This window comes from Python bivittatus, unplaced genomic scaffold (assembly GCF_059951505.1).
Source record: "Python bivittatus isolate LINGU-HERP-01145 unplaced genomic scaffold, Pbiv_v1 ctg000410_np1212, whole genome shotgun sequence".
NCBI lineage: Eukaryota > Metazoa > Chordata > Lepidosauria > Squamata > Pythonidae > Python > Python bivittatus.
Genome location: NW_028277067.1, coordinates 13,770,014 through 13,913,814, shown reverse-complemented (window position 1 = coordinate 13,913,814; position 143,801 = coordinate 13,770,014). Strand labels below are relative to the sequence as shown.

General features: G+C 40.3%; 3 protein-coding genes, 1 long non-coding RNA gene and 1 other non-coding gene across 8 annotated transcripts; 1 reads left to right on the top strand and 4 right to left on the bottom strand.

Annotated features, from left to right (window-relative positions):
* Positions 1–12,181: 12,181 nt before the first annotated feature.
* On the bottom strand, positions 12,182–29,203 carry FBXO47 (F-box protein 47). Its single transcript, XM_088143268.1, is given in 11 exon segments — positions 12,182–12,291; positions 13,636–13,795; positions 16,358–16,500; positions 18,140–18,286; positions 18,548–18,726; positions 18,912–19,042; positions 19,419–19,496; positions 19,598–19,674; positions 24,106–24,276; positions 26,717–26,915; positions 29,144–29,203. Coding segments are annotated over 11 exon segments (1,455 nt in total).
* A 10,918-nt stretch (positions 29,204–40,121) lies between these two features.
* Positions 40,122–103,612, bottom strand: PLXDC1 (plexin domain containing 1). 2 transcript variants are annotated; one of them, XM_088143528.1, is made up of 14 exons: positions 103,270–103,612; positions 83,024–83,187; positions 69,066–69,209; positions 66,053–66,122; positions 63,100–63,222; positions 61,928–62,046; positions 61,655–61,754; positions 59,797–59,892; positions 56,943–57,024; positions 53,292–53,352; positions 50,526–50,664; positions 47,241–47,273; positions 45,051–45,214; positions 40,122–43,901 (listed from the first exon to the last, which is right to left on the bottom strand). In XM_088143528.1, the coding sequence occupies exons 1-14, from the start codon at positions 103,376–103,378 to the stop codon at positions 43,791–43,793; spliced, it is 1,515 nt and encodes a 504-aa protein (XP_087999654.1). In that variant the 5' UTR covers positions 103,379–103,612; the 3' UTR covers positions 40,122–43,790. The 2 variants fall into 2 exon arrangements, with proteins under 2 accessions (XP_087999654.1, XP_087999655.1); XM_088143529.1 differs by having other exon boundaries at positions 45,051–45,211.
* LOC148215459 (uncharacterized) lies at positions 73,044–95,731 on the top strand. The gene is made up of 3 exons (XR_015796635.1): positions 73,044–73,119; positions 73,203–73,336; positions 94,757–95,731. It is a non-coding gene; the product is annotated as an uncharacterized LOC148215459 (long non-coding RNA).
* An 8,713-nt stretch (positions 103,613–112,325) lies between the features above and the next one.
* On the bottom strand, positions 112,326–133,396 carry LOC103062069 (ADP-ribosylation factor-like protein 5C). Of its 3 annotated transcripts, none has more exons than XM_007434002.3 (6): positions 133,315–133,396; positions 122,980–123,040; positions 121,576–121,723; positions 118,215–118,298; positions 116,084–116,235; positions 112,326–114,246 (listed from the first exon to the last, which is right to left on the bottom strand). In XM_007434002.3, exons 1-6 carry the CDS (start codon positions 133,358–133,360, stop codon positions 114,198–114,200), a joined length of 540 nt encoding a protein of 179 aa, XP_007434064.1. In that variant the 5' UTR covers positions 133,361–133,396; the 3' UTR covers positions 112,326–114,197. The 3 variants fall into 3 exon arrangements, with proteins under 3 accessions (XP_007434064.1, XP_087999653.1, XP_025026136.1); XM_088143527.1 differs by adding an exon at positions 132,248–132,315 and having other exon boundaries at positions 112,326–116,235; positions 133,315–133,354; XM_025170368.2 differs by having other exon boundaries at positions 112,326–116,235.
* A 2,968-nt stretch (positions 133,397–136,364) lies between these two features.
* TRNAC-GCA (transfer RNA cysteine (anticodon GCA)) lies at positions 136,365–136,436 on the bottom strand. The gene has a single exon. It is a non-coding gene; the product is annotated as a tRNA-Cys (tRNA).
* Between the last annotated feature and the right edge of the window lie 7,365 nt (positions 136,437–143,801).

Here is a 143,801-nt window from a genome sequence, read left to right as displayed (position 1 = left end):
ATAAAAACATTTGGTGCATAGTCGGTAACAGTTTCTGAAGAAGAAAGTCCTGGCCAATGTAGTCTGGAACAAAGAAACTGTACTTCTGAAATAGCCAAAATGCACCTGGAAGACTAGATGAGCAAATGGAGAAACCTTAACTTTCATAATGATGGAATTAGAAAAGAGCCAAAGCCATAATCACCCCTCCCTTTCTTTGTCACCAGGCAGCTGTGTTTCTCGCATACAATATAATGCTAACATGGGGCTACCAGATCTGGGCTGCAAAAATCCAGACAACCATTAGATGGCAGCAAAGAGGTACAGGAACCTCTAATCCTGGAAGCCCAGCCCTGGTAGTCCTATACTACATGGATTATAAGCATTTCTTCCAGATGCCAAACATGGTAAACTCCTCCATTGTCAGAGAGAATCTTTGCTGGTCTGTTATGCGGAATATGGTCTAATTTCCTTCCTCTAGCATGGCAGTCCCTGGTGTGGCAGAGACTCAGAAGAGAATGCAAAACAGTCTGCCTGCAACCCTTGGCGTTCCAGTGCCTTTCACGGTGCTGGACTTTATCCAGACGGTGGCTAACCTTTGAGTCTGCATCTTTACAAGATCTGCAATTCACAGTACAGCGTTCTGCGTTTGGCTATGAGGTTCATCGGGAATCGGCTTTTTGCCCTCTTGAACAGTGGCTCGGTGGGTGTTCCTTTTGCCTGCAAATCCCTCCCTTTCCTTCCTCCTTTCCCTTCCTTACTGCAGCATCCCTACGTTGCTCCCGCCTGCCCATCCCACCCTCTGATTCCAGCACCACTGCTGCTGCCCTTGCTTCTCCCTCTCATCATGCTGGACATATTCATCCTCATGTTTTTCGCCATCATAGGGCTGGTTGTTTTATCATATATCATCTATATGCTGTAACATGTCCAGCCACATCCCCACTGCCACCTGCAGCCTGTGAAGGACAGCCAAGCCAGGAAGCAGTTTTTTTCCCTCCCTATTTAATGCAGTTGTTTCAGCAATGTTGCAGGTGGGAATTCTGTCTCTGGTTCATAACGTAGCTGGGATTTAAAAGGGACATTGTATTTTTCTTGATGTTTGTGATAGGGAGCGGGGTGGTCAACCGAAGTGGTGGCGATATGATTTCAAATACTCTGCCATCTTCAAGATGAACCACGCATGCTGAGCAGAATGCGCTTTTAAAAACAATACTTAGCTTTTGATATGTATGCATGATATTAAGGTTTAAGAATCACCCTCTTTCAGGTTTTCAGGATGCCTGTTCGAAATTATTGCTAGTTTTGGAACTAAGGAAGGCACAAAGGTTAGAGGAAGTCTTCTGTAATTTGCAGTTTTTAAGAACTTGAGGATGGAAGGGGTGCCTGTCTTTAGCAAATGGCTGAATGTCTGATACCCTTTAGTAAGTCTTGCTATTTGCATTCATATCCACATTTTTCTTTCTTCCTTTCTCTGTCTTGCTTCATTTTTCCCTTTGTTTAGAAATGTAAATTTTCTCCAGACAGGAGCAGCACTCCTGGATTATATCCATGTTTACATCTCAACAACACTGTCTTCCAGAGTCTTCCAGAGCATTCTGGAGAAAAGTTAACCCTTTGCAAAACTCCCCGGCAAAGAGAAGAATGATTCAGCTAAATGCCTGAAGCTGTATCTTAAGAGTTCAGAAGACTGAGTCGGAAGTGCATGGGAAGAACAAGAGACAAGGAGAACTATGAGATGAACGAAAGCAAAGAGTGAGAATTCTAATGGAATGGTCCTAAGACAGTGGAGGGGAAGAAGTTCAGAATCTGCTCTTTTAGTGTTAAAAAAAAAAAAAGAATTGGTTTTCTATATATTTAGATACGCAACCTTCTGTGATTTTAAGTTCTAAAATACAGGATTGTGAAAGCATCAGATTTCAGAGAAAGGGATGGGAGACCAAGAAGACTGATGTGCCTACTGTATTACATTTAACGTTTGCCATGCTAAACATTAGTATATTTCCCAAGACAGAAAATGCAGCTATGTACAGAAGTTTCAGTTGTAGTAGATACACAACAGTTTTCTGGGGAAACGGGGGGGGGGGGGGGTAGGGGGAAGGCTATCTAGTAATTGGACAGTATTTTCAAAACCTCATACTTACCCCTGTGTGGAAAATCAGGGCTTGGGCACTGGATATTTGAAAATGCTGCCTCATTCTGTGGGTCAGCAAGTTTATTTTTGCTTGTTTTTTTTTTTAAAAGAAAACTTTCCAGAAAATAATTGGTTTATATCTGGTTGCTTTCTCTACTAATATCATCCATGCTAAATATGTCACTGCAGAGGAATCAAAACCAACCTGAAAAACTGAAAGAGAAAGATTATTTTTGGCTGATGTGACAGCTAAAGGATACTCACAGTGTAGCACATTAATACTTTCTACCATAATGACCGGACTATAACAATCATGTATGTAATTTTATAATCATGTGAGTAAACTGGTTTTCTTTGTAAGAAAATACTAATTTCATTTCCCGTATGTTTAAATTCTTAAATAAGTACTTATTTAAGGGCTTAAAAATCAAGGAAATTTGTCACAAGGGTAAAATAAAACTCTGGCATGGTGAACTGCTTATGTGAAAGTGTCCTTGAAGAATAGGGTTACAGGTTGAAAAGTTGGAGTTTATAGCTAAGGTTCTATTCTATGGTCCTTGGAAAAGGATGTTGGCAACCATAATCAATCTCCCTTTCAGCTACCAGAAAGAATTCTTCCAGAGAAAATACTTTCACCATTCCTACTCCGATACTTGGGACAAAAAGAGACATTCTGGAAGCACATCTTGGGTGCTGTTGGGATGGACTAGATCCAAAGTCTTTTGTTCTCTAGGGAGGGCCTTGGGGAATAAAAAGCAACATGGGAAAAGTGGGGGGAGGGGCGAGAGAAAGAAAAGGGTGAGGGGAACACTTGGCCAGTGTAATTTCAGCAGATTTTAGGTGATGGTAGTTCCTTTACCTTCTCTTTTTGTCCCATCCCCATAGAATTACTCTGCCCATTGATATTATAATCTAGATCTGCATTCAAAATGTGCAAAGCTTTCCATTTATAGCAAGATTTGAGATGGGATGTGGTTGGTTTTAATGTTAAAAATAACCTGAAAAATTAGGGGGTGGGGGGAGAAACCCAGCAGGAAATAGTTCTCTTCTTCCCACCTATACACAAAATAAATGTAGGAAGATTTTAAATGTTGCAAAAAGTTATTGAATATTACTTAGCTTAAGTATACCCTTTCATGTAACCTAGAAAATACATTGCTCTAAAGAGAGCATGAGGGGGAGCAATCTGCTGCCCCAAAGCTCCCCTCCCCTTGCAACCTCTGGAGCTCTAACTAGAGATTTTGCATGATTATCCCATTCACTGTAGGCATTTCCCCATCTGAAAGTTCAGCACAATCCTCAGTGCCCCAGTTGCTGCCCCTGCCTATAAAGAGGGGCACAATACATGGTTAGGCTACTGCTCCTGCTTCCAGGAGCACTTTCGCTAAAAAAGTGGGAGAGACTCTTGCGCCTCTCCTATCAGATCAGGGCAACTGCTGTTTGTGCTGCTAAGGCAGTTTCAGCTTCTCATGTGCTAGACTATCAGAGGCATTTGCAACTCTACTGAAACGACAAAAGGAACTTTGTAAGAGCAGAATAAGGGCCTTTGCCCACTGTCACATTTTCTGCCAATTGAAAGATGGTTGTTTTCTACCAATCCTTAAATTGTCAAAAAACTGGCATAACATTGGCTGTCCCCATTTCTGCTCTCCTATTCATATTGCCTCTGTTTTGGTTTGCTACCAGATGAAGTCCTGGTGCGGAGGGGGCATGTTATGCAAAAGAGTTTGTTTAACCCTCTGGCCTTTCTGGCCTTCCCCATTCTGGGTTTTGCTAGTTGGTGGGAAGAACCTACCAATCCTGACATGATGCAAGTGTGTGTGTGTGTGGGGGGGGAATGGCTTGGAGAGCTGGCACAGCTCAAGCCATGCTGTCATGCTCCTCCTTTAAGTGTGTGGCAGACCAGGAGAGTGAGGGTCTACCAGCTAAGTCTGTAAGCCCACTGAGGTTGGGGATTTTGAAGAAGTCACATTCTGGACCGCCTGACTGGGCACCAAGAGCACAGGTGGGAAAGCATATCAGACTGGAACTGCCCCTGGTTGCTGTCAGCTTAAGGGTAAAAACAAGAGATTAACATTAGGCAGCTAAGGATGACTTTAGACTGACTTGCTCATGGGCTGAGGACAAGATGATGGGAATGTCACGGGGACTCAACAGAGTAAAGATGCTGGCAGGGGAAGTCTGCATTGCCATCAAATAGAAGTGGAGAAAGGCCCTCTGATTCGTTCACTGGGTTTGCACAACTTGTTAGAGTAGGGTTAAAATGGGATTGGGTAGTTGGTGGCTCAGGATGTGCTAGAAGCCAGCTATTGTCTTTCCGTGTGGAATGAACCAGGCTATCACGCTAAGCCGTAATATGGCTAATTTGGGAGGCATAGCATCAAACTGTATTGGAATTGGTTTGGTTTTGGAATTGAGCATGAGCCAGACACTGTTTATTTATTTATTTAGTCAATATATAGAGCAATTCATCTGAACAGTAGACAAGTGAAATATGTGATTCACAATAACTGCAGGAGCCAGAGTTTAGCTACTTTGTAGATTTAAAGGGCACAAATCAAGTAGTCACCATCATGTGCTCTTCATCTCAAGAATCTAACAGCATGACAAGCACCGGATTTGTACTACTTTCTCTGCTATCTTGGAAATGGCTAAGTGGTATAAATAGCGATTTCTACTAGCACATTTATCTAGTTTGCCAAATTATGGTAACTGGAATAGAATCTTCCAAAGTGTACATACTTCCAAAGTGATGCTGCTTCTGTATTTTATATTCATGTGATATTACTGGTCAGAATACCAGTAATACTTTTAACTTGAGAATTTTGGTCTTCAAAGAGCTAAGAAATTAAGAACTAGTACAGAAACTCAATGAAAAAGTTCTAATGTATATATTTTCTGCTACACTCAGTGGGTAGACTTCATGGTGTAGTGGCTTCAGCTTGGATTAAGAGGCTAAAATGGAGATCCAGATTCACCAGGTAACCCTGGACCAATTCTCATCTCTGACTTATTTCACTGAACTGACGTAGAGGTAAAGAACCATGCGTTCTGCTTTGAATGTAATCAGTGGTTCTCCGCCATATTTCATTGTTCTACTCTAGTACAGATAGATATTTTATTTTTGGTCCAAGATCAAGGATGTAAAAAGAAAACATTCCAGCATGATGACAACAAAATATACAAAACTCTAGTATACAGGTGAGAAAGCTGTTGCTGTCTAGATATTGTTGGACCGTTTCCCATCAGCCCTAGCTAGGATGGCTAGTGGTAGGAAATGTTGGAACCTGAATTTCTAAAAGTCTGAAACTCTCTTCCCCTTTTGTCTAATTTGAGAACCCATAATTATATTACCACTTCTAATTAGAGAAGATCTAATTAGCACCCTATTCATATTTCAGGGCCAAACCAAAAATTCCTGGTGAATCATTTAATAGAAATAGGCCAAACCAAAATTTGATGAATTCTTTCTGTGTTCTGAATATTCATTTTGCTGGGTGAAATGTTAAATTGGTAAAACTCAGAAACATCCAACGTCTTTAAATAATGGGCTGATCCAATAAATCTCTTACCAGTTCTAAAATGTTGCATGCTACTTTCCTATGAGTGTGTGGTAAAACCACACCTAGAATCCAGTGCTTTTCCCAACCTGGTGCTTTGTGCATGTGCTAGATTTTTAACTTCTATTATGTCCAATAATGCCACTGGTTATCTCTGGGATGACTGTGGTTCCCTTCCTCCTCCATTTTTTCACTGAAGATTTCTCATGGGCTTTCAGAGCTAGCTAGGGATTACCATGACTGAGCTAATGGCTCTGCTTGCACAGCACAGCCCATGATTAACTTTATACCTACCACTTTGGCTTACACCCCACCCTTCTCTTGGTTTCCTCGCAAACCCAGAAATTTTCCCTGGCCAGGTACCAACCAAGAGCATGTTGTGGGAGGACAGCCATGTTGGTCCTTCATGAGCTGCAGCTGACTTCATCAGATGCATCGAGATGAGAAAAGCTAGACCTTTAATAACATCTGTTAATCAGAAAAGTTGCTACCAGATTCCTGATTTTTTGCAACCAAGAATATGCCAGAAGTGCATTCCTTGTGCTGTAGTGTCCTCTGTGGCTAGACTGCTTCCATATTTTAAATGATTCACCAGGAATCTTTATTATTTTCCTCTACCCACACAAATCAGGACATTGTGCTCCCATTTTTACTTTCAGGTTTGTGAAATCCAGTTGTCAGCTTAACGATGGACTGGCTGACGATACTCAAATGAACAGTTCATTCAGCCAATTATTTCAATTTCATAACAAAGAAAGACATTCCCCCAAACGTATCTAGCCCTAATCTGTTAGACTTAACCAAACTTCTTTATGTGTCCCATACAGACTTTTCATTGAATAAAACATTAACATATTAACATCAAAAATGTATACTTAAAATCTCTGCTTTGATCACAGCTAATCCTGTTCCCCTCTCCTTTTTCCTTTCCATCAGCCAGCCCAACAAGCAACTTTCCTCAGTCTGCTGCTCCCAGAGAAAAGTGGCAATTTGCCTCTGTAAAAGTGGTTATTGAGGCACATTAGTGTTGCCGGGGGGGGGGGAGGCGGGCATGTGAGTAGTAGCTGCTGTATTATCCCTACCATTTAAGTTAGTGATAGAGAACAAATTAAAGGCAAACGCTGGCACCGGAAGACAAGCAAGGAGGTGAAACACAGTAAGACAGCACAGCTTCGGCTTCGGGAATTCCTTCCAACCCCTTAAAAGCAGCTCCGCCCTGGGTCACATGAGGGGGGGAGCTTAAGAGTAGATTTTTTTCCTGTCTTTTCTATAGCCCACAGCTGAATCCAGCTCATTTTCAAATTCAATTTTTGTTTTGTCTAGTTCTCCTACCACACCCAATTGGATCCTGTTCTGTTTTCAGAGAGCTATCCCGCCGAATGGACAGGCAGACTCCCAAGGCCCTTTTTTGCAATGTTGTATGTGCCTGGCAAATCCACAGAAGGCGTTCCCACTGCCTTTTGCTCTTGCTGGCCTGAGCTGAGCCAAGCCAGACACAGGAAGGATCATTTCCTCAGGCCTAAAGTCTCCCTTCCTCACTTCCTCCAGACGTGACATGCAAGCTTTTGGATTTGAAGCTCTTCAGGCAGTGATTCTCAACCTCAGCAACTTTAAGATGTGTGGACTTCAATGCCCAGAATTCCCCAGGTAGCCTGCTGCTTGGGGAATTCTGGGAGTTGAAGTCCACAGATCTTAAAGTTGCTGAGGTTGAGAAACACTGTCTTAGGGGATCTCCTTTTCAGATGTCAATGCATGTAGCTTCACTTAACACTTTAGTTGTGAGCCAAAATGGCTGCATCTGGGAGCATTTTCTGTTTGTTCTGCTAAGAAGACGTGGACTTCGGCTTCAGCATTTTTTGTGATGGCCCCACTGTCCCTTGGGATTGTTCTGGTATTTGCTTTATTATTACAAGGTAATTGGTTGTGCCTTCTTCACACTTTCTTTTTTTATTTTACAGTGGGGCAAAAAAGTATTTAGTCAGCCACCAATTGTGCAAGTTCTCCCACTTAAAAAGATGAGAGAGGCCTGTAATTTTCATCATAGGTATACCTCAACTATGAGAGACAAAATGAGAAAAAAAATCCAGAAAATCACATTGTCTGATTTTTAAAGAATTTATTTGCAAATCATGGTGGAAAATAAGTATTTGGTCACCTACAAACAAACAAGATGTCTGGCTCTCACAGACCTGTAACTACTTCTTTAAGAGGCTCCTCTGTCCTCCACTCGTTACCTGTAGTAATGGCACCTGTTTGACCTTGTTATCAGTATAAAAGACACCTGTCCACAACCTCAAACAGTCACACTCCAAACTCCACTATGGCCAAGACCAAAGAGCTGTTGAAGGACACCAGAAACAAAATTGTAGACCTGCACCAGGCTGGGAAGACTGAATCTGCAATAGGCAAGCAGCTTGGTGTGAAGAAATCAACTGTGGGAGCAATAATTAGAAAATGGAAGACATACAAGACCACTGATAATCTCCCTTGATCTGGGGCTCCACGCAAGATCTCACCCCGTGGGGTCAAAATGATCACAAGAACGGTGAGCAAAAATCCCAGAACCACACAGGGGGACCTAGTGAATGACCTGCAGAGATCTGGGACCAAAGTAACAAAGGCTACCATCAGTAACACACTATGCCGCCAGGGACTCAAATCCTGCAGTGCCAGATGTGTCCCCCTGCTTAAGCCAGTACATGTCTGGGCCCATCTGAAGTTTGCTAGAGAGCATTTGGATGATCCAGAAGAGGATTGGGAGAATGTCATATGGTCAGATGAAACCAAAGTAGAACGTTTTGGTCTAAACTCAACTCGTCGTGTTTGGAGGAGAGAGAATGCTGAGTTGCATCCAAAGAACACCATACCTACTGTGAAGCATGGGGGTGGAAACATCATGCTTTGGAGCTGTTTTTCTGCAAAGGGACCAGGACGACTGATCTGTGTAAAGGAAAGAATGAATGGGGCCATGTATCGTGAGATTTTGAGTGAACACCTCCTTCCATCAGCAAGGGCACTGAAGATGAAACGTGGCTGGGTCTTTCAGCATGACAATGATCCCAAACACACTGCCCGGGCAATGAAGGAGTGGCTTTGTAAGAAGCATTTCAAGGTCCTGGAGTGGCCTAGCCAGTCTCCAGATCTCAACCCCATGGAAAACCTTTGGAGGGAGTTGAAAGTCCGTGTTGCCCAGCGACAGCCCCAAAACATCACTGCTCTAGAGGAGATCTGCATGGAGGAATGGGCCAAAATACCAGCAACAGTGTGTGAAAACCTTGTGAAGACTTACAGAAAACGTTTGACCTCTGTCATTGCCAACAAAGGATATATAACAAAGTATTGAGATGAACTTTTGATATTGACCAAATACTTATTTTCCACCATGATCTGCAAATAAATTCTTTAAAAATCAGACAATGTGATTTTCTGGATTTTTTCCCCCATTTTGTCTCTCATAGTTGAGGTATACCTATGATGAAAATTACAGGCCTCTCTCATCTTTTTAAGTGGGAGAACTTGCACAATTGGTGGCTGACTAAATACTTTTTTGCCCCACTGTATATAAATATCTTATAATTTTCTATGCAATTCCACCTGACTCTGTCTTCCCCAAACATGAATAATACACTTAAAAATAAACAATCTTTAGTAAAGACTCTTTGTTTAATGAGATGTTCCATAAATAGCAACATTATTTGAGATTCAGTATTATATGCATGTTTGTGTGTGTGTGTATATAAAAACAAACATATAAACAAATATATATTTATATATTTTAACAAATATATAAGATTTGTTTAAAATAAATTGATCTTAGAATATGCTTTGATATTCAGTACTTGAATATTTTCACTTCACTGAGGCATGTAAAAAACCGTAAACTGTCCAGTAATTCAAAGTCAGAAGAATATTTGCAAGTTCTTTCAGAGCTTTTAACTGAAAAAGGACATGTTTCCCAATTACCCAAGCATAAAGGTGCAATGTCTTTTAACCCAATGTGTATAATTAACTTCAAAAAAATAGTTCTGCTCCAGATACTGCACCAGTTAAAGTACTGTAGTCAGAATGCAGAACAAGTTCAGAACAATCTCAGAGTGTGTCTGCTCAAGTCCTCCTAGCAACCAGTGACCCAGTCACCACTACATACATAACCACAACAAGACAATTTTTTTATAGTTAATCAATCAGGGTAGTTTTAAAAGAACTTATTTCACACTACTGTTCTTGCTAGTGCAAAAATAAAGGATACATTTTATTTTGTTCCATCAATAAATAAAATCATCAATAGATAAAACTTTAATAATCCCAAGGCAACATATGGAATATTTACATAAAGAAAGGGTAAATTCTTGTTAGCTTTTCCTCTAAGTTGGTTTTATTGGCCTATTCTGGGATTTAACTGCAACTTATTTGGATTTTAGCATTGGTTACCCAGTTGTTTCAATTATAGTTTATAAATTTTATTGTTTACTGTTTTACTATTTTATGGTGTTTACTGTATTGGGTGTTACTTTTGTAAGTCACCCTGGGAAGGCTCTTGTCTTTAAAGATGTCCTTGAAATATTTTAAATAAAGAAATGTCTTCGTGTGGAGACCAGAGAGAGCATTCTACAACGCAGCAACTATCCACCTGCCTTGCCCTAGCACTCCCCATGTGTCCGTCTGTCTGCTATTCACCTAAGGCTCCAACACGGTCTGCAGGGGGGCAAAACTTTCCAATTTTCTTTCTTACCACTGAAATTGTATACTATTAACAACCTTAAATGATTGACAACAGAGTTCAGTGGGAATTAGACATAAACTGAACAAGGTTCCTTAATAAAGCCACAGTGAAAAAATGGTTTAAAATACTTCCTCCTTTCTTGACAGAAATGAATACATTACTCCCAATCCAAGGAATTGTGGAAGTGATTCTAGAGTGCAGCTCTTACAGCACAAAAGGAGGTAAACTTAGCAAATGGGCTGCTCAATGAAAATCCCCTGGAGTGAAGAACAGCTAGAAGTTACAGTAGTTTTAGTTTGTTTGAAGCAGATCATCCTTGTGTGAAAATATAACGACTGGATCTTGGTGGCAGAAATCCAGAGAACCACTGCATGGAAGCAGAGACACAAAAAAAAACCCTAATACGTTGCTACCATCTAGTGGTTGCTTGGATTTCTGCAGGGCAGATCTGGTACTCTTTATTGTACAGCTTCTAAAACTTCAGGCAGCTTTTCCCAGCCTAGTATGCTCCATATACTGTATATTTTGAACTACAAATCCCATCACTGGCTACAATGTCTGTATTGATGGGAGCAAAAATCCTCAACAGTTAGAAGGTACACAATTAGGAAAGAATGGCTTAGTAGGTACATACCTTTGAGGCCCAGCCTAGTAGCCAAAGACAAAAAAATCACAGGGCTCTTTCCAACAGCCAGTTTTTCCATCTCCCAAATAAATAGAAATAAATGTCTAACATTCCAGCTCCACATCCTTTTCTGGATCACCGTAGCCCTAATTGTGCTGCATTCACTCATCCTAGGTCCATGAGTGCAGTTTATCTAGCTCTCTTGTGTCTTTTTGGAATGTGCACATAGCTTAGATTGTCCTTGCCTATGTTAATCTTTGTACTCTAATAATCCTATGTGAGTCAAGAAGGGAGAAGTTACCTTATGCTGAATAACAACAGTATCCCACTTCATCTATCTATATCAATTTTCCCGTTTTTCAGATGGGAAACTTTTCAGATTCCAGGGATGGGATTTCAGAGTTCTAGATGTAAAGCATGCTCTAATAATACTGTGTTATAGTCCATTCCCTCAAATCATGCGGCTCATCGTGAGATTCTCTGGATTTAAAGACATCCATTGCAACTTTGCACTACTTGTCCATTTTAACACATTGACCCTGTTCACGTGACATGCTTAAATGGATAGGGAGGAAGGGTTAGGTTGTCCTGAAATTACTCTATTTCTTTATTTCACAATTTTGCAACACTGATTTTTTTTCAGCAGTTTTGTAGAGGCATGGTAAATGCAGTTAGTTGTAAGCTAGATACCCACTAATCTTGCATGAATCCATTACAATCTTTTTTAGAGAGTATCTCTTGTTAGGTTTTTAAAAGATTTTTGCAAGGGGACCTGAGTCTTATTCATGGTCTGCCATTGCAACAGCTCATTTTGCATTATTTATCTGGCTATTTTAATGGTTTGCATTATTCTAGTTTACCAGCACACAGATAATTGCTACTTTCATCAAAGTTGGATTCTATATTGTGTCCCAGCCTCTGCATATATGTGGGCCTCTGTGGTGTGTGTGTATTAAACCACTAACTTCAGCAGATGCAAAAATAATAATAAATAAATCCTGATGCTATAATATAAATGATCAAGCCCAATGAAATGTGAATTTAGAAGGCAGACCAGGATGCTCACAGCCACATATGAAGGTAAAAAAAAGATAATGGGCAAAGGTAATTTATTTTATTCATAGGCTATTTTCTCCAAATTCTCAAGAGCCAGAAAAAAATTACATGTTGCAGCTCATGGTCAAATAAAGGATTTCTTTATGAAAATTTGCTTGTGCATTAACCAGGTGAAACAGGTTTAAAAAGCTGCTGTCTTCTTCATCATGCTCTCCTAAGCAAAATAAACAACAGGTTGAACAAAACCCATTTTTATTTGAAATATAGATGTTGTGTAACTTATAAAATCTCAAGCCAATGGATAATATTTTATTTCACCAACATATCTTCCTAAATCACCAGGAGTCGAGCTTGACTCAAGAGAACCTTTACCTTATGTATTATTGACTTGTTATTAAACGTGGACCATGCTTACTCCTCTTGGGAAGTGTTTTTTTTTTTTAATTAGTTATGATCTGATTCTATTTCGTAGACTACATGGGTTGTATTTTTTGTAAACACGAAGTTTTGTTTAACAAGGCAATAGCCCAGGAGGTCCTTCATGTGCTCATAGTAATTTGTAAGTAGGCATATTATTTTTCATTTCTGAATTTTCTTGTATGACATTTAGAAATGTGTACATTTATATTGTGCTTCAACTATATGAATGTTCATTAGAATTAATCTGAAATAAAGTCAGTTTTTTAAGAAATGCTGATTGAACTTTCCAGGAATCCAGTTCCAATGTCATATTCTCACTGGGATTCTGGATATGCAAAAATCTGTATACAGTAATGTATTTATTTTAAAAAGAAAATATAAGAAAGAAAATCTGTCTTAGAAGGCAACTTCACAAATCAAAGGCACAAAATGCTAGTAACAGTTTTAGTAACTGTACTAAGAGCCAAGTTATGTGAATATAGGATTAAATTTCAACTGAAAATGGGAGAAGTGGTGAGCTGGGCCACTAGCACTGACAGCAGCCTCTTTCTTATGGCATATAGTATCCAAAGGGCTGATTTTTGACAGGACCATAAAACATGGGGAAAGGATTAAACTTTTACTGTACTCCTCATTCAGTGTGGTTTCAATCCTAACCTCTTTACCCATAACATCTATTCAATTCTGTCTAAAAATGAAATATAACTATTTATTGTTGCATAAATATAGTTGTTTCTTGGTATGTAAATACTTAAGGACCAGGATATAAATCTCTAAATAAATAAATAAATAAAATATTATAGCTGTGTGAGAAAGAAATCAAATTCTTCCCTCATGCCAGCTGCAATAAAAAATTTAACAGAACAGAGTATAGGTTTAAACTTAAACTATTGGAAGTACTAATCTGGAACATACACAAGAAAATTCTAAACTATTTTTCAAAGGGAAACCATTTTGTTGAAACAAGCTGAGACTTGATACATTCAGTTAAACTATTTCAACATCTCTTTTGGTGAGAGAAGCTATCTCACTGTTGGTGAACTTGGACAAAGAAGAAGCACCCATGACTGGAAGATTCAGATACTCAGGATTAAGGTAGTGGGTGAGATTACAGTAGAGGTATAATTTGATTTCTTACCTGATATCACTGACTGCAGTGCATCCATGATAATATGTGCAAAGGCATTCTCCACACTCTGCAAAAAGTTGTTCCTTTCACTTGGGGTACTGAAAACCTTGCAGACTTTCTGCATCATTTTTACAGCCCAGTCCATGCAATAGAGATCCTTCTCGCACACCTGGTAGAATAGAGACATCAATAAAACAAAATTTCCTTGATGGTAGAACAATAGTTCTTTGCTCCTATCCTTGTGCTTTTCAGTCCAAAATAATTCCATGTAAATTTTGGGTTGAAAGACACACAAATATATAAATAATTATTTATTTAAATTGTTATTTGCTTGCTTCCTGATGATTTGACGTTTCTTTCTCAACTTTGCACAACTTAGCTTAAACTAGATAAAGTGGAACATTCTTGCTCTGTAAGCATTCTTTGCAATTCATCTTGGTTCTGTCTGTAAGATCTTCCAAATAGAGGCACAGTACAGACAGTTGGGCATGATTCTCCTCCCCCCCCATCAAATACTATCATAACTGGAGACTTGCAAGCACAAACAATTTCCATGTAATTTTAAGCCAATGGCATTTTATCTGTGTATGAGGATATGATATATCAAGGCAGCAAATGCAGTGTCACAAACAGCAACATACAGTATTGCTGTATGGTGCTTAAAATGTCTATGCATCCATTGGAGGGAATAACTCCTCCCACATCTTGGGATTTCTTTATAGCAGTGTGGTAGCATGGTTAGGAAAAGGCCAGACTTTTTGGAATGGCAGCATTAAGAGTTTGGAAGGCACTAAATATTTGCCACCATGGAGAGCAGAGAATGACCTCTTAGTGGAGTTGTTATGAGGAAAAATGGGAAAAGTCCCATGTATGCCACCTTGAGCTTCTAAAGAAAAACAGGATGCAAGCTAACAAAACAATTTATTATCTCTGTCTCTGATGAAGTGGAGAAGGGATGCGAGTCTCAATACAGACTTAAGGGGATGGGACAAGGCACAGTTACTGGCTGATTGGCTGACAGTTCTTTGTGTTTGGCTATTGGTCTGAAATGGCAAGTGCTGATTGGCTGGTGTTTTCTGAGAACTTTAGACTAACAGACATATAAATGTACTGTCTTACACTGTAGTGTCCTCCTGTCCAAATACATCTGAAAATGATCAAAATTACCCAGGTCAGTCTTGGCTGGACTGGGGGAGATATGTGGCAAACAGTGCCTATTGATTGATATTGTGCCATCAAGCCAGTGTCAACTCTTAGCAACCACATAGATAGATTTTCTCCAAGATGATCTGTCCCTAACCTGGTCTTTCACAATTCCAACAGTGCACTCATCACCACTGTAACTGTGCCTAAAGACAGGCTCTGTGTGTGTGTGTGTGTGTGTGTGTAGAAAAATTGTTGCCTTCAGCCCAGGGGTAGGAAAGTAAAGTAAGCCAAGAGTTCCTGCCAAAGGGAAAATATTTCCAGAAGCTTTTCTGAGTCACATTAGCATGTGCCAGCTTTCAAATAAATTGGCCCATCCCAGAGTCTGAAATAAATCAGCTCAGCTCCCCAAACCAGCAAATATCATGAGATCAGGCAAGTTCAGAGCTGATTTTGAATTGGTGCAAAGCCCTCACAGAGAAGTGTTCTCAGATGCTACAGAACATTCGTTCTACTTAGTATACACATTGACAGCTTAGCTTAAAACATTTCTCTTTTCCTGTACAGTAATTAAAGGTACATGATTCCTGCAGTCCTCCCACATAACTCATCACCTGACAGAAAAAGCAGGAAGATGCTCATGTAATCTGTATCAATTTATGATACAATTATTAATACAAAGTGCTCTGATAAATATTATGCGGGAAACTAGAACATTTTGACACATCTGATACCTCAAGTTAGATATGCTGTTCCTGCCTGCCTGCCCACTAGTTATCAGGCTAAGAAGGTAGATAAGTGTGGAAAAACCCCTAATGTTCTATTCCTTCAAGGACTGCTGTAATGGAAGTTTAATGAAAATGCTTTCCCTGTTCGCATATAAAGTGACATTATGCAAGCAGCAATAAAAGAACTGTATTTGATGCTGCCATAGAAACACTCTAAGGCAAGGTAATTAGTCTGCGGTATTTTCAGACATATATTAATTTGTTTCTTTTAAAATGTTACTGTAGTTAGTTAATTTTGGCGAATTGCCTGAAACTGCTACAGAAAAACTGGTATCTAAGGGCCAAATTAGACAAGACATCAAATATGTCATTGTGCTTAACACATTTAAGGGTTCATTCATGTCTAAAAAACACCAGGGGGAGGGAAACCAAACAAGCACCTTAGAGCACATGAGAAGTGTGTTAACCCCTATTCCCCATCCTGATTAAAGTTTATTTCACTCAAAAGACCTATTGGCTGTGGAACTAAGTTTTCTTTGTTGACAATGACAGCTTTCTCTCCATCCCAAATGATAGTTTTGGAAGGTTTTTTTTCCCCTTGAAGATGGGAGATTTTCAATTAAATCGCATGGATAATTGCTCCTTCCTAAATACTGTCATCCTCATCCTGATCCTTCCCATTCACAGCAGTTACTCTTTCACAGCACTGTACCAGATATACTGTATTAAATGCAGACACCTATTTTGTGTCATGGGGGTGTGTGCGTGTGCATGTGCGTGTGTCCCATTCATAAGTCATAACATAGGGAAGAAGAAGGTACTATATGAGGAGGGGAAACTATCTGTTAATTACTATTCACCAAAGCCAGGAACACCACCAGCCTTGCCAGTTCCATAGCTCGGCCATTCACAGCTTTACTAGCCATAAACGTGAAGCAGATATTGTTTCCGCACAAAATAAGAAGTCGAGCGCTGTTTTCAAGAAGCCATTCCTGAGGGACTACTATAAAAAATAGAAAAAGATTTTATACATACACAAACACACACATGCACACCCCAGAACACGTATAGTATGCACACATACGTGCTTTACTTTTAACTTTTATTTTCTTACTTTTGAAAATCTTATTCAAAAGATAGGCAGAATACAACACCAATTGATCTAGTCCACAAGACAAACAATAAAATAACATCCAAATAACATATGTACTTTGCATTTTTTAAAAGGTTAGGTGATAAGACTACTGTAAGATTTAGTTTGCGTGCTTCTGAATGGACGATGCAATGAGCATTTTTCCTTACAATATATTTAGCTTTGATGCAGTTGATCATCAGTTGATAGTTTTCAGTTTAATAGTGCAATCCTATAACATTCAAAGGTTAATCCCATGGAATTCACAATGGTTTATACTCAGGTGAGGCAATACAGGAAACATATGTAGGATGATATTAACTTTGTAACTGGTGTAAAGAAGATTGGAAGTCGTCTCTTTAAATATCTTTCTCTTTCTTTTTTATTTTCTGCACTTTTTCTTTATTTTTCCTTCTTTTTTAATTTCACTTTCTGTACTTCCTTATGTTTTATTTGTCTAAAAATCTTGAATAAAAATTATATATATTAAAAAAAAGGAAACAAATGTAAGATTATGCTATTGGGTCCTTAAATGAGTAAGTTTCTTTGTTATTTTTGCAATAATTAGTTAACCTAAGTGCTCCTCTGGAATAAGTTTTCCAGTTTGCAGTCACAACATACTGAATCATTGCCAAACCGCTAGGAACATTAAGCCAGTACAGTATTCTCTGAAACACCAAATTCAGTGAAACAATCCTGCTGTATCAGCAGAAAAGCGCAGCAAGAACCAATTTTTAATTAAATATTTGTCCAATTGCTCTTCTTTTGGGACTACCAGTAGTCCTTGCTTAGTGACTGCCTCATTCCGCAATCATTCAAAGCTAGGACGGTGCTGAAAAAATAACTTTATGATCAATGCCTGCATTTACAACCTTCGCAGTGTCCCTCAGTCATGTGATTGCCATTACAGTCAATATGCATTGTTGTGTGCCTGACCTGTTGTTTTAATTTTCCCCCCCTTTGCAGAGCAGAGAGATCGGAGAGGAAGGGATTACAAGAGTGTAAGGAGGCACATAACAGGGAATACACCAGGCTGCTTGTATAGCGCACTCGCAGCTGCCAACGCCAGCGCATTGCTTTTGATTTGTATTTCCCATTGTGTGCCTGCTTACTCTCTTGTAATCCCTTCCTCTCACAGTTTTAACTTTTTAGCTTAATTTTAACCTTTTGTAGTTTTTAACATATATTTTTTCTAGGATGTTATAGTTTCTTATCTGTAACACCGCCTAGAGTCACTTGTATAGTGAGATGGGTGGCATATATAAATTTGAAAAATAAATAAATAAATGTAAATACAAACATCTAATTCCCTTCATGCTAATTATCCCAGCACCAGAGTGAGCATTCCAAAGGGCGGGGAAGTGGGGAAAAGGAAAGTACAGTTGTGGTCACCTGAGTTCCCACTTAGCGATCACTTCACTTAACAACAGAGCTGCCGATCTCAACTGTGGTCGCTAAATGAGGACTAACTGTATTTGATGGTATCTTGGATTCAGGTGTGCAAACATACCTGCAAGCTCATCCACCAGACTGATGACATCATCTGCTGTCCACTCCTTTGCTTCTGTGTCATATAATAGTTTAATAGCATCTGCCAGCCCTTTCAAACTAGTTTCATCTGTTGGACCTTGAATCATTTTCTGCCAGACAACATGCCCTGAACAATATTAAGCATAAGAGTTAGTGAAAGGGAATTTGTCTTGAGCCACCAGTTAACCCTATCCCCTACCTATTTCTTGAGGTGGAGAGAAAGGCAATTCTAGGTTCCAGATAGCAAAAAAATAACTGCTGTCTTGCTGGAAAATTATTAGCAGGATTGCAATTGATTTTCTGCCTGCTTGATATGACACTTCTTTTCCTGTTTTCAGGCCCCTATCTGAATACTTCTGTCTATGCCTTATTAATTAAAATAGCTTACCATCCAGCGTAGATGCAGGCCCAAATATTATATATAGTAGCCGAGCTTGATTTACCATTGGCCATGGCTTCAAAATACGGGTCAACCAAAATGCTGAATCACTCCGATGGATCCAATGGTTTAAAAGTACACTGCGGCAAAATGTCCTTATCCTCAATTCCAGTTTTCGGGCACTTCCTAAGACAAATTAATAACATTGAGGTATCAGTCTGCATTTAGAGTATTCTAATGTTTGAACACTGTAAATTGTGTGAAAAATAAATTTATTTGGGTGGCACTCCCACAAGTTTAAAGTCAGTAGTCACCATTGCTTTCACAGTTCTTTAGGGTGTCACAAGACACAAAAGTCCAAATTTATAACATGCTCGCAAACATGGATTATTTACCAGGCTTGCTGCTGACAATTGTCTGTATTCTCCGAGGTAAATTGCTGAACTCACAGAGAAAATTGTAAACCCGATGACATTCAAATTCATCCCAACCGGCTGTTAAGGTCTGAAAACATACAGAATAAGCCAATAGAAATATAAACAACGTTTCAGAGTTTGAAGTCTTAGCTGAGCATATATGTATTCTGACACGGCTGTTTTATTTGCCCTTTTTGTACTGTGAAATTAATGATAGTGGCCAGTGACAAAGTATAGAAGATGATTTGACCTGCGATATAGAGAAAATCCTCCAAATACTAAGATCTGCAAAACACATTTGGGAGGGTGTCTTTACTCAACTTTGAAAGGGATGAAACTTTACAGTATATAGATGTAGAATAAAGCCTATACAGTATGCAATAATGGACTCTAATGCACAAAAGCGTATGCCATAATAAATACATTTATTTTTAAAGCATTACAAGGCTCTCAATTGCTTTTACCTGTAAAAATACTCCATAACATTGTAGTCCCAAACAGTGCAAAGGATCTGAGCAGCCACTGAATTTGAAACAGGAAATCTATAAACATAAAAGAAAGCACCCTTCATTTTACTTATGTTATTTCAATGGGATATAGAAATTAACAGATCCAATGTTTCTTGGAAAACAACTATGCTTACTTCTGAAAGTATTTTGTGTATGTACTTCAGTCTCTCTTTTGTAGGGAGCAGTAAAGTGCACCTTTTTAACAACAAGCCTAGAAAGAAAAATCATATAGAGATATTTGAAAAACGTTTTTGTGAAGATGCTTTTCAAAATCTGTAGGTCAACGTTGACTTAAGGGTCAGGAGGCCATTTGTTTTAATTAGGGCTCTCAGGTTTGGGCTGCAAAAATATTGACAACCACTAGATGACAGCAAAAACAGAAAACTCTCTCTTTTTGCCACCTAGTGGATGTCTAGACTTTTGCAGGCCAAATTTTGTAGCTCTATTTTTAATGGGCTATGATTAAGCTACATATTCACAGTGCTTATGGGCAGCTAGATAGGATTGCCAGAAGGAAGAAATCCTTCAAATCCCACAAGATTTTCTTCTCCAGTGTATCCTTTCCTAGTTTAAGCTGACATGCTTCTTCACTGCCACCAAGCATGTTTCTTTTCCAGTGCTTCACTGGATATGTTCGAGCAGACTAGACAGCCATCTTTCATGTATGCTTTAATTTGGTTTTCTGCAATGACCAGGGAGCTTAGATTCAACAGCGTAAATGGCTCCTTCCATCTCTATTGTTTTATGATCATGAGTACTTCTCTTTCTTAGAGTTTAAGCCAATGGTTCTTAAACTGGAGGTAATTTGGGCATATCCTAGGGATATTGGAGCAATTTGTAGTTGTTTGTCTGTGAGTCAAGGATCCAGTTTGGGATTGCTGCCGCCAAGATGCTTGTGTAAAACAACAGAGTCTGTCTTTTTTTTTTTTTTTTTTTGGTGGGGGTAATATCATTATTCGAGACCGAGAAAAGGAGTAATTGAGTCAAACGGTTGAAAAACCAGTGAGTTAAGCTCTCAGAGTTTTAGCTCTGAGCAAAAATAATGCCACATATCTATTTTTGTACATAGCATCTTATAGGTACTAAATGAACATCTACTATTTTCATTAGAAATTGTAATTCAATTTATTACCATTTATTTCAAATGAATGCATGGATTTAAGCAGTCAGTTAAGCTGCAATGCTGTGGTTTCTGAGATTATGTATTTTTCAGATTTTCCTTTTGAAGGTTGAAGAGAGAAGTAAAGCTCAGAGAAGGAAATCTGACGTTGGAAAATCTCTCCCAGATTACTCCAAGATACTGCCAAGGCTAATATTGCTTCAACATTGGAACTCTAACGATGAGACAAGATGTGGATCCATTTAATCCAATCCATATTCCATTTAACCTAATCCAGCATTCTTTCATGTAACCCCTCCCCATCAAGAGGAGTATATGTCAGCTCCAAAACTCTAAATGGAGAAGTAAGGAAAAATCAAAGTATCCCTTTTCTATTCTGTTTGGTTCATGCTGACAAGGTTCTAGATTCTTCAAATGTTCCAATGACTGTGTCCTTCCTAGGGAACAGAACCAAATCAGTCCATATAAATAGTTTTATGGATCATCCTTTGGAACTGAAATCTCTGATGCTTCTTCCAATTTTGGCTTCTTCTATTGAAACCTGAATAGCAAACTATCTTGGAAATGGGTGTTGTTTTAAAAGGCTACATGAAGAACATCCAGATCCTTGAAAACAATATGTTGTCACTCTTATAGCGATAGCTACAGAGGTGTCTACAAAGAAGGGGTAAAAAAAGTCAAGATGGCAGCCACAACCATGTGATCTGAGCCCCATCCCTTTTTTATGTGTGTTGTGATCTCATGGTTGTAGCTGCCATTTGACTTTTTGACTCCTCTGCTGACACCCTTGGATATTCAAGTTAAAGGGAAACTCAGGCTTGAAAATAAGAAATCAAACCTTGTATCTTTTTCTCTCAAGGAAAGAGACTTTTTTTAACAGTTTTCCAACCATTGCAAAGAAAAGATTATTTCAAATTGTTTAAACAGCACATAAGGAAGGTGTTAAAATAGATGCATTTCTGGTATTCCAAGATTTAGAATTTGTGTCTGTGTGTATGAGAGTAAAAAAGCCTGTGGAGACTTACAGTTTTTTTTTTCTTTCCAAAATTTGGATATATAAAACTTTCTAGATATTGGAAGTATGTTTAAAGCACAGGGAGAGAAAGGGCAAATTAGGCTATGAGGGGAAAAAACAGCAGAAACATTTTTTTTTTTTTTTACTCAAACCAGAAGCTGAGAATTAATGTATGGTAATGGATCATTATTTTTAGAACAGGAAGATCTAAGCTGTAGTATTCACTGAGTTCATGTTGCTATTCCAACAAGGCTAAAGAAAATCACATGCCCTTTAGCACTGCTTTAGAAATGCTAATTTTCCATGATCTTTTGATCTCATTGGATTCTGTCTGCCTCTGCTTGATAACTCTTATGGTGATTTGCTCCTAGATCAGTTTAATGAAGTGCAAAAGTGTAAGAAGAGAATAGCGGGAAATATGCATAAACGGTATTTATACTTAGGATTACCATAGTTAGGGCTGCCATATTCTGTGCTGCAGAATTATCAAATGGTACTAGTATATATCTGCTATGGGGAAATTTGGTCCCCGTACAGCTACCATATCTGGATTGCAAAGCTCTGAAAAACCACTAAATGGCAGAGAGGATTGTTTTGATTTTTATGGCTGAGATTATGGTAGCCCTGCTCATGTACCATGTGCACATGATACAGCTAACTGGCAGAAGTTAGTTTAGCCCTAAACAAACATGGGGCCCTTTGGGACTAATATTAATCCTTCTGGATTAGTTGTGGAGTTCTTTATTACTTGTGTCTATCTGTATTAAATGCCAAATGCTGATAATGAAAAGACTTCACTACTGCTCCTTTCCCCATTATCTATATCTACTATCCTGTGCTTATGCTATAGAGTTGAAATTAAAGTGTTTAATTCCTTTCAGAATCAAACTGATAACTAGTATGGATTGGACAGTAGTTGTGTTCACAAGCACACTTCTCAGTTATTAAATTAACCCATTTTAGGAGATTCCACAATACATTGAACCATACACTAACCAAACAACCTGACTTCACACTGTAAAATAAGCTACAACCAATCAATCAATGTAAAAAATTCAAGCTTAGCATGTAACTAACAAGTGTATCATATGCAGATTTATAAGGACATTAGTTATTTATTTACTTGAATGGTCTAGCGATCCAATTTTACCTTTGTCCATGGCCCACATGGTATTTTTTCATTCCTAGACTATAATTTACACAGCTGCTATACTTCTGCTTTCCATACTGTACTATCAAAGACCTAACCCTTCCTTTTTCAGCCAACACAATTCTATGGTGTATAAAAGGGGAAAGTAAGCATGTATGTAAAATCAACCTAGCCTTGTTTGTCATAGGCAATTTCCATGGTCTGTTGCATTTAAACAAGGTAAGTGAATACTTTAGGTGGGAGGATGGAACAGATATGCCATTGGTTATTCATTAACTGATCAGCATCCTGACAATATTAACTCACCCTCCATGTAGATAACATATTTTGTTAGTCCACTGAAAAACATATAGGATAGTGTTGAAAATCAAGACTATAAATCATTATGCCAACAAGATATTACATTGCTACAGTGAAGGCTGGATTCTGTCAAAGTTTGGTATTGTGGAAAGGCTCTGAGTGAAAAGACTACTGCAAATAAATTAAAAGAGAAGCAGGAGGAGGGTTGCAGAAAATCAGTGACAAAGAGAATAAGTTGCATGGAACAGAAGAAAAAAAAAGAAGCAGCAGTAACTGGGAGCTGAAGTGTTGAAGTCTGGCAAAAATGCTGAAAACAGCTAGAGAAAGATGATGACATGATCATAATAATGGCGTGGAAAGATTATTTTGGCAGAGGTTCCATGAATTTTGTAAAGCAATACATTTTTCAGATTTCTGTTCCCATTACATGCAACACCCCCACCCCCAAATTTAAAATAGGAGTGTTGCAGGGGAGAAGTTAATTCTCCTGCTCATTTTAACTATTGTGGCTCCCCTTTCCTGTTCTGCTTGCACTACACCAGATTTCAGACATATATTTGAAAAGATAAATATGCATTTGAAATCTCAGAGAAGGAAAAGCAACAAGGGTATTGCAGCAGAAAACAAAAAGATGGGGAGGCATGGTTAGGGATCTTGTTCTTTCACCTACACTGTCAGTGATATTTTCACAGACTCTGATACCTGTAAAATATCAGTTCATAATACAAAAACAGAAAAAAAAAATCCCAGAGCAGTTTGGGGAAGTTACAGTTCCCTTTCTGTTATAATTTCCAACAAATGGTTTATTGTATTTATGCCCAAGTTAATTTTTGTTCCGTATATTACTCTAGATCCTGATTTGAGGTGCACATTAATTTACTATAGTGAAACATTTTTCCTATCCTGCAATATTCTTGTTTTCTTTTAATTAAAAGGATGCAATTTGAAGCGGGGCTCCTTTCAGTTAACTGAGATTTTTTTACCTTAATGTTTTTTCTATCTGGTGGAGCTGTTTAATGTTTTGGAATATCTGAAAAGGGGGAGGGGCATTGATCACCTAAGGATCTGTAGTGTTCTAGAATGGAGGATCCTTTTCTACAGCCAGATAGCTCATGGTTATGAAAATCCTGTGGCAAAAATCTTCTATTCCCACAAGGAGTTGAGATGTAATTAATAAGACGGTTGCTGATAGTCTTTGATACCATGCTCATCATGCTGATATCCTTCACTGAATAAAGGAGAAAAAGAAAAGAAAAGGAAGTTGTTAGGCTTTATACACACAGTGGTTCCTCTTTAATTCATCAAAAATGTTTGGGACTACTCTTAAGCCAAGAATGGCATGTGGTCATATACATAGTTGTGTATGTATGACCTCTTCACATGACATACTATATGTAGGACCCAAAAATTAAATAAAAATAGCTGAATCTTATATGATAACCAAATCTTTCAAATTTTTGATATTCCCATGAGATTTCAAGCAAGATTTAATGATCTCACAATATTTTGACAATTTTAAAAAATAATATTTGTTCAAATAAAGTAATGGAATTTAAGATGACCCTCTCTTGTCAAACTAGAATTACCAAACCAGTAAATACTTGCATGGACACATTTGTGTACTGTATGTGTGTGTATTTATACCCACCAGAAGCCATACTCATAAAAACAGGACAGGGCCAATATAAAAAATTAAATTAATATAGTCAAATTAATTGCCTGTAAAATAAGGTGTCTCATTTACAAATGCAGTTGATCTCCATCTACATATACCAACCATTCTCTCTCATACACAAGTTATTCTCAAACACAGAAACGTACAAGAACATGCACGCATGCATTCCCCTCCCTTCCATAGGAGTCTAAGAGCAAGTGACAAAACATGTATCACAACATAATCTCCATCCCTTAGGTACTTGTGTAGGATGTTGCAATAAAAATACAAAAGGACTGAGCTTGCATCATGATGTCACATTTTATTATTTTTGTGTAATTCTGGGTAACGCAAAAAGGAAGAAAAAACCAAGATGAAAACAAGAAAAGGGAAAATGGCAGTTGCAGTGAAAAAGAAGGGGTACTGAATGCAGGTGAGATACAGTAATGAGAAGAGGTAGCTGTGAAGGGGGAAGGATAGACAAGAGAGAAACGGAGAGAGAGAACAGGAAGGCTATTTACCATTACAAAACAGTTAAATTAACCAGGCAAACAGCCTCTTCCAAGCCTAATCTTCATATGCATCTAAACTTTGCAGTGGCATTGTCTACAGCCATCTACATCTCATGTTTGTTCATTTTCAACAGTTTCCTCTATTATCAGCTTGGGAACCATTGCTCTAAGAAAACACTAGAGAAATTGGTTAAGAAAACTACAATTACCACATATGCATTTTCACACTCCATGTCCCTCTGATCCCATACTGTCTTCTTTGATGGACAGCTGAGCCAATGTAGCTCTGGCTAATTACAGAGTCAGAACAGCTCTGAAGAGAGTTTTCAAGTAGTAGTACTACTAGAATTCAGCAATCTAAGATTGGCTGTGGTAGGAACAAATCTGAACTGGCATGAAGCTATTTTTGAAGGCCTGGGAAGTGAAAATTGTGCTGGGATGCATGCAAGGGTCCTAAACTGAGTCAGTTGGTGGCTTTGGAGTTAATTCAGATACAAGGGATTGCTGTCTCTCTCCTAGCATATTACAGCTTAAGTATTTTCTCCATGTCAACACATGGTCAAAAGCTTATTTTTAAGGCTGGGCAGCACTTCTGATTGAAAGGGTGGTATGTTCATGCTCCCACCTGCTCTGATACAGCTTCTGGAGACTGAATCCAGACAGCTGCACAACCCTACTTATTTTCCTCTCACATATTCATTTAGATTTAAGAGAGTTTAGCAGTTCTCTGCTTGGTGTGAATTTAGCTGTTGAACTTCCTAAGACAGAAGCAAATAGCAAACAAGCAACTGAGCTGACTAAGACGAGAATAAACAGAAAGACAATGAATGTGTACAAATGTATTTACAGTCAGTAACTGCAGTAGGTGCTTGGGGTGATCTTAGCCTTTTACTCTATGACTGCTGAAAAACACAGGCCATCAGTGTCAGTACTGAAATAGTCTTTAATTTTGCCTGTCCTGCAATCCTCCAGGAAGGCTGCCTGCTTTTTTAAAAAAACATGTTTTAAAACATTTAATGCAATTTATTTGGAAGGAATAATCCTGAGTGGAGCATGTGGCAAGAGAGGCAATGTTGCTCAGGGCAGCCAGAGCAGAGAATATGTGGCGCAGCCTTTCTTCCACTAATTTTTGTTTGTCTTCCTTCTCCCACTGGTTCCAATGGGACTGAAAATAAATACATCAACTCCAAGTCTAAGAATGCTCTCAGGAACTTTGAATATAGTGGTTCTCTAAAGTGTCCCCTGGTCAGCCACTGACAATGTCCCTGGGATGTAACTTTTTCACACTGATCTTTATCAGATCAGTGATTGTGGAACAGCTATGCTTCCAATCAAAAGGGCTTTCACAGAGGCTTCTCCAACCAAAGGGAGGGAGGTTCATAGCATATTATGGCTTCTTGATTGTCCTTTCAGGGACCTAGAATTCCACCCTGAATTTACATTCTAATTCTATAGCAGCAATGCGGTTGCCATATTTTGCACGTGGGGTAGAACTGACTCACCTGAAAGATATCCTAAAACCATTTGAAATATTTCTAAAGGTAGGTCTTTGAAATTTCCAAGTGTGGAGAGAGATGCAGAATCTGTTTGCAGGGTGTTGCTAAATTTGCTGGAGTGACGATAACTACGTCGATATTTTTGATTAGGAACCAAGGTATAGCTAGGAGATGCCATACTCCTTTCTTGGTCCATAAATTTATCCTGAAGAAAAACAATTAAAATATAAAAAATGAGGAAAATTAAGTGATAAAATCAATAAAAATAGGTAGCATAATGGCATAATTATTTTTAGTTGCTGCATAAATATAGCAGATACTAAATACCATATGGATGATGCATAAAATTGACATTTTGATGGGATTCCTGAAAAACAACATTGAAAATCAGGTTTAGTATGGAGCTGGACCATCTAGTCTTAGATTTTTCATTAGAAGTCTAAATCAGAGTGTTAGAAGCAAATGGGAAGAATGTTGCACCCAAATCAAAACCTTCTAATTACTTAATTTGGAAGAATGATCCAAACAATAAGGAGAACACTCCTTCCTCAAATTCATCATGATGATCAGTAAATGCAGAGTTTTGGATTTAATACCAGAAAAAAATGCTTTGGAGTACCTAGGTGAGAGCAAACATAGCACCTCTCTGCAACACCTTAAAGCAGCCATGCTGTCTTCCATAGACCAGAGCTGCTGAGATAAAAGATGTAGCTGCCCGAAGACAGCCAGGTGCACTGAAGCACTTCTTGAAAATTTAATTTGAAGTGCTGCCAAGCCCTAATAATTAACCAGTCTTAATTGGTAAAAGATTCCTTCCAAACATTTCCCCCCAAAAGGTTTATGAATGGGGAAATATTCTTCCATCTCTAATTATGCCAGTTTCTGTTGCTTCATCTCTATAATTATTTATTTCTTCCAGAATGCTATCATTACCAGAATCAATTTTAAGTTTTTAATTTGTACATAGCCTATATAACTGTTCAGTAAGTTATTGGCTAGCTTAAAAATGTATATAATTAGCTCACATGTAAAACGAACAACAGAGATTTCATATAATGATTCTTAGGCTTCTGACAGCCTTTGCTAGTCTATCTGAAATATTTTTGCAAGAAAATCCATCTAAGCAGGCCTAGGGGAGGCTGAAAATTGCTTCAAATCAATCAAAATAATGACACTTATACAGATATATTGTGATTCTTTTTTTCATAGAAAAAAAGCCAATATTTAAACCTTCTTTCCAGACTTGAAATAATTTAAATACTCATATTTTATGTGTGTCATATGTACATATTTATTCCAGTAATACAGATTATTTCTGCACTTTGCATTTACTATTTTGCAAGTAGTATGTCCCAATAGAAGCATAATACCTGACAGCAGATAAAATATTTTGGCAGGTCTTTATTCTCTCTAGACATTTAATAGATTTTTTAAAGGGTAAATTGGATTAAAATTATAATTACTCCATGCTATTTCCCTCCCAATATGTCAAAAACATTGTCACTGCTTGTGTACTAACACAGTTTCTAAGAATTTGAAAGTAACATCTATGTTTTTAAATGAGCCATAACATTCCCTGTATACATCCTGATTCCCAATTTAAATATAGCCAGTAATGGGATCAGAAACAACAGTGCTGAGGGAAGCCAGCAGAGAAGGGAAAGAGAATCTACTCTCAACAATGCATTTGGCATTTATCAATAGAATATATGCTTCCCTTTATAAAATAAACATTTCTGCTTCTTATTAATAGTTCCCCATTTTGTTCTTACTGATTTAGCTTTCTGCTGTACAGAAAAAGCAAACTAAACTTAAATCTAAAGATTATTATTTATATAATTTTAACCCACTTTTCAGTGTTAAAAAACAAGCCCAAATTGGATTTTTCACTGCAGAAAATTAGTGTTGCATTTTTTTTAAAGATCTGGGTATGTAAGATTATGGGATAAGGGAAGAGGTGATAAAGTACACTCCTAGCAAAAGCTGTCAAGAATCCCAACTGGTCCCGGAACACCCGAGAGAGGTTGTTCTTTCTTTAGTACATGAGAGGTGTATGCTTTTGTGTTGTGAGGTGGGTTTCTTCTTCTTTCGTATGTGTGTATGCGTGAGTTTATCATCATCATCATCATCCTGAATCAATCCGCCGCAGGATGAAGGCCTCTTCACTGAAGGTTATGGGTGGGCTGTAATCTACCACACTGGCCTGGTATAGGTGAGTAGATAGATGTTTTTTGACTTCCCAGTCTAGGACTAAGAGGAATAACTGATTCAAAGTCAGGTTCTGTGCCTAAGGGAGAACTAGATGCTGGGTCTCCCCATTCCAATGCAGGACCTTAATCACTACACCACATTAGCTGGTGTGTGTGTGTGTGTGTGTATAAAATCTATCCAGAACAGGCTATTTATTATTCCAAAATCGATTGGGTCACCTACCATTAGCGTCTCAGTCTCAGGTGGACTGATCTTCTGTTTACTGGTCTTCATTCTGCTCATTACTGATTCCTAAAAAGCTGTTTAAAGATTCCACCACCTTGTCAAGATTTAAGAAAGATATAAGGGAGTATCATCAATTAACAGGTAACACTGAACTCCAAATCTTCAAATAATATCTCCCATGGCTGCATGTACATATTGAGGTGAAACCTTGCAGCTCCACATTGATCAACTCCCATCCCACGAGGCAGTCTTCTATCCCCATTTTTCTGGAATTTCTCTGTTAGATAAGAATGGAAGCATTGCCAAATAATATTCCCCTCTTTGGTTTTCCACGTAGGCATTTATGAAAGATATTATATTTGATATTGAAGACTGCTGATAAAGCTGTTCAGGACAATCAACAGGGAGAGTGAATGTCAGACTCACTGTCACATTTGGTTTTTTTAAGTTATTTCAGAAATGAGTCAGAGTCTGTTATAAGGTATTTTCTCTCTACTGTTAAAATCTGGTTACTCTGTTGGTTCTTAAAAGTGACATTTTTCCATTTTCAACATTTTCTGTTTGCTATATATTTAACATTAGAGCACTTGGTTAGTATTATATATTGCAGTTCCTGGTATAGCATCATCCCAAGAATTGTTTTTGGCCCCTTTGAAGCGAGCTTTCCAATTTTTGAGACAGTGTTTAGCACAATTTAGCAGTGTTCACAATTTAGCAGTGTTGTGAACAGAACAGTATATATTGGCAGCTCTTGTGTTCACAACCCATAGGCTGTCACTCAGCCCTGCCAATTAAGTTGGGTAGGTAAAATGAGAGAGAAAATATCAAAATAACCAAATATACAATAAGGTACGAAAATATTTCAGCACAATTCTAAGCATTTGAATCTTCCTTTGGCAGCGTTTCCTCAGGGAGGCTAAAGATATGGATCTTTAATTTTGTATGAGGCAAAATACATGGCTACCGAAATGGGAGAGGGGAACTTATAGGACTGTTATCTTAATTTAAAATTGCAATAATATATATTGAGCTAATTTAGTTCCAAATTCATCTACAATATTTTAAATAATCAGTGTTTTGTAGTCTGAATTATAAATGTATGGCATTCTGATAACTTTAGGGATGTAAACTTGATTTAATAGGATAAATCAAGATAAAATGTGAAATTTGCCTATTTCTTAGCACTGATCTCTGTAACAACAGTCAGAATCCCCAAGTACAAAAACTTTAATTCAGAATTAAGGAAATGTTATGAAACACTGTAAGAAATAAAGCAGCATTTCAGCAGCTATTCTTCTCATTCAAAAAAACAAAACAAACCTAGAGCAAGTGACAAAAGGCAATTGTCATTTTTATCAATATATTATTTTGTGATTATTCGCAATACATTGGAACATTTGCCTCCTCATGGAAATACAGTGAATAAAATATCATTATTAAGAAATTAAGAATACATATACGTGTGTGTTTGTTTTCCCATACATGTTAAATAACCCGTTTTCTTGTAGTTTAATGCTCAGTTTGCTCCTATTCAAGAGATGCTCACTATAATGTATTTCTTTCTCTGAAACCATTTACCCCTCACTTTTCAGCTTCAATGGCTTCCAGAATGTTATGTACCTAAACACAAATAAAATGGTTTTGTTAAAAAGAACGCTTTCATACTGAAAATCCTGGGTGCCTCTGTGAATATTTACGCACTGCGGACATTTGTTTACCACAGGAACGCTACTTCTCTCAACAACAATTCATCCGAAGTAGTGAAATGTGTGATTAATTCTCCTTTATAATGCATGTTGTAAATTTCCCGCCCCCCCTTCACCGAGCTTGGTACGATTGCACGGTGGTTCGGAAATCTCCCGCCCTCCTGTCTGGCCACGCCTCGCTCATGAATAATAAACAAGGTCCTTCCCCCAAGGCCCGGAGAAGGCTGGCGAGTCGCGCGCTCTGGTCGAGAGTGGCGGAGCCGACTGGCTGCCTTTCCCGAATGAATAATGAATAATTCATGAAAGAAGGCGTGTTCTATCCAGAGGGCGCCAAATGGCTCCTTCCGCGCCTGCGTTCCTAAGCGAAGTAGCAGACGAAGACACCAAACCGTGGCGTTCTTGCATTTCCAAGCAGGCATTTCTTTCTGCTTAACAACTAAGAGCAGGGCAAGGAAAGTCTTCCTGTCAGGCGGCTACGTCTGAGTCAGTCTTCCTCGGCCCGGCTCCCTCAGATCTGCCGGACTACAGTGCGCATTGCTCAACACATCTGCACCAGCCAGGGAGGGACTGGTCTTAACGCCTGCCTCTTCAGGCTTCATAGCAAGAGACAACTTTCCGCATTTGTATTGCTGCGTCGACATAATGGAGCATTTTTCAGACATTTCATGAACGTGTGGATGGGTTGCATTCACTTTCTCTCTCGTCGTATTGAATTATCTTGTCTGCTGGTATTCATTGCAAGCATGGAAAATGTTTTTTTGTAACAGTGAAGGTCATTTGGAAATACTCAGGAATTGTGTCTTAAAGACGCACACCCAGATTTTCTAGACCAGTGTTCTTAAAATGTGGTCCTAGGACCCCTGGGGGTCCCCCAAAGACCCTCTCAACCCTAACAGTGTGGCTTGGAGAGATACAATGGGTATTAGAAGGATTTATCTACAGTAGTACTGTATAGGACAGAACATTTTTATAACAGTTAACATTTCCACAGTGGTTTGAAGATGTCTTTAAAAGACCGCTAGAGGTCCCTTCAAACTGAAAAGTATGCTTGATTGAGCAAGTCTTAATGGATAGGAGTTTGGTGGCCAAATTTAGGCATAATTCTTTTTGCAAATGAAAACATTTAAATCAAATGAGGACTGGATGTTTGCCTTTCAGTCTAAGAAAATAACTAATATTTCTTATCCGGTCTTCTGGGAACCCAACAGATGCACAGTGTTCTTGACTGGGAGATGCTCCAAAATCCTTGGTTCTTCTTATAGTAATGTAATTCTTTTGTTGTTGCAAACAACCCAAGAAAAAATCCTCTCTGATCTTCTAAGGAAAATAGATATAGAATGTATTAACCTGGAAGCAGAGCAAAGACTATGTTTGCAGGCAAGTACTTCTGCCACAATGCCAGACAGCAACTGAACTTCCAAGGACTGTTTATTACTTACAGTTATTATTATTCTTAAATAAATAAATAAATAGAAATTTATGTTTGTTATGTGAACAAGTTCTACAGAAGTATTCAGTTTTTGATTCTGATAAGAATTTCTATGATATGCCCTCTTTTTTCATTAAAATACAGATAAATCTATAGTGGTATATTTGAATTGCTTTTTTAAAAATCCCATGTGATATCTTAAAATAAAACCATTCATGGAATGTTGTTTCTGGTAGTTAAAGACTGGGATCTTATTTGCCATGTGGATTCAGATGGTTGGGTTCAGTGCAATGTTTGGCCATGTTTACAAATTATTTACTTACTTGTTTTGATCATCTTCCCCTTTTTTAGCTTATGTACTTGGTCTGTGCTCCTTAAGTGAATCTGCTTAGCAACTGAGCTGGCCCCTGTAACTCTTGGATATTTTCCTTGTCTATCCCTGTCCTGATTCTTTAGAAGTTTTCAACACAAATCAAAAACATAACACAGATGCCTGAAAAAAACTCCCAAAAAACTGAATCATACTAAACACATATCTTCTATCACAAAAGATGTATGTTTCCTAGAGAAAACATCAGCTATTCAACATTCTGTGTGAATATTTATTTCACTGCAGGCTCATTAACTAGGTATTCACTACATGAAGAACTCATTCTCTATGACTTCATGCAATAAAACTATCACACTATCACAGTTTCTACATGATGTATAAGCTTTTTCCTAACCGTATATAAGAACTGTCATGTGGCTACAGAAATGATTCAGATGGATTGCATTTGCTTGTAATCCATCTGAATCATGAGAAATGAGATTTGAAGATTTGTTTATTTACATAATTTATTGATATACTATATTTACACACTTTATTGATATACTAGTATGTTGATATGCTATTATTTATTGATATACTATGTTTACACAATTTATTGATATACTATGTTTATTTACATCCTGCTTTCATAATGGAATGAATTAAGGTTCCCAAAAGGTCTCAGTCTATACCCTAGTTAAATAATACTCTGTCTGCTTTGTTTCAGTGAGTTTGTTTCTGCAAGCTCAGATCACCCCTAGTTAATAGATAGAAGAAGGATAGATAGGGCAGGAATTAAAAATTGTTAAGAAAATAATGGACACCCAAATGGCAAGTATTTTTCAACTCTTCAGCCATACAGAAGTTTTGGTATGCATCAAAATCTCTGAACAAAATCTCTTCAGTCCTTTGAACAAAAGGCAAAGGCTTTTAGTTATGATTCACAGAAATATTTTTTGATTGATTATATGCCATCAAGTCAGTATTGACCCTTAGTGACCAGACAGAGAGATTTTCTCCATGACAATCTGTCTCCAACCTGGTCTTTCAGATCTTCCAGCAGTGCACCCATCACTGTTGTAATTGAATCCATCCACCTTATTGCTGGTTATCCTATTCTCTTTCCTTCCACTTTTCCCAGCACTACAGACTTCTCCATAGAGCTAGTTCTTTGCATGATGTGATTCAAATATGATAATTTGAGACTTGTTATTTGGCCCTCAGGTGAGAATTCTGGGTTGATTTGTTCAATGATCCATTGGTTTGTTTTCTAGGCTAATAGATTTAGAATCTGGAAAATATATTAGCATACAAGCGGAACAGCCGTTGCACAGGGGCAGTCCTACTCTCTCGGCATAAGAGACTTTAATCCAGTGGCATGGAGAACTGTTACGGCAGGAGACCTCTCCTGCTGCAGTGGATGACCAGGACGTCTAAGTGTCTTGTACTCTTACTGTTCCACAATGCCTGCTGGGCCTGCCTTCTTGACCATTGGACTGTTGATCAGTCTCCTCTGCTCAATCTGCCAGGGCCAGACTTTACACACTGGGATACACTCCTTTACATCGTAAGCAACCAAGGACTGTCAGAAAGTCATCCACCATCGGCAGACTGCAAGACCCAGGCCAGGTCCAACGTTTCCAAGATGCACTTAATGAAAAACTCTCCAGCAATTTACCACCTGTTCTGAAAAATGGATGCAGTTTAAAAATGTCATCACACAGACTGCAACAACTGTACTCGGACTGAAAACCCAGGTGCATCAAGACTGGTTTGATGAAACCACGAGATCATTTCAGCAGCCCTCCAGGGCAGGAACAAGGCCTATGCAGACTGACAGAATGATCCATCATCTGCCTCAAAGAAAGACAATTTTAAGTACCTGCAGTCCAATTACAGATGGAACTGTGAGAAAAGTAGGATGAGTGGTGGCAGAGAAAGACTGAGCAGGTGGAATGCTATGCAGACATGCATGCCACCAGAGACTTCTTTAGCACCATAAAGTCAATTTATAGTCCCTCTAAATCAGGATGCTCCTCCTTACTGTCAACTGATGAGTTGAGCTTGATCAAAGACCAGGAAGGACTGAAAAACCTGAACAGTTTTCCAACCTATTCAATAGGCCATCCACAGTTGATCATGATGTCTTACAGCAGATTCTTCAGCTGCCAGTCTTGGATACCCTAGACCTGCCACCTTCTACTGATGAGATCAAGAAAGTGATCTTGCAGATGAACTCAAATAAAGCAACAGGACAGGATGGTATTCCTGCTGAGATCTACAGAGCACTAGACCCAAACACCTTACAGATGTTCGAAGACATCTTGGAAGACATTTAGTCCACAGAGGAGATGCCTGATGATTTCTGTGATGCCCTCATTGTAGCTCTCTACAAAAATAAGGGAAGCAAATCAGACTACAGAGGTATTTCACTGCTGTCCATTGCAAGCAAGATCTTTGCCTGTATTCTCCTGAACAGACTTGTCACTGTCTTGGAAAGAAAACTCCCAGAGTTGCAGTGTGGCTTTCGGCCAGAACAAAGTACAGCAAACATGTTATTTGTTGTGAGGCAAATCCAGGAGAAATGCATTGAGCAGAACAAGCCTCTTTACTCTGTCTTTGTTGATCTGACAAAGGCATTTGACACTGTTAATAGGCTCTTTGGATCATCCTGAGATGTTACGGATGCTCAAGGAAATTCATGAAGTTGATTCAGCTACTCCATGATGAAATAACAAGACAGGTTCTTTACAATGTGATACATCAGTTGCATTTGCCATTTCCAGTACGGTAAAAAAGAGTTGTGTGCTAGCTCCAATCCTGTTCAATCTGTTCTTCGCTTAGATGTTGTCACGTGCTGTCCAGGTTCTGAAGGAGGGAGTACATCAGGTACTGATTGAACAGCTGTTTCTTTGATCTTTGCCGCTTGAACGCATGGACAAAGTGCCTCCATACAGTCATCCAAGAAACCCTCTTTGCTGATGACTATGTGCTCCTGGTGCACAAAGACAGCGACCTACAGTCAATGCTTAACAAATTCTCAGACACTGCTATGCTCTTCAGCCTGACTATCAGCCTAAACAAGACTGAAGTAATTTACCAGCCCATGCCAAATACTAACCCTGTAGAACCAAAAATCACTGTTGACAACATCCAGCTGACAAATGTAAACAGCTTCAAATACTTGGGAAGCATCATCTCAAGTGATGGGTCTTTGGACAAAGAAATTGACTCCAGGATCAGCAAGTCCAGCCAGACACTGGGGCGGCTGTGAACTAGAGTGCTCAATCAACACAACATTCATGTTACACAAAGCTGAAAGTCTACAGAGCTGTGGTTATCCCTTCTCTTCTATATCAATGTGAGTCCTGGAGTCTGCACCAAAGCCACATTAAACAACTGGAGAAATTTCACATGTACGCTCTCCACTCCATCCTTGGCATTTGTTGGCAAGTCTGTGTCTCCAACCTGGAAGTCTTCGATCACATGGAGTCCACCAGCATTGAGTCCCTGATTATTGGAGCCAAGATGTGGTGGATGGAACACTTCTTCAGAATGGATGACCACCGTATGCCTCACCAGTTGCCCTATAGTGTACTGGAGTCTGAGAAGAGACCTCGAGGTTGACCATGCAAAGACACTGTGAAAGAAACCCTACACCATCTTGACATTCAACCAAGGGAACTAGAAGCTGCAGCTGCTGACAGAACCCATTGGCAAGCCCTGTGCTATGAAGCCTCCACCGGCTCTGAAGACAGGCACCGCCAAAAACTGATAGAAACAGTTTTCTCCAAGGATGGAGTGGAGAGCGCGCATGTGAAATTTCTCCAGTTGTTTGATGTGGCTTTGGTGCAGACTCCAGGACTCACATTGATATAGGAGAGAAGGGATAACCACAGCTCTGTAGACTTTAGCTTTGTGTAATATGAATGTTGTGTTGATTGGCGGCATCACAGAATAACAGCCACAGTTACTATAACAATGGACTTCCGGTGCCCCCATTGTGTTAAACTCTGCACTTCCACACTGGGACTGCAGAGCCACCTCCGTGTCCATAGATGAACTGCACAACAGTGTGTCTTCTTTGAACCCAAAGGACTACCTTATATACATACCAATCCAAGAGGATGAAACCATGACTTTTTTTTGAGAATAATAGTAGTATCAATCCCTTTCCTTTATTATAACACTTCAGAGATGGGGTCCTATCAGATATAGAGAATGTTCTGCATAAGCAGTTGGCTATTCCTTTAATACTCTCATGTGATTTTCTGCAATCTAGCAGTGGCATGAAAGTAACCCAAAATGAGATTCTTTTTTTCTTATACACACATTTCCTGGCCTTTGCTTTGGGATTGGGAAAACTGACTCCCCACAATGCCCCCTTCCTCCTGAGAAACTCCTAAAATGTTCAGAAGCAGTTTAAAATAGAATTGGGGGGGGGGTAGGAGTACTGTATGTTCTCTTCAAGTCAGGTTCAGAATGGATCCCTGGGTTAAGCATTTTAATTATGAATTTCAATTATAATTATGAAGCAAACACTGATTGATAGATTCTAGTAAAATACAGAGTACAGTGGTGCTTAAAAGTTTGTGAACACTTTTGAAATTTCAATATTTCTGCATAAATATGACCTAGAACATGATCTGTTCTCCACATAAGTCCTAAAACTAGATAAAGAGAATCCAATTAAACAAGTCAAAAACATTATATTTGTTCATTGATTTATTGAGGAAAATGACCCAAAGTTACATATTTGTGTGTGGCAAAAGTATGTGAACTTTCAGTAACTGGTGTGCCCCCCTTGGGCAGCAATAACTGCACCTAAATGTTTCTGATAACTGTTGATCAGTCCTGCATATCGGTTTGGAGGAATTTTAGCCCATTCCTCTTTACAGAACAGCTTCAATTGTGGGATGCTGGTGGGTTTCCTTGCATGAATTGCCCACTTCAAGTCCTTCCACAACATTTCTATAGAATTAAGGTCAGGACTTTGACTTGGCCATTCCAAAACATTAACTTTCTTCTGCTTTAACCATTCTTTGGTTGTACAACTTGCATGTTTCAGGTCATTGTCTTGCTGCATGACCCACTTTCTCTTGAGCTTCAGTTCACAGCAGATACCCTGACATTTTCCTGTAGAATTTGCTGGTATAATTCATAGTTCCATCAATGATAGCAACCCACCCTGCTCTAGAGGCATCAAAGCAGGCCCAAACCATGATACTGCCACCACCACGTTTCACAGATGGGATAACGTTCTTATGTTGGAATGTAGTATTTGCCTTTTGCCAAATATAACACTTTTTATTCAAGCAAAAAAGTTCTATTTTGGTCTCATTTGTCCACAAAACATTCCTCCAATAGCCCTCTGGCTTATCTATGTGAGCTTTTGCAAACTGTAGATGGGCAGCAACATTCTTTTTGGAGAGTAGTGGCTTTTTCCTTGCCACCCTGCCATGCACACCATTGTTGTTCAGTGTTCTCCTGATGGTGATCTCATGAACATTTGCCAACACAAGAGAAGCCTTTAGTTCCTTAGACATTACCCTGGGATTCTTTGAGACCTCCCAGAGTATTACACACCTTGCTCTTGTTGTGATCTTGGTTGGTCGACCACTACTGAGGAAAGCAAAATGGAATTGAATTACCTCCATTTGTATACAGTCTGCCTGACAGTGGACTGGTGGAATCCAAATTCTTTGGAAATAGTTTTGTAACCTTTTCAAGCTTGGTGAGGATCAACAACTATTTTTTGGAGGTCCTCAGAAATCTCCTTGGTTCAAGCCATGACACACGTCCACATATCTGAGTTGTGAAGATCAGACTTTGATACTGAATATCCAGAATTCTGTTCTTTAAATAAAGGAGGACCTCCCATATTCACACCTGATTATCATCCCATTGATTGAAGCACCTGACTGTAACTTCCCCTTCAAATGAATTGATAATCTTAGAGGTTCACATAACAACAAGTATAATATTTTTGACTCATCTGTTTAATTGGGTTCTCTTTATCTAGTTTTAGGACGTATGTGGAGAACAGATAACGTTTTAGGTCATATTTACTGTATGCAGAAATATTGAAAATTCAGAAGTGTTCACAAACTTTTAAGCACTCAGTGCTTACAGTCAGTGTTTCTCAACCTTGGCAACTTTAAGATGTGTGGACTTCAACCCCCAGAATTCCCCAGCCAGCATGGGGAATTGCTGCCTGGGGAATTCTGGGGATTGAAGTCCACACATCTTAAAGTTGCCAAGGTTGAGAAACACTGCTGCAGGTTCTGCAGGCCTGAAGTCAACTCCACTGATATAGATAACACAGCCTTGTTTAGAATGACAGGCTACATAGCACAGGGAGAAAGCAGGGGATTCTTAACTGAATCCACAAGTTGGATCCCATCTTTCTCCCATAGAGACTAATGTATGACCTTTTCTTTTTGGTATTTTAAAAACAATATTTTTTAAAATAGAAAATAGTTATTTTCTGTTATTATAGAAGATGGTAGAGTTGTCTGTCTATAATTAGGGGCCTTTACTAAGTAACTAAAAAGGAAAAAATTAGAGTGTGCATAGATGCTCTTGGTAGGTATGCACGTAGGCGTCCGGGGGGCAGGAGACATGGGGGCAAGTATCAAAACACGATTTGCAACATTACATTGTAAATCACTTAACTTTCATATTTAAATTGAGATCCTACTGTGAAAGGCCACCGTTTGCATCATACTGTTGCTGTGCATGTTTCATCCTTTGGTTTGTACTGGAGTCTGGACATCAGTGAGTATACACTAATATACACTAATATTAACTTGCATCAGAACTAATATATATATTTATATCTTGAACTCTGCCCTGTAGTAATTTAACTGTGCTTATCCCTGAACATTTCATGGTGCTGACAATACCCCATGGCAATATGTTGCAAACCCCCAGCCATTTTTGAAAGCCAACTTTTTATAGTTCCCTTCATTTTAGGGAAGGACAGCTCTAGCATGTTTTTCCTGTGCTTGTGGGCACTTTTTTTCTGTTGGAGAACACTGATGGAATAGCATATCCACAGCATCCTATCAGGAGAAATTCTTTTGCAAATTAAAATACCTGGGTTGTAAATATATGTTTTGGTGGGTGGAGAGGGCCAATGTCAGAAACCTTTCTGTTTTTTTTTTTTCCATTTGTTTTTAATGAAGGAAAGCCAAAGACACGGTTTGTCATTTCACATAGTGCTGATAGCTGGGGTGGGACAGTAAACTCTGCTATTGGATAGTCTGAAGTGGAGAGAATAAACATCGATTTGCTGGCAATGTCTGCTTTCAGCTATTGGGTAGCTTGGACTGAGTAATGGTTGGCCAAAGATGCTGTCAGTGAGCTCCAGACTCACAAGCATCTAGAGAAGCAGAGTACACATTTGCTTGGCAACTGGACAAAGTGGGGAAAGTGTAGGTCTCCGTTTAATTGCATTGGAAGTTATTCACAGATACAGTGGATGACAGAGTGGCTGTGAAATCATACACATACACTTCCGAAGATCATTCACAATTTTGTTTTTTTTATTCTGAAACTTGAAGCAATCTGAAAAGTATTTTAGTACTTCATATTATATATTAGTATCAACATTGCATTCCATGCAAACAATCCATACTAAATGCTTTGCCTGAAGCTTTCCTACCCCAACTTTCCCAGAACTGAAATATGCTATAAATTCAAGTATGTAGAAAGAGATTAGGCCTTGTGTAGCTATGAAATAATATTAACTGAAAGGATTTTTTATATACATAGGAAGTTGCTGCAAGGACTCTCTATAGATCAGATATGCTCAACACATCTAAATTTGGCAATTTCCATGTACATGACTACTAGCTACCTATATACTTCCAAGAGATACATGGCCTGGCCTTGCTAACCCATGATGTAATACAGTGTACTAACTAAGCCACAACTGGCTGGGTTTGTATAACATACTAAGCTACAAATTATGATTTGTAGGTCACTATAGCTGGGTTCACACAACATGCTAAGCAAACAATGACTTGTGGTTTACATGATGTGTGAAACCAGTCCCAGAGTAAGTGAAGACTTTGGCCAATATTATGATTCCTACATTCACATGTTGTACTAAACCAAAATACACATTTGTGGCTTAGCACACTGTGAATCCAGACACTTCGTAATTTGTAAATCATAGTTTATGGCTTAGCATTGTATGATTTAATGGTTAAACAAATTATGGATTACTGTGATGTTTTAGCAAAGGACACACAGTACTTGATTTTACATTTTGAACTTAGTAACAGAAATTGCCCCCCAAACAGGTTTATAAAATTTCCACGTAAAGCAGTATGTAGTGGGGTTAAAGAACAGTGCTTTAAGTTCTTTTTGTTTTTAATCACATTCTTTTGATTGTGAGACATTTGTTCCTAAAATGGTTGGTGTACAATTATTCAGGCCTGTGTTCGCTCTTCCTAATGGATCTCTTCTTCACAGCAGCACCGTAACAGTTGTGATTAAATAACAACATACACTCTCTTTATAAAAATTTACCAAGATGGGAAGTTGGGATAGGTTAAATCATACTTGTTTTGTGGTTGTTGCTGCTTTACTCTAACCTTTTTATTTTAAAAACTGTTCAGCAAAGATAGATAAAACGCAGGTAATAGCTCCAATTCCATTGTAGCACTTTGTGTAACTTTGCATGGCTGTGCATTCATTTACAATCAGAAAGCTTTCTCTTGAGGAAACCCTTTGGACAGAGAAGCTCAGTGCCCCATCTTCAACTAAGGAAGCATGACTGTGGTACACATTTGTTTTCAAGATGTGCAACCTCTCCGTGCAACTTGGGATGGTATAAAGTATTTAGTATTTCTAGGCTGAAGTACATTATCTTTAATGTATGGCACTCGCCGACAAATAACTCTGGCTGAGTTTCTGGTAGTCTTTAATTAAACCTATAATGGATTAGCCACATGCTGTTCCTGCCTCCTCTCTTTCCCCTGCACGCAGCAGCCAATATTCAAAGCACGAATGGGAAATTCAAACTGTGATGAAGGTCACATCCCCATGAAATATTTACCAAAATAAAGGGAGGAGATGTGAGTTGTCTGCTAGCTTGTATTACAGTAATGTAAATAGATAATGTTTCATATTTATGCTCCATAACTTTGGTTGCAATCTGCATTAATATGTTGATGGGAGTGGTAGAAGCTGACATGGGATGGCATGGGGGGACAAAGAGTCTAGGATTGGTAACTAATGTTATGTTCGATCCCCTAAATCTTATTTTAGAAGTAAAACAAAGCAGGATGTGGTAGGACTGATCGGACTACTGAAAGATACCAAAATGGTATAGAATACTTGTTTGCAAATCTGCTGCCATGGCAGGGGGAAAAATCAGAACCTTTCTGGGCTGAAAGATGAGAGTTAAAAATGCCTCAGCCAATCAGGGCTCCTCTGCCATCCAGCAAGGAATGCCTCTGCTGACCTGCTTGGTTTTGCATCAAAAACAAAGCAAGACCTTTTGCATCCGTACAAAAGAATGACATACAGGAATGTCATGTGTTTATGGTGTTGACAAGCCACTGGGCTGCTTATTCTGCTATATGGTGGTGGTCCTTTTACCCCAATCCTGACATTCATCCATCTTATTGGGTGGGAGATGGGACAAAGCAGGTTGCCCTGCCAATGGCTGTACGTGTATAGAATGCCAGTGTGAGACAAAATAGTGTTGTTTGTGCAGTAACGTTCACTACTTGCAAATGGGAATTCCCTCCTGGGCAAATATCTTGGGACGGTAACAAAGAAGCCAGGACTTTGTCCAATGGTAACCCACCAGCACCAGCGCCTTATTTTGCAATACAGTCAATCTGATCCATGTTCTGAGTTGGACCCCCATCCGGCCGCAGGGTGTTTCAGAATGCATAAGATCACTCATGGAATCGCAAATTGTTCAAGTGAGAAATAGTTTGTAGTATTCCAAAGATCTAGTCTATCCTTTTAGAGATACAGTTACTGCCTTATGTAAGGGAAGATAGGGAAACTGAGAAACAGCAAAATCTAGAGAATCACAACATTTCCAAAACGTTTAAAAAAATTAAATATCCACGATTTAAAATGAGCCTGGAAATGATCATATTTCCAGTCCCGATTCCTACCTTCAGTGTCATTATTAATTGGATCAGAAATTCAGTTAGGAGAGAAATGAATAAGAAATGGGGACATAAAATAATGAATTTCTAGTCATAAATTTTGCAAATTTATGAACAGAAAGTAATATTCCTTTCATGAAAATAAACATGTTGCTTCCTGTTGAGAAAATCTCCCACTTTCTTCTGCTACAGAAATCAGTGACCAGATTTGGCTTTTAAGCCTTTAGGAAGGACACAAAAAGAGAGCTAAATTACAGAACCGATTGTGAGGTGGGTTGAACAATTCATAGCAGAAATCATATGAGTCTGCTTGGTGCAGAGTTGATACATATTTTATCTTCTGACTGGTTCAGTGTCAAGTAGAGAAGATTACTGTCAGTGGCAATACCTCTAATTTTTTTCCCCTTTTTTAGCTTGAATGTCTGCCACCATGACATATAAATATGAAGGCTGCATTTCAGGCCCAGCCCAAACATAGGTGCTTCTTTCAATAACTATGGTGACAAGGCTGAGGTGTTCGAAGAGTTCAAGTCAGACCAGCTGTTCCATGATGCTGTTCCATGAATTAAAAAACTTTCATATTTTTCAAGGAAAGTTTAGCAGGAAAACGTCAATGTTAGCTAGAAGGCTGTATTTTTCTCTTTCCTAACCTTGCATTTGAAGGAGGAGGAAAACAGTTTCACATATTATTTTGGCACTGTAAATTTATGGTTAGAGTGCCTACAAAAAGTGAGTTGGGCAGAGGATGTTTCCTGTAGTCCATAACATCTATGGATGGCTACACCTGATAAAACCTATGCAAGATAGTTAGGTGCTATCACTTCTACAATGAAGTCATGACTTTTCTTCATGATCCACCCCGAGGCCTATGCCAAATCTGCCTGCTTCTTCCATACTTTCAGGCCCTAATTTATCCATTACAATCCTCCCTTGGGGCTTCTTTTTAATTTTGCTTTGTTTCCCCCCTGCCCCATTCAACTGTGTCCATCACAAAACAAAAGAGTAGATGGGAGACACTTGATGTTTTAAAGGGATAGGAGCAATAAAAGAGGTATACTCTTTAGCACTGATCTGCTTCAACAAAACTGTCCTTTTCCTGGCCAGATGGTTCTACTTCAGTGTAAGTTGAGCGGTTTCTGAACTTCATGGTAGGCCACTGATGTGGTCTTCGCTGTGGTGCAAAAAGAGAGAGGGAAGTTTCAACTTGAGAAAAGGAAAGTTTTTTTTAAAAAAAAAGACCCCCAAACTTCTCCCCCAAATCCAGGAAAGTCAGTCTTTTTTTTCATCATGGCTTACTAATTGCAATTCTCACCCTCCTAATATTAAATACTGTACTACTCTTCTAAAAAATGTTAGGAACTATTCCTTCTCCAATGTTACCTTTACTACAACTCTGGGTGGTAGATCAGGCTAAGACTAGCCTAAGGTCTCCTAGCAAACTTCATCTGAACCTGCATCTTCCCTGATCCTAACTGAATACTCTAGCCCAGTGTTTCTCAACCTTGGCGATTTGAAAATATGTGGACTTCAACTCCCAGAATTCCCCAGTCAGCATAGCTGGCTGGGGAATTCTAGGAGTTGAAGTCTGCACACCTTCAAGTTGCCAAGGTTGAGAACCTTGTTCTAGCCATTGTACAACACTAGATCTTAACTAAATCGGTGATGCTGTCAGGTTGAGGAAAGCTTGGACAAGATGCTTTCTGCAATCACTGACATACTCCTGGTCATTTTATTCTCTAGTTTTGCTTCCTTCCAATTCTTTCTTTTTTCCAGATTCTTTTTTCCTCCTTTTCTTTAACTTTTGAAAGAAACTCAAAGTACTGTTGCTTTTCCCTCCTTTATCATTTCTCCACAAACCTCTAAGGGAGGGAGAAGGAAGGGCTAAAATAGGTCCTGTTTTCATTTAAAACTGTATGACATCAAATGTGTACACCATATACCTGACCTAATGATCCAAAGTACAAAACTGTTATTGGCCTGAAGCCATAGTGGGCTTCGTGCAGCAAATTTAAGTAGATGGGACCAGAATACAAAGTAGAGCCTCTTGGAGGCCAGTTTAAGTGATAAACCCTTTGCAATCCTTGGCATTCATTTTGCCCTTAAAATTCCCAACCCTGCAAAATGAAAAAAAAAAAAGAGGGTTTTTTTTAATCCTGTCCACTCTGGAGGGATTCTGGGGGCCACAAAGGGGGTGCTAATAGATTGCAGATATCCTGTGGGATGCATTTCTTTTATTCCTGCTCTAAACTCTTTCATAGTCTTAACAAGTCCAGCTTTTTAAAAAGACAAAGTATAAACAAGGGAGTTCTCTTAAGCTCACCTTGATGAAGAACAAGGCAGCACTGGAAGTAGGATTACTGGTGATGTAGATGCCAGCAAGAATAATAGCAGCAATCAGAAGAACTGCCAGGAAGATTCCAACAATTGTTCCTGTATGGATTTGGGATCCCCCTTTTTTTGTAGGGAGGCCATCTCTCAAACCTTCTGGGAAGATTATTATAAGGGATGGGAAAAGAGACAGAATGAAGCATAATTCAATTCATAATTCACTTCTCAGTGGTGGCCCCCACTCTTTGGAATATCTTCTCCTCTCCCCTTCCGTGAAGTACAGAGGGCTCCAACTCTGCTTATTTTTCACAAACAAGTTAAAGCTATTCTGTTTGAATGACCTTTTGGCCTGATATTGTTCATGGGCACTTTCTTTATCTACTCTGATTTATGTTCTCTTTTTGTTTGTATTTAATGTTTTATCTTATTGTTACTTGCCTAGAGTCTGTTAGGACTGGCACAGGATATGAATACCGGAAATCAATAAATCAATATACAGTTGGTGGAGTTTCTACATGTGCAAAGTGAAGACTAAGCAAACACATTATGGTTAGCATGATGTATGAGCCCAACCACTGACTGACAATAGCTCCTCAGGGTTTTAGGCAAGATTTTGTTCCACTGCTACCTGGAGGAGATGCCAGGGATTGAAAGGGGTGTGGTTGAGATACTATTGCCCTTCCATCAAGATGTGGCTCCAGAGTATGTGGAACTGAACTCTCGATCTTGTGTAGTGATCCACTTGCTGTCTTAGGTGTAGGACTAGAATCTGGGAGCCCCAGGTTTAAGTACACCCTTAGAAATGTACGCTCATTGGCTGACTTTGGAGCATCACTATCTCTTAGCCCAATGAATCTTGCAAGCTTATGATTGTGGGGAAAATTTGAGCTTAAGTTCCTGGAGGAAAGGTGGGATATGAATTTAACAAACAAATACATAAATTCCAGTACTGTATATTAATAGAGGTTTTGCATGCATTCAGCTAACGTAATGCAACAATGAAATTCGAGGGATGTAATTATTGCTCTGCAGAAGCTGTGCTCCCAGAAAACTGCCTGTGCAGCATGCAGGGGTTCACGGCAAAGAAATTGTTATGGGAAACGTTTTCTGACTGTAGGAAGTTTGCAAGGCCTATTTTTAAATATAAACATATTTCTGTGGATATACATCCAGCTTTCATGGAATAAAGACAGAAATAGAACAGAAGAGAAAAAGGAAGAAGGAAAAGGAGGCAATAGGTAAGTGGGAAAAATATCAAAATCTACTAACAAAATAATATGTTATTTCTTCCCACTCCTTAAAACAATCGCACGAAAACGCAGCTGGCTAGCAGGACAAACGACATAGCGTAAGCTGCAGCAAGGCATCAGAAATGGTGGTGATAAAACTAGGGATAAAGGAGTAGAAGCAAAAACCACAATAGAAGAATGGACCCTATGGCGCTGTTTGCAGCATTAACTATTGGTGAAATAAAAAGGACGAAGTGCAACTTTCAGAGCGTTTGGAAGGGTTAACGCCATATTGTAATAAGCTAAGGAGGAGGTTGCCAAGGCCCTGAAGGACAGCTGCCAAATCCTTTCTAGAAGAAAGCCTCTGTCCTCTCATCAACTGCTCTTAGCTACTGCCACCATCTGGTCACTGAAGGTCATAAGATAAAGCATCGATCAGGCAAAGGGTCTGTATTGGGTAGGGTGAGATGATTGTCTCTTGTCAGGTGATTTTGGTGTCATAAAAGAGCAGAAAAATATTACTTATGCAATTTATGATTGTTTGACTTTTTAAAAACTTCAGTAGATAGGCAGCAGTTTAATTAGCTTTGGGTGCAATGTACTTTGATTTGAGCAGGGAAACGGGGCATGGGGTACTTCTACCACAGATTAACAAAATGTATTGCGGTTACTTCCCTCCTTCACAACAGCATCACAGAGGACATCTCCTTTATTAAGGGTTCCCCAGCACCAGTGGAAAGAGTAACTTGAGAGCAGTGCGGGTTATGCCAAACTCCTAGGACATTTTTCTCCATCCAGGTCATCTCCAGATCTGTTGGACTATGTCTCCAATGGCCATGCTGGCTGGGGATCATGGGAACTCTAAACAATGTGTCCGGAGAGTGCCAGATTCAACAAATCTGTCCCAGGACAGATATATTTTTCACAGACTTTGGCCATAAGAAGGCACTTACCTTCTCCTGGGTTCTGGTTCAACTTTGTGTCATCTATAAGAATGAAACAAAACCAAAAAAGTGGAAGTGAACTTACATAGCAAACTCTTCTTGAGAGTTTAGATCCCTGTATGCTGCCTGCTAATAATCCTTCCAGCAGAAAATCCAGAAGTGTTATGGTTTAAATTAAGTGTCCACTTAATTAGTGGGGCCTTGTGTTCCTTTTAAGATGATTCAGCTAAGTCACTGAATTGCTACTGAATTAGTCCACGCTTTAAATAGTGCACAGTGGAAGATACAATAGGAGAACTCTGTTGTGGCTCAACTCCCAAATTTTCAAGGTAGAATGGCCAGGCCATTGATGATATCTTGTTGTAGGGTACTAGAGATCCTGAGCAGGGCTACTGGAAGGAGCAGGAACCATACGTCCTTCTTTCTCTCAGTTATCTTTTCCCCACGAAACAAAAGCAGCTGGAAAAGCAGGTGGGATTAACCATTGCTCCACAGAATACTCTTCTGCAGTCAAGGGACCTATATGGGTTACAGTTACCCCTGCTGTGTTTTATGACATTTCCCAATTATGCATTTGTTTTGGAAAGGAAACAAAAGCATGGATTTGCTTGTTTTTCCACAATGCTTATCGTTAAATGGCCACCTGAGTATTTTTTAAAATAGAATAAATAAATGCAGAAGGAGTTGCCCATAATGGCTGAACCAAAATGGAACTGAACTGAACCAAGCTTAGGGTGGCTTTGGTGGTGAACCTAGTTTGAATTCTTATTCAAGATTTGTGGAATAATAATAAAACGAGATGTACCACTGAGAATGTGCAAAGCTTTTCCCCAGTGCACTCTTTTCAACCTATTGCACTACGGTTCCCATCGTGCCCAGCCAGCATCATCAATAATGTATTGGACTGCAGCTCTCATAATATCTACCCAGCATGGTCTCTGGCTTCAAATGAATTCCTGAGGTCTTTCCAATTCCACATTTTGTTTCTTCTACAAATAAAATCTTGGCACAGCTTTCTGAACATCTTTGTCCACACCGACATATACACACAGACATACACATATATAAGCCTGCGTTGTGATAAAATAGATATAAGCTTTGTGTACGTGTATATAGATGTGTGTTAGGCATAAAAAGTGTGTCTGGACACATACATTAAACACTTTTTCTTCCCTGCCAAGGTTAAAAAATGAACTGAGAAAAATCATTTGATTTTTTCAAAGTCAGTTCTATCTCAGAAGAATTTGTCCTCTCTTTCCTTCACTGCTGAAGGGCAAGTACTAATGTTCTTTTCAGTTTATTTTAATTAGCAAATGAAGTAGGCACTATTAAGGAGCAAAATTAAACCGGTACCTGCCACTAATCTCAGAGGAGAACACAGTTTGATGCTAACTTAGGCACATTACACACATAATCCTGAGGAATAGGACAGTGCTTTTGAAAAATGGGGAAAACTAAGCTAGTTTGGAAAGTGCAGTTGGGATCTGTGACAAAATATTGCACAGTCGAGTGCCCTAACTGACCTTGCAGGGGGGTTGTGTAAAAAAAATCAAGATGGCAGCCACAACCATGCAATCTAGCCCCACCTCCTTTTTATGTGAAGCACATTAAAAAGGGGTGGTGATAAGATCACATGGTTGTGGCTGCCATCTTGATCCTTTTTTTTTTCTTTCCCTCCATTCCCTGTGGACACTCCTGTAGTCCTTGGCTGATCTCAGAAAGCTAATTAGAATCAGATCTGGTTAGTACAGTACTGAGAAGGGAAGCCTCCAGGAAATTTTTGGTCAGTAGAGTAGACTGGGAAGTTTAGGAAATTCTGGCAGAAAGCAATGACAAACCATTTCTATACTGTTGCTCTGAAAACTCAAAAGGGACTTTACAGTATATTTACAATGCTCTTACTCAATAATCCCAGCCCTATCTTCCATCACATTCCCTTTTCCAGTATTTCTCAACCTTGGCAACTTTAAGATGTGTGGACTTCAACCCTCAGAATTCTCCAGCCAGCATCCTTAAAGTTGTCAAGGTTGAGAAACACTGATCTATTCCATTCTTTCTCCCAGATCCAACTCACCATTAGGTGGTAGCAAAGAATTAAGTCTCTTTTATATCTTTGTGCTGCCATCTAGTGGTCAGTCCTATCCCCATCAGGTTCTCTGTCACCCACCACCCCTCACATCCTGTGACCAGTGAGCATGCCCTGGGCTGTTGGGCATCAGCTGATATCTCCATGTTTGCACAGGTATAAAAATAATCACTCAGAGCTGAAGATGGGAAATAATAATGCCCTGCATAATGGAAAAAGTAGTATATGTTAATTAAAAAATGAGAGGCAAAATGTATCTGGGCCTTTCGCCCTTGTACTTAACCAGGTACACATATGACCAAGCAACATCTTTTTTCTGCTGTGTTCCTATGAAGTTGACTTCATTTTGTCCCCAGCCCATGAGGGAGACAGGCTTAACGTATCCATAGTGGTACGAAGTAGCATTTCCCCCCTTATTCTAATACTGTCTAAGAGCAGCCTCAAGGTATTGTGTATAAAATTTATCATGCTTTGCCACCTGCCTTGGAGAGAAGTCAAATGAAGTCACTTGAAGCAGAAGCAGATAGGAATCAGCAACGGGGACAATCAATTTCACTTGGACATATTTTTCTGCTGATTCAAAGATGGGTCGATCGCACTTCAGCAGCCGCGGGGAAAGACCCTTGTCTGGAAGCAATGCACTCTAATTGACATATATTTGAGGACTGATGGCGGTTATCTCCTTGTGACAAAAAAAAAAAAAATCCCTCACCCCATAACCTTGCACAGAAAGGTTTGCTTTATAATTCCTCCAAATTCACACATCCTAGGTAATGGGTTTTCCAAATGGAAGACATTGTGTCTGTGTTATGGGGCAACCAATGCAATTTTGGAAGGTGAGAATTTGTAGCTATGTGAGAAAAAAAACCAAGCAAACCCTAAGTCAGTTTCAGAGTGGTTAATGTATGAATTGCAGCTTTCTTTAATGGGGTAGAATAGTGCTGAACAGTCTGTAAAAAAAATTAGGAGAGTTGACTGTATCATTTGTACTTACATTAGTCTCCAATAGTCTAAACCAGTGTTTCTCAACCTTGGGAACTTGAAGAAGTGTGGACTTCAATTCCCAGAATTCCCTAGCCAGCCATGCTAGCTGGGGAATTCTGGGAGTTGAAGTCCACACATCTTCAAGTTCCCAAGGTTGAGAAACACTGGTCTAAACACACAAGAATCTCATGGGATCTCAGCTTTTGACCCAAGATGGTACCTACCTTCTGTGGTTAAGCTGTCTACAAAGTGGGAGGATGATGTGACAGGGTCTTCTGGAAGTAGTGTGAAGGGGCTATGGTTGGGAGTAGAGGACATGTAGTGTTCATCCTCTCCAAAGTCTGCACAAGTCTCCTCTTCTGACTGAAATGACAATGCAAAATAGAGTCACTCTGGCCCTGGCTTCAAAGAGAGAGGCCTCAGGGTCAGTTCAGAGCTGCATCAAGTCTACCAAATACAGTGGAACCTCAAGTTACGAATTTAATCCATTCCATGACTCTGATTGCAACTCGAATTGGTTGCAACACGAGGCAAATTTTCCCATAAGGTTCAATGTAATTACCATTAATCCGTTCCTGCGTCTGCAGACCACGCGTCAGGGGTGGAAAAACGGCCGCAGACCACGCAGCAGGGCAGAAAAATGGCCACGGACCACGTGGAACGGGCGGAAAATGGCCACGGACCACGTGGAATGGGCGGAAAAACGGCTGCGGACCACGTGGAATGGGCGGAAAAACGGCCGCGGACCATGTGGAACAGGTGGAAAAATGGCCGCGGACCACGTGGAATGGGCGGAAAATGGCCGTGGATCCGGTTCATAAGTTGAGGCGAGTTCACAAGTCGAGGTAAATTTTTGGGGCCAGAGCTGATCGTATCTTGAAAAATTCGTAAGTAGGGGCGTTCGTAACTAGAGGTACCACTGTACCTGATTCTTGCCCCATCCATCGCTGTTGGGTCTCCATTGCCTCATTCTTTTCAAGGATCCTTTAACACAGCAACTGAAGTAAGTTGTACAACAGAAGAGAAAGGAAGCAGGGCTGTTCTCTGGTTTCACCTGAAGCTGTGCCTCCAATTAACAGCAATCACCCTCAGCTCATTAGCTTAAGAACTGCAACTTCTAATACCTTTTTCCTGGTGGTCATATCTTTTAAATTATAAATCTGAGGAGCAGGACTGTAATACTATCAATCTTCAGAAACTAGCATCTCCATATTTTCCTTTGCTAAAGAGCAAGGTAATAAATGTTCTAAATACCAACTTTAAACCAGTAAACAGTACGTTTTCTGATCCTATATGTTTATATGTATCTATACTATTCTGGAAACATACAGATATGGAGTCTTCGCAATCTAATCATAAAGGTTTAGGCTTCCTCCCTACCAATATAAAATGTTTTCACCATTTGTCTTACTCTGAGCACATCATCCCCCTGCCCCTTGATCTGTTGTTAATTGTGTAATGTCAATGTTATCTTCTCCATAATCTCAGCATTTTATCTCTGTTCAATTGGTTCTTCCACATGGTCTTCAGTAACTGGAAATGATTGGCTGCAATTAGTCAACCATCACTTTTCTAGCACTGTCTTTTATGCCTTCATCTTTGTCCAGAAATATAATGCAGATATGCGCATGCTACCTTTTTTGATACTACTTTCTTAAACTCTTTAGATGATCAAATGCATTGGACATCCTGGGGCTGATTAAGCAGAATGCATGCAAAACAAGTAGTCTTTCATTTCATTCCCCCCACTAGATTTTTAGCTGAATGGAATATACAGGGTGTCCCAAAAGTCAAACCCCACAGGCCAATCACAATATGCTTTATTAATTTTTTTCCAGAGAAAATGTTACTGTACATAGGAATATTCAAAAGTCATGTGTCAAATGAGTAAAAAGGTGTTTAGAAGAAAATGGCAACTAATTCAGATATTTAATGTAATTTATATAATAAATTGTCTATGGACCTGACTTTTGATACACCCTGTATATTATCCCATTACTTCAAAAGTTCTATATTCTCTTCTGGTGCTTTTACACAATCTTCATGATTGCTCACCCTTCAAACTTCCACTGGACTTGTGTAGCCCCACAGTTTTTCTCCCTTTTTTCCCAGTTTAAATATCATGGGAATTCCCCCCAACTTCCCTCCACAATTATCCTGCATAACTCCAAGATTTTGCCAGTCAGCAGAAACTCCACCTTTCTGTCTTCATGAGCCCAGCATATATATGTGTTAGACTGACATCTCACCTTCTCCCTAGGAGCTCAAGGTAGAATATGTAGCATTCCCTCCTCCAGGTTTTCCCCACAGCCGCTTGTGAAGAGGTTAGGATGAAAGATAGCAACTGACCCATAGCTGAGAGTAGACCTATCCTCATCTAGGATAGCTTAGTTACTACATGTCTCAGAATTTGCATTGTTCCCAATTAATCTCTGCCCTCATGTGATTCCATGCCATCATCTGTCTTTAGCAACTGGCCAATTTACTCCTGGCTTAGCTGTGGTTCAACAGGAACTTCTCTGAATCTGGTTTTCAGCTGGGAATGGTGGGGTTCTGCTGTTTGGGGGTGGGTTATTTCTCCACTGAAGGGAACTTTTGCTTCATCTGTTCTTCAGCTTCTGAACTTCAATATCCTTTAGGTCCTATAAGGGGAATGCTCACTTGACAGTTTTGTCCCATCCCATCAAGAAAGGAAGCTAAGTAATCAAACATGAAATTGACAAATTTCTCTCTTCTCTTGATGAGGTACAAATTCCATGCAAAGGACCCATTTTTTCAATTTTTTTCTTTCTTTTTTTGTGTGGAATGATTTTTGATACTCATTCTCAACATTTCTGGTTTGGTCGAAATAAAGATGAGTGTGGATCATTTTCAAATTGCTTTTGAGACTGGGGAGAGGAAATAGTAGCCGTATAGAAGTGCCCATTGGTGACCATCCAGCCAGAACTGATTATTTTATCTTTTATGTCTTCTTTAACTATAACCATTACCTCTTGGCCACAGCCGTATTCCAGCCACTCTTCACGATATCGGTCAAACCCACTGGAGCACCTATGGAAAAAGAAAGCATAACAGCTGATATTAAAACAATAAAGATATGGTGATGCTTGTTAGATGATGCTTTTACTATAGATGTTTTTCCTAAGAAACCTAGGAAATCACTTATTCTTTCTCCCCTTCTGTGGCTGAGTCCACACAATATGCTAAACTAAGCTAAAGTTGAGCTGTTTACAGTTCAGTGAGAATGCAGTATATACTGTGAAGAGAAAACTGTGTTTTGTTAATCCTGGTTTAGCATGCTTTGTGAACCAAACCTCTAGGTAGCGTTTTCTGGCATCTTTCTACTTTACTGCATACTGTATGGGCTGCTTCAGCAAATGTAGATATGGAAAAGAACTGCAGGTCATGCAGGAGAAAACACATAACAGCACTCTATTTCTCATGAGGAATTGCACTACCAATGCATAGACTAGGATTCCTAATATTTGTCAGTCAGGTAAGCAGGAGACTTTTGACAGATCCAGACAGAAGGAGCTTAACTTGAAGTAATCTACATCAGAGTGCCAGAATCAAGGTCTTTATGAACTTCTTTTATGAAAAACTGCAGCCACTTTATAAGAACTGTTCTCTCTCTCTCTGGGCAAATTCTTGAGGCTTCCCCCCCCCCCGCCCCCTAAAATTATAGCTTCCTAAAGATGCTGAAAGTTCTTTACTAAAAAGTCCTGTTGGCATGTCTGTATCAGGCTACAGTTGCTAGGCCTCCTTAGTACAAATGCTGCCATCAGAGTAAAAAAGCAATTTGGAGCCTCCATCTTCTTCAAATGGCTTGCATACTGTGCTAGCAGAGGAAAGTCCTAGGACCATCTGGTCCAATCTATGTAGGAGGGCCAAGTGATTTTCTAAAGTAAGGTTTTATCATCAGAATTCCCAGCTGGGTTTAGTGTACCAGACACATGGACACCAAATAAATATAACAAACAGACAAAAAGGGCTTGCTCTGAGGAACTGGGGATTCCATTCCAGCACAGCTGGGTTGGAAGCATGTAAACGTTCCCTTGGCTACTTTGGATTCTGTGCTTGTATTGGATAAGAGCATATCCTGATTTTCTTGAAGAGCCCTGCCCCACCACAGCTGATTGGGTTTGTAAACTATTCCCAATGGAGCCTAAACCCAGCCTATTCCTCCTGCATGTTCATTGCACCAACTGTGATTTGCTATCGCTTTGAGACGCTTGCTGGGAGGCAGAAGATGGGGCAGGAAATTGGTCTCTCCAAACACACCCAACAGACAGGAGCCACATATTCACATGCGGATTATTCCTGATACAAAGGAATAACCAGGAAGAAAAGAACCTCATTTCTGATGCTTGCAGAGCAATCAGGGTTCAGGCTGTTTGCCTCACAGCCCCACACTTTTAGGCAGCCCTTTGAGCATGGTGGGGAGTGTCCTGTTGCAGATATGGGGAGCATTCTGCATTTGGTAGGATTCAGCATTTCCATCTTCATTTCTGAATGCATCAAAGAAAGTATACAAATTTTCTAACTTATTGTTATTGTTATTATTTCTATTTTGCTTAGAAACATCTACAAATGAAAATGATCTAAAATCAGTGATGGGGAAATATTGACAACTTTAGGATTCTTAAAATTGAGGCATTTTGGATAAACAAAGCTTGGAATGCAAGTTAAAGTTAACACATAGACACATCATATGGGCACAGATCAAATGTATGGATCTCCTGTTTTAGTCAGTCGTAGAGCAGATCAATTCCTCATTTCTCAGAGTGAATTCCAAAGGTATATCTACTTTATCAGATATATTACTTGGCAGCATATGAACAGGACACCCTACTAAGCTAGCTAAAAAGCTGCTGGAAGATACTGTGTTTGCAGTCCTGAAGTTATCTTAGAAAGATACTGCATTTACTACCAGAAAAAGTGACTACATCTTTGCTTTGATGCACAGATGCATTAGTACTTTTATTATAGGACTGTAAGATAGATGTTGAGGGCCTCATTCCATAGAAAGCAAGAGGCTCCCAAAACACAGCTCAGGAGGCTGCAAAGCCTATATTACAGAGAAAATTCTTCTAAAGACCATCTAGTACAATTCTGCTTCAGGGACCATAAAAGGGAGAATAGGAGCCTTGCTCCATTAGCTGTACAAGTATTTTATCCCAACTTTGTGATAACTATGTCACTGTTGATTCACACGACACATTCTCCAGTCTGTAATTCTGGTGTTATTTTCCCTTAATGCACCATAGACCTTCCCACCCCCCACCCATCCCCTGCTTTGTCTACTGCTATAAAGTTCTTTGGGGAAACCATGAGTCTAGCATTCTGCCAAGCAAAATGTATTTCAAAGATATTTTAACTTCCAGATATGAGTGGTTTCCTCCATGGATAGAGGAGAGGATAAGTCATGTCTGTGAGTGACTGAAGCTGGAAAAGCAGCATGTCTTCTGATGCTAAGGAGACTGTGAATGAAAGAGACTGAAGAAAGCAAATAATACATAAGGGCAGGACAGCAAAGGTTTAATTGCTTAGCTCTTCAATGGAGAAGGGATTCCTGGACAAGAAATGATTATAATATTTTTAAAAGTATCTCAAATGTGCAGGAATGGAGGACCTGATATTCAGAGCACCCAAGCCCACAATTACATTTTGAGCAAAAGAAACATGCAGTTTGTTCTTTGCAACATTTCCTACTTCCATCATAGGTGCAAGACTTTGTTTTGTCGGGCATCAAGCACATTTTAAACACAGCAAATACTGTACAAGAGCTCATTTTTTATTGCTGCATGTGCCCACTGAACAGCAATTGAGTTTCAGAAAAATGGCATCACCACAGTGCCTCACACATGAAAGAGGCTCCAGGGTAGATCCTGCCTGGATAGCAGACTGAGTAAAAAAACTAAGGCAATTTATTCTCCACTTGTCTTGTATTTTTAGTTCAATAAAAAGGGACAAGTTTCAGGTAACTAAGGGCAGTGCTTAATAATTCCTGGCCGGGTGGCGGGGGGTGGGGGGAACAGGGACTACAGAGAATGGGGTGATGATGCAAAATAGAGCCATGTCATCACATGAGGCTTTGGGGAGGATATTCTTTTTTGAAGCATGTTAACCCTACAATATTTTACAGGTATTTTTCCTCCCTCAAAAAGGTGGAAAAACACATTCTGCAATGCAGTTGGAACAGGTTCTGAGGAGCTACAAAAAAGGCAGCTGGGGCTATCTGTGGCTCACCAATGTAGGTGTTCCACCCTTGAGCTAAATTTCAGCATTTTATTAAATTTGCATTTAACAGATACAAATCAGCAGAAATACATTTTATGACATCCTCTGTGTTCTTTAGTCCTCTTTTTTGGTGAAGGATCAGCATGGACATGCAGCAGACCTATTTGTCGTATTTTGGAGGAAGAGGACCCATGCTATCAAAAAGGTTGTGCGGGATGTGAAGACTTAGACTATGAAGTGTAGATTTTAAAATTATTTGACTGCATGTGACTATTGTAGGCTACAGAAATTCTACAGGTTGAATTAAGTGAAAGTTTCAGGACAAGAGCCAGACAATATTAAGATAACTTAACTCCTTTGAGAAGTGAATGTAGATTCCCACTTAGGTTTAGAAGACTTACCTCTGCAGAACATGGCACCAGCTGCAATTGAAGTTTAGGCCAGATGCCGTACAGACCTCACAGTTGTGAAGCTGGAGACAAGCTACAAGTGGAAAGATGTAATGAATAAAGAATGTTCCAATCCTTATTTTCTAAAGCTGGCTTGGAAGGTGTTCTTTCTGTTCTTGTTCCCCCACATCTTGAGGAAGGCAGACTAAAACTAAAGAACTCTGTTACTTCATTTCCTCAAGATCAAACTAGTTCAGGACTCATCATATTCCACCCAAGTATGCTCTCATCACCATAATATTCATTTATAATAAAAGATCAGGTTATTTTTTTTTTCATCAGTTGCTTTTGGAACATAAAATCATACAGTGGGCTGTATTCTGACCCTGACTGTCAGTCTATAATATGTTGTTGCTGAAAACTTCCCAGGAGCTGTGAGGAGTTTGGAAACACACAAGTTATTCTGTAATATTTTTTTCTCTAAAAATGGCCTGCGCCCCTGCTAGTGCTTGTCCCAGGATGAACCCCAGAGTTCCAGAGAAATTGGGAAGGTTGCATTGTTTCCTATCTCAAAAGTAATTTTTTGAAAAAATAAGCCGCATTTTTTAATACTCTTGACATGGTATAAAAGAAGCAGCAAGAACTTGGAATTACTTGCAGTTGAATTCATAATAAATATGACATTTTTTTTCTGTCCTTGTCTCTCTAACTAAAGAGCCAGTCACCAGAAGTCTTTTGTGGCAATAATGTCTTCTTTACTAAATGTGTGAAAACTTGAGTAGGGTAAACAATCCTTTACAGAATGCAACTGCTTCTCTTTTAATATCGATGAAGGAATCATTGCACCATTAGGGTTAGTCAGGATAACTCTCCAACGAAGACTTGATAGCCACTAACTGATTTCAGATCCAGAATACCTTGATATAGGCATCTTCTACATTCAAGGAATGCTGCAATCTGAGATCTAAACCACTCTTATGCATCCTCATGATGCTATAGGGCTTCCAACTATGTTGGAAAGCCAGATCTGTTAACCCTAATTAACTGGTTCAAATTATACCAGTGTTTTTCAAACTTGGCAACTTTAAGACGTGTGGATGTCAACTCCCAGAATTCCCCAACCAGCATGCTGGCTAGGGAATTCTGGGAGTTGAAGTCCACACATCTTGAAGTTGCCAAAGATTAATTTATATGAATTCAAGTTAACCAGATGAATTGTATCCCACCTTCTATTTTTGTTATTTCCCTCTCCCTTCTCCTTTCTTCTCCTGCTAGAAAAGTGTTGCCGTTCCTCTGACAATTGTCCTCCCTCCCTGCAAAAAGTGAATATGAGGAAGCTAACAGAAAAGATGGAGATAGTGCCAGTTGCTTCTAGCTTTGGGTGCCCTCCACTGGCTGACCTGGGGGAGCTCATCAACGCTCAGAATAGTTACTGGGCCCGACCCTGCACAGAGATGCAAAAGCATTGGTTATGGTTAGGAGGTGAAGCTACCAGTGATGTGGAAGGAGCCTAATGTTCAGCAGATGACTGAAACTTAACCTGACTCTATATTTTGAATCCCAAATTTGTACTGAACTGGTAGAGGAAAAAAACACTTGATGTTATCTGTTTAGGATTCAAAATGCTCCAGGACTGTTATTTCTTTAGTTCATAGCAATAATATTAAAAGAAAATGACAGCCACTGTATTTGGCAGCAATTTTAACAAGCCATTTTTTAAATAGAAAAAAGCATTTATTATAATCATGCAGAAAATACTTTAATGGTGATTTCATACTGTCTGTTGACCATCCATCTCTGTTCACTTACGCTTGGATCCTGGGCTTTATTTTAGTCTATTAAAATGTCTGCCAATCTCTTGCACTTCTTTAGCCAAAGAAGAGAATGTGTATGAGATGTGTGAAGAGCCTCTCTCTCAGCTCAGAGTGCTCTCAGGTCAGGCTCTGAGACAAGTACCCAATCAAAGGAACAGGAGTTCCCCCAAGCAAAGCATAAGAAATTACGCACATATTACTAGCTAAAGAATCTATCATTTGATCCAGAGTCTAAAAATTACCTTTCTCTACAGCTTTTTTTTTTTTTTTTAAAGAACTCCACCTATCAAAGGCTGTCTGCTTCACCAAAAGAAAGGGAGGGCAAAGCTGCTTCTTGTTGCTTTTTTTAACCAGAGGCAAAAAGATCCCAGTTCAACTGTTCAGTTTGCATTCCAGTTTTGAAACTTTTTCTCTTTGAATCTTGCTGAAGGCTGACATGCAGCATCTTTTCAGATCGTAGGTCATTCAGTGATACTATCAGCAACTGAACAGAGTTGGGGCTACTGTTCATGCAAGACCTTATTTACGTGAACAGTCCATAGGCTTCTGTAAAAAGAGGGCTCAGCTTTCATGAAAATAGTATCATTATGTTCATATTCCTCAAGGAGTACAAAAGAAAAAGCACATATTAAACTAGTGTTTTGGGGAAATTTGAGTTCTAGCCAGGAACCTAGGAAATATCCAAGTAACATTGTAAGATATAACATGTGTCCAGCAGGTTTTTTTTGTTTTTTGGTGAATCCAAGAGTTGTTATAGCCAAAATATTTTGCTCTTGTAAAAAATTGTTTAATCTGTTTGTTATTTCACCTAATGCACCAATAACTATAGGGAAAGTTTGCAAGATCTCCACAATGTTCCTCTTTTGTTTTAAATTTTCCTTCGTTCCTTCCTTCCTTCCTTCCTTCCTTCCTTCCTTCCTTCCTTCCTTCCTTCCTTCCTTCGATCCCAAGCTTATAGATATATTCCTCATTTGCATGGCTGATTACTTTCTGCCTTTGCAAGAACAATGCCCGGAGAATGCAAGGTAATGCAACTTGGGGTGGCAACTTACTGGGTAGGGGCAAAAATTCCACAGCTGATGCACTAGTGATCTTGCTGATGTCCAATTCCACTCGATGATATTCATATATGGTCCGATGGTGAGATTCTAAAATAGTTAGGGGGAATATTAAATTAGATCCGGATTCCACACTGTCTCTTATGGGATGTGGCCATATCACACATCTCCACCAACCTTTACACAATTAAATATTAAGATGTAACTAGCTATCAGCTGGTTCTAAAGACTAAAACAAGCTAAATTCACATAATAGGCAATGCCTGGATAAAGGACAGGAATTTTGGAACCCTCCAGATGTTTTAGACTGCAGTTCCTATAATCCTTTAACCCCACACTGCAGGGTTTGGTGGAAGTCAAAAATATCTGGAGAGCTTTAGATTTCCTGAAGTCTAAGCTACCTCAGAGATTTGCTTATGAAGTCTGACTGAGTATTTGTGGGTCAGTAATGGTAACAACAGCAGCAGAACTATATCACTGTGGAATTCTCTTGTTTGGAAAATGCATCTGGCTCTCTCTGTGGCTCTGTATTCATATATAATTATAAGCAAGAATTGCTGAGAACTGTGGTCCATTATGTGCTGCCCAATTGTTCCTGCCAACTGAGGCAGCTAAATCAACTAGAAACCAACAAGAACACAAGCAACTTTCCCCATCATCCATCCCCAGAATTTAGCATGTCAACGTCTTAACAAATTAGGAACAGAAAAACTATTTCTGCTCATGAGCAATAAGCTAGAATTCTCAGCAATTCTGGTTTATTCTTAGGTCTGGTTCCCACTATCTTCATTCCTTTTAAATAGGCTGTTCATATGGATCATTCTTTAAATCAACTTTTAACTAAAACTATTAATTGACTGGTCTTGTAGCTGATGGATGTTATTTCATTGTAATCAAAGGTTTTGTTCTTTTCTTACTCATGCTGCAGCTTGGAAGTCAATGTACATGCCTTAAGCAGACTTTCTGCACAGACTGGGATGTGTGAATGGTTGAATGGGCTTACATGATAGAAATTGCAGTTACAGCAGTTCAATAATGAAGCAAGCGACCAAAGGTGGGTTGGCTCTGGGATTCTTCAAGTAGAGGAAGGAAGTATTTCCTGAATGGAAGAAATGATTTCCTTCTTCAGCCTGACCTTCTTGAGATAAGTTGGACTCATATGTTTGAAAGATATCGGTTTGGGGAAGGTTGGACTTTAACTCTATGGCCTATTGAATTAATGTGAATGTAAGCCATAAAGAGTTATTTACAAATTACAGTGGCTAGACTTACATAACATGCTAAACCAAAGACAAGCAAATCTTATACAACATATTAAACTCTAAACCATGGTTGACAAATCACAATGGCTAGGTTCACATAATATGCTAAGATGAACAAACAAACCACACTATGGCTTAATGTGATGGTCTGGTTCACTTGACACACTCAGTTCATTTAGGTTTGCAAATCATGGAATTATTGTTTAACGTGTTGTGAGGACATAGTCCATGATTAATTAGCATGTCATGTGAAACCAGCCTATGCCTTTATCAGTATTTTTCTATGAAAGCAAACTTATTGAAAAACAGGTAATAACCATATCAGGTAGAAATTGCTACTGTGTTGCTTTCTGTTAGCATGGAACTTTTAGCTAAGGAAATGGTTAAATATGTGATTTCTCTGTCTGCTATCTCATTCTGCTTTGTAGAACAGACAGCAGCCCCAAACATTCATATTTTTAACAAGGACTTTGTGTCTTAGAAGCTAAGACCCTGTTTAGTCATGAACAAATGAATCAGTATATGTACCATACTTCTGTTTTCTGTCACCCCATTCCTCTCCCCCTCCACTCACAGTCTGCCAGACTCACCAGGCACACCAGGGGAGGAGTTAAGGATCATAAAAGCATCTGAGAGACCAGCTTTGACAGGATGTTGTGTAGAACTAATTTCAAGCACTGACATGGGAATCTGGAGCCAGGAAAGAGGAGAAGGCATAGACATTTCAATTACTGGTGTCAAAGAAAAACCAGAAAACCAGTCCACTTCTGCCCACTCTTTGAAGTCTCCTTGTTCTAGATGGCCAGGACTTTGATGAACATTTGAAAAAGTCATCCTTTCTACACCAGCGTGGATACACTCACCTCCTTGTAGCTAAAAACAATTCTGCCACTGTTGTACAAAGCTGCCTGGAAGATGAAACAGCCTTTGTGTTCTTTCCCTTCCAGATACACTTGATCCCACTGGACAACAAACACAGTTCCTTTGGAAGTAGAAGGGGAAAAGAAAAGCAAGTACTAGAATGGGGACTAGGAACTTTAATAGTCTACTATGATTCACAAAATCCATGAAGTAATGGATCTGACCAATCTATGTATGTAGAAAGCCTTTCCTAAACCCATTTCTTGTCCTTCTGCTTAAGCATGAACAGAAAATACCCAAGGGAATTTTATTAAGAAAGGAATTAGTTTGCTCACTTGTTGAAATTTACTTCCAAGCATGTGCAGAATGTCTTTAGTAATGAGTAACCAACCAAGGGATCCAACTAGTAACCACTGAAAAAGTCCCCATAGATTTGGACCACCTGCTTCTGCAGGCCTTTTAACCTTTTGCAGTATCTTTGTCTACTAGCATGTGCTACAGAGATATGCACAGCATTTAATTATCTCTCTCTCTCACTATCTATCCTTAATCAACAAAAAATAAGGTAGGGTGGGAAGAAAACAGGACTGAAAAAACTTTATGAGAACATCAGCACAGATTAAGTGGTAACCCTGGTAACAATCATTCCAGGCACTCAACCGTGTCCCAGGCACATACACTCAGAGATACCAGGCGCTAGCAAAAATAACTGACCTGCATTTATCACCCCCACACACACTGATTACCCATTTGTAGTTCTATATATTTGCCTCTTTCTAAAAAACTAGGCTGTAAATCAGATCTACCATATACAGATGATCATAAAAAAGTTTTATGAGTTAGTCATCATCAGCCAAGAACAAAACATCTAATTAGCCTGATTCCAACCATCTTTCATTATGACTCCCCAACAAATAAATCCTAAGCAGGAAAAATAAAATAAAATATATACACCAAAAATAGGGAATTTCTGCCAGCCTTGATATATGGGGGGAAAAGTGGCGGGGTGGGGTAGGGTGGGGGCTGAGACTTTCTGGAGTTTGAATTTCATTTTGCAAAAATAAATGTCCAGTCTAGCATAAGTAGCTGTGGGCAAGTTTGCATGGATGTGGGACAGAAGTGATGATTTATGCCTGGGAAAGTTACCAAGGAAGGAAATATCACAACAGCTCACCATTGTCAAAGTATTTGACAGTGGAGTTGCGTGAATAGCCAGGGTTGAAGTTTGCCATCAGTGGGGCAATATACTGCGTAGCTGTCAGCATCCGATGAATGACATCACCCATGAAGATGAAACCTGCCAAGAGAACAATAGGGAGGAGCACATCATGTTCAAAGTCAAATGACTTCATCGTTGCTTTTTATAAGTATTGGGTATAATCCATAGTTCCAATGCCTTTTCTCTCCTACAAACCCCAGAGCCAGTATACTGCAATGCATAAGAGGAGGGTTTAGATGTCCTCTTGGTCATTGGTTTCCACTTCTCATTCTAACCTCACAAGGATACTGTGGAAAGAGGAAAAGAAAGTGACGTATACTAGCAGTCTCCAACCTGATGCCTTTTAGATATATTGGACTGCAGCTCCCACCATCCTCATCCCCCATCATTCCTTCTGTGTTGCTGTGGGGAATGGGTGACAGATCCATTTAGATCAGCCTTCTCCAATATTATGTTTTCCAGATACGTTGGATTATGATTCCCATTATCCCCAGCATCCGTGATCCACCGTTGTTTCCCCTCCCGAGTCAAGGAGCATGGTACCAAAGTCTGATCCAGTTATTTGGGCATGTGAGAGTAAAAATGCCTCATCTCTTTTCACCCCCCAGCAGTGAAAACAGTAAGAATAATAGAAGGCTGGTGGTTGACTGTCCTTTTAATTCTCCACAAATCAACAGCCCAACACATCACTCTGTCTAAAGGTAGGGCTGGATTATGAGACCTCACAGGAGGAAAGTCATCCTACTCTTTGGAACTAGGCTGTGAGTACAACTGCTGCTAGTCTGATCATTGTGGTAATTTTACACAAAGTGGGAGAAAGTAGAAATTCCAGTGATCTCCAGAGATAGACTCCAGATGTCACCACAAGCAAGTGTGCTGGACGGTGGAAATCAGAAATGGTATCAGACCGGAAGAAGGCGGGCAGGGCAAGAATAGATTCTCAAAATAACTTATGCTGGTTTTAAAGTGATTGTAAGAGGGGAGGGGAGGGTGACTTAGCTGGGGCCCACCCATCTATGGGAAATGCTGTATTCACCGTCTCTTCTTCAGGATTAATCCAAACTATTTTACTGTCTGAGGTGAAGGATTAAATAGTGTCCCTCTCTTGTTCCCCATACAAAAGCTGACAGAAAGTTAATTTCATTTCAAGACATGTTTTTCTCCTGCACCTATAAGATAGCTTAGGCTATGCAAGGAAAGATATGAAACACTCAGAATTCTACTTTTCAACACTTCACCCATAGGCACCCAATACAAATTGCGATGGTGTAAACATGACAAAACGTGCATTGCACATTTTGTATAACATCACAGCACAAACCCCAGCTTTTGCATCTGTGTCCCAAGGTCAGATGCAAGTCACATGTATACATCATGACACTTGTCATTTGCCCCACCCCCTTTGTTCCACCCATGGACACCTATGTGTGCTCCTAAACATCTGTAGCTTGCAGGCAGTTTCATGTGATGTCATGCAAACCCTACCCCTTTTGGGCTTCATTGAAGGGCAGGGCTTCTGGTGTGATGTTACTTGGTCAATGGACCCCTCTGTTTTCATACTGTACCTTCATTCTTGTCAGTAATAAAAATTCTTAACTAGCTGAGCCATGTCTGTGAGACTTCTGCTAGATTTACCTGAAGAGCTGAGCTAAGTTGAGAAGTGTCCAGAGATCTGTGATTTAGTGGCAGGTCCTGGTTGGGGGAGCCTGACAGCTTTTTTTGTCCACTTCTACTCCCATCATTGCAGGAGGAGAACCATTGCTTAAGTATCCAGGATGAACAGAATGGCTATTAACCATCTTATTCCAGTATCAGAACCAAATGGCAGCTAAGATGGACAGGTTAGCCCAAGGTTTGCACTAATATGCTCAACAGGTGGGACAGAATCAACTATGGATTCCTTGCCGTATCTGTTGTTGCCTTCTAAATACCCCCTTTACCCCAACACGTAATTTCCTAAGCCTGTGTTGCTACTATGCAAGACCAGTCTCTGAGTCTTTTCAGTCTCTGCTTCTTTAAGAAACCGCTGTTGGATACAGCTAGGGTACCCACGCCAGATCAGAAGCACCTTTGCCTACTTTGGATCCAAATTTTGCACACCTCTATCAACTACTACAGACTGACATAGCTGCTGCTGCCACCACAGTCATCTGACACCAAGTACTACCTGTCCCAGCCAGACAAATATGATGGGAAAACAAGCAAATATACTGCTTTTCTTGCTCAAGATGAACTTTATATCTCCCTGAACCCAGATGACATTGTCACCAACTGAGCCCGTGTAGGCTTCATAATTAGCCTAACAACTGAAGGAGCTGATTCAGAGCAGTCCAGATTTGGACAACTATGCAAATTCTCTGGCTGGCCAGAGAGCTATTTCAAGGATTCAGTCAACAGTGCAATTGGGGGCTAATTATGACCTATCAGCCCAAACCACTTCACAAAGTTGTCTTGAGGGTAAAATGGTGGGTGGGGAGAGGGCAGAGAATGATGTACATCACCTTGGGCTCTTAGAAGAAGATGACATTGATGACGGTGAGGAGGAAATGTAGGCTAAGACAAACATGAATATAAAGAAAGATCATTTCACAGAATCACATTGGTGTCCCTTCTCTTCTTTCTCCCTATTTTAGGAAAGAGGGAATAGCACCTGGGCTTGTTGCTCAGCAACAATAAGTGGTTGGAGCAAGCATGAACCTACACTTCCCAGTCTCACTCCTCCACTAAGTAGCTTCAGTTAAAAACTCATGGCTCAGGTCAAGCAACTGCAGTCATTTGAGAACCACAGTCTAAACTGTTTGTGCAACACTGCCTCCAGAATGCATGCTGTAGATAATTCCTCATATCCTGTAAGCTTTTTGCAAAAACAGCAACTCTTATGACCAGTGTTGTACCCAGAGAGGCTCACCTCCTGTTGCTATGGTGACCTGCCGCAGGTAATGCCCATAGAAAGGGAAATCAAAGGACAGGATGACTCTCTGTAGAAGAATAATGGGGAAAAACAGCATTAGAGGCAAGAGTTGTGCTGGGTGAAATATTCCAGTGTTTCTTAATGCTTTAAGATGAACAGAAAATGCCAGTTAGATTTACACTCACAGGTATTTATATTGGGCGAGAGAGAGGAAACCAAATTTGGTACCAAGAAAAACAAGTAATTTGAGTACTTATGCAAAAGTACCTTGGCATAGTCTTATATTTTCATTAGTCACAGAGAAAGGCAAGGTGTGATCCATTGCACGTAGCAGAACACAGAATCCTCAGGCTTCTGAAATGCTATCAGGTTCTGCTTACGTATTTTAAAGTTTTGGTTTTTTTTCATGCCACGAGGCCTAGAATTTCCTTGAAGATGAAATCATCAGCAACACATATTTCTTGGTACAGATTTTTATAAAATCATGGAAGGGACCTCACAGGTTATACAATAGAGCCAACCTTTTTTTCTAGTCTAGAATAGCCGCTGCTACATTTTCCCCTAAAAAAAAAAAAAAGAGTTTTATCCTCTTTGAAATGTTGTTGGGAAAAACTAGAGCAGTGGAATACACAGGCTTCTCTTTTCAGAATGGTTGCATTCAAAACTTCTGACTGGAGAATAGATCCCCTATCGACCTTTGGGCTGAAAATTAATCCCAAAGTTGATGAGTATATGTGCAAAATGTTTCTCCCAGCGTACATGGTATCTGTATTCTCCTTTATCAGTTTTGTGACTGAGATCTGCACTTTAAAAAAAATGACATTTTTGTTGGCCAACTGCATCAGGGACAGATGATGGAATGATGTGATGGTGTCATCTGAGAGAGCAAATACAAATGTTCTTCTTTTTAAAATGTGATTTTAGAAGGTTTGTGTGAGATTATTGTAAGAATTAAAGGTGTGCTAAACCCGTCAGAGGCTTCCTACCCTATTTTCCTTTTTGTTTTATTGCACTGCTGTAGTTCAGTTGTTTGCCACTTAATTTCAGTGATGTGATTCTGGGGAACTGCAGGGAAGCAACAAGGAGATTCAGAGGTTTGCTTGCTCTGCTCTTTACCAAGGAATGGAAATACATACATGCACACACACAAGTTTAAAGAATAGGAGTCAATTAGAACCTAGTGAAAGATCATGTGGCAACACCTAGCCTGCCTTGGTTAATCTTGAAAAATATAAGCAGATTTGGACCCAGTTAGCATTAAGATGTGAAACCATCAGAAAATTAATTAGAGAAGCCAATCCTAAATAAATCAATCCTGGAAGGTGTCAATGGTCAACTGCTTCTTTCTTTCTTTCTTTCTTTCTTTCTTTCTTTCTTTCTTTCTTTCTTTCTTTCTTTCTTTCTTTCCTTTCTTTCTTTCTTTCTTTCTTTCTTTCTTTCTTTCTTTCTTTCTTTCTTTCTTTAATTATATGGCCAACCATCTCAAACATATGACTCTGGGTGGCTATGAGAATAAAAAACAAGAGAAAAATATCATAAAAAACAATAAATAACAGAGGAGCTGAGATAAAGCCAACCAACACCATCAACATAACCAAGATACTGAGGATTCTATGTTGATCCAATGTGGAGATGCCCTAGAGATGCATGTGACTCAAAGGAGGCTTTACCGCAGGGGCATCTTCAGGATGTGGGCAAAAAAGTCAAGATGATCAAAGCTCTGTCCATTTTGATGCTCATTGCATACGCAACACACAGAAAAACCATTGTGGCCCCTCTTGACTTTTTTTCACATTCTCTTCAGAATCTCTGCTTTACCTTAAGGTTAATGAAGGAGAAAATATACATAGATACTCTCTCTCTCTCTCTCCTGCTTATTTATATCTCTCATCTTTCTTGCCAGCATGGCAGTAATGGGGGTTGTTAACACAGTATATCTGGTCAAAAATTTAAAAGGGGGATAATTGTAAAACCATTGAGACAAAAAAGTTAAAATTACAATGTCAGCTTAAAATTAATTTCAAACCAACTGCTCAGTATTAATGTTCTAGTTATAACAAACTTCATGTGAATTTTTGGTATTTTTGATTTCTTTGCAGCCCTCCTGGAGTTTAGGAAATTTATGATGAAGGTTTTTGAGCTCTGTCTGAGGCACTTTTTTCTTTTTTAACATAATCAACAAAACAACAACCGCTTTATGTTGTAATGAATGTTAAGATAAAATGGTGTTTTGGTATTAATTTGCTGGCCACATCTCCAGGTCACTGGAAATAATGCCGAAGAATAATAGTTACTAGCAAAACAATAACTGTTTTTTCTCATGCTGATCTCACATTTAAAAGAACAGAGTCTTCTGACATTGAGAGGTCCAACAAATTTATTCCAGTCTAAGTTTTTATGGATTACATCCAAGAAACTTAGATCATAAATTTGTTAGTATTTAAAGAACCGTAAGACTGACTGGATTCAAATATGTGCTCAGACATGGTTTAATTCTGGTTTATCAAACAAGCTATAATTGATTAAATTCACACAAAGCCATAAATTATGGCTTACAAATCACAGCGGTTGGGGTAAGTTCATGCTAAACCGAAATCAAACCACATTATGGCTTAGTACATGTGTAAATCCAATATTTGTGTTACTTTTGCTGCCATAAACACATTACTACCTCTCTGGCTGCATTAAAGATGAGTAGATATTAGCCTTGTAATACTGACTTTTTTATCAGTGGGAGATGAAGCTACTGCCAAGATGATGTAACTAAACATAAAATTGATTCTCCAATCAGGCCCTTCTCTGAACAGACATCATTTTTCTTCACTATTTTTTAATTGCTTTTACTACCCATTTTCTTGTTTCTCCCTCTAGGCCTATTCTGTACAATAGAGAGAGAAAATGGGGCTTGCAGAACAAAATGTACTTACAGAGTTCAGGTACCAAAAGATACTGGAAGATAAGTCAACATATTGCTGGTGGATTGGCAAGGTTAGAAGAAGAGATGGCTCACCGAAGCCTGTCTGTGTGTATTGGACAGGATTCCATGGATTTTGACTTGGCTCCTGTTAGCTTCAGCCACCTCAACCCAAAGTTCCTTGGCTCGCATCTCTTCGGGACCATAAATTCGGGATAAATAGTAGCTGTGATTGTCTTCCTGCACAGAGGAAAAGAGATGGGGTTATTTTAAAGCAGCTTTAAATCACCCAGGGCCATCTGGACACATTGGATTACAGCTCCCATCATTCCTGAACAGTATGGCTATGATAAAAGGATATGATGTGATTAATGTCCTGTTTACTACATTCAGATCAAATCAAATCTTTATTACAGTCATAGACCAGCATAAGTTTACTATGTTTAAGATTTGTTTTTCTTAAAAGGATAGTCAGTCAAATATTTTATATGCCAATTAAGAATGATATTTTTCAAGCAAAAAACAGCTTCCTTTGTTTTTAAGTAACAAGTAATGTTATTTTTTAAAACAGATTCTTTTCTATGAGAGGAAAAAGGAACGTCTCTTTTAAAATAGGTCTTGTCACCAGCAGCTTTTATACAATAAATACTCGCATTTTAAAACTGTTATTCTATAGCAAAACTATTACCTGATAAAAGCTTTTAACTGATCTATCCATTCAATTGAGTATTATCATCATCATCATCATCATGACATGACTAAAAAGTCTAATGGAGCTATTCATTAGATAGTGAAACTATAGCATGAGCTCCCAACTTTTAAACCAGCCTAAATCAGAGTGATGGGTTTTGTAGTCAATATTTTTGGAGGCCACAGATTGAGGAAGTCTGACCTAGAGCTATCATTGCTACTCCACTCCAAATTAAATGCTTGAGGACAAAACTGATGGTGAGAGAATGAGCTGAAAATAGCTTTAATTTGAGTAATCTAGTCATATCTCCCAAAGAGATTTCTTTTTCTTTTTTTTTAAGTTTGGAATGGGGAATAGGACAGGAATTCTATTTATAAAGTCATATTTAATGTAGAAGAAGCTTCTCTTTCTTGTTTTAGCAAATCTTTGTTCTCTGAAGGAGGGGCAAATGAAAGTCAGGGAAAAAAGAGTTGTCTAAGCATAATAAGAAAAAATTCTGTTGTATTCGGCATATGTCTTTATTTTCCTACGTGTGTCAGTTAATTCCTATATCAAGGAGAACTGTGAACAAACAAGTTACAGGTAATGTTATTAAATGCACTGGCTATCTGAGTTATCCTTTATAAGGATAAAACCCTTGTACCATGTGTAACCACTATAATTTTATATCTATGTTGCTTAGAGGTTCAATGGAAGCCATGATAATATCATGATGCCATCATGCAAATGAGGTACACTTTGTCATTTATATCATTTGCACAATGATGTCATGATACCCATGATTATCCTTGATCCCCTTGCCTCCTCCTGTAGACACCCACCCCACGTTGCCAAGCAATTGCAACATTTAATTATTAAAATAAGCAATATCCTACTTCTGTAATAATGTAAAATACTGACCAAACCTCTGAATGGAGATTTGATCCCTCCAGCCAAAGCCCTATACAGTGAATAGGCACTCCAATGTGACCTAAGTGTTTTGGTCTACAATTCCCATAATCCCTTGCTCCTTGGCTGGGAGTAAGTTTAAAATATTTGGAGAATGCCAGGTTGCCTAACTCTTTCTGGTTATATATTTGCTGAGGTTGCTAGGCATTGTAGTTCAGCAATATCTGAAAAACTGCAAGTCTGCCTCTCCTCCCCCCCCCCAACCATTCTATGCACTAACAACATAAAATGGCCGTGCTGTTTGAATTAGGGATTCATTTGGCTCAGCTGCCTTTGCTTCCAAGAGCAGTTGATCTCCTGCCTCAGAAAAATTAGCAACCAAGGTAAGAATTTGCTAAATCTTTTCCCATATGATGTAATACTACATCTCTAAATATAGATGTGGTAACTCTGGTAGTGATGGTTATTAGTCCCTAGTACACTTCTCCTCCAGGTTTTTAATTCATCCTTTGCTGAAGACCCTTTATTCTTGTACTATAACAACTTTCTGTTGAAGGACTTCCATACGTTAACTGCACCTGACACTGTAAAGTTCTGCTGGGCTTACACATTACACATTTTTCTGCACAGGGATTTTATGTCTTCGCAAACACTGTCCTGATCCCTGTTGACTTCATGCTGCAAAAGGTTCTGGCTCCAGTTAAATAATCTTGTAGTCAAATTTTATCTTGGAATGACACCAATAAAATCATGTGGATTTCATAGCAGCCTTGCTAAAGGCAGAATCTTGTCTTCATAAAGAACGCCAAGATTTGGCTGTAATTCTTAGCAAGATATTGGCCAAGGTTTCAACCTGATTGAGAGTTTCTGTGTTGGTCCTTCAAGACAAGAGTGCTAACCTGGAGATCTGGACTTGTTTTCTCCCCTTTTTAATTAAACAAGATTTGTTAACCAGGCTGGAAGACAAATGAATTGCTGAAGAACCACTACACAAAATGTGTTGATGTAAAAAACCCTCTTCCCTTAATCCTTCAATGGCCTGGTCTTCTAGATATATTCCAAAACAAGCATCTTTACGTCACACACTGAGCCACAAACTGGCCAATCTCATTTTAGCCTGGTATGATGCCAACCCAGACAGTACGGTATATCATGTGAACTTTGCAACTGGGCTAATTGAGTAAATAAGGTTAAGTTAACCAGAGTAATATGTGAATATGACCCACATCAGATTTATTTCAGTGGTTTCCTTTTACCACCCTCTGGTCTTTAAATAACCACCTAACATTCTCATTCAGTTCATTTGACTGATGGCAGGAACATGAGTAGAATTTCCACTTTCCCATTCCTTTCCGGGCACCCCAGTCCTTGGGTTACCAGCTGGTTTTACTTAGTAACTGTTGCAATTATCATACTCCCCCTAGGAAATTCTAGTTCCGGAAGCTACTACGCTAATTCCTCTCCAGACCTTAGTTTCTTTCACCAATCAGAAATTAATGTGGCAATTATTCTGTCTCCTAAACTGGATTCACACATTGCCCTTAGCCATGGCTTGTTCAATCATATTTCACTGAATAAACTGCAATTCACACTACACACTAAATTGAAAGCCCCAACAATAGTGTGTTCACATAGCACACTGTGACAGTACCACTTACACAGTGCATGAAAAACAAGGTTATGGCACACCTGACTGTTAAAAGAGAGATGAAGAGGAGGCGAGTAGTCCATGAGGTAGGACAGGAAGAAAAACTAAATGCAAGAGAATTTGAACCTTTTTATTTATTAATGCACACAGACACACACACACACACACACACACACAGACACGGTAGTTCTTGAATTACAGCAGTTGCTGCAATTCTTTTGGTAATGGCTTCCTACTTGCTTGAACAAATATCCCTTCTCTGAACTTCTTGGATTTCTTGTGAGCTGTTTAAGTGGTTTATTCCAGTTTGTGGAGAGAAGCCTGTTGCTATCAGACCATACATCACTTATCCAACTGCTTTGGGACCTGCCCTCTGTTGTTTTGGCAGGAAATGTATTCTGCAGCATTCATCAGCACTCTTTTTATTATTGTTCCTTTATTGGCAGTTTACATACTCAGAGCTGATTCTCCAATGTGAACTGGAATACCCCAGCTTAAATGAAGCCCAGGGTTATGTCAGGACTATATCTTCAAACAGTATCCAAAATCTCTTGAGAGAGGTTCTGTGGAACTAGCAGTGTTTGTGATGTGAACCATCAAACGTGTGTTTGTTCCACAGTTGTCACCCATGTTGGCCTATTTTCTCCTTTCAATATTCACATGTTAAGGAGCTTCCAAATGTGTTCTCAATAAAGTGAGGGAAAACAAACAAAAAGAGCAAATGCCTGGACTGGGTGGACTTGGCTGCTTCCACACTTCGGATTGTGCTCCATCATGACCTCATTACTGGATCTTTATTATGTCCCAATCCACCACCTTGATTTAGTTACAGCAGGGATTAAGAAGAGAACAGAAAGAAAACAAGCAGAGGGGAGGGAGAGGGATGGAAGGAAGGAAGGAAGAAAGAAAGAAAGAAATTCTGGGTAAGGTTTTGCAGCTTAATTGCATTATCTTGCTGAATATTTTTGCTATTTTGCTATTTTTTGCTATTTTGCTTTTTTCACAGAGGTATCCCTTAACCAGAATCCTCTAGAAAAGGGTGGGAGATGCCAGACAGAGAGAGCCTTGGTTAGGATGAAGGCTACTGCTTGAGGTCCCATTCAAAGTATGGTGTGGTATGTGAAATGATCTATATATGAGGTAAGTTGTGCTAAGATTATTTATTTGTGTATTCATTCAGTTCATATGACTGCCCGCTGATCAAGAGACTCTGCAAACAAAAATCACAGTATATTCAAAAAATGAAAAATGGTAAAATACACAATGTGTCAGGAACAAAACACAAACCACCTATATTTACAGTGGGCTCATATAAGATGTTGGCCCAGTGCCTGGGGGAAGAACCAGGTCTTCAGAGCCTTCTTAAAGGCTGGTAGGTTGGGGGCAGCTGAATCTCAGGGGGGTTGAGGGAAATGTCCCATAGAGCAGTCGCTGGAACAGAGAAGACATGCCTCTTGGATCCCAGCCAATGACCCTGTTGAATTGATGAGACGTGGAGTACGCCAACCACCTGTCTGGTCCTTGTTTGCATAACACAACTGACCAAGTCAGCTGCTCCACAGAGCAAGCAGTTCACCCCTATGTAGCAATACACAATCATGGGTGACTCAATCAGTCACCAGGCAGCCATTTGTTTTATTAAAAAATCTTCCTAGCTGTTGCAAAAGAAGCTGGGAAACTGTCACAACATTGGATTCTTGGGAATAAAAAGAGGTGATTAAGTGCCACTGTAGATAGAGTTGGGGATCTTACTGACCCCTACACTGTCCTAACCCTTTACCAACCACCTTCCCACCCACATGAGTGGGAGTGAAAATGGAGGCAGAGGCAGAGTGCCTGATGAAGCCTGTTTTTTGCAGGACTGCTCTGATACTTCATCTCTGCTCCAGGAAAAAAATGATCGTTGCTTTATGGAAGCAACGGAAAGGAAAGGAAAGGAGAGTTAATTTTAAGAGTTAAATAGGGGGGAGATGGGCAGGGACAAATTTAATAAAATAAATAAATGAAAAAATAATTCACTTTAAACAGCAGTTGGCATTCAGTAAAAATAGTTCCACAGAATTTGGTTAATTTCTGAGAAACAGCTGGATACGGAACTGATTAAAAAAAGAAACTAAAATGCATATGGCCTCCCTGGCATTTTTGTTAAGATAGTCAGAATCTAGACGAGATGACTATCTATATATTAGAAGTGGGACAGGAAGACATGAACCACTGTTTCTACTTCATTATTTTGCACAACCAAGTGCACTGAGAGAAAAGTATGTTACTTTTGCCGAGTAACATACTTCGAAGAGTTGCATATAATAAAAAATAATATTATCAATGGGCACGGGAGTCAAATAGGGGGACAGATTTTGCAAAGCGTTTCAGCAGCTGCTCAGCTCACGCAGCTCATGTAGCAAGCAAAAACGACACATCGAAACATCCACAGATGAGCCTCCTCCAAGTATAATACCTTTTTTCAATACTGGGTGATTGCAATATACAGGTAACAGCAGATGAAGCAAAGATTTGAAAAATCATGGTCGAGGAGGAGGAAATAGAATATTTGAGAACCCAGTTTGGGGGATGAGACTCCAGTTTTCCCCAAGAAGCTATAATGAGGGCGTTGCTACCCTTGTACCCAAGCTGTAGTGCACACTCCCTCTTCCTTTCCTTCTGCCTCTCCGTGGAGATACCCATGGCCTCTTCCAAGTCATCCATTACGAAGTTTTGGAAAGCAGCCTTGTTCCACTTGGCTCAGTTCATTTGGGAGATTCTGACAGGCTGCTTCTCCATCATCTCAGCATCTGCTGCTGAATTTGGCTCTGACCCTCGGGGGTCAGCTAACGTCCCTTGGGATGCTCTGCCTCCAGGGCAAATTCTCTCATACTACTACTAACTTCCAATCACATTCAACAGAATGGTACTTTTTGTTGTTCAATGTTTTTCTAAGAATCCAGTTGTGGGACAAATTCCCTAAGCCTTGGAATCTATTCCTGGCAGTTTTTAAGGGGAAAAAAAAAGTGGGCATGTATCAGATGTTTTAAAAGCAAAAAGATATTTATTTTCAAAGTATTACTTACATTCATGTCCTTCCACATGTCTATGGAGCATAAAGTGCTGTATATAGGGTTATCTCCTATTTTATCCTCACAACTGGCCTCAAATCATCCAGTGAGCTCTGTGGCTAAGTTGGGACTAGAACCTGCCCAATTCCAGCTCAACGCTGCTCTAACCCCTACACTACATTCATCCAGATCATAGACTGAATTCAGGTATCATGTTAAGCTTTTTTGGTTAACCATGACTAACCACACAGCTGTATTCACACAACACAAAAAAAGCCATCATTCATGATGTACAAACCACAGTGGCTGAGTTCACACAGCATACTACGCCATAAACAAGAAAAGCATCTTATGGCTTAGCTTGATGTATGAACCCAGCCACACTGATTGATTGATTGATTGATTGATTGATTGATTGATTGAATTCAATTTAGGTACTGTCCATTCCCAAATGACTCTAGGTGGCCCACAATATAACAGGAAAATAAAAAATTAAATAACATGGTACAAGATAAATAAGCAAGATGGAAATCTGTCCATTCAGCCACATGTACAAAACACATGCCATAAAGGGCTGCATTTACCCTAGCCCAAGGCCTGGGAAGACAGCCAGCCTTTAAGGATGGGAGCAGCAGAAATATCAGGGGGGACCTCATTCCAGAGGTCAAGTGCTATGACAGAGAAGGTGCACTTCATGGGTCCCATAATATGGCACGAATCAAAGTGACCCAAGTGTGCTCGCTCTGTTGGCCCGTACCAGCTGGGTAGAAAACATGGGAGATAGGTTGCCCCTCAAATAATCTGGCCCTATGCCCTGTAGAGTTTTATAGGTAATGTCAGCCCCACTAGGTAGACCAAGAAATCCACTCCACAGGAAGGCTAAAACTACTTTTATTGAGATTGGCTATAATAATAGAATCTTGCAAGTCTGATTGTGCTGTCCCTCCTCCTCCTCCTTATAATTCAGTGAATTAGGGGGGCATCTGCCTGAACCACTTCTGAATAATATCTCATTCTGGACTTAAAAAATGATTCAGCACCTTTTGCTCAGGTAATAGTTCCTGCTGGCATCTTGAATCGCAATGGAGTAGTTGAGCCATGAGGCGGTCAGGGCATGACTGACTGACTGAAGGCCCTCCTGATTCAGGAAGGGGATCAACTGGTGCATCAGGGAGCTGTGCAAAGGCCTTTTTGGCCACAGTTGCCACCTGCTCTTTGAGAAAGAGCTGTGAGTCTAAGAAAACCCCCAGATGATACACCACTCTTAAAAGGGGAAGAGATGCAAATTCCCCATATCTAGGTGGCCCTGATATTCACAGCCACTTATCTTGGTAGGATTAAATCAAAATTGGTTCCTCCCCATGCAGGCCTGCACGGCCTCCAGGCATTGGGATAGGACCTTGACAGCCTAACCTGGCCAATCGGGGGTCAAAAGATATAATTGGGTATCATCATCATGATGATACTGAACCCCAAAATGGCAGATGATCTCATCTCATGGATTTCATGTAGATTTTAAACAGGAGGAGAGAGAGTATTGAGCTCTGCAGCAACCCACAAAGGAGGGGCCTAGGGAATAAATGCTTTTGCCATCACCAACTAGAACTGGCCATGGAAAAAGGAAGAGAACCACCATAAAACAGTGTCCCCAATTCCCAACCTCTGCAGCTGTCTAGAAAGATACCATGATCAACAGTATCAAAAGCTGCTGAAAGATCAAAGAGCACAAGGAGGGATGCACCACCTCCATCCTTGCTCCAGTACAGGTCATCAATAAGAGTAACCAAGGCTGATCACTCTTATTGATGACCTGTACTGAATCTCACCTTGAAGCTGGCCTGAAGTGGATCTAGATAATTTGCTTCCTCCAGGATCTTCTGTAACTGCAGTTCAACACCTTCTCAACAACTTGCTATAAAAAGGGAAGGTGGTTCTTACCCATGTTTGGTCTTCCTTCAGTAGCCCTCCAGGTGTCTCTTCTTGTGCTTCATTTCTAGGAGATCCTCAGTAAACCAAGATGCACCCCGGAATTGGCTCAGAGAGACGCCACATAGGGGTGATGTTGTCCAAGGACCCAGCCACCTGTCCATTTCAGGCAGAGACTAAGGCCTCAGCCAAACTGCCCATTAGTTCCTCAGAAAAAATCCCAAGCAGGGTCCTTCAGTCACCTGGAGTGGACCAATCAAATAGGCCTTATTTCCCCATTGGGTGGGGGGATCCAAGTGAGCTGGAAGGCAATCAGAGAGTGAACTGTCCATGGCAATGGATTGATGTTAATGTCCTCCACTACCAGGTAATGTCACAACTGCCCCAAGACAAAAACCAGATTAATGTGTGGCTGCTGGTATGTAGGCAATCAATGACTTGGGACAGGTCCATGGTTGCCATGGAGGCCATGAACTCCTGAGCTGCCCTGGATTCACTGCCACCAGGTGGAAGGTTAAAGTCCCAGAGCACCAATAACCACAGGGACTCTCACCAACCCAGCCACAGAATCCAGCAGCACAGATGGTAGGTTCAAGATGGTGTCCAGAAGAACTATTTGCTGATGAGGGGCTCAGTGTGAGCACTGAGGTTTTTGTGTTTTTATTTTTTGATGGGTTTGTTTTGTGGGGCAGCCCCTGCAGCCATAGTAGTTGTGACAGTTATGCATCTGCCATCGAGGAGGGTGGGTGGGAGGCCGGTTTACCCATATGGGGTACTCTACTTCGGAATAAGTGTTTCTGCTGAACCAGAGTCTTGTTCTAGGGCTGTCAACTCTTCAGCCATTTTCTGCAGCTAACCCTTATCAATAGCTTGGGGCCTTAAGAATGAGCAGAAGATAACACTTATCTCTGCACTGAATGCTTCAGTGACTGAATTCTACAGTTCCAGTCACCGCAAACCAACTAAAGCTGTTTGGTAAAGTTGACCTTCTGTTCCCCATGATGCATGTAGCATACTATGAGCAGACTACGCCACCCATCCTATGTACATTTTTTACTTCAGAGCCACATCTCTGCCCATAATGACCTGAAATGAAGCCCGTCAGCTTCAAGCATAGCTAACCATATACAATTATGGCTTATTTATAGAGTTATTGTGTTGGAAGGGGGTTTGGAGATCTTTTAATCCAACCGTCTGCCCAAAACAGGAATCCTCAGACCATCACAGACAAACGACTGTCCAATCTTTGCTTGAAAACCCTCCAGTGATGGAAAACCCACAATTCCAGGGAGCAGGCTGTCCTACTGCATAATAGCATTCACAGTCATGATATTCCCCCTTACTCTGAGTTGGGATCTCTCACAATAAAACTTCCACCCATTAAAGTCATCTTGAAGAAAAAAGAAAAACCCGAATTCACTTTAAGCAGCTTTTGGCATGCAATGATAACAGTTGTATAGAATGTGTTTGTTTTTCCCCCGAAACAGCTGGATACTGATCTGATAAAAGGAAAGGTATGTGGTCTGCCTGGCCTTTTTGTTGAAATAGATATAATCTATGTCTTTCCACTAGGTGTATGTGACACACCATTTCTAGTTCACCAGTTCTGCAAGAGCAGGTGGGCTTGAAGCCTGCGTGAGCTCATGCATAGCACCTCGTGGGGATGCCTTAAACCAAATCTGCTTCAAAGTGTCCCAGACAGGAGCTCCCCACATACCCACAGCTCTATACGCTTGGACTTTCAAATCCAGAACTCTGGACACTTCTTATAAACAGTAACTTTATGGCTGGATCCATTTTCATCAAGAAGATGGCCTGAAAGTGGATTAAATGCATTTATTTTGAAACTACTATATGGTAGTCCTTTGGGTTCGCTGTTGTGCAATTCATCTGTGGACACGGAGGTGGCTCTGCAGTCCCAGTATGGAAGCACAGAATCTAGCACAATGGGGGCACTGGAAGTCCATTGTAGTAACTGGAGGTCTTGGATCATGCAGAGTCCACCAGCACTGAGTCCCTGATTATCAGAGCCGAGATGAGGTGGGTGGGACAGGTCATCAGAATGGATGACCACCATATGCCTTGCCAGTTGCCCTATAGTGTACTGGAGTCTGAGAAGAGACCTCGAGGTCCACCATGCAAGCGCTACAAAGACGCTGTGAAAGAAACCCTCCACCACCTTGACATCCAACCAAGGGAACTAGAAGCTGCAGCTGCTGATAGAACCTGCTGCCAAGCCCTGTGCTATGAAGCCTCCACCGGCTTTGAAGAACTGATAGAAAACCGTGAGTGGAATCACAGAATAACACTCATAGTCACTACGACAATGAAACTATTATTGTACTCTTTAATAACATAAAACTCTCACAATAGCTACTAAATCCCAAAGTACTTTTAAAATCTTCATAACAACCCTGCAGTGCAGGTTATTTATTTGTACTTATTGATTAGATCAATTTATATGGCTGCCCAACTCTCACTTGTGATTTTGGCAGCAAACATAGAATTAAAAGGCCCACAGTATCAAATATACAGCAGAAAATAGTATAAATGGAAATCACACCCAAGGCCCTTAACTCCCACAAACACAAAAGCACATAAAACAGGCTCAGGTGACATTTTGTTCCTATGTCCAGGAAAACAACCATATATTTAATGTTTTGCAAAAAACCTAGCAGAGTCAGGGCCATACAAATCTCAGGGAGGAAGGGGAGGGGAAGGCTGTTCCACAACAGAGAAGGCAACCTTGCACACTTCCACTTCAACAATTAAACAATTGTTTAATAGACAGGACCTGAAGCATGTCCACTCTATGAGATCTGGTGGGATGGGCAGAAATAATTGGAGACAAGCAGTCCTGCAAATAAACTGGTTCTATGCCATGAAAGGCTTTGTGGGTGACAACTAGCACCTTAAATTGCACCCAGAAGCCTTCTGGGAGCCAGCTCAGCTCACAAGGTAGTAATGTAACATGAGCATACTAATGTACCCATAACTTCTTACACTGCTGTGTTCTGAACCAGTTGAAGTTTCCAAACTCTATTCAAGAGCAGCCCCACATAGCGGGGCTATAGTAATAGCCCACCAGGTAGTCCATCTGGGAGGTGATCAAGGCACAACTGACCTTGTGAGCAGTGCCTCCAGATCCAAGAATGGGAGCAACTGGTACATGAGATAGATCCGTGCAAAGGCCCTGTTGGCCCTGCTGCCACCTTCTCTTTGAACAGGAGCCCTGAGTTCAGGAGGACTCCCAAATTACACACCAGTTCTGTCTGGGGAAAGTGGTAGGGAAAGTGCCATCCCACTGAGAACTAAAGATGGAAAGTCCTTGGATCCAGAGGACCCTAAAACCCAAGGACACTTAGGTTAGGGTTTTACTGAAGGGTTGAACTGAAGCCTGTTCTTCCCCATCCAGACCCCCACAGCCTCCAGACTCCAAGTAATTGACAGTATCACTTGATTGGCATGGAGTAGGAATGTACCGTATATCATCAGCATACTTCACCAAGTGGCTTCATATAGATGTTAAACAGGAATGGGGGGAGTATAGGGCCCTGAAGAATACTGTAAAGCAGAGATTTAGGGCTGGAACTCCCCTCCCCTCCCCACCCCAACACCAAGTGGAGCCAGCCCTGGAGGAAGGAAGAAAACCACTGCAACACCACGCCCCTCATTCCTAACCCCCCATAGCTGGTACAGAAGGATACCATGACTGATGGTATTGAAAGCTGCTAAGAGATCAAGGAGAGCCAGAATGGCTCTCCATCCTACTCCCACCAGAGGTCATCCACAGGTACAATCAATGCTGTTTCAGTACTATATCCAGGCCTGAAACCTGCCTGAAAAAGATCCAGATAATCTGCTCCTCCAGAGCTCTCCTAAGCTGCAATCCAACCACCTTCTCAGCAAATTTCCATTAGAAGGGAAGTTTGGAGACAGGACAAAAGTTGTTGAATACTGTTGTGTTCAGCAATGGCTTCTTGAGGACCACTGCTTCCTTAAGTGCAAACAAAACCCATCCCTCCAAGGGTGAATTTATCACCATCTGGACCCAACCATATGTCATCTCTTGGGAAACCTTAGCTAACCAGGAGGGACAGTGATCTAATATACAAGTGGCTGAGCTCCCAGCCCTGAGGATCCTGTCAGGACTAGCAGGTTCAAACTCTTCTTAGATAACCATATCAGACAGCACTTTGATCAACTCCACAGGGCCTGCACAGCCAGAGCCCAACTTGGAGGGAACCTGAGCAACTTTATCTGAGAGATGTCTTGAGTATGCCCCACAGCAACCCTGCAGGTATTCCTCTGACTCTGGAGGGACTGAGTCACCTCTGTGGATAAGAGCAGAAAAACAGTTATGCTGTTTTGGCCTGAGGCCCCTTCCATATACGAGGGAAGTGCTGTAAAGTATTGTTTTTCAATATCCTCCAGAACCACACAGAAGGCTGTTTTCCACTGGTGGGACCTTCTGCTTTGGCTTGATTCCTAGGATTTCCTTTCTCTTCCCTGTAGCCAGAGAGTTGTGGTGCCCTGCTAACACCCCCTTTTCCCACTGGTCATTCTGAGAATAGCTTCGCTGGTCCCCTTAAACAGTTGCTGGTTGGGTTTTTCCTTTTCTTTCTTCCCCCTAAACACAGGAAGGGATGAAAAGAAGGCGTGTGCAAACCCTCCCATTAGCCAGCTAAGAGAACAATGATCAGCTCAGTGGCAGGAGAGAATATAGCAATGAAAGCCCTCATCTAGGGACCTGAAACTGCTGCCAAGAATTTGAGGAATGAAACTGGTGCCCATGTGGAAGTGCCCCCAATGAGGTGCATAATGCTAGTGTGGTGTAGTGGTTAAAGTACTAGATTGTAATCAAAGTTTTAGCTCTGATATTCATCCAGTACACTCTAACCACTATAGTATCACCACACTAGGTCTCTCTCAAATCCTTTTCGTCTCCTTTTCTTCATGATTTTTTTACAATGAAAAATATTTCAACTTTTCTCTCCTAAGATCAAGATAGACAAATCCATGTGAAATGAAATGCAGTAAAAACCCTTGTCTAAACCCAACTTTATTCTGTGAGCTTATATTAGCAAAGGGAAAGGAACTTGACATATTTAGAGAGTAAAACGTAGTCCTGCAGTATTTGGTATTGGGGTTAATATAAAGCAGTGTTTCTCAACCTTAGCAACTTTAAGATGTGTGAACTTCAACTCCCAGAATTCCCCAGCCAGCATGCTGGGAATTCTTCATATGAATATTGGGGTTAAGCTTTTAAAAAGGAAATGGGAGAAGCAGAGAAGTGCTCCAGGGGAGACAGAAAGTGGTCCTATTTGGTGGGGTTGAATGAGAGCCTTTTTAGGAAAGCAAGTGGCTGAGCCCTACACGTGGAGTGTCCCCAAAATATAGTTCAGGGTTTGATATGATCATTCAGGATGAGATATTCTATTCAAGACAGTAAAACTATGTTAAAAATAATTCCTGATTTTAGGTTTCCCCATATATTCCCATTTACTGACCTCAATGTACAAAAAATAACAGAGGAAAAATGGCATTTGTTCCCAGGTCTCTCAGTCTTTAAAAGGGCCAGTGTATGTCCCTTTTTCTGTATAACCCATGTGTGGTTTTATAACAAGGGTGAAGGATCTGTGGCCTTCCAAACAATGATGGACTCAAAGTTCCATCACCTGCAGCCATGAGGGCCACCAGTCAAAGACAATGGTGGTTAAAGTCTTCTAGCACCCAAGGGCTCCAATTCTTCCATCTCCCACATCCTTTTACAAGGAAAGCTTCCTTAAAATTTTCTGACCAATCAAACCTTCCTAAAGATGTGAATTATTTCTTACACGAGACTCACCACAATCTGGGTTTCATTGTCTGTCAGAGTGTCAATAGTCAAACTCCTTCCTGCAAAATCTTGGCTGATCTGTGTCCTTTTGTCTTCAGGTGTGGTTTCCCGAGTCTTTCGCCCCCAGGTGTGAGAATGTACTCCTGTGATAGCTCCAGGTCCCTGGGTCCAACCTTTAGGAAAAGAATTAAAATTATGACATACCTATGTTAGGAAGGCCTTTTAAGATAATTTTAAAAATTGCTGTTTGTTCATCAACGGTTTTGATATATAAAACAATAAGACCTATTTCTCTGAGCCAGAAGAGAATAGTTCCAGGATGAGTCATCTATGACCCTGAATCTCTTCTTGATGGCTGCTGGAATCTTCCAGCATCATATCGCTGAAATTTGGCAGTCCCAAGATACTGAAGGGCCAAACTTGGTAGGACTTTATAGGTTAAAAACAGTGCTTTGAATTGTACCCAGAAACCTACTGAAGCCAATGCAGCACCCACAATACAAGTGTTAGGTGGCTGTAGCAACTCACTCCCAGCATGCAAGCTGTTGCAGTCTGCATCAACTGTAGTTTCCAAATCTTCAAAGGCAGCTCTGTGTAAAGCACATTGCAGTAGTCTAGTCATCATGAGTTGTCTTGGCCTCCTGCTCCACATAGGGGTGCAGTGGTGCACCAGCCAGATCTGGACAAAGGCACTATGGCTTCCACCTATGAATCCAGCAGTAGCTGTGAGTCCAAGAGGACTCCCAAGTTGCAGGCCTACTCCTTCCAGCGGGCAGCTCCCAACCCAAGTTAGGTCACAACAGACAGGGAGGGTTCTGAAGAAAAAGCAACTCCATCTTCTTAGGGGGTCAGCTTTAGCCTGTTCCATCCCATCCAGACCCTTGCAGCCTCCAGACCCCAAGTCAAGACTTCTGCTTCCATAAGCTCTTTGGCCTAGCTTAAAGTGGAGACTTAGCTGTCAACATGCAGACAGATAACTTCTCCCAATGGTTTCATGTAGGGATTAAAGGGGGGTGAGAATAGGGTTACCAGATATCTGAACAGCCAAAAGGGGACACAGATAATTGGAAATGAGGACAATTGGGGGGAAAAGGAGGACACACTAACTTCAATTTTCTTGGCATCCGTGACAAAAATTACATTAAAAAACTGCAAAAAATGTACTAAGCCTACATGTATATGAAATTATTTTTCCAGCGTCGGAAAGACTGATTTTTCAATCATAATATTTTTCTAACAAATCTTGATCTTCAAGAACATATGCTAGTGATAATAGAGAATCGACAACATGCTTTTAAAATTTCACCACAGAAATGTGTGACGAGTCATGCGATCTGTAGATGACTGTGATCATGGATTTGAAGCTGATTGCGAGAATCAGGAATTAAATTAAGTAATGTAAACCTAGGCTGTTGGGTCTGTTGATGGATGAGGGAAAAAAAGGAGATAATTTACAAGGTCACAATACACTAAAGTTTGAATTACTGTTCTTGTGAAAACATTCCAATTTTTTTTAAAAAGCAAGACACTCAAAAAGCCAGACAATATTTGATTGTAAAGGTATGCCTGCCAGACGGAGGACATGAAGACAAAAAGGAGAACATGTCCTCCTTCTGCCAGATATGTATGTGTGAAGAAAAATATGCACAGATAATTGTAAATATCTATACATGTGTGTGTAGCTCCCAGTCTAGCTACTCTTGGGACCAAAAATGTTATCTCACTATGCTAGAAAGCTGAGATATACAACTTTTTCCAAGCCTAGAGCACCCTTGGTTTTCAATTGGCCTGCAAAAGTAGTGTGTGGGGCCAAGACAAAAACTAAATTTGATTTAATGTAATTTATACTACATTTTCCTCTTCTGCCACATTAAACATTACAGTAAGGAAACAATTTCTGGAAAACTCTGGGGACTGCACCCAATGGTTTCTAGGAACTCATGTTTCAGAGTTTCTGCTTTAGCTCCAGGAACATTAAAAGACTCCAGTGAAGTCAACCAACATAACCTGATTACCAAATTATCTATCTATCTATCTATCTATCTATCTATCTATCTATCTATCTATCTATCTATCTATGAATGAGATGGTAACATCATTCATCATCATCATCATCATCATCATCATCATCATCATCATCTAAATAGCATTAATTATTCCTTGTCTGTAAAAAAACAGACCAGCAGTAACACGCTGCAGCCAGTCTGGTAATTGACAATTACCGGTCGAAAACAAGCTGACTGGTTTGGCTAGGCTGTTTTTTGTCAGCAAGCAAGAAATAAGATGTGCTTTTGCGGTATGTGAGTATGCTCAGTGACATCACTATGGAAGCCCCACCTCAGAGTGGCATCACAATGAGGCACTTAAAGGATGGACTTGTGCATTGATGTCACTGCTGGGTGGGGCTTGCAATCACTTGTCCTGCTTTGCTGCAGACACCTTCTCTTTCTGAAGTTCAGAGGTATGTCCTATTTTTATGTAACTAAAATATCACTATCTATCTATAACAGGAGGTTTTCAGAAAAATAACCTGAAACCAACTGAGCATCTCAGTGATCATGGAACACTGGCACTGACGGATTCTTGGGGGAATCATAGTCTATATGGAAAGAGGGTAGATGGAAATGGAATGTTGTAGACAAAGGCTTTGATGATTGGTTTCAACAGTGAGTTGAAGATGAGATGCAGAGTTTGCATCTACAGAGGTGTTACATTTCCTTCTGGTCCTACCCTACCCTGTCCTGTCCTGTCCTGTCCTGTCCTGTCCTGTCCTGTCCTATCTTTCTTTCTTTATTATTGCACTCCTAATTTCACCCAAGAACCAAAGTTTTCTGGGTGGATCACGAAGTTAACAAAAGCATTAACAAATTCTAAAATCATTTTTACAAGTACAAAATATTACAAACAATTAACATGCAACTGACAAAATAGCATGGGAAACATATAAAATCCACAATTCCAGGGTCGAACAGGCACTTAAAAATCAGTACAACATTATATAGCGTTGGAACATTTTTACTTCTTCACAGCAGTGAGCAATATAAAAAATATATCCGTATACTCTCCCAAAGTACAGAAGAAGTAGGGTAATTCAGTGAATGAATCTGCCTTTGTCATAACTAAAATGCACCCACTGAAATCAACAGACTTCTATTAACTATGAATAAGTCTGGATTTGATCCAGTAATTTAAAAAAACAGTGGGTATGTTCCTAATCTTCAGTGGAGAAAAGGTCATAGTCTTGATTCCTTGGGACATATATGTGTTGTGACGCCTCCCATTTGCTATTAATATTTTATTGGCACTAGTAAAATGTTTTTTGTGGTCATGGTTTACTGGGAATGTGGTTTTGTCCTGCCTCTCTTTCACTGTAGTGTCTTCTTTAAATCATTGAGCCACTATGATGATACTGTAGTGACCTATTTCAGAAGGGCAGACTCAGTCAAAACTACCAAACATTTAACAAACAAGTTAAATATTTAAATCATGGCAAGTCACAGTAGTCAAAGACCTAAAGTACTGAAAGTAGTCTATTTAGAAGGTTCATGACAAAAATACTTTCAGGATGAGGGTTCTTCTTTTTAGTCCAATACTCTGACTACCTTTTGTTAACAAGAACTACATATATTCCATGATAAACTTGAGTCAGAACATTGTTTTTAGAGGTAGGACTTCACTGCAGAACATGCAAAACAATCTGGCAAGTGGGAAGTGCGTCTGAGAAGGTATAGATAAATATGCACAGATAATTGTAAATATCTATACATGTGTGTGTAGCTCCCAGTCTAGCTACTCTTGGGACCAAAAATGTTATCTCACTATGCTAGAAAGCTGAGATATACAACTTTTTCCAAGCCTAGAGCACCCTTGGTTTTCAATTGGCCTGCAAAAGTAGTGTGTGGGGCCAAGACAAAAACTAAATTTGATTTAATGTAATTTATACTACATTTTCCTCTTCTGCCACATTAAACATTACAGTAAGGAAACAATTTCTGGAAAACTCTGGGGACTGCACCCAATGGTTTCTAGGAACTCATGTTTCAGAGTTTCTGCTTTAGCTCCAGGAACATTAAAAGACTCCAGTGAAGTCAACCAACATAACCTGATTACCAAATTATCTATCTATCTATCTATCTATGAATGAGATGGTAACATCATTCATCATCATCATCATCATCATCATCATCATCATCATCATCATCATCTAAATAGCATTAATTATTCCTTGTCTGTAAAAAAACAGACCAGCAGTAACACGCTGCAGCCAGTCTGGTAATTGACAATTACCGGTCGAAAACAAGCTGACTGGTTTGGCTAGGCTGTTTTTTGTCAGCAAGCAAGAAATAAGATGTGCTTTTGCGGTATGTGAGTATGCTCAGTGACATCACTATGGAAGCCCCACCTCAGAGTGGCATCACAATGAGGCACTTAAAGGATGGACTTGTGCATTGATGTCACTGCTGGGTGGGGCTTGCAATCACTTGTCCTGCTTTGCTGCAGACACCTTCTCTTTCTGAAGTTCAGAGGTATGTCCTATTTTTATGTAACTAAAATATCACTATCTATCTATAAAAGGAGGTTTTCAGAAAAATAACCTGAAACCAACTGAGCATCTCAGTGATCATGGAACACTGGCACTGATGGATTCTTGGGGGAATCATAGTCTATATGGAAAGAGGGTAGATGGAAATGGAATGTTGTAGACAAAGGCTTTGATGATTGGTTTCAACAGTGAACAATCTGGCAAGTGGGAAGTGCGTCTGAGAAGGTATAGATAAATTTTCTCACTCACAATTGACCTTAAATAAACAATTGACCTTTTTCAAATAAACACTGTAAAATCAACATATAAATGCCAAATCCCCATATAGTTATAAATGATGGATGTTATAAATTGCCTCTCTCCACATTCTGGAAAAGACAAGATCCAAACAAGGAAGGCCAAGGAAATGGAGTAACCTTCAGCTTCATTCTGCAGTCCTGGTTTGCTCACTTTCCACCCTGTCCTGTAATAGTGAGATGACTATCCTAGTAATACAGTGGCCTGAGTTTGGATCCACAAACACCCATTTATTTGGGGCATAAATAAATGTAGTTGTTGCAAGTAGGAGTTTGCTGAAAACTACCTGCCTGCATTTCTTAGTTGTCAGCCCTACAAGATAGACTAGACCAGTGTTTCTCAATCTTAGCCATTTTAAGATGTGTGGACTTCAACTTCCAGAATTCCCCAGCCAGCATGCTGGCTGGGGAATTCTGGGAGTTGAAGTCCACACATCTTTGATTTTTTTTAATTAAGTTTCAGAAGAAAGTAAAATACAGAGAGATTGAAAAGAAGAAAAAATAACAAAAGAGAGAAAAATACAAAAAAAAGAAAAGTAACTTCCAACTTTCTTCGGTACAGGCGTAGGTATAAAATACATTCACCTCTTGCTCCCATATCTAAAAATTCACATAATAAAAACTATCCTGTACTGTAACATTTAAAAAAAAATTCCAAAATAAGTCTATATCAACAAGAAATATAAAAAGAATAATACATTTCTGTAGTTATAGACTAAATCAGTCATCAAATCCCAAAATCAAAATTTCATTTTTTTGTGTATCAAGTAAAAAGTCCAAGACTGATTTCCAAATAGAAACAAAGCTATTGTTCTTTGTTTGATCAAAGTAGTCAATTTCACCATCTCCGCCATTTCCATTAATTTCAATATCCATTCTTCAGCTGGAGGTATTTGCAGTTCCTTCCACTTTTGTGCATATAAAAGTCTTGCTGCTGAAGTCCACACATCTTAAAGTTGCTAAGGTTGAGAAACACTGGTGTAGGGCTACCAGATCTGAGCTGTGAAAATCTGGACAGCCATTAGATGGGAGCAAAGAGACATTGCTGCTATTTGCCATAGTGCCCAACCAGATTTTTGCAGCCCAGATCTGGTAGTCCTAAATGAGGTGCCTTCTAAAAGTAGGAAACCAAAGGATGTCATCTAGCCACACCACATTCTTCTGAGCTCGCTTTCTGGAAAAACATTCCTGTATCAATGTAGGTGTGGCCTGCTTCCCCCACAAAAGCTCCATTTAGCCTGTGGCTTGCACAAATGGCCTAGGAATCCAGATGTTTTCCAGTGATGTTTGGTATAACAAACACTGGGTTAGTGGAGATTATGGAAATCGGCCTTGGGCATATACTTTCCTGTTTGGGGTGGCTTATTTATTTATTTATGTCTTGTAGAGGGAAAACAAAGCATTCTGAGAAGAATGAAATCAACATGTGTAGCTCAAAATCTCTGGGGTCATGTTGATTTTAAATAGCAGAGGTTTTAGGAATAAAAAATGTAATTTGACTGAGCCAAACGACAGATTGGAGATACTGACATTTGACTTACACAAAACTCTGGTGCAGGGATTTCAGAATGACCTAACATGATTATAATTTCAACGCTGAGATGAAATCCAGTTTAATGCTATCTCTGTTCATCTGAAAGCAGAGTTTTGTTTTTGTTTTTAATATAATTTTACTGAAAAATTTAAACACAAGAATAAGATGAATACAAACTAAAACAGAACGAAAAAGAAAAGAGAAACAAGAAAAAATGAAAGAAAAAATTAAAGATGCAAAAAGAAAAAGAGAAGCACAAAAATATAAAAGAAAGAAAACAGATACAAAGAAGTGGCTTCCAATCTTCATTATAGCAGTTATAAGTACAATTATAAATTGAACTTTCTCTCTCTAAAGCTACATCATGACTCTCTTCTTTCTATAATCTATCTAATCATCAAATCATGTTCATTTTTTTCTTTTTTATGCAAAAAGTCCATAGGGGTTTCCAGTCCCCAATAAATATAGACATTGTCTTTTCTCTGGAAGTAGAGTTTTGAAAAGATTTTATGGATTCCAAATTGTCAGTGACATCAGCGCTCCATGCACCTTTGCAAAAATACTTCTGAAGATGTATTAAACAAAAGTAACAAAATAAAATAACAAAAGAGAGAGAGAGAGAAAAAAGTAACTTCCGACTTTCTTTGGTACAGGCGTAGGTATAAAATATATTCATCTCTTACTCCCATATCTAAAAATTCACATAATAAAAACTATCCTTTACTCTAACATTTAAAACAATTCCAAAATAAGTCTATAGCAACAAGAAATATAAAAAGAATAATACAAGATATTTCTGTAGTTATAGGATAAATCAGCAAAAATACATCTGAAAATGTATTAAACAAAAGTATAATGTGTAAATCTAATGTATGTATATGAATATATATAATTATTATAGTTGAAGTCCACACATCTTCAAGTTCCCAAAGTTGAGAAACACTGCCTTATACAATAATTTGCATTTCCCTTTTCTGTCAGATTAGAAGTTATAATTTGAGGGCAACACTTGGAAGAGCACTGGGGAAGCAGCACCCATAGGTTTTGGGGAAGGAGGGGATTCATGTGGCCTTGGCCCTCAGGTTGCACACTCTCTGCTCCATAGGGATACACTGAGAGGCACCTTCTCAGAATCTCTTGATGCTTCTAGAAGAACAGTTCATAGCACAGTACTCACAAGTGCTATGCGCAGACTAGTTCCTTAGTCCGAGGGCCACAACACTGAATCCTTCTCATACATTGATCTAAAAGTCTCTTTCATTAGAGTGTCCCCTGGACAGATGCCACTGATAGATGGCGGTGCCAGTAGTGGAGGGAGCAGGTAAATTGGGAGAGCAGATCTCAACCTTGACCCTAGCTGTCATAGTACCTTAATGCAAGGTTAGGGGTGCAGCCCTCCCATGCCTGCATGCCCAGGCACAGAGCCATAATTTCTTCTCAGTCTAGAGCCATTGGCCTCAGCATCTGTAGTGAAATCACTGAATTGCCACAGTACATTCAGAATATTTCTGCCAGTCTGTTGTGATCAGCTACTGTCAGCCTTGCAAGGTAGTCCAGACAAGAAGCACACTCAGGAGTACTAGCTCTGTCTTTATTGTAAGATTACATTAACAGAAACTTACAAGTCTGAAAATACATCTCTCCCCCCGCCATCACCTTTACAGTCCAAGAAACTAGGGAGGGTCCCTTTTGAGATATTTGCCACTCCCCATTCTTTCTGCAGGCTCAGCTGCCTCTTATCTGACAATTACCTTGTCTGCAGCTCTTCCTCCTGTCTCCCGAGGTTATTCCCACATACCATTACAGCTACAGCCTCAGTGAGGATCCATGCACCTGGCTGAGATTGGCAAGATGCCGTCCTAATTCCAGGCATTGCTCCCCTGTCATGTGTGCAGTGACAGCACTCTTCTTTTCCCTCCCTCCTTGTCCCCATCAGTCCATCCCCAAATAGTTTGTTCTTGCCTCACTTATTACAAGCACCAAATTGGGCAGGGGGCAATGGTACCTTTTTGGGGGTAGATCTCTCTAACTAAAAGATGCATGCCAGTCAGGGCTTACTCTTTCCTTTAAGCATCATTGAGGGCTGCCATGGGCCTTAAATTTGAAAACTCTGTCCTGGCACAATCAAAAGATGTTAAAGAGCTGTTCTGTCGTTACCCCTCTCTCTCTATTTACAGCTGGCTCGAGATATCTTGCCGCTTCATTTGGATCTGGAAACTGTGTTCCTGATCCACCCAAGGGCATTTGAGGTTGTAAATCCCACAAGCCTTCTTCCTGGCCATATAAATGAATTAAAAAATTGATTAAATAATTAAGCACATGCCCTTTTGTGCCACTCAGGATCTGCTATCTGAGATGACTGACTGGGGAATAATAGTAGGGCTGATTCTGCCTCCTTGACTTTCCATGAATGAGGCAAGATAATTGTGCAATAAAAGCCTTCTCTGGAAACACCCTCAGAAAGCAGAACTTAATTTCATCCAGGGCTCTTGACTTTCAACCCGTTTCTCTACACCTAATTAGATTTTGCATTGGAACACTGGCAATAATATGAATAAACAGAACTGCACATCCTTGATCAAAGTCAATCACCATATGAGCAGATAACAATTCAGGATATGTTATGTAGATTAAAACTGTTTGCATACATCAGGTACCTTTTTATAACTTATTTTGCTATTTGCACATGTCAGTTTTATATAGGTTAATCTTTGGGGGATTCCAATAATTTGGATTATTTTAAAGAAATCATTCTTTAATCATTCAACGTTTTAAAGGAAGAAGAGGGTGGCTAAAATAAATAAAAGAAAGTGAAAGACACAGAGAAGCTTCCAAATCATTATCTGTACTCCTGAAACATGCTTAAGAAAATTAAAATAGGTCTGATTTCAAAACAGAATAGAATAAAAACGAACCTTAACATGGTGAGAGTTGGCGTATTAACTTTTGGTCAGAGGAAAACTAGACTCTGTATGGGTCGACAGGTGCCTTGTTTTCCAAGTATATCAAGAACTACATGTCTATTTGTAATTCTAACAATTCTATAAGGCATTCTTCCCCAATCCGTAACCCTTTGGTTGGACTGGATGCCCAGCATTCTCAGTGAGCCTGAACTTCATCTAGATGGAACACCTGATAGAGGATACCAAGTGGCACTAGAGATGCGGAGGTGATGCCAACCCAGTTCTGTCTATAAGTGGGGAGGTTCCATGTTCCTCAGTAACATCTCATAAAAGAGAACAGTGTAATATTCCCATTCATGGGCTACCCTCAAACAAGGAATGAGTAAACCCAGGAGGTGGTGATGCTGGTGCTGGTGCTGGTGGTGGTGGTGGTGGAGGAGGAGAAGGAGAAGAATAGGGGCAGGATTTACCACAGATCTACCAGTTACGATAGTTTTCCAAACTGCAGCTTCTGCTCAGCACATAAATGACCAATTACACAGCGCAATATCCACTGGGTTAAAATATGAGCTTGAGGCACACACCTTGTAACATCTGCAACAGTGAATGAAGTAAATGTGCTAGAAGGATTACATGCTTTGGCAGTCAATAGCTCTGCAGATGCAGATTTCAGTTGCTTCTGTGTTTATTAGTCCAATTTTATTCTGAGAATACACACTGTTTCAAGTCTTCATTCCTTTGCTTCTGTACATTGGATTGATTTTTCTCTGCCTATCATCCCTTTGGGAAGCAGAGATCTGGGCAAGTGTCAATTTCATAATACCTTAGTCAGTTTCATAATACCATAGAAAATTCCCCAGTTTGATTTTCTCTGCTTGTATAACTCACATGCATCTTGTTCTAGTAGCATCCTATGTGCAAGACTGATATGTTATAGCATTGAAACATATTTTACTCAGCCTCATGCATGCAATTAGATCCCCCCACAACTGTCCTAAAAGCAGAGAAAGCATCAGAATGACTGATTGACCAATGTATTATGTCTTCCATAAGTGAAGCAGTCATCCCTCTGATGGGATAATTCCAGTGTGGGTCCTCTTGAAATAATGCATCACACTTTTTTTTTTTTTAACTAAAAGGTACCGAAAAGATGAGGGTCAGAGGCAGCCGCTCATTTTCAACAGTGTCAGGTTAAAGTTTCATTGTTCTCTTCATCTCTCTTTCCCTTGTGTAGCCTATCCAAGCAGAAACAATTATTTGGCGTAGTCAATCTATGGTTTGGCTGCTTTCCCTGTAATTTCCTGGCGTGAAAATATTGAGTTGAGACACTTTATGAATCAAGCAAATCCTGGAAAGGCCGTAAGAGTCCATCCTGCTGGCCAGGCGTTGCTGAATTTTCCTGTTTACATGGTTTTCCAGCTGAGATTGGGGAGAAGGCCAACAGACGTTTGGATGAATTAGGGATATTGTAAAGTGGCTTTAGGGCATTTATCTAGGAAATCTTTGCTGCATATTTAAAGATGTTCAGGCTTCTTATAATATGCCTTGGATATGAACTGGAGACTTCTCTAAATATTAACTTGCTGGGAAAGATGAGCTGCAGGAGGCTATTACAATCATGCCTTGCTTGTGGGTTTCCCAAAGCATCCAGCTAACCGCTGTGGGTACAGCATGCTGGAAGAGAACGAGCGTTTGATCCGATCAGCTGAGTTCTTATTAAACTATGACTCAGGAAATGGAGACACAAACAAGTAATCTTCATAAATCTTATTTGATCTTTGACTCAAGAAGACATCCAAAGCTAGAAAGGTTATTTTCTAGTGCATTCCTTTCAGAGTAAGATGCAAAAAGGTACCATCCATTCCAGTGTGTGTGTGTGTGTGTGTGTGTGTGTGTTTAATTGTTGCCTAAAACCCAACCTGTTACTATAGTTTGGCAAACTTATGCTCTTTGGATATGTCCAACTGCAGTGTCCATTATGCCCAGCCAACACATTTGGAAGATCTTGGATTAAGGAAGGTTGGATCAATAGCAAGAAACTCCATGAGGTCACCAAGATCTACCCCACCAGCCACTGAAGCCTGTGCCAATGGAGTTTACTTTCAGTGGTTAGATACAGAAACACCACTTTCTACTGTGACCAGGACAATTGACACACTAGCTCCTAAGTGTCCTCTCTTTTACTGCAAAGCGTGTTCAGATATTTGGTACCCATCTCAGCTGAGGGCAATGAAACAATGAAGTCACAAGGTGACTAGAATGCAGATGGAGGAAACCTCATCTGAAATCTGGTTGAATACTAGTAAGAGTTTGTTACTGAACCCATTCTGTGGGGTTGATGGAGAGAAGAAAACAATGTTCTCCTGTCCTACTCCATCCTCTCAGGGGAGCTTTTCTGAATTGTGCAGAGATATCAGCAGTATATTGGTGACACCCAGCTCTATCTCTCATTTTCATCCAATCCAGGTGAGGCAATGGAATTGCTGAATCGATGTCTGGTTGCAGTGATAGTCTGGATGAAGGCCAAAAAAGGCTGAAGATGAATCCAGACAAGACAGAGGTGCTGTTAGTAGATGGTCAGTCTGCCTAGTTAAGTGGAGTTTGTCCTTTTCAAAATGAGACTGAATTTCCCTTAAAGGATTAACTTTGTAGCCTGAGATTGCTTCTGGATCCATCCTTGTCATTAGAGACACAAATGACCGCTGTAGTATGCAGTACCTTTCATCAGCAGGCCTGACTTGAATAGATAACCTCACTACAATAATCCATGGCCTGGTAACTTCTTCTTTAGAGTACTTCAAAGCTTAGTGTGTTGTGCTGCCCTTGAAGATGGTTTGGAAACATCAGTTAGTGCAAAGTGGCAAGAGTACTGACTAGAACTAGGCAATGTGAATATATCATCCCAGTTCTTAATGATCCACTGGCTTTTAATTTGTTTCCAGCCCCAATCCAGGGTGCTGATTTTAACCTATAAAGCCCTTCATAACTTGGGACCACAGTATCTGAAGGAATGGCTTTTCCTGCATGGTCCTACTAGCTAAAGTCATCTTCAGAAGGCCCATTCTGGGCATCCTTTGATGCTAAGATGTGGCAAGTGGCTACTGGGGTGTGGGCCTTTTCTGCAGTAGCCCCTGATTTTGGAATGTTTTCCAGAGTGAGATGTGCCTGATGCCAGCCAACCTTATTGTTTCTGCAGTACCAGGCAAGCACATGTTCATTTTCCCAGGCCTGTTAATCCTGCTGTGATTTTAAATTTTGCTATGGCTCCTTTTATACTCTTCTATTGTTCTAATATTTATCTGCTGATTTTATTTTACATTTTTGTATTATCGTATATTTATATAAAACATCTCAATGTACAATTTTATTAATTGTGCATTGTTTTTAAATATAAATGTAATTGTAAATTGCCTTGAGGTTTATTTTATGGGAAGAAGCACAGAAATGTTTTAATTAAATAAATGAAATAAATATTGTAAAACTCTTCATTGCTACACGTCTACTATTTTCCATGGATTTTAAAAGACAGACTTTTTTCTTGCCTTTTAAATGTGGTTTCACAATAGTGATTTATTGTAATAAACAATGAGAAGAATTGCTTCATTTTTCTTATTGACATTAGTTTTTATTACACAAAACACTATTCATAATATTTCTGAGCTTTTATACAGCCCTTTCAGATATTTAAACTGCTTCCTATAATTTATTTAATTGTGCTCTTTATTAAATCCTTGCAAGAGAGCCTGTGTTCCTACCTCCTGTTATCACAGATGAAGGGACTGAGGTCCATAGTGAATGGCCAACCAAGAGCTACTGTGTACATGGCAAAGGCAAGGTTAGGGTGGCAACAGGCCTGTATCTAAAGGCAGCTATTTGATTCACTGGTTCCAGAGGATATCCGATTGTGGGTTCTTGAAGAACTCAAATGTCAAACTGGTGAAAATATGCAAGTTCTCCCTAAAATCAACATCCATTCCTGAGGACTGGAAAATGGCCAATGTATCTCCAGTTTTAAGAAAAGAAGTGGTAGGGTGGTATGGAGGAAATTATAGTCCAGTTAGCTTAGCATCTCTTCTGGGGAAATTAGTGGAAAGTGTTATTAAAGAGAAAGAACGCAATATATATAGAAAAATGGGCTTTTCAGAATACTTCTAGACCGCTGGGAGACTAAGGGCCTTTCCCCAGTGTTGAGCTGGGGCTTTCCACCCATCCCTGAGTCAGCAGAAAACTCGACTGGCATGAAATTGGCTGTTTCCTTCTAATTCTAATGCCTCTGTTTTGAAGGCACTATAGCCACCTGACTCCCCTCCAAAGTATCGAATAGGAAAACAAATCTAACAGATTTTACCCACTTAAGGCTCCCCCTTTGGAAAGGTTGGAAAAAGAGGAAAACATTAATTTAATTCCAGTACTGTTAAGGACGATATGGTTGAGGAGAAGATGAAGGCAATGTCATGGGGACAAAGGAGACAGAAGTTGTCAGGGCATGTTGGTGCCATGATTAGGTACAGGAGAAATATTGTCAAGGTTCATCCTGACACTCCCCCAACTGCCACATAAACATGTTCTGTATTATATTTTATTTATGTATCACATTTATATAGCCACCCATCTCCCACAAAGCAACTCTGGGTGGTGTACAACAATTAAAATAACAAATGAATAAAAACAGGCATTATAAAAAGATTTAAAAAGTTGTTATTAAAATAAAACCATTATCACAAATTTTAAATATTTAGATTTTAAAATATATAAACCCCGCAGAGAGGGCAAAATATCAGTTACAGTGGAGCCGCCTAAGAATGTCTCTAGTTCCCAAAGACCTCCCAGGCCTGATGACACAACCAGGTCTTGAGGGACTTCCTAAACAACAGCAGGGAAGGGGTGAGCCTATGTTCCACAAGGAGGGAGCCATGGCAGAGAAGGCCCACCTCCTGGGACCCACCGAATGCAATTCCCTGGCCCCTGGAACCCATAGCATACCTTCCCTGCCGGATCTAATGGATGGGCTGATGTGATCGGGGAGAGGCGATCCCTTAGATAACCCAGCCCTATGCCATGAAGGGCTTTAAAGGTCAACACCAGCACCTTGAATTGGACCTGGAAGCAAACCGGCAGCCAATGCAACTCACAAAGCAGGGGTGTAATATGTGCTCTTCTAGGAGCACGTATAGCTGCCCGCAGCACTGCATTCTGCACCAGTGGAAGCTTTCGGATTCTCTTCAAGGGCAGTCCCATGTGGAGCGCATTACAGCAGTCCAATCTGAGGTGACTAGGGCATGAGTGACTGAACAGAGCCTCCTGATCCTGGAAGGGGTGCAATTGGCGCACATCACAGAGTTGTGCAAGGCCCTCCTAGCCACCACTGCCATCTGCTCTTCAAGCAGGAGTTGCGAGTCTAGGAGGACCCCCAAATTGGGCACCAGGTCTGTCTGGGGTAGTGCCACCCCATCCAGCACCAAAGATGGTGTAGTCCCAGAACTGGCAGGACCCTGAACCCAAAGCCACTCAGTCTTGCCAGGGTTCAGTTGAAGCCTATTGTTCCCCATCCAGACCCTCACAGCCTCCAGACAAACATGCTCTGTAACCCTTTTTGAGGTCGTATTCTCATGATGTAGCCTTTGTTTCATCCCCAGCCCACAGCCAAAACAGATTAAAGCTGACTGGCTGTTCTAGTTTTAAAATAGTGCTTTCTTTTCTTCTCCCAACACAGTTTTGAAAATTGAGAAACACTGCTCTGCATTATCCAAGGTGGTTAAAGAAGAATGGGATCACAAACAGTTCCAAAACCATCTCTCCAAACTGGGTGTGTGGGCTTTAATATGGCCAATGCAGAGCAGTGTAAGATAGGGCAGAGTGATGCACTTTGAAATAAGATGATTGAACTTCACATACACACTAATGGGGTATGAACTGTCAGTGACTGAAACAATAAAGCGGGGTGAGCACCTTTGCAGGATCACGGGTCACAATTCACTTTGGGAAGACTGCAGGAGGAAGGGGACTGTTAAGGGAGGGAATAGAGCAAAAAGCAGAGGTGTTCACCCTCAAACCACTCCTCTTCCCAAATCAGTCCCAAATCACTGTATTTCAGGGTTTTTTTTCAGGACCTGAGTTAGCGATGGAAGTAAGAGCAGTTTTCTTCCCAGAGGCTTCCATTTCCTATTAACCTCTAAATTCTAAACCTTGAAAAATACTAATTTTCAGCCTGGGCCTTGGGTTGGGGGCAGAGTAATGGGAGCACTTTGTCTCAGAGGCCTCCTACTCCAATTCCTAACCTTAATCTGTAAAAAACCGAAACAAGACAAAATGTGCCACTGAAATTTTGCCTCTGAATTGTGGTGACATAATCTCAGGATGCCGATGTGCCACAACTGAAATGCTGAGAGGCTTGCACCTAGTGGCAAAGGGGTCCTGTAATCCACCTCTGCAGTAAATGGATCTTGTAATCATGGTTTATCACTCAGGGAAAATGCTAGCCTTGTGTGGGGCTGTGTTAAAATTTATTTGAAGAAATTAAATGGCAATTAGGAAAGGGCACTAGGAAGCTGACTACCAATTTAGGAAGCAAGAGCAATACTCATACAAAGAAAAAGTACAGCATTTTAGCTTAGAAAGATTGGCAAGAAAGGGTAAGAATTCTTATATTAAAAATGCATGCCATAGAAAACATGGACAGAAGTTTTCCATTGCTAATACTATTAGAACTTGGGGAGGGTCAGTGAAATTAAACACAGGGAGATTCAGGACTATTAAAAGAGACGTACATCTTTAGTAAATTCACTGTCACTGGATTTTATGAGGACCTTAAGGAATTTATCTATTATTTATTTATCTATTTCTACATTAATCTTTTTCCAAGGATCACAAGATTGCACAAATGTCTTTCTTTTCCTAACAATGGAATTTACTGCTACTAATGTAGAGAGTAGCATCAATTTAGACTAGAGAAATTTGGACTTCTGGGGAAGAAATGGCAGATTGAAGATGGCTTCACAAAAAGCAGAGCTGACAACTGCAGTGGAATGAACAGCCGGCAAGTAGACCAGCTCTTCGAAATTCCTCTCCACACAAGGGAAGAAGAGATCATTTGTTGTATTTTAAGAGAAGGGGATAAGTTACTAAAATTGTTTATACTTGGGAAGTCACTTCTTTATATTTTTTTCTTTTTCTTTACTATATTATTGTTTTCTTTCTTTTCTATTTCTCTTTCTATTTTTCCCCATTCTTTCTTTCTTTCTTTTCTGTACCTTCTACTCTTCCTTTTTATTCTTTTATTTTTTTCAGTTTGTATTAGTTTTTATTGTTGCAATTATAATCTTTAATAAAGTTACTATAAAAAATTAGACTAGAGAAATTCATGGAGGATTGGCTTATAAATAGCTACTAGTCTTGATGGCCATCTCTTAGGCCAAGAATCCAAGACATCACGCTCTAAATCTCTGTTGCTTGAGGGGCAATAGCAGAATGAACTATCCTTTCTACTATGTATTTCACAATCATTTTTTTAACCCACAAATTAGATTGTTTGGGGGTAATGCATAACTGGCTCTCTTAGACAAGATTTGAGCCTGGAACTAACTTATCATATCATATCATCAACTATGCCACTCTAGTGGCTATGTCTTCTGTCATGTATCTGATTTGAGTTTTAGCTCATTGATGATAATCTGCCACAGCTACCACCCCAGTCAAGAGAAACTAAATAGAAGGACTCTTGCAACTAGAATACATTCTTCCAAGAATATACCACCTAGCTAATTCTTCAGCCAAATATTACACACCAATCCCATTTGTTCCAGTTCTTTCAAAGGGGGACTCACACCTCAATGATTTACATAAGACATTCTAAAACCTTTATAATTCCATTTAAATGAAGAAAGAGATGGACAAAATGAGGCCAGAATTTCATACAATTGGACAGGCCCAGAAGAGAAAGTGAGAGGATACTTGTCAACTGTCACCTAGAGCTCCAGGTGAAAACTTTTTCAACAAATCATCAACCATCCATCCCTATTCAAGACAACTAAGAGATGAAAATAGGGAGGAAGCAGATTTAGCAACACATAAACATATTACTTCCTAACAGTAAAAGTTGTTTGATCATGGGATAGAGACTTTCTTAGAAAGTAGTAGGCTCTTATTTTTTGGAAACATCTTAGGAGAATGAACTCCATCTGACAGGTAAGCTATACAGTTCAGGAATGGCCAATGTCTGTCCATAGGGTTAATCTTGGTATTCTCATCCCCATAGGGCGGTGAGCTCAGCCCCAAAGCAATTCCCCCAGAATATTCCCTCTTTTAGGCAGTAGGTATTTTCCCCAAGCAATCCCTGCCCCATCATCCCTTTGGTAAAGGGATGGGATAGGGAATGTTGAATCCTAGAGAAAAGCTCAAGGGAGGCACTGCTCCCAAGGATGTTCAAGAACCAATTCCTCAGTGCTTCAGAAAGTGAAGGATGGACTAAATCTATTTCTTTGCATACACTTGAAAGTGCCCCCCTTACACTTTGAAGCAGTTCCTCCATAGGGAATGAGTAGTATCTGTGTGAAGGGCAAAGGGTGGGATTTGGTCCTGCTGCAATAAAGTCATCTAGCTTGCAGAAGGAAGCCTGATGAAGTGCTCTGCCCTTGGGCAAGATCTGGTTTTCCACGTCTGCTGGAATTTCATCTTGCCTTTTAAAGTCTGTGTTATGCAAAAAGGGGAGTTAGATAATCTCCAAAGCTTTTTCGAATTCTAAAATTTTAGGATTCCCAATATAGTTTTTTTTAACAATTTTGACCTAGTATATAAAAAAAGATAAGCTCATAATTCATGACAGATATTGGGCATGGATCAGTCTGTTCTTATACCATAGATATCAATTTCTGCATAGATATATTACAAAAGATTTTATAATGTCTTAGTCTCATTGGTTACACACACTGAAGATAACACTTCCCTGTCTGATGACATGGATTATAGTCCGTGAAAGTTTACAACATAATCCCATTCTTAGCCTCTAAACCAGTGCTAGGCAACTTGTGGCACCCCTGATGCTGCTGAATGACAATTCCCAGAATTCCTACAAAGCATGGCCAACCATGAGGGATAGTAGGAATTGTAGTTTAGCAATATCTGGATGGCCGTGGGTTGCTTGCCCCTCTTCTAAAATAATTGTTTCTCCCTGTCTTCTGCAACTGATATTCAGATCAGCCTCTCCGAATCTAGTGCCTCCAGATGTGTTGAGTTCCCAGAATTCCTAGCCAACACATCTGGAGTGCACCAAGTTAATAAAAGGCTGATTCGGAAGAATTCTGTAGCTGACCTAACAATTCCATCTTGCCAAAACAGCCATTCCTTTTCCAGAGACATTATATCCTGTACCTTGAGCATACATGCACTCTTGGGTGGGGAAGTGGTAATCTTGGATTAAAAAATTAAAACAAGTACAGTCGAGCCAAATACCCAGTCAAACTTATGAACCATAGAGGAGGGCAAGAGGCAGGACAAATTCCCAAGGCTTAAGTAGAAGGGTAGACTTGTTCTTGACATGAAACTTATGACAGTAAGAGCAATTCATGAAGGGATGCAGTGACCTATAAGGATGGGGTGATGGGCTCTCCCTTGCTAGAGATTTTCAACCATAGGCTGGGCAACCACTTGTTAAGAATGTTCTACCTATGGATTTCCTTCACTGAGCTGGGGTTTGGATTAGATGGCCTTCAAGACCACATCCAATTTATGCTTTCTGATCACCCGCAGTCCAGTTTTAAAGCCATCTAAATCCATGGTCTTCGTACTTGTTGTCATGTGCATGGACCCTTAGGTATAGATCATAATAAAATGAAATTGAAATATACAGAAATAACCACCCAAACTGGTACATTTGGCTCCTTCCCTAAAAGCTGAGAGATTGGCGATCAGGACCTCTTCAAAGGGAGTGCATTCCATAACTTGGAAGCAACGTAGGAGAAGGCCCTCTACCTGTACGCATGGGCTCACCTGTATGACTCTCTGTCTACCCAGTTCATCTCTGCTTGGGTTAACTGGATTTTGTGTTGGAGCCTTGTTTAAAAATAAGACACAATAACCTGGGAAAGTAGATCAGTGATTTCTCAGGGCAATTAGCATAATGCAAAATCAGCAGCTCTGAACAACAATTTCCCACAACTGTGATCTAGAGAGAAGATTGTATGAATTGTATAACTACAGTGTGGTGAACTACAGCTCACAAGAAACATGTGTTTACCCTCAGTGCATGCATATGGGTCTGTAATGTGATATATGTATTCATATATACCCAAATATACACACAAACCATAAGCACAATAACTGTGTTCACCAAAGATGTCAAGACTGGGTGGTTTGTGAGATAGTCCAAATGTTACTTTTGGTTCAGGGTGTCACATGGACTCAGAAAGTTGGGTTAATTCCATATTAACAAACACAAGCAGTAACTGGAAGCACTGTATGAATGAATTGCCACCTACAACTGTACTCATTTGCACAGACTTTTGTCCTTTTGAATTGCCACAAACAATAATTTCTTCAATACTCTTCCATGCATTTGTAAGTGAATGGGGGATTTTATGGACCAATACATTGATGCACACAGAGATCCATATATACTGCTGCCTTCTGACATGCACCAGTCTGTGCTTTTCTAAGAAAATACCACTTAATTTTTGCACACTTGGTGCCCCAACAGTTACACGTGTGTTTTACACACCTCTCCATTCTGCACATGCTGTGCCTCACTCCCACTTCTCTTTGGGCTGGTTCACACTTGATCCCTCTTTGCACACCTGTCTCCACCTGCACACTTGCTCCTCCTCCTTGCTGCTCCCTTTTCTCTTCATCTCACAACCCTTCTTGGCGAGTGGGTACCACTCAGAGCTGCCCTTCCCCAGGTTCGCCGGACAGCAGGGTCCTCCAACCCGCCGCCCGCTCCTCGCTCATTCTTTGCGCACTCGCCCCGTGGAAGGCGCGGACGGTACCTGCTCCTTTCCTTTCCTGGGCGGACAATACCACCGCCTCCTCCTGCAGAAGCCAGAGCAGCACCAGGGCTCCCCAGGAAAGCTTCCGCGATTCGGGGTGCAGCCCCATCGCCCTACTGCACCACCTTTCCTCGGCACGAACTTTCTGGTGCGCCTGGCGAGCAGTTTCCACCCGCGCAGTTCCGCCCCCTCCGCTGCAGCCGCCCCCTCCGCTCGGCTGCAGACGGCGTGGGATGAGAGGCTCCCGCAAGACTCCTGGTCAGTGGCGGAAACTTGTCTGCTACAAAACCCAGCATTTGGAGGTTGCTGGTGCAGCACGGAACTGTCAAAGCTCAGCTGAGCGGAGGGCGGGGGGCGGGCGAGAGAGGCAGGAGCGAGGGAACTGGGAGGGATGGAGAGGAACCGGGGGCCGGCCTGCCCTCTGGTGGCCGTCGGTGGAATTCGGTACAAGTATCCAGAAGGGTAATGAGACTCTTCACACACTGGCTTTACTTTGTAGGTAAAGTGAAAAGTCACTTTGGCGGAGCTACTCAGCAGTATGGGAAACAATCTGCAATGGTGAGATTCTAGACTTCCTGGAATTATGCAGCATCAGGGATGGAAGGGACTTGGTAGATCACACAGTCCAACCCCTTGGCCAGTGCAGGAACCCATCATTTCCCCATCCCTGATGTGTCCATCTGTTTAAAAACCTCTAGTAAAGGAGAGTCCACCACTTGCAGAGGCAGTCACTGTTGAGCAGCTCTTAGCATCGGGACATTTTTCTTCTTTTTGCGTAACCAAGGTGGGAATCTACCATGGTTAATGTATTTGCAAATAATTGGAAAACTAAAAAGTGATCTCAGAGAGAAGCAGGAGGGATCTTGAGAAAGATGACAGGATTTGAAACACTTGCATAGAATCAAGATCAGTTATGAGGCCGTACTTACAACTTGTTACTGAGATACAATACGGAGCAGAACAAAAAATGACATGATATGATGGATGCAAATTTTTAAAGAAGTAATAACAGTGGAATAATGGGGAGTACTAGGGGGAAAAATCAATAACATTTACCCCAAGCCACAATCTGAGGGGAAATTGGTACAAAATGTTCTATAGATGGTATATAACTCCATCAGAGATTGCCAAGATAGACAAATCATACAGCGATAAATGTTGGAAAGGCTGTAACAAAGAAGGAACTTTTTACCATATGTGGTGATCATACAAAAGGACTCAAAAGTATTGGAAAGAAATACACCAACATTCTGAAAATAAAATTTGAAATGAAACCACAACTGTTGGTATTAGGCATGATCCCAGAGAGCACAAATGAAAAGCACAGTAACTTATTAAGACATACGCTGATGGCGGCAAGAATTAATCAGGCGCAACACCGGAACGGAAACCTTGCCGACAATATAAGATTGGAAGACTAAAACGGGAGAGTATATGACAATGGAAAAATTGACTGTATATTTACACAGCAGAAGTCTAATCAAATTCAATGTGATGGAATGGAATTATGAAGGCCAGACTCATGGAGATAAACATTTTCTTAGCTCGCCGGAGGAGCGTGGGAGCAACAAGAGGATGAGACTGGCACCTCCCTGAGGAATTCACACTGTTGTGGCTGGCTGGCTTGGGAGCTGGGGTTTCAATCTGGGAAGATTCTTGCTAGAGGTTGTAGCTAATACATAGCTGAACTGAATCTGCATTGTCTCTTGGAGTTCCTTGGGCTAGGCCTGATGTTCAAGCAGGAATGGCTCGATGGCTGGTGTGGGTCTTCCGGGCTGTGTGGCCGTGTTCTGGAAGTTTTGTTTCCTAACGTTTCGCCAGCACCTGTGACCGGCATCTTCAGAGTGCAGGAGCACAGACAGGAGCAGTTCTCTCTGTGCCCAGGGTGATGTGACCCTTTTGTGGGTATTTGTAGAGATCTGAGGGGGGGAAGGGGGGGATTCGGGGTGTGTGTGGGGGGGTTGGGTTACTGAGTGGCTGCTTGTTTTGGTGTTAGAATCTGTGTGTATCTTCCTGGGGATTAGGCAGGGTTTTTTCTTCTATTGAATTGTTAACGAGGGGCTGCTGGGGGTGATTAGCAAGTTCATTGTGTGAACTGTTCACATGTGGTTGAGCTGAGTTCGTTGACCTTTTGCAGGCTGTATTTTTCAGGATTGGTAGCCAGGTTTTGTTGATTTTTAGACTCTCCTCTTTTTTATTGAAACTGTGCTGGTGTTTGTGAATCTCAATGGCTTCCCGGTATAGCCTGGTATAGTGGCTGTTGGTGTTGTCCAGTATCTCTGTGTTTTCAAATAGGATTTTGTGTCCAGTGTGCTTGAGAGCATGTTCAGCTACTGCAGATTTTTCTGGTTGCTGTAGTCTGCAGTGTCTTTCATGTTCTTTTATTCTGGTATGGATGCTGCGTTTTGTGGTCCCGATGTATACTTCCCCACAACTGCATGGTATGCGGTATACTCCTGCGGCGGTGAGGGGATCCCTTTTGTCTTTTGCTGATTTTAGCACTTCTTGTACTTTTCTGGTGGGTCTGAAGATTGTTTGGAAATTGTGTTTTTCCATCAGTTTTCCCATGAGGTCTGTGACCCCTTTGATATAGGGCAGAAATACTTTGTTGGTGGGTGGCTGTTTTTCTTCTTCAGTCGCATGTTGTTTTCTTGGTTTGATGGCTCTTTATTTCATTCTTGGAGTAGCCATTCGCTTGTAGGACCCAATTAAGGTGGTTAAGTTCAGAGTTTAGGAATTGGGTTTCGCAGATCCGATTGGCACGATCCATGAGGGTTTTGATAATGCCTCTTTTCTGACGTGGGTGGTGGTTGGAGTTTTTGTGTAGGTACTGGTCTGTGTGGGTGGGTTTTCTGTAGACTTTGTGTCCTAATTTGAGGTCTGGTTTGCATATGACCAACATGTCTAGAAATGGAAGTTGGCCGTCCACTTCTTTTTCCATGGTGAATTGTATATTGGGGTGGACGCTGTTTAGGTGGTTCAGGAACTTCTCTAGGTCTTCTTCATCCTGACTCCAAATTGTGAAGGTGTCATCCACAAATCAGAACCAGACTGTTGGGGTAACGGGTGCGGTTTCTAAAGCCTGTTTTTCAAAATGTTCCATGTAGAAATTTGCTACGACTGGGCTCAGGGGGCTTCCCATGGCGACACTGTCCATCTGTTCGTAGTACTCATTATCCCATAGGAAGTAACTGGTTGTTAGGCAGTGCTGAAATAAGGCTGTGATGTCTTCTGGGAAGATCTGTTTGATGAGTGCCAGGGTGTCCCTCACTGGTACCTTGGTGAACAGGGAGACTACGTCAAAGCTGACCAGTTTGTCCGTGGGGTTGAGTTTCAGGGTGCTGATTTTGTCGGTGAAATGTCCTGAGTCTCTGATGTGGGCTGAAGTCTGTCCAACATGGGTCTGTAGAAGGGTGGCCAGATGTTTGGATAATTCATATGTTGGGGAGCCAATGGCGCTTACGATGGGTCTGAGTGGGATCGAGTCTTTGTGGATTTTGGGGAGTCTGTATAGTCTGGGTGTAAGGGCTTCTGTCTTGCATATGCGTTGAAGTATGTTGGGGTGAAGGGAGGAGCTCCTTGTCAGGGTGTTGGTTTGTTTCATGATTTTGCTGGTCGGATCCCATTTTAGTTTTCTGTATGTGGTGGGGTCTAGTAGTTCTCTAACTTTGTCTTTGTATTTATCTGTTTTCATAATTACCGTGGCGTTGCCCTTGTCAGCCGGCAGGATGATGATGTCGGGGTCTGAATTGAGGGTTTCTATGGCATTTCTCTCTTTCTTCGTTATATTGCTGGTGGGGGGCTTTGCTCTCCGTAGGATCCTTGCTATTTCACCCCTTATTTCCTCTGCTTCCTCTTCAGGATGGTGGCGGACGGGTCGCAAAAGGGTCACATCACCCTGGGCACAGAGAGAACTGCTCCTGTCTGTGCTCCTGCACTCTGAAGATGCCGGTCACAGGTGCTGGCGAAACGTTAGGAAACAAAACTTCCAGAACATGGCCACACAGCCCAGAAGACCCACACCAGCCATCGTATGCCGGCCGTGAAAGCCTTCGACAATACAGGAATGGCTCCCTTATATACATGTCACACAGGAAGGCAAGTTAAGACGCTTACAGCAGGGTTCTTCAACCTTGGCGACTTGAAGATGTGTGGACTTCAACTCCCAGAATTCCCCAGCCAGCATGGCTGGCTGGGGAATTCTAGGAGTTGAAGTCCACTCATCTTCAAGTCACCAAGGTTGAGAAACCCTGGCTTATAGTATGGCTTTTAAAGAAAAAGAGAAACTGTTTAAAAAATAATTAAAATGATATAAACGGAAATGAGTAAATAATCATAGAAGTTTAAAGTATAGTATGGAAATAGTACGGAAATACTGAAGTAGCAGTTAATAATTGTTTTTAAATGTTTTTTGAAGGTTTTATTGGTTAATTGGTTAATTGTTGGTTTTATTGTGTGCTGCCTTGAGTCACATTTGTGAGATGGGCGGCCATATAAATTTGATACATAAGAAAAAGAAAAAGAAAAAGAAAAAGAAAAAGAGAAGGAAGGAAGGAAGGAAGGAAGGAAGGAAGGAAGGAAGGAAGGAAGGAAGGAAGGAAGGAAGGAAGGAAGGAAAAGAGGGCTGCTTGAATGATTTTTCTTATAGTTGCCATTTCTTTCTCTTTCTCTCTCTCTTTAATTTCTTAAAATTGTTTTCATTTTTCTTAATCATTATATTAAATCTCATCTTTTGAATTCTCACTTCAACCCTCACTTCAATGTAAAGCTTATGCAACAGCAATAATATTAAATAAATAAAAAAGATTAATAATAACATAAATGACTTAGGGAATACACTGTTATGTATATAATTATATGTCTGTATTCTATTCCTTTCCTTGTTTTCTATTGCTCAATGACTTCCTTGTACTGTCTTGTCTTGTTTTCTGGAACAATTATATAACAATTATATATATATATATATACACACACACACACACACACACACACACATACTAATTATATAATGATTAGTATGTGTGTGTATATGGGTGTGTGTATATATACTAATTATATAATTAGTATGTGTGTATATGTGTGTGTGTATATATACTAATTATATAATTAGTATGTGTGTATATGTGTGTGTGTATATATACTAATTATATAATTAGTATGTGTGTATATGTGTGTGTGTATATATACTAATTATATAATTAGTATGTGTGTATATGTGTGTGTGTATATATATACTAATTATATAATTAGTATGTGTGTATATGTGTGTGTGTATATACTAATTATATAATTAGTATGTGTGTATATGTGTGTGTGTATGTATATATATATTAATTATATAATTAGTATGTGTGTATATGTGTGTGTGTATGTATATATATATTAATTATATAATTAGTATGTGTGTATATGTGTGTGTGTATGTATATATATATTAATTATATAATTAGTATGTGTGTATATGTGTGTGTGTATGTATATATATATTAATTATATAATTAGTATGTGTGTGTATATGTGTGTGTGTATATATATACTAATTATATAATGATTAGTGTGTGTGTGTGTGTGTATAAACTTATCTACTTATCTACTAATTATATATTAGCTAGCTACAGTATATTATATATTAGCTAGTTATAGTATATATATGCTAGCTATAGTATATATGGGGACGCGGTGGCGCAGCGGCTTAATGACGCTGAAAGTTGCTGGCCAGAAATGGTCGACGCTTCAGCGGTTTGAGTCCAGCCTTCGCGTTAGTGGGGTGAGCTCCTGTTTCCTCCCCAGTTCCTGTAAACCCAACAGTTTGAAAACTCATGTGAGTAGATAAATGGGTACTCTCACTCCGGTGGGAGGAAAAATGCTGGCGGCGCCTTGCAAAAAGGAGTCGGGAGCAGTTGCTGGTAAGCGCGAAAAACCGCGCACGCCCAAAAAGGGCGTGAAGCAACGGAAACCCCGCCTCCTGCGCTCACCAGCTGGGCTCTGCCCTAGGAAGGAGGCTCTGGCAAACCACTTCTGAAACAATTGCCTTGAAAACTGCAAGGACTCGTCCAAGCAGTCACTGCAGAGTCGGTAACAACTGAGCGCAGATAAAAAAAAAAAATAGTATATATATGCTAGCTATATATATAGCTAGCTATATTATACTGCTGGCTCATGTTCAGCATTTGATCCATCAAGACTCCCAGATTCTTTGCCTATGAACTCCTGCCCAAAGTGGTTCCCCCATCCAATACTCATACTTTAGATTTTCCCTACTCAAATGTAAGATTTTGCATTTATCCCTGTTGAAATTCACCTTGCTGGTTTCTGCCATTCTTTCCAGCTTCTCATGATCCTCCTGAATTTTGATCCTGTCCATCTAAGGTGTTAGCTATATCCCCAACTTTTGTTGTTTGAAAATTTGATAATCGTATTTTATAACCATTCACCCATTTTATTAATAAATATATTGAGCAGCAAAGAGCCTAGAGTAGCGTTTGTGTATATCACTTGACACTTCCAACAATGTGATGCTATTGATGTACACTTGTTCATTTTGATCACCAACTCTGTGTCCACTGAATGGTAGCATAGTCCAGTCCACATTTTGCCATCTTCTTCATTAGAATCTCATGGGAGATTTTGTTGAATGCTTTTCTGAAGTCAAGGTAGACTATGTTCACCACATTCCCATAGGCAATTAAATGGGTCCTCTGTCAAATAAGGAGATTGGGCTGATTTGGACTGATTTATTCTTGATAAACTATACTGGTTTCTGCCAAGCAATGCATTATTTTCTAAATACTCATAAACCACCTGCTTAATAATCTGTTCAAGAGATTTGCCCCTTATTAATACAAAGCTGACCCAGATCTTTTCCACCATTCTCCAATTGTCTTCTCTTTCCTTTTTCCTCCTTTTACTGCTGACATAGTGAAAAAAGACCTTTTTTGTTGCATTTAGCTTCCCTTGTGATACTGTTACTTTTGGCTTTAGCTTTTTAACCTGTATTTCTGAAGATATTAGCTACTTGCTGGTGTACCTCCTTGGTGATTTACTTTATAATCCTACTTTATATGTGTCCCCTTTAACTCTTAGCTCAGCTGCAACTTCCCTGTGCATCCACAATAATCTAAGCTGCCTGCTCCATTTTTTTTTCTCTTTGGAGTGGTGTGTAGTTCTATTTTCAGAATTGATTTCTGAGTAGTTTCCAACCCTCAGTTCCCTTTGTTCTGAAGTTTTATGTCCATTGGATCCTGTCTAGTGCTTCTCTAAGTCTGTTGAAATTGGCTCTTCTAAAAATCTGGTGTGCATGTTCAACCATGCTCTCATTTCTATTTCCTATCCAAGTTGTAAACACATCAGATTCTATCTCATTATCTCAGGATCAGTCATGGTTGGCCAGGCACTGCCAAGTGGTCCAACAGCCTTAGATTGACTTGCACTTAATGCCTGTTTATCATATAAAAGCAATGCCTACATTAACTGGAATGGGATGACTGGTTTTTATTCCAAAAGAGAACAGCATTCCCATAAGGACACAGAGAAGCTTCGTTCCCAGAATATACTGAACCATAAATACCTCAACAGTGTTTTAGCTTAATGAGTTGTGTGGACTTGCCCACGTGATTAGTTTATGTTTCAGTGGCACCTAGCCAATATTATCTGGTCTCAAAGAATTAAGCAGGGTTAGACCTGGTTAGTACTTGGATGGGACAGAACAAGATAAAGTCATATTTAAATTGATCTCAACTCTCGTTGCTTCGTGGATGCATCTGTATAGTTTTCTTAACAACGCTAGAGAGATCTCAGCCCAATCATTCTAACAAGGGAAAGGTTAGAGGGAGCGCTACATAGACTGTCCTGAGCTCCTGGAGGAAAGATGGATCTAAATATAACAAATAAAACAATGCAGTGGCTTGCCATTGCCTTCTTGCAAAATACTTATTTTCCCTAAATTCCCCATCCAGTTTATAGTCCTGGGAATTCCTAGTGGACTCCCATCCCACCCCATTAAATTGGGTGCTTGGTATGCAGGTCGGCATTGTTAAACCACGGAGTTTTGCCACAGGTATTGAATCACTGGGTGACTTTACACAATATACTTAAACTGGCCACGAAATTAAGCCATTGTATGGGTTCATGCCATATGTGATACAAACCAACCAACCCCTTTTCTTTCACATATTAAGCCACAACAAGCTAACCAAAGTTAACCTTAATCAAACTTTGCATGTTGTACAAATACACCCCCTAGGTCACTTGACCTGCTTATGCCTGCCTTGCACACCTAGCCCATATGAGGATTACGCTGATACCGAGTTTAAGGCTACCAGACCTGGACTGCAAAATTTCAGATGACTACTAGATGGCAGCAAAGAGATAAATATTTCTGCTGTCTGGTCTGGTAGCCTCAGCTGAGCTTGATGTCTGGCTGAAACTGAATGTTGCCTGCTGATGTCCCTCAAGAAAGCACCCTCTGCTAGATCTACTTGGTAGCAATCACAGTGCTGGAATGTTAGAAATACAGACAGTCATCTTGACTTCCCACAATGCTTTGGAACCGGTTGTTATGACCAGAATGTGGTGCAATGTTTAAGTGCCAGATGACTTCTGGACTCAGTCATTTAACAGAAGCCTGATATGATGCTGCAGAATAGTTCAAGGATGCCAACTGCCAACAAAAGCCATCATGTCTTTTTCGAATGACACAGAATTCCAGAGTTGGAACAAACTCTGATGGTCTCAGGGTAAACTTCTGTCTCCCCCAACTTCTGCAACCTGATATCCTCTAGATGTGCTATGCTTCAGTTCTATAACCCTACTGATGGAATAATTAAATGTAAACTAGTAGCCAGGGGATGTTAAAAAAACTTCTAATACATAGTGCAAGTTATTGATGAAACTTGATATTGGATGATGTGAAAGTTTAGAGAATTGCAAAGGGATCCTTGGATTTTATAGATTCTTACTAAGGTTTGTAGCACCAGCCCCAATTAGGGTCTTTGGATGAAGCTCACCAGCTGTGACTTTATAATATCTGACCAACAAGACTACTAGACAGGAAGAGGTGCAAAGTAAATGACATTTAATAAGGAAATACTTTAATTTTTTTTGAAGTCCAAAGAGGCCATATCTAGAAATATTTTTAAAAATCCCCTCCATCATAATACATTTGGACACAGAAGACACAAATAACATTTGTTTAAACAGTGCCAAGACTTCTAATGATAAAGCACATATTCCTGTAACTTCATGAAGTAACATACAACCTTCAAATGGGACTTCTGGTCACTTCGCTGTTAAGAAACTGAAGTTTCCCAGGTGTGTTTAATTCAGATTTCCCACAGTTCCAAGTCTGGGAATGGCAGTTCCAAAACAGATAGGATTTTGCATTATGTTGAAGAAGGCTCTAATACATTTTTGCCCCCTTCCTTCCGGTGTCTTGGTCTATACATCTAATGATGAGTTGATTGCATAGTGAGAAAGGAAAAAAAAAAAAGCTGCTCAACAAAATTTAGGTCAGAGAATCACATTTTTGAATATTCCTTTACATCAGTGTTTCTCAAACATGGCTGGCTGAGGAATTCTGGGAGTTGAAGTCCACACATCTTAAAGTGGCCAAGTTTGAGAAACACTGCTTTACATTAAGAGCATGCTAGGGAGGAAAGAACTATGTTAAAATCTTAACAGCTCTTTTTCTCCTTGTTTACAGGATGTTTTTTTTTTAAAAAAGCCTTGGATGAAATTACTTTTGGAAGCTCCCCTATCTGTAGTCTGAAGTGGTAGAGCCCACTGTACTACGCCATTCTGTTGCACAAAAGGTCAAACTAAATATGGTGTTAATGGCATTTATACATAATAAACTCTACAAAGGAGAAATTCTTTTGGCAGGACACGTAGCATCAGATCTCCCTTGCTTCCAAGTCTATCTGTCTTACAGATGGATAGTGAGCATTTCCAAGACCAGAAGTAACATGTATAATCATATTTGGGTTATGATTATGATTAAATTGTCAGAATGTCAGAAACTTTATGACAACTCAAATATTGTCCTCCTTAAAGGAGGGAAAGACAGGCTCAGAGACTGAACTTTCTCTTTTATGGCAATTCAGCCATTGTTTTGCCTGAACTTACAGATTTTCTTCTCCCAAACTTGCCTTGACCTGTTTGAAAGGAATCCTCCAAAAACAGCAGCTGAAATGACTGTTTCCTAATATGGATCTCTCTCACACACATATGCATGCGCACGCACACACACACACACACAGAGCCCGGGATGGACAAAAAAGAGGGACTGGGGAAATGCTAAAAAAGCAACACAGCACTCATGTTATTTATTGGACATGGTCCAAAATGAAATGAGAGCAAGCAGTCCTAGGAGAAGATGAGGAATTGAAGACACGTGTCCCAAAAGTTCCTTAGGCACTTCTGGATTTGGAAGGCGGTCCAAGTGTCTCACTAGGCAGAATGAAATTCATAAAATAACATTTCCTATAATAACATTCCACCCTCTTTGCTGTTGTTTCCACAGTGATAATACAAAATGTTTTAGTGGTGGGGAGACGGAAGGCATTGCTGTCTTTTTTGCTCAATAGTTTTCCATAACCTTACTTCACTTCACAGGACTTACACTTTTCATGGCATGATGTCCAATTCTGCCTGGAAAGGTCTAAAAGCAAAGCCACGTAGTACTGTGAAGTAAACTGACTTTCCACCGTGATACCATCGGATCCAAGTCCAGGAAGAATCTCTCTGCGGGCTGAACGCATCACCTCCTATAACACGACGTTTTCTAAGAAAGTATAAAAACAACTACTGATGGCTTTGGAGAAGGGAGGAAAGCTAACTGAGGTCCAACAGATCCTGAGTGTTTTGCAAAGTGGAAATAAATATAAGGGTTGGTTTGTTTTTCCACAGTCCCAAAGTAGTTTTGGCTGAGATCACTTGGCAGCAACTCGAGAAATCATCCATTCTAAACCAGCAGGAAGGCTGAATGGAGAAAGAGAGACGATTAATACTGGCAACCCCCAGTTCACAGTTCCTAGAAGAAAACTGATATTAACTTTGATCCCTTCAAGGAAGAAACCATCTTCTGCTTTTTATCTCAGAGATAGGTGACATGGCACCAGCAGGCCCAAGACAAGCCGCCTCAGTTGACTTCTTTTAAAAATGTACTGGAGGGCACCTGGCATCCTGCACCAGCTTCTGGCTTCAGGAAACCTTCTAGGTTCTGTTTAGATCTCCATGTGCATTCTAAGAAAAAGATGTGGATGGCTGCAACTAGATGTCCAGTGGGGAAAAAAAGGATAAATTGAGGCGGTTGGACAGCATCCGAAAGGCTGATGTAGCAACTTCACTGTTTTACCAGCTGGTAAATGGGTGTTTTCTGACTGGCCCCACCCACCCCTAAACAACTATTATGGAAGAGTACCCAAGATATGGTCTCAGTGATGCAGATATGCTCCTCACTTCCAAAAAGTTGTCTTTCTGCTTTCTTTAATTCTAAGCTTAGGATGAGCCGAAAGGATGGCACCATGTTATGCAGAAACAACCAGAAACCAACCTTTAAATAAACACTAGGGCTGGTCCCAGCTAAAATGATTTTCTCAATTAATTCTAGTTGATTGGGCAATCTTCATGATACTTTGTATGAGAAAACATATGTTTCTCTTTAGAGAAATTGCACATGCATGTATTAAACAGATATAATTTAAGTATTTTCCTCTTTCTTCCACCCCGTCACACACCTAAATGAAAGATAGTCCTGGCCATCTTCTATGCTTGTAAGAACCATTATTAAAAAATTAATCAATCAATGCAACTCAGATGACCGATGAACCACAAACATTTCTATTAATGATGTATTTCAACAATAGAAAATAGCCTGATTTGTTTAAAAGCGTTCCAGATTAAAAGAAAACGATCTGTTTAAAAGTGTTCCAGATCATATCCAATCCAAGCTTGGCAAGTAGACTGAAAGCTGCATTGTGCAATATTGAATTATTGGCCCAGTTAACCCAGAACTGTTTTGCTCTATGCCCAAATTAGGATCCCACCCCATAGGAGGAACTTAATGTTTTCTATCAAGAGAAACGTGATGCTTTTTAAGACTTGGCACTTCCAGTTCTATGCTCACCTGCTCTTTGCTCATTTCACACACCAAGGAGCTCCACATCAGGGGTCTCACGCATGTGGCTTGTGGATCACCTGTGGCCTGCGATGCCTCAGAAACCATGGCACCGCAACAGTGCCCACGCTGGTGAGGCAGCAGCAAAGAACAGAGGCCTGTGGAGCTGCCATGGTGGGAATTGGGCTCCAGCAGCGCTTTAAGGTTTTGAACCATCACAGGTGCTGCGCTGGCATGTAATCGCCCTGCAGGTGTGCAGAGAGACTGTTGCCACTGACATCGCCACTTGTCCATGTTAGTCGGCTCCAGGGGTGGGATGGTGTGAGGCGAGGTGTGGGATAACAGACAATCAGATTGCAGCCACAGTGACACATTATTTTACTGTTTTACAGTAGGCTGCCTATTTTTGCTTTCATTAGCCACCAATGGTGTCATTTTCATTTCTTTTTAAAATGATCCTTAATCATAAATAAGACATCATTTTAATTTAATGATTAATTAGATGAATTGATACGTAACTGATAGGCATTTGTATTTACTATCTGTTGCATGTTTGCAGGTGTATAAATGCAGGGCACCGATTAGCGCACTTAATGTAATGTGTCTCCCCCGTACTCATTGGCGTTTGAGACCCCCGTTCTAGAGGGAAAGGACTCAGCTGCTCCTGGCCCATAGGATATGTAACTGTGGCAGACTGACCCCTCTCCTGTGAGTGCGCAGCACCCTTGAATATGCCATGGGTGGTCTCTGATGGAGCTCAGAGTGAGGAACTTAGAAATCTCAGAGGTAGACATGGAGTTTTTTACATCTTGCTTGTTGGCAAATATCAACACAGCTGCATTGCACAGATCCTGGGGAAAGGAAAGAGAGAATGCATTGTTTATCTCCAGTTCTCATCAGCTCCCTGATTCATTCAAAATGAGGAAAATGGCACATGAAACTATTACGTAAAGGTCAGAACAGAGTATAGTCACTAAAACAGTGTTTCTCAGCCTTTATAGCTTTCAGATGTGTGGACACCAACTCCCAGAATTCCCCAGCCAGCTGGGGAATTCTGGGAGTTGGTGTCCACACATCTGAAAGCTGCCAAGGTTGAGAAACACTGCACTATAGCAATTCTCAGCAGAATGTCTGTGGCTTTGCATGATGTATGGATCCAATATGGTTTGTTTATTTGTGGAAGAAATTTCCGGAAGACCCTCAAAACGTGGATGTGTCACTGGGCTTGGGGATCCCAAGGAAGTGTGGAGCCTGTTACATGGTTGCACTGTGTGTAAGTTTAGCCTGCCCTCCCCCTTGCCTTTTGGTTATTCTACTTTTCTGTAGTTTTAACTGTTTTTAATTGGTTTTAATAATGGTAGGTGGTAATTGTGACACCGTCCAGAGTCACATGCAAGTGAGATGAGTGGCCATGTAAATTTAATAAATAAGTAAATAAAATATGATATGGAATCCAGCCACTGTATTTAATAAACCATGAATTATGGCTTAGCATTATGAGCAAATTCAGTCATAACTGCAGTAATTCAACAAACCATCCTCAAAATAACTAATAGACTACTGTCATGTGTGAATAATGTGGTAGTAGATTAGCTTTTATTTAGCATAATGCCACTGCAATTTTTAAACTATAGTTTATGACAGTATGGTGTGTGAGACCAAACAATGTGGTTTATTCAACAAAGTTTAATTAACAAAATGGTTTTTTGTGATGTGTGAACCTAACCAGTATTTCTAGAACTGAAACACAAAAGATCAGGTTCATCCTAGGATATGTGCCACCTTCCATTATTCCATCCTATCACTTCTTCCTCCAAAGTCCCGAACTGCTGAATCCCTTTTCCTTCAGATATCAACATCTGAACTTTCCTTTGCTCTCATTCAACAGCATGTAGCTCCTACTCTCATATGAGGTTTGTTGCAGAAAAATCAACCTTTCATCTTTGTCCCAGAGCATTCACTGTTGCTAACCTTCTGTTTTATCCTGAGCAGTTAAGACATTAGTAAGTGTTCCCTGGTCTCAGGGTAGCTCAACCAATGGGAAAGACTTAAAAAAAGGTTCCCACATTTAAAAATAGGCCACTGGCAATAATTGAAAATATAAGATTGCTTCGGAAGAAACAGAGCTTCCATTGTGACATCACAGTGCATGTTTCATCATTTTGGTGTCACTGTAATTAACTGTGGGTGCCTAGGCCAGTGCTATCCAATGAGAGCACTAGGAAGACAATGGTGGAAGGTCTGTTCTCCTCAGGATTCAGTTGTTGCTATTGATTTCTGTATGGTATTCTCAATTTTACATGTTTTAAACATGAGTTGGGTAGCAGACAAGCTGTGAAGCAGAACCATCCAGTGGTCTCACATCACTGAGGTTTTTGGATGACTCAGCTTGTGGTCAACGTATCCTATAGTTGAACCTGGTCTACAAATATTGCAGGATATGGTAGAATAGATGGAATTAGTTGAAGCACCAAATTCCACTTTTGATGGCTTCTTGTGTAAATAATCTCTAGGAAGAAATGATAAACAAAATGTTCTGCCATAGCCTGTTCTCTGCTGACCTTCCACCTGCAGGGAGATCTTCCCACCAGACAGCATTCAGAAATGAGATTGCACTCTTGTTGCTGCAGCCTAAGAGGCTTTTCTGCTACTCAAAATTCAGCCAATTCTGGTGCCGTGGCTGGACCGGCCTATAATTGGTACGACTCAAGCAGCATTGTAACTGCAAAGGTGGAAGATGCACAGGAATGCAGAATGCACCAAACAGTTGCACGGTAACACCTGAAATCTCCCACAGTGCATATCTCTGCATGCGGAGCGGCAAACTCACCTCGTGAGCTAACATCTTATACAGCTCTTCTTTCGTCACTGTCAGCCTCTCACGATCCGTGCTATCGATCACAAGGATGACAAACTGATCAGAAGTAAAAAGAACCACACTTATGAGCTACCTAAGCAACAGAAATCAAGACTAAGTGAGAAGAACTGAAACACTGGCTGAGTTCATACCATGCACTAAAGGCATATTGTGGCTTGCTCAGCTGCGGCAATATCTTGCAGAAATTGTGATTTGTAAACCACGCTGGTGGTACAGCATATTGGGTGAGCTAAGCAATTGTATCTTACTCAGTGAGCCCATTTCTGTATCACCGAAGTCAGCAGGGTGAGCACCATCTTATGGTTTTTCGTGATGCTGCAGATATACAGAAATGTTACAAGTCAGTTAGTGCCCACAGCTACACACTGCTGATTTCCACGGTGTCTAAACAAATCCTCTACCTCCCAATTTCCAACATGGGGACAGTAATGCCTTAGTACTTTACAAGATGTGTACATATTGTAATATAGCATACGTTATGCCTGGCTCACTTGTAAGCAAGGTACAAATTGCCCTACAATTATTTTGTTTCAAATTAACACTCAAGTGAAACCTCAGAGATCAAAATATCTGATGTGGAAGGGTGTCTGTGCTAAACCAGGGTTCATTATTTTGTACAACTACCAAGCTGTAGTTGCATAACTACTCAGTTTAGTTTTGCACAAATACTAAGCCGAGTTGCTCTGCAGTGAGATGGGCAGTGACAAATTTGAAAAATAAACAAACAAACAAATAAATAGATACATGCTTTTATTCTAGCAATAGCAGAATTCAATGATCAAAATACACTCCTAACATCGAAATGTAATTCATGCAAGCTAGAGAATAAAACAATTTCAGGGCATTTCTGCAGAGGGAAGGAGACTCTACTGAAAGAGGCATGGATTTCTCTAAGACATCTTCCCCATGAGGATTTTAAAAAAGAGATTCAAAATGTAGGAATAGATTCCTATCTGGTGGATGGCATGCCTTGTTTTGTTGACGTGCTGTCTGGAAATAGAGGAGGGGGGAAGAGAAGGAAAACACATTCCATATCTGAAAATGTCAAGAATACAGTTTTGGCATACGAAAGGATGAGTCTCAACTTGCCTTTGTTCTACCAAAACAGAAACTATGACACAGCCAAGACTCACAGTAATTCCCATCCTCAACAAATTGCATACCTGAGCAATAATTTTGCATGGAATAGCATAATGCCAATATACTAGAAGGAGTGGAGTGACAGAAAACAGCTATCTAGAGTAGACCAAACATATGATCAAAGAGGCATCCAGAACTCCCCTCAAGACGGTGCCACTGAAATTCAGTGGCAAATTTCAGATTGTCAGCTGCCTGCTTTTCATATTATTTGAAAATAAGTGTGAGAATAGGCGCATGGAACTTCCTTTTATATCAAGACAACGTGTGCCAACCACCTTTGGAAGCTGAAAAATTCCTGTTAAAATGTGTGTCCCCTGAACACAAAAACATTGCTTAGGAAGCTACTTGAACAATCTTTCTCAACAACATAATTCCTTGCTAGCTTTCACCAATGTGTTACCTCTAGATCTCCTGAACCTCAGCTCCTATCATTGGCCAGAGAGCTCCAGCCAGAATGCTCCAGCCCTCCCCAATCAAGGCTGCTTACTGGCTACGGGCATCCACAGGGGTTGGGGAAGTGGGAAATTGGGTTGACATACTGTAGCTACTTCACAACTCAAACTCCATCCCTTTTGCGCTTGCAGTGCAAATCCCAATGCACGTGTCATCATTTCATCTATAACTTGGCTTCCTGCAGGTGTTTCTGTGACTAGCCACTAAAAAAGGCTTATTTCTCACAAACAACAGGTAGTGGCTGGGTTCACATATTACCCTAAGCCATGGTTTGTTGAATAAGCCACAGGGGCTCAGTCAACATATCATTAAGCCACAAATAATAATTTACAAGCCACAATGGTTGAGTTTTATATTATTTATTTATTTAATCAATATGTACATCCACCTATCTCAAAAAGGACCTCTGGGTGGCGAACAATATCAAGTTTACAAATTGCATGAAGCCAGAACTAAACAAACCACGTCATGGTGTTGTATAACATGCCGCTACACAATCTGCAACCCATATATTCCAGAATTACCACACAGTTTGGGGACTTATTTTTCTGAACCCTAGTGGTGTTTTCTCAGCTTTCCCTAAGCCAGTGTTTCTCAACCTTGCCAACTTTAAGAGGTGTGGACTTCAACTCCAGAACTCCCCAGCCAGTATGCTGGGGAAGTCCACACCTCTTAAAGTTGACAAGGCTGAAAAACACTGCTCTAAGCTGAGGTCTTTCAAGTTTCTTGGACTTTGCTTCTGATAGGGACTTACAAGGGGGACTTACATAGCCACAAGCCTTTTGACATTCCAGTAATGATAATACCGGCTGATCTTAAGAGGTTTTTTGTAAGCATTACATCCACATAACAAACTTGATCCAGGCTTAATCATGTCTTATTATGAGTTCAGATTTAACCTAAATGAAGCAGTACTTGAGAGTAGTATATCAGTTATAAATATTTATGATTATGGGGTGTAAGTTCTTTTTTTAAAAAAACCCTGCCCATCATAGGCTGCATTCACATGATGTGCTAAGCCATAATGTCATTTGTTTGTTTTAGCTTAGCATAAAGTGTGAATGTATCCATTGTTATGTATAAACCTTAGCTAATGATTTATTATGGTTTATTCAAAAATAGGTCTTGCATTGCAAAGCAAAAATATTGCTTGCTTAGCTATAACTACACAGCAAATGAAAATACTATGCAATACAAGAAAACAAATAATGTTTTAGTGCAATGTTCAAATCCAGTCCACATATAGGGCTTATGCTTATACAAACTTGTATTCCCAAGAGGTATTGTCCAAATATAACTTTACAACCTTATGTGCTGCTTATGAAGCTAAGTGTAAAGAGGAAAAAAAACTGTGGATGTAAAGATGGGCATTTCTGAAACAGCATCTCCTGTACAAAGACAAAGCAGCTAAAAGTGAACTTTACATACATAATGAACATGTTTATCTTTTCTAGTGCAGACTTCTGCCCCCGTCTATGGATAAATACAGCCTGCATCTGGATAACTCTACAGCCTGAATCCCATACTTGGGACATACAGTCCCATATCACTAACCAGTGACCAAGGAACAGGTGTGCTTCTCCCATTCTTGTGATGCATGTAGATGATGGAAATATTCTAAGTGAGGGGCTCCAGAAATACTAGTCTTCTGGATCATCAGCCTTCCCACTCTTCAATATCTATTTTAATTTCTTATACTTATTTACTACACCCAACTCACCTCTGTGTTGGAATAGTAGGTGTTCCAAGTAGACCGCATATTTTCCTGCCCACCAATGTCCCACATCAGGAAATGTGTCTTGTGCAGGATGATTTCTTCCACGTTGCTTCCAATTGTAGGTGAGGTATGCACGACTTCATTCATTAGGCTGATGGAAGACCAAAACTGTAAGCTGCTTTGTAGCGTCCCAACCTCCCCATACACTTTTATCTTCCAAATAAACCAAGGTGTTTTGAGTCAGTTAAGCTTACTTTTCCATCCAATTTCCTAATCCATGTTCCACAGGATTGGGAAGTATGGGAAAAATTACTGAAAAAACTGCACACAGGGACTGGTATACTAATCTTGATTCTTGTTTTGGGGATAGTAAGAAACAGAAGACCAGATTTGCCATAAATCTCTTGAATAGCAGCTGAAACAAGCATTCCATGGCCCCTCTCCATCCTTTCAGAGCACCCAAAATATCTTGTTCCATATTAATTCTATCATTATCATTATTTTGTTGGTCACACAGCTAGTTGTTTGGACTGGATTCGACATTTTTATCCACCTATTGAGTCCTTACCAAGGACCTAGGATAGGCAGATGTTGTTTGATGATGTTAAAGGTATCGCAGGATGTAAGCTGTTATTATTATTATTATACTTAAAAAGGCAAAAGGTAGGTCTTCACTTTTCCTGGATTGTTTTCCCCAAAATTGAGAAATGTAGTTATAAATGAATATATTTCATACATGATTGATGGATGTATCCTAAAGGCAAGATGTGTGTAAAACAGACACTCACTGAAACCCAACAAATACTTTAAGAACTTGAGTTATCTCCTAGACTACTGTATTACAAAAGAGCCACAATTTAGTTGTAACATGCAAGGTATGTTCTAGTGCAGTGTTTTTCAAACTTGGAAACTTTAAGATGTGTAGACTTCAACTCCACACATCTTACAGTTGCCCAGTTTGAAAAGCACGGTTCTAGTGTATAAATCCAACTATAGATTAAAGCAAGGCAGTCAATCTTTTTGTGGCCTCAGTCACCCACTTTTTAAAATTATTTTTCCAACTGCTGAGAACTTCAGGGAAGGGATATGCAGTAGTGATACAGTGATGTCACTAGAGAAACAGAGGTGGATGTTTCTTAACTTTGGGGCTTCCAATTTCATTTCTTATAGATTCCCTGTTAAGTTTGTTGTGCTCTCATAATTTAGAGGTTTGCCACAACATTTTGATGGCTTGGCTTTGGGAAGTTTAGGAACTGCAACAAAAAAAAAAGTTGAAATTATATGCAGCTCACAGGATATGAGTTGCCTACCCCTGGATTCAACTCTGTTGCACGGGGAACAGACTAAGAGATTTAATTAAGCCAGACATCAGATACTGAGGAAGGAGGAAGGCAAGGAGAGACTCACAACTGGTAAAGGATGGTAGTTTTTCCAGCATTGTCCAATCCAATAATTATCACCTTATGCTCTAGAAGAAGACAAAATACAATAGTATGTCAGAGTTATCTTGGAAAAATATAATTATTATTTCTTTAATTCACTCATAAACTGAATTATTACTGCAACAATGCAATTGAGGAATAGCCTGATGAATAACATTTGCCCAAGACTACCAAGTGAACACATAAAGCTCACTTCAACATATGAAGCTCATATTTTCATCCATACCTCGAATCATATGGGTGCAATTCACATACCTTCTGCTCCCTACTCCTCCTGAAATCCTTTGGTTGGCCTGTGGATTTGCTAGAGATTCCTGAGTAATGTAGGAGTAATTATTTGGCCAAGAACTTCTGCCATGCATTATGAACCCATTATTTCCAGGCATGCTTATACCAAAACATCAGTATTCCTGCTAGTCTGAGACCCCAGCTCCAATTAAGTTGATGTAATAACAGCCTAATATTTTTATCCCACCCTACATCATACCCCCACCAGAGCAGTTTTCATTGGAGAGTACATCAAACATCCCCAATACAGATGTCCTGGAAGAACAACTCCCTTGCTAGAGGCTCTAAACTAAAGTTCAGAGATTTAGGACTCTTGGAATCTGCAAATCCAGAGTCAAATATCCACGTGACCAAGAGTCCCATGTCTTATTTGGATACTGCCTAGATCTAAGCAGGTGAAGGTTCAAAGTCAGAGCATTGGCAAGTGTAGAACGTATTAACTGCAGAGAAAGTCTCCTTGATATCCATGTCCTTCCTTGTACCTAATCCCTTTTTGTAATCTCTGATTACTCAACCCAGTGTTGGATATTGTAAGATTCAAAGGTGGGAGCAGAGAGCTTATTTGGTGTGGTGGTTAAGACACCGGGCTAGAAACCGGGAGCCCATGAGTTCTAGTCCTGCCTTAGACCCAAAGCCAGCTGGGTGACCTTGGGCCAGTCACTCTCTCAACCCCTAGGAAGAAATGGCAAACCACTTCAAAACTCTTGCCAAGAAAACTGCAGGGACTAGTCCAGGCAGTTGCTAGGAGTCAAGACTGACTTGAAGGCATTGAAAAAAAAAGAAGAAGAAGAAAAGGTAGGAGCACCAAAGCTTTCCGTTCACAGACCAGTGCTGGAGCAACATTTGTATCAGTTGCTGTTTCTTGATTGTCTAATTCAGGGTTCCTCAACCTTGGCAACTTTAAGACGGGTGGAGGGCAACTCCCAGAGTTGGCTGGGGAATTCCCTTGCTGGCTGGGGAATTCTGGAAGTTGAAGTCCACCCGTCTTAAAGTTGCCAAGGTTGAGGAACCCTGGTCTAATTCTTCCTCTTGGCCCACTTAATTCTTGGACTATATTTCATGCTTACGACCTCCTATAGCCTTTTAAGTTTATATTCAGTTTATTGTTTGAGTTGCTTAAATTTTTGTACAGAAATTGATTGGAAAATGTTATATTCATATTATACTATACAAATTTTAAGACTTCCTAAAATCTTACATTTCAAAGCAGCTAATTACTTCCTCCCAGTCCTGTCAGCTGTTTTGTTCTTTTTGCTGATTCAAAGGTAGCAAAAAGTGGTAAGTTGCAAAATTTACATTTTTTAGATCCTGTTTGTGTGGATGGAGAAGACGCTGATGCTGTAGTTTGGAGAAGCAGTTACTTTCTGCTATTTTGGCTATTATTTCTCAATGTGTGTAGACCAAAAATATGGCCACTGCATGACAGTCATACTATGTTTTGTGCTGTTGGCATATATGGGGTGTCATCATCTGGGAGAGGAGATGATTGTCAGAGAAGGAAAATTAATCCCCTTACCATCTATAACTGGTATTATGAGAGGAAGGGAGAGAAAGGTTATGTGACTAATATTTTTCTTTGTCCCTGTTTGAGAAAAAGAAGAAATCTGTTGGCCTCCAGCATATTCCTACTTGGGTTCTTGCTTAAGTCTATTGGCTACCAGTCTGTTACATTGCTTTAGGGAATCTTGAATTTTCATTTTTCATATACTCAAGTGCAAAGTACTTCATGCTTCACATAGAACCCCTTTGTTACCACAGATACATTTTTGAAGTAACAAAGGTTAAGACTTAGCCCAGACCTTAAGAAAGTAGACATAATTTTTTTTTTTTACTCAACCTCTTCTGAAATACTGCTACTTTCTATTTCAGTGTATCACATTCCAAATTAGATCTGGTACCACATGAGAGCGGACAGTGCTCTCTAGTTCCACTGACAGCCCTGAAATCACCCCCTTTAAATTTCCATCTGAAATTACACCACTGGATAGTCATCATTCTAATTTCTCCTAATTCACTTACAGAACTTTGCTTCAAAATACCGAGGGAATTACCGACTCCTGGGGGAGGTATTGTGCACTGTCACAGAGCCGACAACCGTGGCAAAGTCCAAGGAATCGGTGAGTAGACCAGTTCCTTGGAACCTCTCCAGATAAGGAGAGGACAGGAGATTGTCCACACGTGCTCTGGACAGCTGCTTCTCGTGAGGAGACCACAGGACAGTGGTTTTCCATGGGTTTGAATGCCAGGAGATGATGGGATCAGCCCTCTTGCCTGCAATTGTGGCAGAGCCTTTTAAAGGACATTAAGCTGGCAAATCTCACTTTCTAATCATTTTCTAATCTATTAACTTTCTAATCTATTAACCATCTTAAAGCTGTTAGAGACCTTTGGAATGACAAGCTTGAAAAGTCTTCATCAGGTGAATTTATCTTCAACTCTGAACAAAAGAAAATTAATTATAAGGTTAAGAACTTAAAGAATTTGAAATAAGCAGCAAAAAGATAAAAAGATTTTGATCTAAGAAAGGTATAAATGGATTAAGGGTCCAGATAAATTTGGAATATTGACTTTTACTATAAGATTTTGAAATTACCTATAAAAAATAAACAGCTTCTCGTGGGAATCAGACTTATTTTGGCTATCCTGGCTATTGCAAGTCATAACAAAAGATAAATGATGATTTTAGAAACTGGACACTAGAGGGAACTAAAGATTTTAAGCAGAAGAAGAAAATATATAAGCCTGTTCTTAATGTCAGTTAATACTGGGTCTTACAAAATGACACAAAATGTTGTAACATCGGAAATATTAAAGAAGATCTTTGAAGAATGGAGCCAGAAATTAGTAACTACAATATCAACGCTGTCAGTAAAGATGCCTGCTTCTATGGATAGACTATGTCTAAAAGATGTTAATGAAGGAATGACAAATGTGGAACAAATTTTATCTGACATGACAGAGAAAGTATTGAAAATGGAACTACAAATGATAGGCCAAGAGAATGATCCGGAAAAGGACGCTTTACTGGATATACAAAAGAAACTGGCTGAAGTTTTAAAAATTAAAAGGGAAATACAAATGATAAACCAAGAGAATGACCTGGAAAATGTTTTCTTATTGGATCTACAAAAGAGGCTTGTTAAAGCCTTGAAGAAACCTATGCGATGGGATAAAGAAGAATTAAAGTCAAATCCTACAACAATATTTCATTGAATTAAAGATTAATACTGTTAGAAGTAAAAGGAAGGAATATAAAGTTAGTTTATTTGATCCAGGTTAAAAATAAGAGGTTTTTTTGCAATGATCATGGACTTTTTTTGCTGACACCAGAATTGAAATGTTAATGTTTTATGGATTTGCTTATAGATAAGGGATCGGATATGGGATGAAGAAATATCTGTTTAACCTTATAGAGGGTGAAGAGTTATTAAATTTGTTTATACTTGTGATGAAAGTTGGAAGTCACTTCTTTATGTATTTCTTTTCTTTTTCTTCATTGCATTCTTTCTTTTCTTTTTCTTCTTTCTTTTTCTTTTTTCCTGCAGTTTTTATTCTTTCTTTCCATTCTCTTCTCTTCGTCTAAGTTTAGTTTGTGTTAGTTTTTACTATTGTAATTACAATTCTTAATAAAAATTATGTATTAAAAAAAAGAATACTGAGGGAATTACCAAAGAAAATTCTCTGGTCTAAGTTAGAGGAGCACCATCACTGGGTATGTGCTGGGGAAACCCAGGGATGCACAAGGAGTTCTTCCCAGATACGTAAAAGCTATGGCACAGGAACATACCAGCACCAAACAGGCACTCCTCCATTGTTGTTGCAGAGACTGGAATGCTCACCGTGCATTAGCATAAAGATATCAGGAAGCTCAAACAGAATGCATCCAGAAGCCAGATCAAAGCAAAATTCAGAAGCAAAAATTATTCTTTTGCATTCTATTCCCCCTGACCTACAAACAATATAACAAAGAAAAGAGAGAACGTTTGGAATGAAAAAGCATTAATAAGTTTGCCACAGATCATGAAGCACTCTTACATTTTGTTTTATGTTAAACAAAGGGGAGTTTTACTTTCCTTAGTCTCCTTCCCAGGGAATTTTTGACAGAGTATATGGAAGAAATCAGAACAAAAAAGCAGAGAAGTTGACTTGATTGAAACAAAGGTTATAGGCCAGGACATGTGAATGACTTTTTTTCTCTCTGAGATACAGTTGTTTTAATTCACATAAAGGTTCAGGAAAACTGTTTCAAATTGCAAGCTGTACATCACGACCCCCCCCCCTTTTCTATGGTAGGCTAAGAATTCCATATATGGCAAAATAAGATAATGAGATTACCTTTTTGATTGGCAAGCTGCCCTATTTTTTAAAATAATCCATTTCTTCTAAGAACAAGGCTGGCAGTGTCATTACATGAAACTTAATTTGCTTTGTAAAAAAGGAAGGAAGCTCTACTTAAATGTAAAAAACAACACAATGGCATAATTTGTTCTCTCTGAATACAGACAAGTCCCAAGGATACTCTCAAAAAGTAGCATTAGCAGCATTGTTTTAAATTCCATACATAGACTCAAAGAATGCGCACATGTAATGCTAACTTATAATGTAGTTGCTTCATTTTTGGCTTATTGTACATGAGTGAAGTCCAGTAATTTGCAAACTATGATCTATGGCAGACGTGTACAACCTGAGGCCAAAGAAAAGTTTGATGCAAATTGTAATTTGTAGCATGACACAAAAGGAGAAATGGTTAAATACACAGCTGCATTTCTGTATATTGCAATTATATTAATTATATGTAATTTTATTCAATGTTCAATATAATCATACTGGATTTTCATCCAGATCCCATCTACTGCATTTTGGGTTGCAGCCCTCTGCCTGGAAGAAATTGTACATGTTCATGTATGCCTTAGAAGAGGGTTCCTCAACCTCAACAACTTTAAGATGGGTGGAATTCAACTCCCAGAATTTGCCAGCCAGCATGGCTGGCTGGGGAATTCTGGGAGTTGAAGTCCACCCATCTTAAAGTTGCTGAGGTTGAGGAACCCTGCCTTAGAACAGTGTTTCTTAAAATATGGTTCAAGGACCCTGAGGATCCCCCAGGATCCTTTCAGGGGTCTGCAAAATCAAAATTATTTGCCCAATATTGAAGATATTTGCAAACGTTTAAAACAATGTCACTCTTCTCGTTATAATGTTTTTATTTGTTAAAAAATCTAGGGTTTTTCATGAAAATATTTTATTTAAGTTAATATCTAATGGGTTTAATATTGTTATTTTTACATGATTCAATACATAAATATTCTACGAATGTGTCAATTTAAAGTTTTAATTCAGTAAATATTGATAAATATAACCTATACAAACAAAAGCTCTTTTGGGGTCCTGCATAATTTTTAAAAGTGGGAAGGGGTCCTGACAGCAAAGGGTCCTGACAGTTTAAGAAACACTGCCTTGGAGTGATGTCCAAACACAACTTCTGGTTATATACATATCGTACTTCATGGCTTAAGACAAGCAGCGTTGAATCACAGTGAATCGTCAGTGTGAGTCCTGTCCATTTCACCTCCCATGTGACCAAGTGGGAAGATTTCTAAAACTTTCATTTTTGCCTGATTCTGGTCCCGGAATTCTCAATAGCCGTGATAGTTTGGAGTTCTGAGAGTTGAAGTCTACACACTGGGAAAGAGCCTCAGTTGCAGAAACCTAGCTTAGGGTATTATCTGGATCAACAACTTTTGCTTAAAATTTTAAGCAGCCATAGTTTTAAACTAGCCATAAACATTCAAATTGGAATTGGAAGCATGCTTATTTAAACAAGCCATAATTAATGTTGATCACAGTTTTGGTCCATATAACACAGTAAATGTAGAAGTGAAAACTTCCAAGTTTCTCCTCTAGGCCCCATAGGAGAATGGGAAGAAAGAGACATGCACAAGCTCAAAGCTTGAGTTTGCTTGTTCCTGTTTATGTACATTGCACTAAGTCACAATTTAGCACATATGAACATGTCAACAAAAACAAAAACCCTGCATGGTATTTAGCTAATGTTTAAGTGTGTTTGTTTCTTTGTGGAAATCTGCCAAACTCTAGGCTTTTTTATAGTATATGAAACTCTAGGCATTGTTATAGTATATAGTATAGTCTGGAAACTCGGAGGTTTGATGCTACATTCCAGGTATTCATGGATTGATGTGCAATGACACATTAACCCTGTGCCAGAAAACCCTGGAAGTGACAAAGGAATGCCTACATGTTGCAGGGCCAATGCAGCCAGTGCCAAATATGCAGGCTTAGGCACATCAGAATCCACACGGGCTAGTATTTGGAGTTGCCTGTTTGTAGGTGAAACCTGGTTTTTCATTTTCCTTGCAGCAGTCAGGAGGGACATTCAAGCAGTCTACTGTATTTGCATGTGGCACTCCCACCCGCTCCTCTCAGACCACTTCCCCTTTGGCTGCCTGAAAGTCTTTCTATCTTAGGGCACAGCCAGTTGGCCATGTTAAAGTGCTCTTCACCAGTCCCTGAGTGACGGAAAATCTTGCTGGCATAACATACTGGTGTAGGCTTTCACGACCAGTATCTGTTGGGCAGTGTTGAACTTCAGGGTTTAGTGACCCTGCTCTAATCAGAAACCATCTCGGCTAAAGACCAGTCAGAAGTCAGGTCACCTGGCTATAAAGACAGGAGTCCAGTCAATCCTTGCTCAGTTGCTTGTGGTCTGCACAGCAGACCACCTTGCCTCTGAAGATGCCAGCCACAGTTGCTGGAAAAACATCGGGAAATCTGTTGTCTAGACCATGGTCACTAAACCCTGAAGCTCAACACCACCCAACATCTGGCATAACATTTCTGCCCCGTTGCCAAACCCTCTACCCAAGTAATGCGGCTGGTGCTGTCCTTACTATTTTAATGTGGGACAAACTCACAGAAACAATTGGTGGATTCTCTGGGCTTCATTTCCCCCACCCACCAAGCATCACTGCTGGCAGGTAAACAGCCACCAATCACTCTCTGAGATGGGATGGGTGAGAGCAGGCAGGTGTTTGGGGCAGTCTGTTTAGCCACTGCTTGAGTCATCCAACTACCAGGGGAACTGAAAGAGCACTGAGCCTCTGACAAAAGGAGCTTGAGTCACAGATGTGGAGAAGGGGAAAGGTGAAGGAGGAAGAAAGCAGAGATCAGTAATGACAGAGCTCCATCCGGATCTTCTGCTGCAAAGAAATGGCAATCCTGTCATCATGGCCAGCAGCACCCAAATTAGCCTGTAGACATCAGTAGGGCTGGAATGGAGCAAAATGGTGCTGCCCCCCACTCTGCCCAAGGTATAAAACAAGCAAAAAGTAGGGCTGCATGAAAGCTCTTGTTGGTAGAAGCAGGAGAAACCCTACAATGCACCCATCGGTGACAGAACCAATGTCAGAGGAAGGCAACATCACAAGGACATGGTATTAAAAATGGTTTCCAGGACATATTTGTGCTGTGGTTAGGGGAAGATGAGGATGAGTCCTTAAGCATTCTGTTTCTCTAGCTGCAAAATTCCAGAATTGTCTTATCCCTTTGCTGCCAATCTCATGGTTGTTCAGAGTTTTGCAGCCCAGATGTGGTTTACCTATTCTCTCTTCCCTTGTTTCTTCTCATACAGGAAGGTGGAAGAGAGCAACCAGCAATGATCACTGGGGAAACTACCAGGGGTCTGAAGGCTTTGCTTCCAGCAAATGTGGAGGTGGAGGATGTAGCAGCAATGGTGGCCCGTCTGCCCGCCCGCCCCCCCGCCTGCCCTCCTCTCCTGCTGTGGCTCTTATGGGGACCCCAGGCATGTGATGCCATGTCTGTGGTACACAAATCCAGACAATTAGTCCACATGACAGCCAGGAGATATATAAAACCCTAGCTCTGGGCTGGCACCTAGTGATTGCTGGAATATTTGTAGGCCATCCTGTGTAGTCTGGTACGTTGAACGGAATGGGGCAAGGAGCAAGGGGAATCCAGCAGGGCCCTCACACGCCTGAGGTCCCAAGGTTGCTGCCTCTCTAGCTTTCACTGTATTTACCTCATATCATGAAAGCATGGTTGAGAACCCAATGCAGAGACTACGTACACATTTGTAAGTACCAATGCACATACTGTATTCATGTATGTGAGTTTCTGTCTTTCTAGAGGCAAAACTCCAAGACCAAGAAAGGAACTCCTAACACATATTTCACAGGTGTTTAGGCGTATGAAAGCAGCATGTGTATAAGCATCTACTGAACGTGCAGGCTGAGCAGCAAAAGTAAGCCCAAAACTGACAATAAACTAGGAGGCCTTACACACAGGACTTTACAGCTCCAGCTTTGAGGAATGTAAAGCATTTTGCTTAGAAAAGGGGGGGGGAGGCCATGCCAGCATGAAAGAGTTAGAACAAAGCATGGAAAATACTCTTTCTACCAAACAAACCATACCAAAGAAAGGCAGAAGTTTCCACGAAACCTCCCCAAACACACCCACCCACTCCAAAACCTTTACACTTCCCAAACTTCCAGAGAACAATGGAGGGGGTGAATCTGGACCCAACCCACAGAAAAGATTTGCTCAGACCATGTTGCTACTGCCTCTGTTACCAGTCTACAGTGAAAACTGGAAATGGAAAGTGAGCCAACCATAAGGATTCAAAGATTTCTCCCTTAGCAGATTCCTTTAAATGTAGCAGTTCAAGCTTTCTGCTATTGCCTGCTTTAATTTCCTCTGCTTTTAACAAGTTTTGTTCTCATCTGTTGCTGCTTACAGCCTCACACCTCCATCACTCCCCCATTCCCATGCTCATCCTGCCCTCATTCATTTGCTCTTGCACACCCAAACCCACACCACTTGCCACCAGAAGTCCTTCAGCATCAGCTACCCAGGCACTGTCTTTTGTTTTTATCAGCAGTTCCTGAAATAACTGAATATGATAGTTCACTTACTTCACCAAGCAAGTGCACACGGAAGACAAGCACTTTTCAGACTGACTTTCTACATCACCCCTGAAGCCCTATACAAAATGCAAGGGGATTAAAAATTAAAACACAAATATCATATTACAGACTCTGTAATAAGGGCAGCATCAGAATACACAACTGTCTTAATCCTTTCCAAAAAAACTTTCAAGAATTGGCCGTCCCCCATCATTACAGTCCTCGACACACACATCCTCTCTCTTCCCTGTCATTCCATAGCTGTCCACATGCACACAACCCAGATACTACACACAGGGTGAATTCTCACACAAGAACTGCAAGTGCTGGCTAGCCACACAAAAGCTATCCCCACCAGCTACTACTGTTGATGTGCTGAAAAGGTCAGGGCTCCCCCACCCCAAATTCAACCCTCCCATATGGCACTAAATTCCTTGAAAGGAAAAGGAAACTAGGGAGTGCGGAGAGAAAGAGAGAGAGAACAAAAAGGAAAATACAAAGAGAAAAAAGTTAGGGTAAAATAGGGAGTGAAGTCACCAGAAGCAAAGAAAGCAGCAACTCCAAATAGAACAATAAAAGAAGGAAGATGACAGGAGGGACTTTTAAAAAAAAAGAAAAAGGAGGAAAATTAAAACTGTAAAAAACCAACAGAGTGAAAAAAGAAAAAGACGTAAAGAGGGAGGAAAGGAGAGAAAGAAAACAAATGAAAATGAAAGGCAGATTTAAAAGAAGGAAAGGTTGGGAATCAAACAAAAATGCTGCTGGGGCCAAAGTGAAAGGAAGAAAAGAGAAGGACAGAATGAAAAAAGGAATTGAATATGAAAAGAAAGACAAGAAATGAAGTTAAGAAATGAGAGACAAGGAAGAAAGTGGTGCACGAAGAAGAGATCGGTGCAAAATAAGAAACAAATAAAACTGTGATTTAAAGAGAAAGAGAGAGAAAAGTAAAGGAAAGTTGGTGGGGCAACAACTGAGAAGGTAAACATGATCTGATTGACGCCCAGGCTGAGCATTCCGGGGATTGTGTCATAAGAAGGGAGGAAACGCAGGCGCGCCGGCGAGCAAAGACATCTTACCGCGGCTTCCAAAAATGCTCAGGAGTTTGGCGAAAAGCTGACCCATCACGAGCTTCGGAGCTTCATAAGCAAACGCCTTCGCCCCCGCCCCTCTTTATAGACTCCGCAGGTGGCACGTCAGAAGCTAAGCCCCCCCTCCTCCTGCCAAGCTCCTCCCTCTCACGGGAAAACTCTCCCGATGGGGACTCCGTGGAAGCCTTGGGTGACGTCAGAAACCGTGGTGGAAACAGGGGATAGAAGTCGGGCAGGAAGACCTGGGGATAATGCAGGGCTGGGAGTGTGCGATAAATGCTCTTCCTCCAAGGAACTCCGGGGAGGGGCTCTTTGTGTAGAAGGGGCAGAGGGAGACAAAGGGGGTGCTTGGCACTGTGTTGTCTGGCTTGGGAGCTGGGTCTAGAGATGACAAGCATTTGAAACGTGGGTGAATGGCAAGGAAGGGCTGCTTTAAAGATCAGATGCTGGAGCAGCTTTTGAGATTAGTTATTGGGTGGACAGATGCCACTGGAGAAGATGGTCACAGCACCTTGATTTGCAGCCAGAAGCAAACTGGTAGCCAGTACAGCTCTCAAAGTAGGGGTATTTTACATGGGAGAACTTTGACACTTCCATCACTAGTCCAGCAGCTGAGTTCTGAACCAGCTGAAGCTCCAAGGGCAGCCCCAGGTACAGCAAGTTGCAGTAATCCAAATGGGAGCTGACTAAGCCACAAGCGACTGTAAGGAGGGCCTTGCAGTCCTAGAATTGTCATAGCTGGTGCCCCAGATGTATTTGTTCAAACCCCTCTTGGCCACAGGTGCCATCTGCTCCTTGAGCAGAAGCTGTGAGTCTAGGAGGACTACTAGATTACCCTCCAGGGCCATTTATCCACAAAGGCTTCTACCTGTGTAATATTCAGGCATTAAGGGGTTCCTTATATACACTGGTGCACTGCTTTTCTGGAAGGCTACTAGACCAGTTATTAAACATGTATTTAATGTTTTTCAGAAGACTGGTAGACCAGCCTGTGAAAAAAGAGATGGCTACTGGTCAGTTTAAACTGGGAAGGAGATGCAGTGATGATTTTGGCCCAGATTAGTGCATTACAGTTTTCTGCAGCACCTATAGATTGGGATATTTGGGAGCTGGGGAAAAATTGATAAGAGTTCTGCCAGTTTTCCCTTCTAGGCAAGTGACAGGAAGACTAGTAAACCTGTCCACTAATCCTCTAGAAGACTAATACAGTAAACCTTTGTCCAAAAATACCCCAGCTAACAGGATGGCAGGGTGGAGATAATTTGGAATGAAATGGAGGCAACTTCCTCAATGAACCATGTGAGCTCCTTCTTGCTTCACCCCGCAATCCACGTCTGTCCCACTGACTTGTCCACTGGGCTATTTTTTGACCCAGATCTATCAGTCTTCTGGGGGACCAGTAGCCCACGTTCAAAAATAGCCTGAGTGACAGGTTATCAGTGTGGAGCATCTCTGCACCAGCAACCTGCCACTCAATCACCTTAGAAGATGGTTAAAGCCTTGGTCCCAGGCACCCACTCACACTTGCCTAAGTCCATCTCACAGCACTTCAAGGACCACTGGTGGTGGTTTTTCCCACTGGCTGGTGACTCAGGGTGGGAGGGGGAACAAAGCCAGGAGAATCTGCTAATTGCTGTCCTTAAATTTTCCCACAGTAAATCTGTAAGGATAGGTTCACTTGCAAGCCTAGTTACTGAGGCAAATCGTTCTTGGCTCTCGGGGAAGTGCAAATTATGCCTGCATATTTTTCTTCTGACACAAGAACTGGAGAAAGGGACATTAACATAGCGGTGAGAAAGAGTCCTAATCACCAGAGTGGTTAGTTATGGTTCAGAGGGCTGTCTGGATCCAGGCAATTGGGTTAATTCAATAAAGCTTGGTTAAGTAAGCTATAGGCCAGTGTGTTCAGTGTGCGCAGTTGGGGAGTTAAATGCTTCAGACTCAGGCCAAGGGTCTGTGAAATGTCTCTGAGCAAGAGCAGTTGTTGAAGCTTGCTGAGCACACTAGCAAGAGGGCTTTCATAGAAGCTGAGAGTCTTTTCCAACCTTGATTTATTGCATTGCTTCTCCCCCTGCAATTCTTTTCTCTCAAAGCAGAGGCGGGGTGGGGAGAGAGTGGCAGGAAAGTGGGGAGATCCAGTGCTTCCTCTCAATATTGCAGCCCCAAGTGAACTGGCCCCTTCCCACTGCTTTATGACTACCTTCAACCCTAATAGCAACTACTTTGAGGAGGGCTATGTGAAAGTGAGAGAGCAATTTAAATAATCTGCAATCGGTTTTCTATTCCCTGTAATCCAGTGCGGAATCTAATTGCAGATGCCATATATAGACTGGTTTGCTTAACCATGGTCTTTCAAATGGCTGTGTTCACATAACACGCATTGATTGATTTAAGTCCAAGTTGCAATGTAGGTGAAATAAAGACCTTGTGCTCCTAAGGAACATAACTTTATTTTTTAAAACATACATTGCAATTTTTAAAACCTGAGAAGACCAAGCTGTTTTGATCTGGCTGCCTTAGCCTTGGTTAGTTCTGTTGATTTGATGTATTTTTCTTTTAAATGACTGATCTTTGAAACTGAGAGGGACTGGCTTGCAATGCAAGGCTGCAATTCAGTGAACATACGTGGCTGAAATTCTGAATTTGAATCTCCATGCCTCTGTTCTTGGTGCTGCTGAAATATAATTTTCAGCAAAGAATCCTTCACTGTCTGATCAAGTGCTCTGCAGTGAAACAATGGGTACCTTAAAGGCAGCATGATACATTTTTCAGGAAATTGGATACATAGTTTTAAAAAAGGTAACATATGGGGGGGGGTTAATCCCTGTTATTCCATTTAAATCATTACATCATTTCAGCCTGCTACTTAGAATCTGAGCTTTTAATATTAAGCAACAGCATCTTCTCTCTGACTCATGTCTTTGAAGGTAGTTAACAATGCTATTTGCAGTACACAAAATGTTTTTTTTTGTTTTGTTTTTGGAGTAGAGGGAGAAGGCTTCTTGGTTACCTGGGAAATTAAATTTCTTAAAATGAGAAGGGGGCACCTGGATTTGAACCAGGGACCTCTTGATCTGCAGTCAAATGCTCTACCACTGAGCTATACCCCCAGCTCCTTAGCTTGTTTGTTGCTGGCATTGTTGTGGCAGGAAGTCATACTCTCATTGTATTTGAAATACAGCTGGAGGATCTTTGTGTAAATTACAGGTGTTATGTTTCTGATGTGGTTAAAGAGGTCATAAAGAACGTTCTCCTTTAAAAGGAGCAACTGAACAACAAGTATTTCATTTATTTTGTTTTCATGTTATTAGGTCTTGGCAATAGTTATTCATACTTCAAAACAAATAAATAAAAAGTCACATCCTCTTCAGATAGTCGAGGCTTTAGCTCCTGTAATCAAAAGCCACATTAGCTGGAAAGTATTGGCACTGAAATCCAAGTCACAGGAAGTCACCAGACTGAGAGAGAGTTGTTTAAAACAACACACCAAAAACTTAGATGACAAATTAGCTCTTAAGTGAAAGATATTATAGCCAATATACAATAGATTAAAAATTATCTTAGATCTCCTTAAATATAGGTTATTTTTATGGAGAGGAGGGTATATACAAGTTGAGGCATAACTGGGTAGGGAAGATCTGCTTATAAAGAAATGGGTGTGCAGCAGTCACGTCTAGTGAATACTGCTGTCCAGGTCAGGGGTGGCTCTCCAAAAAGATGTCAGAAGCCCTAAAATGGTAGAGGGTAGACCAATGCCAGGAATGACTGGGGTATGCTTGAGATTTTGACTGGGCCTGGCCATCACCTTAAGCAAGGGGTGGGCAAGACATAGCCAACAGACCACACACAGCCCACTCCTCCAGGCGCCTCTGGATGGTCACACTGATTGTCAGGGGTTTCCACAGTATTGTTTGGGGGATGAAATAAAGGGCAGGTGCACACACACACACACATAGCCCAACACTGTTCAACCCCACACTCTGATGATGTTAGTGTGTCTTCAGACATGCCCTCTGAACCCTGGGAGACCTACTCACATGTAAAAAGTGATACCAAAGAAAGAAAGCTTTTCATTGCAGACATTGATCCATTTATTATTTTAAGAATGATTCCATCTTCTCATGACTTGGTTACACATCTCAGATATGTTTATTTATTTGCAAATGTACAATCAAAATAGACAGTAGACAACTGTATGTACAATATTATTTACACGGAATAAATACAGCAACTTCAAAAACCTTGTTTCATAGTTGTCTATTTTTTCTGGCACCTCCAGTCATCTTTCTTCATCTCATGTGCAAACGGTATCCTGCAAAAGAGAGAGGAACTTTTTAAAAATAAGATTTCAACTGCCAGCGAGTAAAAAAATAAGGTCACAGGAAATAAACCTAAACAGGCTCTGGAGTTGTCTGTGATCTAATACAGTGCTGGCAAACTTGTGCCTGCCCTTGTTTTTGGACTTCATTTCCCATCATCCCTTGCCCTTGGGGCTAGCTGAGGAAGATGTAGTGCAGCTGCTCATCCTTGTTCGAATGGCACATGCCACCAAATGTTGTTTAAGGCAAGTATGTGGGCCACAGATGGCCTTTTGGGTGGCCCCTCATGAATGCCTAGAACTCCCTCACCAATAATCTCAGCTGCATTAAGACAGCCTCAATCACTGCAGGGAGGATGGGCTTTGACCTCCCCTTCCCACTGTTCTTGTGCAGTCAACATCACTGCTTTGCAACAGGGAAGCAGCAATCCCAACGGAGACATGAGGGCTGGGGAAGCTTTGTTTGTGGGTGGGAAAATGCATCTCTTCCCAACTGACATCAATACTCACTCTCGCTTGGGCTGCATCCGTCTGCATACTAGGCCTTCTAAACAGGGGCACACCTGGTTTATGCTGAATGCAATTCCTCCTGGAGGGACATGGCACTTCTCATCTAAAAGTAGCTTTTTCTTGCAAACCATCTCCCCATGGAGACGGGCACAGCAGAAGTCTGGAGCACAATCTTCATCGTGATGACAGCGGGCGCCTACAGGGGGCAAGCAAGAAAGCATAAATGTGGGAACCCAGCTGAACTGGGGTGGGGTGGGGAGAAAAGGATTTTGAAACCATTATGTTTTGGACTTGTTTAATGTACTGTGAATTCAGTGAAGTTAACTTCAACAATGGTTTCAAACTAAAACTAGTTTAAATATTGGCACAGTTGGAAAATAGGCATGGGTAAAATATTTTTAAAAATGCCAACTAGAGAGTATAAGAATTTCCATAGTCAAGCTGAATTTCTCATCAGAAAATGAAATAGAGCAAATCCTCTCACACACTCTCAAGCATTTTCCACTGGTAATTTGGAAGCTTTTAAGAATCTGAGAATTTCACATCCCAAATTAATTTTAGCAGGAATTCAAACTCCTGGAGAAGAAGACAAATCACACATCCAACTCTACTTTATTAATGTTGTTTGTGGTTTGATAATACTGTATCTAAATTGCTGGGTACAGGCTAAGAATCAAAATAAGAGGCCTGCTTAGCATCTCAAAGAACAAGAAGATACATTTAGGTCAGTCTTCTTTAACCTGATGCCTATGATTGCTGGGCACGGGAGATAAAGGAAGGCTGCATAAAAGAAAATGGAGAAGCAAAGCTTAGAGCAAGTAGCTAGTCCTTAAGGAGCATCTTGAATATAGCAGCATGTGCAGAATCTGTCAGCTAAAGTAATACAGTTTGAAAGCCTAATCCAAGACTGTGTTGCACATTGGGCTAAGCAATAATTTGTCTAAACATGATTTACAATTGGTTGGGTTGGCCCAATGTGCTAAGGCATAGACAAGCAGACTATATGATGGCCTATTAGCTCAGTGCTTATTAGCACCAAGGCAGAAGTCCATGGGGAAACTGACAGAAAAAGAAGAGCAAACTAATTTGAAAAGCAAGGTGGGCATTAGGTTTGCTCTTAGAGGAACCTGGGAACGATAGTCCCCACACCTCTAGAAGGTTCCAGGGCAGGAAAAGTTAAAAAAAGAGGATGGTTCCAAGAATAACACTCTGAACATCTTGCAGTAACAAGATACTCATTACACACAAAGCATTTTTTCTATGCTCCTTTAGACTTCCTCTAGCTCTCATGAATAGTCCACCCTTCTATGCCTTACCTTCGTGCCCTCCAGGTGCAGTCTGGAGGCATTTCCCAAACATACAAGTCAGATCCTTGGCACAATGGTCATCTTGGCGACAGAATTCTCCTTCTTGCCTAAGTGGCAGGCAGATCTCAAAGTGGTGGTCACAGAAGAGTTCCGGAGGACAAGCAATTTCAGAGCTGCATGCATTTGTCTATGTGCAAAAGGAGAGGAAAGGAGAGAAAAGGGCTCAGTTAGGTACCCCATCTAATATGGGACTGCTACATTTTAAAATCAGTTTCATGCTCATCAATGGCTGGGGCAGGAAATATTGTTCTATGAAAGGACCATAGCTAGCCACCAAAAATGTTCAGATTTAGGAAAACTGTCATACTTTAAATCATAGCTATGAAGGTCAAATCAATTTCCAACTGGTTTCAATTTGAGTAGTCCTTAGATCAAACACTTAGATCAATATTGATCAAATAAAATCCATAATTACTTCATATATCAGCCCTCCCATTAGGCAATGCTGGCTGGAATTCATGGGATTTGAAATACAGTGCAGGCAAACTCTGAAACGGGCACAGTTTCTCCCAGCATATCATAGTTCTGTAATGCTATTGATTTTTTTTTCTTGGAATAATGCCCTAGCATTTCCTTAGGCAAATGCAACCGCCATTCAGACCAAGTATCCATTAGAAATTCATCACATGTTTTTCTCCTGTTGTTACAGGTTGAACAATGTGAAGCCCTCCAGATATTTCTACACTATAACACCCAGCATCCTTTACTATTGGCTATGTTGGCTGGGGCTCTGGAAAGCCACACATTATGCAAAGATACTCATCTGCAGGGTCTTTGCCTTCATCATGAATAGCTAAACTTTCTAATGAAAATGTAAGCATACTGTATTTACCTAGGGGTCACAAATTACGAAAAACTAGATCAAATGTAACATGATTTGTTGGTTAAAAGCAGTAACTGACTGGGTTCCAGCACCATGCTAAACCACAAACCATGTTTTTACAAGTCATAATACTTGGGTCCCCACAATACAGTAACCCACAACCAACCAACCAGTGCAAAAATTTAGTACACTATGTGAACCAAGTCATATTTCCTAACAAACAAATGTTGGTCCCTGAGAGGGGGAGGGAAACAGTTGGGCTATACCTGTTGGGACTACAGAGTTATAAAACACGTGGAAACTTTAAGATCTCCAGAAATATTCATCAGCCTAGCTGGCACAAAAAATAGGGACTTAAGCAGCGATTCCCAGCCTGATATCTTCTTAGTGCAGAATTCTGGGAGCTGAAGTCCACACATCTGAAAGTTGCTGAGGTTGAGAAACACTGTCTTAGTGGATTAGACTACACACACACATCTCCTCACTAGCATTACCAATAGCCCTGGTGATTAGAGGTGATGGAAGGCACAGTCCGATGTATCTTCAGAGCATCAGACTGGGAAAGATTGTTCTAATCAGCTTCTACTTACCATTAGCTCTAGGCTGGGTGAAGGTCCAGGGTCCTTAAGAGATGCTACTTCATTGGCATTGTGGCCAGGTAAAGAATATATCCAGGCCCATATGTAGCTCTGTGCTGTGGGCAAGAAGCAGAGAAGAAAGGTGAGAAGGCAAAGCTGATTCTCCATCATCGCAGCAACCTTGGCTAAAGCGCTTAGCAAGAATGGAGATTCTCTCAAGCAAGTCTGGGAAAGTTTATATAGCCTATCCTATCTCAACTCCTGCTGTTAATGCTGTTTGCCAGTCTAATGGGGAGGAGGAGGTGGTAATCAGGAGTCAAGAGCTTAGCATAATGACTAGAGGTGCCACTCCAGGGGCAAACGAAACCCCAGAAAGCTGGCTCCCTGGCGAAAAGGCAATACTTTCTGTCTCCACTTTGGAGACTGCTCTGCCAGCATTATTAAAGGTGGAAAAAGAGAGTCAACATCCTAAATCAAGAGCTGTATGGGGGGAGGGGGGAGCAAGAGAGAGAAAGAAAGAGAGAGAGAGAGAAACAGACAGACTTATAATTTACAGCACTGAAACTTTGGCATCTACCTTATAATGTCATTTTAAATGTTAATTTATACTATGCACATCCACATCCGTATTACACTTCCTTCTTTCCAGACTATGATGGAACTCCTAAACCCTTTTCAGTGAAAATGCAAACAACATTCTGGTTAGACATGCAGACTTCATACCTTCAGCGTTAACCTTTCCACTGTCCTTTTTTCACCCCAAATTCCCATCGCTTGCATTTTGTAACAACTTCTTTGATTAAAGGTTCATGGGATTTCAAAAGATGCCCACAGTTCAGATCATACTTGGCTGGTCCTAATATAGGTGATGCCTGATCATGGATTTGAAGAAGAAATATGTTGGTGACAGGTCATGTGTTTTCTGACAATTGGTTAAGTAAGTCCAAGTTTCAGGTCAAATCTCTCTAGAGGGACATCACATTTTCCAGACTCTGTAAACTGTTTAGTTTAGTTTGGGTATTGAAAACAAATTCCTTGGGTCAGAATATTCTCAGGGGCACCCTAGTCTTTTATTTGAAATCAGGAGTGGGAAACCTGTACCTATTATTTGCATTTGGTGAATCCTGGGTTTCTAAATACAGTACAATACAGTAATACAATACAGTAAAAGCAAAAACAATATACAAAATCTGACAGCTCTTAAGTCTGCCAGTTCTGTGCTAGAACATTGGCCCTAGACCCCTATTTTGTGGGGTGCCTCAGGGTTCTATCCTCTCCTCATTTTTATTTAACACTTACATGAAGCCTTGGGGGGAGGAACACAGTGTAAGGTACCGTTGGTACTCTGATGTTCTCCAGCTGTACATCTCTCCCCTGGGCCAACCAAGTGATGCCATCAAGTTTCTTTCCCAGTGCCTGGAGGCTCTGGGGGTTTGGGTGGGGGAGAACAGGCTTCAGCTGAACCCTGGCAAGACCAAATGGCTGTGGGTTTTAAGACCCCACGTATCCAGAGATTTTCCACCTTTAACTCTGCATGGGGCTGCACTTCCCTTTAGAGTTGGTGCACAATTTGGGGGTCCTCTTGGACTCATGACTCCTACTCATTTATTGTTTGATTGTTCTCATTCATTCATTCATTCATTCATTCATTCATTCATTCATTCATTCATTCATTCATTTTATATAACCTCCCATCTCACCAGCAAGCAATTCCGGGAGGCATACAATTGCTGGTTTTAACTTTGTACACTGTCCAGAGTCACTGCTATGAGTTGCATGGCCATATAAATCAATCAGTCAATTAATCAATCTTCCTAAATATTCCAAAGGTGGGAAAGGATTTTCATCCAGGGAGTAGAAAGCAACAATTGGCTCCATCCTCCTAATGAAGTAAAATAGTTCAAAACTGAGGACAAATTAAAGGAAGTACTTCATACAGCAAATAACTTCCCTGTGGAATGCTGCTCCACAAGATATGGAGGTAGCCACCAACTTACCTGGCTTAAAAAGGGGATTAGACACATTCATAAAGGATAAGACTCAGTGATCTGTAGTCCTAATGACTATATATTGCTTATAGTACAAGAGGCAATGAAATCAGGTCTTGGAGAAAATCAGTATGAAAATACTATCATACATAGATCCTTCCTGTGAATTCCATTCGGCATTGAGTTGGCCACTGTGGAAACAAAAAGATGAACTAGATGAACCTTTGGACAGATCCAGCAGGGACTATCCTATATTCTTCCTGCCCCCATTACGTTCTGGATCCATACACAATTATTTCTTTAACAAGTGATGGAATTTAGACATTGTTCAAAGCCAAACCACATTATGGGTTAAAACGATATATGAATCCAGGCACTGACTGGCAATAGTTCTCCATGGTTTTAGGCAACATTCTGTCTATTACTAGCTGGTGGAGTTGCCAGGGACCGACACAGTCTGTATGCTTGTTGTCCTTCCCTAAAGACATGGCTTCTTATGTATGGAACCGATCCTTGGATCTAGTGTCAAGTATGACTCAAGCTCCTAGACATATGGAACTGAAGATGTTGGACTAGGAACCAGAAGACCCAGATTCAAGTCCACCCTTAGCCACAAAATTTCCTGGCTGACTTTGGACCAATCATTCACTTCCAGCCCAGCTTATCCTTCAGGCTTGCTCTGGGAAATTGGAAGAGGGAATGCTCTGTATGCTGCTTTGAACTCCTGGAGGCAAGGCAGAATATCGTTCAAAAAAATAAATCAATCCTCTGTAGTGTACACTAATAGAAAAAATTTAGTTCTATTCCAGTTTAGTGCACTAAGCTCATGTGAGGCAACTGTGAGAGTCCAGCTATGTAGTTCTTGCTTCACATGAGCTGAGCATGCACACA

Coding starts and splice junctions, on each gene's coding strand:
- PLXDC1 (XM_088143528.1), bottom strand. CDS start 103,378: ATGGGGCTGCACCCCGAATCGCGGAAGCTTTCCTGGGGAGCCCTGGTG. Junction 62,047..63,099: donor TGTCAAATACTTTGACAATG/GTGAGCTGTTGT, acceptor CTACTTCCAAAG/GAACTGTGTTTGTTGTCCAG. Junction 43,902..45,050: donor CTGCCTTGTTCTTCATCAAG/GTGAGCTTAAGA, acceptor TTTGCACCACAG/CGAAGACCACATCAGTGGCC.
- LOC103062069 (XM_025170368.2), bottom strand. CDS start 133,360: ATGGGTCAGCTTTTCGCCAAACTCCTGAGCATTTTTGGAAGCCGCG. Junction 123,041..133,314: donor GAGCATTTTTGGAAGCCGCG/GTAAGATGTCTT, acceptor GTCTTCTTCTAG/AGCATAAGGTGATAATTATT. Junction 118,299..121,575: donor CCTACTATTCCAACACAGAG/GTGAGTTGGGTG, acceptor ACTTCTGATCAG/TTTGTCATCCTTGTGATCGA.